At 38.7% G+C, this 107,250-nt stretch overlaps 10 protein-coding genes across 40 annotated transcripts; 4 read left to right on the top strand and 6 right to left on the bottom strand.

Annotated features, from left to right (window-relative positions):
- Positions 1–537: 537 nt before the first annotated feature.
- Positions 538–25,877, top strand: Tweek (transmembrane protein KIAA1109 homolog tweek). Of its 10 annotated transcripts, none has more exons than XM_077417341.1 (50): positions 538–565; positions 1,778–2,091; positions 2,178–2,321; positions 2,448–2,770; positions 2,871–5,143; positions 5,260–5,546; positions 5,645–5,948; positions 6,054–6,371; positions 6,673–7,048; positions 7,143–7,643; positions 7,786–8,044; positions 8,123–8,470; positions 8,540–8,616; positions 8,713–9,046; positions 9,131–9,312; positions 9,406–9,634; positions 9,703–10,091; positions 10,189–10,350; positions 10,443–10,568; positions 11,633–11,771; positions 12,240–12,482; positions 12,873–13,129; positions 13,274–13,303; positions 13,391–13,694; positions 13,790–14,188; positions 14,271–14,771; positions 14,842–15,257; positions 15,345–15,783; positions 15,858–16,105; positions 16,256–16,953; positions 17,045–17,205; positions 17,309–17,520; positions 17,789–18,018; positions 18,084–18,302; positions 18,447–18,518; positions 18,585–18,740; positions 18,825–19,004; positions 19,274–19,475; positions 19,551–19,933; positions 20,018–20,424; positions 20,534–20,857; positions 20,935–21,249; positions 21,336–21,528; positions 21,663–21,892; positions 21,966–22,250; positions 22,325–22,513; positions 22,597–22,803; positions 23,684–23,814; positions 23,918–24,123; positions 24,206–24,913. In XM_077417341.1, exons 2-50 carry the CDS (start codon positions 1,839–1,841, stop codon positions 24,423–24,425), a joined length of 15,081 nt encoding a protein of 5,026 aa, XP_077273467.1. In that variant the 5' UTR covers positions 538–565; positions 1,778–1,838; the 3' UTR covers positions 24,426–24,913. The 10 variants fall into 10 exon arrangements, with proteins under 10 accessions (XP_077273467.1, XP_077273474.1, XP_077273473.1 ...); XM_077417348.1 differs by lacking the exons at positions 538–565; positions 24,206–24,913 and adding exons at positions 721–1,052; positions 24,973–25,877; XM_077417347.1 differs by lacking the exon at positions 538–565 and adding an exon at positions 724–1,052 and having other exon boundaries at positions 6,054–6,245.
- A 1,100-nt stretch (positions 25,878–26,977) lies between these two features.
- On the bottom strand, positions 26,978–51,159 carry LOC143903604 (uncharacterized). 4 transcript variants are annotated; one of them, XM_077417320.1, is made up of 18 exons: positions 50,513–51,159; positions 36,758–36,851; positions 33,336–33,563; positions 32,940–33,031; positions 32,566–32,870; positions 32,209–32,472; positions 31,866–32,044; positions 31,578–31,794; positions 31,348–31,506; positions 30,935–31,261; positions 30,592–30,854; positions 30,155–30,502; positions 29,877–30,051; positions 29,679–29,754; positions 29,328–29,443; positions 28,992–29,245; positions 28,692–28,911; positions 26,978–28,563 (listed from the first exon to the last, which is right to left on the bottom strand). In XM_077417320.1, the coding sequence occupies exons 1-18, from the start codon at positions 50,559–50,561 to the stop codon at positions 28,486–28,488; spliced, it is 3,444 nt and encodes a 1,147-aa protein (XP_077273446.1). In that variant the 5' UTR covers positions 50,562–51,159; the 3' UTR covers positions 26,978–28,485. The 4 variants fall into 4 exon arrangements, with proteins under 4 accessions (XP_077273446.1, XP_077273443.1, XP_077273444.1 ...); XM_077417317.1 differs by lacking the exon at positions 50,513–51,159 and adding an exon at positions 40,135–40,276; XM_077417318.1 differs by lacking the exon at positions 50,513–51,159 and adding an exon at positions 40,135–40,276 and having other exon boundaries at positions 29,328–29,440.
- A 1,465-nt stretch (positions 51,160–52,624) lies between these two features.
- LOC143903607 (tyrosine-protein phosphatase non-receptor type 7) lies at positions 52,625–61,194 on the bottom strand. Of its 6 annotated transcripts, none has more exons than XM_077417336.1 (8): positions 60,897–61,194; positions 57,313–57,572; positions 57,078–57,255; positions 56,653–56,868; positions 56,156–56,563; positions 55,709–56,004; positions 55,380–55,589; positions 52,625–55,277 (listed from the first exon to the last, which is right to left on the bottom strand). In XM_077417336.1, exons 3-8 carry the CDS (start codon positions 57,216–57,218, stop codon positions 55,163–55,165), a joined length of 1,386 nt encoding a protein of 461 aa, XP_077273462.1. In that variant the 5' UTR covers positions 57,219–57,255; positions 57,313–57,572; positions 60,897–61,194; the 3' UTR covers positions 52,625–55,162. The 6 variants fall into 6 exon arrangements, with proteins under 6 accessions (XP_077273462.1, XP_077273460.1, XP_077273458.1 ...); XM_077417334.1 differs by having other exon boundaries at positions 57,078–57,269; positions 57,377–57,572; XM_077417332.1 differs by having other exon boundaries at positions 57,377–57,572; positions 60,897–61,189.
- Positions 61,195–65,844: 4,650 nt separating this feature from the next.
- LOC143903609 (sorbitol dehydrogenase) lies at positions 65,845–69,180 on the top strand. The gene is made up of 5 exons (XM_077417339.1): positions 65,845–66,035; positions 66,485–66,742; positions 67,242–67,479; positions 67,566–67,744; positions 67,831–69,180. Exons 1-5 carry the CDS (start codon positions 65,895–65,897, stop codon positions 68,032–68,034), a joined length of 1,020 nt encoding a protein of 339 aa, XP_077273465.1. The 5' UTR covers positions 65,845–65,894; the 3' UTR covers positions 68,035–69,180.
- On the bottom strand, positions 68,082–72,370 carry Lac (septate junction protein lachesin). 2 transcript variants are annotated; one of them, XM_077417337.1, is made up of 6 exons: positions 72,035–72,369; positions 71,591–71,832; positions 71,240–71,496; positions 70,744–71,147; positions 70,296–70,413; positions 68,082–70,116 (listed from the first exon to the last, which is right to left on the bottom strand). In XM_077417337.1, the coding sequence occupies exons 1-6, from the start codon at positions 72,075–72,077 to the stop codon at positions 70,095–70,097; spliced, it is 1,086 nt and encodes a 361-aa protein (XP_077273463.1). In that variant the 5' UTR covers positions 72,078–72,369; the 3' UTR covers positions 68,082–70,094. The 2 variants fall into 2 exon arrangements, with proteins under 2 accessions (XP_077273463.1, XP_077273464.1); XM_077417338.1 differs by lacking the exon at positions 70,296–70,413 and having other exon boundaries at positions 72,035–72,370.
- A 1,367-nt stretch (positions 72,371–73,737) lies between these two features.
- Positions 73,738–81,119, top strand: LOC143903606 (anoctamin-4). Of its 8 annotated transcripts, none has more exons than XM_077417325.1 (14): positions 73,744–74,914; positions 75,577–75,919; positions 76,639–76,786; positions 77,187–77,469; positions 77,583–77,734; positions 77,856–78,101; positions 78,191–78,390; positions 78,505–78,642; positions 78,762–78,979; positions 79,065–79,373; positions 79,466–79,775; positions 79,853–80,058; positions 80,152–80,451; positions 80,541–81,119. In XM_077417325.1, the coding sequence occupies exons 1-14, from the start codon at positions 74,813–74,815 to the stop codon at positions 80,826–80,828; spliced, it is 3,243 nt and encodes a 1,080-aa protein (XP_077273451.1). In that variant the 5' UTR covers positions 73,744–74,812; the 3' UTR covers positions 80,829–81,119. The 8 variants fall into 8 exon arrangements, with proteins under 8 accessions (XP_077273453.1, XP_077273447.1, XP_077273448.1 ...); XM_077417326.1 differs by having other exon boundaries at positions 73,746–74,914; positions 76,645–76,786; XM_077417321.1 differs by having other exon boundaries at positions 73,739–74,914; positions 79,853–80,451.
- Positions 81,012–90,551, bottom strand: Sos (Son of sevenless). 3 transcript variants are annotated; one of them, XM_077417314.1, is made up of 20 exons: positions 89,882–90,541; positions 89,037–89,300; positions 88,825–88,908; positions 88,674–88,754; positions 86,642–86,791; positions 86,349–86,557; positions 86,103–86,286; positions 85,776–86,022; positions 85,391–85,630; positions 84,943–85,306; positions 84,662–84,851; positions 84,336–84,572; positions 84,061–84,216; positions 83,772–83,954; positions 83,573–83,690; positions 83,208–83,497; positions 82,921–83,137; positions 82,534–82,850; positions 81,916–82,159; positions 81,012–81,836 (listed from the first exon to the last, which is right to left on the bottom strand). In XM_077417314.1, the coding sequence occupies exons 1-20, from the start codon at positions 89,987–89,989 to the stop codon at positions 81,745–81,747; spliced, it is 3,975 nt and encodes a 1,324-aa protein (XP_077273440.1). In that variant the 5' UTR covers positions 89,990–90,541; the 3' UTR covers positions 81,012–81,744. The 3 variants fall into 3 exon arrangements, 2 of the variants coding, with proteins under 2 accessions (XP_077273440.1, XP_077273442.1); XM_077417316.1 differs by lacking the exon at positions 89,882–90,541 and adding an exon at positions 89,397–89,708 and having other exon boundaries at positions 86,642–86,792; positions 88,672–88,754; XR_013258757.1 differs by lacking the exon at positions 81,012–81,836 and having other exon boundaries at positions 82,076–82,159; positions 82,534–82,671; positions 82,737–82,850; ... (1 more) ...; positions 88,672–88,754; positions 89,882–90,551.
- Positions 90,552–93,030: 2,479 nt separating this feature from the next.
- Positions 93,031–97,332, bottom strand: Tsr1 (Tsr1 ribosome assembly factor). Its single transcript, XM_077417410.1, has 12 exons — positions 97,100–97,332; positions 96,618–96,891; positions 96,267–96,513; positions 95,719–95,916; positions 95,381–95,623; positions 94,871–95,039; positions 94,549–94,758; positions 94,236–94,462; positions 93,865–94,128; positions 93,655–93,765; positions 93,336–93,543; positions 93,031–93,180 (listed from the first exon to the last, which is right to left on the bottom strand). Exons 1-12 carry the CDS (start codon positions 97,209–97,211, stop codon positions 93,068–93,070), a joined length of 2,376 nt encoding a protein of 791 aa, XP_077273536.1. The 5' UTR covers positions 97,212–97,332; the 3' UTR covers positions 93,031–93,067.
- Positions 97,333–98,968: 1,636 nt separating this feature from the next.
- On the top strand, positions 98,969–104,931 carry LOC143903573 (uncharacterized). Of its 3 annotated transcripts, none has more exons than XM_077417256.1 (7): positions 98,970–99,153; positions 99,217–99,386; positions 99,933–101,483; positions 101,723–102,167; positions 102,302–102,517; positions 102,616–102,845; positions 103,020–104,931. In XM_077417256.1, the coding sequence occupies exons 3-7, from the start codon at positions 99,949–99,951 to the stop codon at positions 103,147–103,149; spliced, it is 2,556 nt and encodes an 851-aa protein (XP_077273382.1). In that variant the 5' UTR covers positions 98,970–99,153; positions 99,217–99,386; positions 99,933–99,948; the 3' UTR covers positions 103,150–104,931. The 3 variants fall into 3 exon arrangements, with proteins under 3 accessions (XP_077273384.1, XP_077273382.1, XP_077273383.1); XM_077417257.1 differs by having other exon boundaries at positions 98,970–99,157; XM_077417258.1 differs by having other exon boundaries at positions 98,969–99,386; positions 101,723–102,137.
- Positions 104,917–106,056, bottom strand: Pole4 (DNA polymerase epsilon subunit 4). 2 transcript variants are annotated; one of them, XM_077417260.1, is made up of 3 exons: positions 105,856–106,056; positions 105,519–105,780; positions 104,917–105,437 (listed from the first exon to the last, which is right to left on the bottom strand). In XM_077417260.1, exons 2-3 carry the CDS (start codon positions 105,746–105,748, stop codon positions 105,353–105,355), a joined length of 315 nt encoding a protein of 104 aa, XP_077273386.1. In that variant the 5' UTR covers positions 105,749–105,780; positions 105,856–106,056; the 3' UTR covers positions 104,917–105,352. The 2 variants fall into 2 exon arrangements, with proteins under 2 accessions (XP_077273386.1, XP_077273385.1); XM_077417259.1 differs by having other exon boundaries at positions 105,512–105,780; positions 105,856–106,040.
- Between the last annotated feature and the right edge of the window lie 1,194 nt (positions 106,057–107,250).

Genomic DNA, 107,250 nt, shown 5'->3' with positions numbered 1-107,250 from the left:
AATCATGAGAAATATTTGTAATTTGTATGATGATAAATGCTAAATTTTTTTAGACAATCTATGGAGTCTTTAATCTTTTTTACGCCATTCAATGACTAATTTAACATTAAACATTATTATAATATTGTTAAATAGTTTTGATTAGCGAGAGCGCGGGCGTGTGTCTTTCATACGCCTACTTTAAAATCGGTTTAAGTTTCGAGATATCTTTTTATTTTATCATCAATAAAGAAGTTTGTTAATTTTTCTTAAGCCATTTGGTGGCTTAAATCTTTTTGCAATGTTGTCAAATAGTTTGCATCGACGAGACACACGCCACGTCTTCGTACGTCTACTCCAATAGTGATTTGTTTCTTAATTTTCACAATGTGCGGGGCTTATAAATCTTTTTAACTATTGCTTTGGCACGCACAATCGACGTTGAGGAGAATAATCAATCGACTGTGCGTGCCGTGCGTGGTCAATTCGTACGACTCGCATTGGTCGCGTTCAGCAGACCAAGCCGCTCCGGGCGCTCAGTAGCGGTCGAACGTCGATAACGTGCGTGGCTCTTAACCTAGCATAGGTACGTTTGCACAAGCTTCACCTAACTTATATATATATATATATATATATATATATATATATATATATATATATATATATATATATATATATATATATATATATATATAATATTTTGACGCCGTCATACGGACTTGCCTTCAATGCATTGGTGAAGCGGGTGAAGCATACTAGCATACATATGTCAATAGAGTGTGAGGTTATGCGTGTCATTGTCCATTGATGACAGTTCTCTCTCTCTTTCTCTCTGTCTCTGTCTGTCTGTCTGTCTGTCTGTCTGTCTGTCTGTCTCTCTCTCTCTCTCTCTCTCTCTCTCTCTCTCTCTCTCTCTCTCTCTCTCTCTCTCTCTCTCTCTCTCTCTCTCTCTCTCTGACATTTCTCTCATCGGGATTATTATAATGACAATAGGATTATTATAATGACAGGCGTAGAAATATGAATGGCACGACAAAATGTCAATGTGCTTTATACCCGACTATCTAATAGAGGTAAATCATCCAAGTAAAATGTCGTTTTCCGTTGAACGGGTGATCGTTGTTTTCCGCAGACAAGATCGTTGCGATAAATTATTTTTCGGAAAGATCCGTTAAATTTCTGTAATCTGTTGTGTATAATTTCTGTTCGGTGAATGCGCAAATGCGGTTTATTGAACTTACGTTTGTTAGATGCAAAACGCATATCACGAGAATTTCCTTTGATGTGTCAGCACAATTTTGTTGATTGTATGTTGTTAAAAAAAAATATTGGGTAACAAGCATCAAACTCGATTGAATTTATAATTGACTTTTTTACAACTGTATAGAAACGAGTAGGTTATGTTGAGACAAGTGAGATAATAGTTGCGTGTGAATTCAACGTATAGAGATAGATTTATGCTAACATAATAAATTTTCATTTATTTTTCATAATTTGTAAAAGATTAGTAACATTAGTACATTTATCATGCGACACCCTGCATGTATATAAATTTTTGTATCGCTAATATTAACCCTTCGCAGAACAAATGGGGTTTTCAAGAGTTTCTCAAGACCCACTCGATATTTCCATTTCGAATTTTAAATAGATTTTTAAACCCTTTGAAAGTATATTTGAATTTTTTTCAGATTTTTTACGCCACCTTAACTGGCGTAAAAGACCCCCGCTTGTTCGACGAAAGCAGCAGAATGACACATGTTCTGCGAAGGGTTAAAGAGATTCTTTTTTATTGTTTCAGTATATAAAATTCTATGAATAATAGTTTCTAATTGAGAGTCAACGGGGAAAATAGCATTATCATGGAAGAGAACCAAGTATCCAATGCTACAGTTCCATCTTTACTTGTGGTTGAATCGGCATTTTGGAATTATTCCGATCATGTCATCCTGGATGATCTTAAGATGGATAGCAACTTTATATGGTTGCTATGTTCGCTAGTATCTGCCATATTCTGGATTGTTTATATCGCTTATTATAATAGTAGAGTGGCTGGTTATATATTCACAAAGTTGTTAAATCGATTTATTATTAGAGACGGATATGTTAAAGTTGGTAAGAACATGTAGTATATAATTAACAGAGAATCGACAACGTATTTCAAGATGTTTATTCCATTTTTACTTTATACTCACTCACAGGATCTGTCACGCTAAGTGCTTTAAGCGGCAAGATAATGTTTAGGGACATAGTTTATATCACAACGGATTATAGTTTTAGAATTCAGGACGGTTGGCTTATATTTAGGTGGTGGAGAAGTTACGTTCCTAAAGATGTATCGGAAGGTGAAGTGTTTTTCTTAATAATGTCTAATGTAATAAAATAATAATTTATATAAATTTTAAAACCAAAATGAACGAACGGTACATATATATACACATATATATCTTATAAAACTTTCTATATTGTAGATCTCTCACATTCTGACACACGGCTATCAGTTATGTTAAATGGCTTCGAGTTACACGTTTATAATCGCTGTCAACTTTATGCGCAATTAGAAAAATCTTTCGGTCTTGCACCACAAATGTTTGCCGATGAGGAAAGTCATGATATAAACAGTGACGATCTGGATGGGGAATCTGTAAATAATGCAACTAATGAAACTCGTCATTCGCAAATTAACGCAATGGATGTATCTCGTCATGTGGATAACATCAGGAAGAAGGAAGCTCACGTGATTGCGCGTACTTGGAGAGATTTGATACCAGTCATTAAACTAGATATTTGCGCAGTTAGTAACAAGAAATTACTTTGATTCTACTTTATATTTGTTCGCAAACAAACTTGCGTGTGAAACATTGCCGCGCAACGTATTTCTTCTTTTTTTCTAGGGAAGGCTGGTATTCGGTAATCGATTAGTACCAACTACGTTATCGATAACGGTGGAGGAAGCACATTTTGTATATTCTACGAAACCAGCAGCGTCCAGGCACGATCATTTTATGCACTTTACCAAGTGCAAAGCCGAAAATTTTAAAGTTATTTTGGCTCCTAGCCCAAAATATACCGGAATGGTTGACGATCCACCCAGATACATGGGAGAAGGTTTCGTCGTTTTGAGTTCAAATAATATGGAAGTTTATTGTTACATGGACGAAGCCGGTGTCGTACCGGAACATCCTGAAATGATACAACTGGTGAATGGAGACATGGTTGAAGCAATGCCTCCCATATGGGGTATCGATATTAAGTGCGGAAAGGGCACAGATTTCAGTTATGGTCCTTGGGCCGATAGGCAACGAGAGCGTTTATTTAAGTTTTTCTTTCCCAATGATTACCAACCATTAAAGATTACAAAATTACCTAAACCAGGTGATAAAAGACAAGTTCAATCGTTCGACATTAGATTGTCAACATTGAATGAGGCAACGGTTGATATACTTTTTAGTAAAAATAGAGAAACAAATGCTGTTCACGTTAACGTAGGACCAGGATCGTATTTAGAAATTACAATGCCGTGGATAGTATTGCAAGACGGTTATACCACAAAGATAACGGGCCAACTTCTGCATTTGGAAGCTACAACTAGTCTACAATATCGGAGTTTGGTTGAAAGTGAGACCTTAGAATTTGGAGTAAAGTGTCATTATCCCATCAGATGGAACGATCATCAAGAATGGACGCTGAATTTAACTGGATGTAAAGCAACTGCTAATTTAGTTTATTCACATAAAGACTTTTTTCAAGATATGATCAATGATTGGGCGAGTAAAGCGAGACCTGATATTTTACACTTTGTTCCATATACTTGGAAATTTAGTTTGCTTTTGAAGGAATTTGAACTGATTACGCTCTGCAATGAATACAATTGGATCGATTGCTCGTCTCAGAACCAAGAGAATGCGCACGTCGCTTTTTGCGGGGAGCTTTTCGATCTCTCGTTCGATCTTCCATTCGTAGACTTTTTACCTGTCACGATACCTTTACGTTTCTGGATTCAAGGAGAGAGCGTTGATCTTTTGTTTTATTTGCCAGAAGTTAATACCAATCGCGTTATTTTATTGGCATTGGATAAGAATGCAAAAATTATGACGCGCGATGGATCTCATAAGCACTTGCATGAATTGAATAGAGGCAAGAAATGGAGAAACTTTTGTCAAAAGGAGTCAGGCTGGGTCGACTGCTGGTCCGTGCCAATTGTGGCGTTGAGTATTAATTATATTTATCATCTATGCCCACCTTTAGGTCCTACTCCACAAGCTAATATAACAACTCCAGAAAAGGAAGAAATTCTCTTGTCTCCTATGCGAATTCCTAAATGTAGAAAATCCCCAGGCTTACAATGGGCAAGAAGTGGTGCACAAAAGTTTGATCCGCAGTCCATAACGCCTGACAAAGTTAGTTTGGAACTTGAAATTGGACCATCCATACTGATTTTATATGGATCTTTGCTAAAAAACTTCATGCACTTGAAGGAGAATGTATTTGGAGATTATCAAATGTTTACCGATATGCAACAAAGTAGAAATACTTCAACATCTGCGGAAAGAAATAAAGATAAAGATGTACAAAACAGCAGTATCGAGGCATCTATGGAAGATGAAGAAATAAAATCTAAGCCGTTCGATTCGAGAGATTATAGACCGTTAGAAGTGACTGTTGGTGTTACTATGCACGACATTCAAGCTCATCTGATAAAAAATTGTAATGAAAATGATCCACCGTGCCCGGTTATACTTTTAGAACGTTTTGGGTTTGAAATGAGAAAGGGTTACAGGGAAACGCAACTTCAATTATTGCTCTCTCCTGCCATTGCTTTAGTTACAGATAACGTGACTAGATCAAATAAAGAACGTCATTTAAATCAGGGACATTTAATGTTGAGTGCATTGCAAGTTAGAGGTCATGCTATGTTTAGCAACGAAGGAAGAAGTTTGGATCAGGAAACATTGGAGTACGCCTGGTTGATCGAAGTGCAATTGGGTAAATTAAGCGGGAAAATTACTTCTCCCCAATTGCATCACTTTGTCACATCGTTGGAAACTTTCTTGTTAATGGCGAAAAATACCGAGAATAGTTTACGACCACCCAATTTACCTTTTCAATGCCATCATGGTCTCGCGCCACTGCAATGTCCAGAGAGTGATGTTGATAAACATTACAGGTATATCTTCTGGGTTTTTTTTTTAATAATAATAAAAAGCAACAGGATAAGAATTATTAATGATATAATCTTTGTTGCTCTATTGTTGTTATAAAATGAAATCCTTAATATTACAGGTGCCCAAGTTCCGAAGATATAAAATACAGAATGACGAGACTGTCCATAGATGCTGTTGATTTATACCTGCAAGAAGTAGGTACTGCCATACAATTTTGGATATCTCCGATTCGTGTTGCTACTTGTAATCTTCATGGACATCAAGTGAAATCGGGCGTTACCGCTGTTTTGCCTACGATATCTATTCGCCAGTTTGTGTCTGCGGCAGATTATTTCGCAAATACAAGTAATACTAATACAACTGGTAGTGGTAGATCTCATAATAACGCAAGCAGCCGAATGTCAGGTATTTTTTCTATTGCTTACTATTAAATTCTTTAAATGTAATTTTTTTAATTTTTAATAAAAAGGAAATTTTTAATACATTTCTTATATACATAACAGGAGATGGATCAGATATATGGCTCGAGGTAGGATCAATATCTTTGGGCCCAGTTGTTCTAGAAGCCGCGATTTCTCTTCCAACTCCAGAACACAATTTGCACTTAGTACAAAATAAATATTTAAAAATGCACGATGAGGCAACAAAACGTTTGTGGTTTCTATGGCCACAGGAAAATGGAGTAAAGGCAACGAAATGTGGTTGTATAGGAGGTTGCGTATTCTTTGGCAATAACCGGAACGGACCAAGATTTTTCAAACCAAGCTACCACGATCTTCAAGATGGTCTTAACATTGCTGCCTATAGGTAGATATTTATCTTTACATAATGAACATGTTTGATGACTGATTCAAAAGTTTTATCGTAACAGTACATTCTTCTTGCTTTGACATAAATCACTTTTATTTATAGAATTCATGAACCTGGTAAAGAGAAAGGGTTTGGACAGTCTATTTTGCATGATGGGCAATTGATATTTCACACGCCGCCATATAGCTTGCAAGATATATCTTTGCAAGATGTATGCTATCCTGTAACAGGATTGAAAGTAACAGTCAGTCAGGATGGTCCACAAATTCTGAAGAAAAGTATGGAACGTCCAAGGTCTGTGACCGATCATAATAAAGAAGAAAATAATAGTACAAAATTAAACGTCGCGTCTGCAAGTCCATTGATATCTAGTGGAGATAGGAAATCGTTGGACAGAAGATTTTCTTATACATCGATGCGGTAATCTTTGGAATTTGCAGCGACCTGTTTAATTATTTTAATATTTTTAGATAAATAATTAATTCTTTTTTTGACATTGCATGATTTAATCTAGAAACTATATTTTGTATCTCATAATAATCTGTATCCTTATCCGCTAACAAAGCTAAAGTAGTATTATTTTCTGCATAAGAGCAATTGACTTAAAAATAGTATATATAAAAGTTATCTAAAGATATAATTTTACAAAAGTTATAAATATCTTATATGTGCATCTAAATGTAATTACATAAAGTTTATTTTATTTTATTTTTTGTTGCAGTGGTCCGAATACGAAAGATGTACCGTATTCTCGTTTGATTGACGCTAGTCCTGTAGCACACGTACCTCAAAAATTAGATTCCGATTCTAAACTAAATGCAGAACGCAGTAAATCCATTTTAAGTGTACCAGAACGTGAAACTGCACCCAAAAGTAGTGTATCCGATTCGAAATTGGCCGTAGATTACTTTACTGCAACGGAAAATGTAGAAACACTTGAATTAAGCAGCCCACAGTCTTTACCTACAGTTCCAACCGAATTTAATATTTCTACATCTGCACAATCAACTACAAGAGACGGTGAAGGAGTGAATGTATCGGATTCTCATCATTCATTATACGCGAGGACAAATTCAGAAGAACGCGTAAAGCAGGAGGTAAATTTATAAGATTTACAAAAGATATATCTTATGTGTACGAAAATTTATAATCGCAATATTTATTACAATCGTTTATTACTTATATTTGTAGGTACAACGTACAGTATCCATGTCATCGGAAAATCACTCGGAAGCGTTTTACTCGGCCGACGAAGATATGAGTCATGGATTAAGCGGAAGTCGAACGTCCAGTTTACGTCAATCTATCGTCGGTTCTGGCTGTGTTTTAAACCGCAATGACAGTATAAAGAAAAAATTTTCGTCGGACTTGTCTATTGTTGAGAGCTCGGCTCTCAACAATGCAAATATCTCGGATAAGGCGCATACGTTAGAAAGAGCAAAGACACAAATATTAAATACAAAGAGGAGTCCTAGGATCAACAGAAACACTAGTTTTCAAAATGAAGTTGATCAAACTGAAACGTGCTGTTTGCAAGATTCATCGGATAGCCATTCGGTGTCATCCACCAGTTTTATCTCTGCTGTATCCTCACAAGAAGATGTCACACTTGTAAATTTGCACATGCAAGTGAATAAACCAATCGTAGATTCACCGTTATTGATGTCGAGTTATGTCAGTCACTTAACACAGGTACTTTTATATTAACGTGAATTCAATCGTACATTTGCATATGTTAGTTGATTAATGTCTAATTTAATACAATATTATAATATACAGAGTACATATATACTACTATACGTAATAAACTACTACACATAATAATAAAAAATAGGTTCGCTGTTCAAACTGGAATCAATCGTCATTACCTTCGGGTGGTGACGCATTTACTACTCCTGTATTTCAACGTGCGGATGACGGTAGATTAGTTTACGTTGGTGGACGATATATACCAAAACTTGAAACTGTCACGGAAGGTTTTACATCTTTGAAAATGATTACACGTTCCGATGGCTCGCCTGTTGCAAGTTCATCCAATAAAACGCCCACACATCCCTATTTGTGGGACGATATATCTCTAAATCAAAGGGAAGGTACAGTATTATTGATAATATAATTTTTATATTTGAATATGGTGTTTTAAGAAAATCTAAGATTTTATATACGATTAGGTGAAGAAGATAATGCGATGCATAACGAGGAAGAATTATTAGCAATATTGCATGAAACTGGATTACGCACAACGGTTATTGTTAAATTCAAAGGAGATGTCGATATTATGCTAAGTCCTATGGTTCTGGAATCACTTCAGCGATTTATCGATAGTATTATACCAACCTTGGCCAGTTTACATCCATTGACAATCTTAAATCATCTTCACAACGAATGTATAGGCAAAGTGGAGGATGCAAATATTTTAAAACAGGATCAAAGTTTATCGTATTGGAGTCAAGTCCAAACTAGTTCAAAACGATCTACGGCAGAAAGGAATCTTAAAAATGGTCAAGGTGATGATAAATGTTAGTTTTTACGATATATTTTTCTCTATGAACCAAGTTAATTTGTATTTATAATTTTATTTTTAACAGGCAAAATTGCACTACAGACGAATGTCTATGAAGAAAGTATCACAACGCAAATACAAGGCAGTATTATCTTACCAAAGGTGACGATAGTTTTACGTAATAATCGATGATAATTTTTTTACGAATTTCTCATACACCTACATATATTCTTTAATTATATTTAAAATCTTTTTCAGTTGAATCTAACATTGTTACAAGCATCCGTCGTAGAAGAAATTATCTCGTTTTCCGCGTTAGAAAATATTCGAGACTTGACATGTGTATCGCTATTCGCGATTTGTTTCGACGATGTCACCGCGAGATTCTATCTGGGAAAACAAGCTCGAGAAGTCGTTCAAACTTTCCATAAACCAGCTGCATTACCGAATCAGAAGAAGGTAAACAAAATCAGTAAAGCATTTTTATCTGGACATCAAACTACCGCAGTAGTGGCTGACGTGGGAGGAGAAACAGTATACATAGAAACGTCGGAGAAGCAGCAAGAAGAAATTATAGTCACTTTAAATATCGGTATATAAGTAAATAAATGGATATGTATATATACGTACACAAACGCGTTCTATATGTGCAATGTAAAATTTTTATTTTTTACAGGTAAAGCACATTCTCAATTAAGAAGGCTAAGAAATGAGTCTTCGATATTAAAGGATGCAGTGATTACTGCTATACCCGCACATTATTCGAAAGTATTGTTTACCTGCACAAGAATGACGTCGCCGTTAAAGTGTATTGATTATTATTTACATTATCCGATGGACGAAAAAGAGAAGCTGAATGTACGTAGATTTCTTTTTTCAATATTATTTCAATAACGACAATAACAATACGTACAATACGTACAATAATTTATTAATAAACTCACATTTTAGAAACAGGCTGGACCACCGCAAGCTACCGAAGAATTTACCATGGGATGTGGAGAAGATAGATTAGGATTTATTATGTTTGAATGTGGTTTTGAAGGAATCAAATTAAAAGTAGTAAAGAGATCTCAGTTTGAAAAAGGAGAAAACGGTCACGGTGACAAAAAGAATGAGGCCGAAGTATTTTGTACAGACAGTGTTAAAAGCCAAGACGAATTAGATAATAATACTGCTGGTAAAAAAAACTATGCTTCAAGTGATATCGCATCAATATTGCGTTTACTTAGTTTATCCTACTTTTAGCGTCCGTAGCAACTACCGCAGAGGCAGAAACAAAACCGACAAATGCATCTGCTGCCACTCAAATGAATATGAGCGCTACATGCACCAGTCTTACGTCGAAAGTGACAAATGGCAATACCGTATCGTGCGTTATTGAATTGAAAACGGTATGGTTTAATTTTGCTGCGCCTCCACGTACCCCAATAACGAGAAAGATTGATTACACGAGATTAGATTGGAATTTGCTCAGTACGGCATCGCCAGCGATAAATGCATGGATGAATCCCAGTAACAAGTTCGCAATTCGTATCGTTCATATGTTTAGAACAATGTATCGAAGATCTACCGCAATTGTTGCCTGCCTTATGGCAGAAGCGTTAGACGTACAAGGAATACATATGCCTCTAAAGGTATGTAACTCAAGCTTTGATGCAACTACGCGATAAAGAGTTTCCTGTTGGTTTTATTAATATTATATAATATATTGATTTCCTTTTTTACATTCAGAGTCGTTACGGAAGATTAACACCTTTAGCGAAAACATTGCAGGAAGATCCATCTTGTCAATTATGTACCATATTGCAAAATTACGTTTTATTATCTGAAATCGTAAATATTGAAGCTAACTTAAAAGAATCTGATTTACCACTTCTTTCTACATTGCGACAGGTAATAGTTGTTAAAACAATTAAGATTTGATTTATATGAGAACTTTGTATCTTCATTATTATTGTAAACTTTAAATTTTTCTACATTTATAGGGTGTCATTGTGTTAAGCAGGCAATGGAAGAACGTACTTTATACGCCATTATTACTGGAGCATAATTACAAAACTAAACATGTTAAACCATTAAACGTTACATTTGCTGTGTCAGATCCTGATGAGGTAAGATATTTTTTATACGTAGATTAGAGGAAAATGTACAATGATTATGCGTTGAACCTCAATGTTGATGCCTCGTTTTCTAGAAATGTTGACAAACAGAAATACACATATATGAGTATTGAAAAAGAGTATTAAGAACAAAAATATACGTACACATATAAGTATTAAAAAATCAAGATTTAAAACAATCTGCAATAATTTGTATAAGTTTTTTATATATATTTTGTGTGTGTGTGTGTGTGTGTGTGTGTGTATGTGTGTGTAGCCTCATAATATCTACAGATATCCAAAAGGTATCAATAGAAAAAGCATAATTTGCTAGGAACTTTTTCTTTCAGCAAATAAGTAAGACAGAAGTGGAGGGAGAAATCGATGTGAAAAGGAGTAAGAATCCTTCAATAAAGAATATTTTTACAAAATTTGTGCATTACGCAAAATATAACACAAAAGTAGTTTTATATATTTTTTCTTAAAAATAAAATTTTAAACTAAACGCTTTAAAATTCTTCTTGCAAAATTGTTATTAAATAATGGCTAAGAAATGCGTTACATACGTATATATGTTTTTAACAAGCTGTAATATATGTCCAATGCAGCAATTTTATGTTACATATATATGTATATATATATTTTTTGACATATACATATACAACACATTTATCGTTGGTGCAGGTTTAGCAATGCTTGCAAAATATATATGTGATTATCCAATAAATAGCTGTATATAGAACAGCTTTTGAAGACGGTTCTCAGGATACTTCTACATATATATATATATATATATATATATATATATATATATTAAAAATTCTTTAATCATATATTTCATTGTGCTATTCCATAAAATCAGCTTTAAAACGCTTTTAAGGCAATTTAAGACGTTATAATATTACAGAAAAATAAAAAAAGAGTTTGAAATTGACTACACGTTAATATCAGACAAACATATAAATCTTATGTAAAATTATGTTATGTAATTATTAATTATCTTAATAAAATTTGGCTTTGTTAGCAATATATATACTAAAAAATTATTTTGAGCTTTGGTTTGCTAATACTTATAGGAGAATCTGTTGACGGATGGGGAGGGTAGTGCAGGAGATGTTGATGATCAGGAAGTGACGGATGAATGTGCTATGCTCATCCACACGGACCATATGCATAAACACACACATATAAAAAGCGGACAAGATAAAACATCAGGTATATTACAAATTATACGATAAACGTAGTTTTATAAATTTTTGCTGACAGAGTATTTAAAAAAGAAAACACGTTTTATAATAATAATTAAATTGTTGAAGTAATTTGTGTAATAATTTCAATTTGTACATACCTGTATATTATTTATTATGGTATGCTTTATAAATTATAATATAAAAAAAGAAACGATATATCTTTTTGAAAAATGCGTACTCTATTAATCGCAGAACATATATCCGTCATTACGAATTACGATTCCATCAGAAATCATTTTGCTTTCAATGCTTTTACTAACCCCGTGTACATATATAAATGCTTATGTATGTTCGTCCAAACGCCTCTTTTCCCTTTGCTCTGATAGCTCTTTAGCTTATTAGCCTATTGGTAATCGCGTAGCTTGTTAATCCTGTACGTAACAAACATAATGTAATCTTATACAAACGCTTGGCTTCATGTGGAAATGACTAGGTATGTGTGGTGATGGTTTGACGGTTCCTGTAAGCTCTCCTCGCGGGAAAGATACGACCCCTTTAGCAACACCGGTTCCAGGCCCGGATTCATTTTCCTCTCCTTCTCCACCCGTAGCTCTTCCAAAGAGAGGAAAAACGTTACAACCAACGCAAGTGCCTGCTAGTACACGTGCAAGTATCGTTTTCCCCTTACTCACCAGCGGTGGGTTATTCAGTCAAACACGAGAACCAAATAACATGAGTAAGTGGACAGTAAATCAGTTGTTTAATTTTCTTGGTAACTAGTACGTAGCAACTTAATTTCATCTTTGAGTGAGGCAGTTGGAACACGAATAACGCGTAGACTGTCGTGCATGATCTCATCTTTTGCATATAATTATCATCATCGTGCACGTTTATACGTACTTTTATCGTATACCTTTCTCTTTTATTAATGTATAATTCTGAGAGTATTCAATCTCTTTGCGAACATCTTGACAACTTTTATTATTACTGCATCTTTACTTCGTATTCTGTTTATAGTTAATTTTATTATTATTATTATTACTATTATTTTTATTATTATCATTAATACGTACATCTATGTATAGAGTTGTCGTTATTGAATCGATAAATATTATTTTTATACCAGGTTACGGAACATTGAGAGAAGAAAAGACTCCGCAAATTCATATCTCACATTCACATCAACTTGGTTCCAATCCTAGCATCTATTCTGGAGGCATGGGTCACGGTAGTCAACATAGCACTGGAAGTTTAGACCAAGTTACATCTCCTACGAGTCATTCTACTAAGCCTATAAATACAGGGGAAGATCTGTATAGCTGGATGGCAAAACAGCAAGAATTTATTAAGGATAATGATAAAGGAAATTTAAAGGGAAATTGGGTAAGTCTAGTCACTCTATCACGAGTCACGAGATAGTCTTCCGATAATAAAATGTCAGAAATGTATATGTATTATGGGAATGTGAAGATTCGTATATATCGAAAACTTGTATGCTTATCTTCATTTCCGTTTTTACTTACATAGGTCTTTCGTACAGAGCAAAAATCTGCAAAGGTACATTTGAAAAAACGCACGTTTTGCCACTCTACGACACAGATGGGTCATTCCAATGCAATATCGATTAAAAATAATCTTTTTTAGGATTCAAAAATTAACACTATGACTACCGACGACACCGAAGATTCCGATATACAGAGCGGTGCTTTCCTGTATCCAATGAAAGACTCTCTAAGATTATTGGATGCACATTTGATTTTCGAACCGCTTTTGTCGTCCTTATCGGTTATGCCACAACAGATGCTATCAGTTATTGGATCAGGAAATGTAAATAATATGTCCTCCTTAGATTCATTAGGCTCAAATTTATCTCTTGTAGGCAGTATGGATACTATGCGCATTGATATAGTCGTGAGCGAATTTGGAAAAGTAACAGATAAGAAAAAAAGTAAGGTTTATAAAAATATTATTAAAACAAACTTTGTGTAAGTATAAGATATATTATTTATAAATAATATATTTCCTGTTTTAATGCTTATATAGATAACAAATGTCAGCTAAGAAAAGGAACCAACTCGAAATTTTATCTCGATATACCGCCAGAGACACCAGCATTTTTATGCGAAAAAATTGGCGTAGATATCGATATTAAAAAAATGGCTGATATGACAGTAGATGACATGATACAAAAGCAAAATGTTCTATATATATCTAGAGGTCAATTGAAAAAGCATACTAGTACAGTGGTTAACATTAGTTTAAATATTCGTTACATAAGCCAGCAAGTAAACATGCCTCTGCTCAGATTATTACATCAAATAAGTAACATGTATCAAAATGTTAAAGAGACACAAATGGAGTTAAAGGAGCAACAGCCTGAAGGAAAACGTAACGCTAACATACGCGTTAATGACAACGTTGCGAAAAATGGCTCATCGTCAAGTAAATATATCATATTTTATTACGTGTGAATATACGTATGTGTGCACGCTATTTGCACCTAATAGAATGATATACTTTTTAGCATCTGATCTGCAAGAACAGTTTCTCACTGGTGGTAAAAAGATCGAAGCACCGTTGCTTCGTAGCAGTTTCGAACCAACGCAGTCAAAAGCCGTACCAGGTGCAACTGTACGATCTCGACCGCAAAGTTTCGCACAAAAATTACGAAGCACTGGCAAAAGTGTCAAGGGCTATATTAATTTGAGCGAAGGCGTTATTACGCCCAGTTTCGGAGCAAGCCCTAGCGGGTCTGGTTTAGACAACGTTACGGATACATGTAAAGATAGCGCCGCACATTTAACGCCACGATGCTGGAAAACGATATACTATCTTCTGGATTTGTACGCAACTCGTCCGGAAACTAAAACTATTACCCATCGATTTTCGATACCAGCAGATGCAGCGGAACATTATAAAAGCGGAAGGAAGTATGAAATCTTGAATGAAACCAAAGATGTTGATATTGAAAAAGGGTTGAATGCGGAGAATAGTTCAACGCCAGTTCCTCCATCGAGAGAGTTAAGTAAGTATAAAACATTTTTCAATGTTTGCTTTATCTTTTCAGCTTTAATATAATCGAATGCTATTTACAGACATTGTAACAGGCGAAAGAACACGGCTAATTATTTTTGGCGTTGCGCGAATCCACAGAACCAGATTATTGGCTACTTTAAGTGGCTTAAAGCTTGAGGCAGAAATTACTAGTTTACACGCTAGTCTAACTTGCCGCAAGAAATCGCGGCCCGCAAGTTTAGAATGCAGTATGACTGGACAAATCGGAAGAACCATGATTGTCTTGCTGGAAGGCGTTGCCCCTAGTCAACAAACAGTCGTAAAAGTTACCGTTGGAAAATCACAAGCTCTATATTCCAGCATTACGAGGCGTCAAAAGGACAAGAACAGCGGTTTATTGACTGTCGGCGCTGTAAATATCGATATACCGCAGCATCCTGTAGCATTACACGGAATGATGACTAGAGGCAGCAAACAATTGTCGTCCACGTTGCAGGTAAATATTAATCTTGTAATAACGTTTAACTTCTAAAATAAAATAAAATAAAAACAAACACGTGTAAAAAGGAAAGCTATCTTGCAGGAATTAAGAGTTACTAGAACATCATCGAGAATGTCGCGGGGACAACAACAAGACGATGTAGATGCTGTTCCGGGCAGTCCGCATCATTACGCGCCAGCTCCTTCGATAGACGTAGAGAAACCACAGGCCGTATCTGGTCTTTTAGAACCTATCGTTATGCAGTTCCACATAATATTGCAAAGCCTAAGTATAACTGCGGCATTGTTACCATCTCTCCAAGCACAGTACAAGATGGACCAAGTGAACAGTTCCGGCATAACAGGCAGCAAGGCTAAGTTTACTATAGATTTGCCTCATCATAATCTGAGTTTCACGACAAAATTGCAAGTGACAGAAGCGAACTTGCCGTCTGAAGCAAGTATTGAATTACCTAAAGTACATGTTTCGGCCGAATATATTCAAGACGGAAGCAGTACGTTGAATGACAGCAAACTAGCAGGTAAATAATATATGAATCATGTAGTTTTAGGTTTTAATAGTTGCGTTTTAAACAAAATTATGTCTGTCTTGCAGATGGTGTTGTACTGAGACAAGGTAGCTACCTAAGTGCAACTGCAGATATCGGAGTGTTTGAACATTCTTTAACGACGGATCTTCTAAATCATTTGGTATTTGTACAAAAGGTATTTATGAAAGAAGTAAACGAGGTAGTACAGAAAGTCTACGGAGGTGAAAAACCAGTACCTTTGTGGCTCGAAGACGATGAATCAACCAACTCTACTTTGAAACGAATTTTATTTTCACTAATTATACGTATTAAGGTAAGGGATCTCTTTTACAAAATCTTTTTTATATTTATTTTGCTTCATTGGAACATTGCCGTTAGCATCTGTGTATTCATTATTAATTTACGACAGTTTTTGATCAATCTAAAAAAAAATCATCGTAAAAGGAACTTGATTTCTTTACAGAGGATTCAATTGACTGCAACAACTCCAACAAACTCGGCAGTGCGATTAGAAACGGGTGCGGTAGAATTTCAATTATCTAACAGAGTGCAAAATGTTTCTGGAGCTACTCAACCTAATCCCTACATGAAATTATTTGGCAAAGCACAAGTTGATATTAATTTAAGTCTGGGACAATTGCTAAAAAATGTATTATTTGAAGAAGCAGAGCCCGAATTTCAACAGTTTGCTTTCTTCAATACTAGAATAGGATTACGAAATGCATTTCAAGAGGAAATGGCTCAGGGTGAAGACAAGGAAGTAGTTTTAATTACTCTTAAACGTCCGTTGATTTATATACAACCGATAGCTATCGATAAAGCTATACTCGTTTGGTTAAATTACAAAAATGCATATGAATACTGGAATGAAAAGCGATCTAATTTAAACAAGGAAGTGTTAACTGCTACTCAGCAAGTATTTGAAAAAGTTCCATTTGGGCAACTGACGAGTCAGCTCAGCGCACCTCATCTTGGAACATTATTTTTGCAATTAACAGTCGATGATATGGGCATATGTATACCGCTTAATCCCTTACCACCAAATAATTGGAGATTAAACAGAAGCCTTTATGACGGAGAATCGCGAGGTGCTGTTGTGGTAACGCTTGAAAATACAAGCATATCCGCATGTAGTAGCGGCAGTTTGGTTAGTAAAGGAAGGTACGTATATGTGTGTGTGCCCATAATTCTTTTACTTATAAGCTCTTGACATTTTTATGACTTATATTTTACCGTGTATTTTGCTTATTAGATTTGTAGGATTATGCTTGAGATTTGCGGAAGACTTCGAAACTTCTTTGGACGATTGGAAACCAGATATGACCGATAGTAATATAATGAATTTATGTGTTGTATCAGAAGGCACTTACGAAGTGTGTAGTAGGACTATCGCTCAGAAACAAGATAAGTCTGGTACGGCGAACTACATATTTAATGTCAATAATATTTTTTAGAAGCATATAATCATATATCGCTTTTTTTGTACACAATTTTTGAAAATAATTATTTTTTTTAGATAATGCTAAATGGATCTTAAATGTTCAATGGCAAATGGAAGGAGTCGATATTCATCTTGATGTCAATGTAGGACAACAGCTGTCAGCTCTTGGACATACATTAACAATGTTAACTGGTTCTGAAGAGGAAGATGATATTCACGTTCCTCCAGATTACGACAGCGACGATGGAGATCAACCAGAAAATAGCACTAGCCAGGTTAAGAAAAAAGTATGGTTTAATTAATTTTATTTTTTGCCATTTATACGCGCGGCCTTTGTTTAAGTAAGTACGGCAAAAAAAAAAAAAAAAAAAAAAAAACCACCTTACGTACGATGTATATAAAACTATACGTAAAGTTTAACGTAGATTTTGGTAGCATTTCGTATTCATAATTATTTGCAATACTTGTGTAAACTTTTGTATTTAAAGATATCCCAATATTGACGTAGAGTAGATGCATATATTTTATTTAAATTAAACGTATATGCCGTTATAGGAAAGCATCGTAATGAAAAAATCGAAAAATTGGACGGACAGTCTCCCAGCATTTATCTTCGATCCTACACTCGATGCAAAGAAGAGGTCACAATTGATAGAGAAAGAAATGAACGAACAAGCGAAAATTATAAACGATTTGCGATCGTTGGGCGCTTCGCATGGTACAATCGAGCAGGAAATGAAACGTCTACATGAATTAGAAGCGATGGTATTTAAAGACTTTAGAAGGTATGTCATGAAATGACTTCTCTTTCTTTGCACGTGCACATTTTCATTTGAAATATGTTCTCCAGAGATATGATTCAGAAACTAAGAAGACAATCGGTGAAAGCTTCTGGTATTAAGGGTAAATTGGGACTTGGTAGCAAACCGAACACGTATCGTTCAAGATCATTTATCGTACCCTCGCCCACGCCAGAACATCATTTAGAGAGTCCGGAAGATCTGAATACGGAAATTAATTCAGCAAATTCAGCTAGTTATGAAAGCAGTCCTAGGAGCGGTCCCAGTCGGTATGCATTTATGTATTTAATTTTAGATAATTCTTTAAAACATTATTTTTCTAATTTAATTTTTTAAAAATAATTTTAAATTAAGTTATATATAGCGTTTAATTAAAAAACCCGTTTGATTTGAAATAATTTGTTATTATATAGATCGGCTTCCCTGCGAGTAAGAGGGCTTGGCGGACCACGAGTTACTTTTAGTGATACGCATACAATGTGCAGGTATGATTGAAACCGTCTTAGAAATAAAAAAATATATAAGCTAATTGTTTGTGATTTATATCACAGGCAATCGTCTCTACCCAGCGCTAGTTCTGATTTGAGTTTACCAGAGGGAGAGTTAGAATGGCCAGAGACTATTGAGATAGAAGGAGAACGAGTTGAATTGAGAAAGAAAAATAGAGATATTAGTTGTACATCTAGCTACGACAGCATGGAGGGAAAGTATGTACTCTCAATAATTATTGAAATATATATTTATATGTAAAATACCTCAAGAGTATATTATATGTTATCCTTGCTTTGCAGTGCACCATTACTCGATTCATTTGGAAAAGAGCAAGCTTCATCGACATCCTCTCCGTTTATTACATCTCAGAAAACTCAAGAACCTAATATAGATTTTGAACTTGATGTCAAAGTTTTAATTAATAGTGGAAAATGCGTGTTACATACAAAAGACCCAGGGAAAGAAGATGAAATTAAACTGTAAATAATATATCCATAATATATATAATTTATTGTATACATACGTGTGTATACATTCTTAATTCTTAATAACTTTAACATATTCTCAAGATTAGTGAAGAACGTGTATTCTACGTAATCTCTCTATACTAAACTACGTGCTAAAACTGATTTAAAAAAAAGGAGATAACGTTACATAAATGTTTATCGTATATTGACTTTCTCTTATTCTAGTAATTTCTAGAACATAATTTTTATGAAATAAAATTGTTGTCTTCTTTCCTTTACAGCTTGAGTAAAATGAAGAAGGAAAGATCGTGTTCTGGTGGTACGTTCGAATTTCAACCTGGCAGTCCCAGTAGCAGCAGAAAACATTTAAATAGTAAAGAAAAGCCGTCAACAACTAGTACATCTCGATTGAAATATCTGCAACATGCAAGTGTGCCTTTGGTAGATTTAACAATTTTCCACATTCCTGGTTTGGATGTTAAGGTAAAATTTAACATTTTATCTATCGATACGTATATATTTTTTAAACAATGATACAAAGGAAAAACTATTTTGCAGGTTCATTACGAATCCAAAACTCTTCCAGAAGAATCATTGTCTCCCCGTATATCTACTGAGAACAGTCTATTAAATCCAATTACAATGACAGTACTTAGAAAATCTGGTACTAAAAAGGCCAGTCTGTTTGCTTGGATGACTCTTCAAAGCATTCCAGAGGAAACTATTATTAGTCCTCATATCCTTGAATTTTTAGAACAAACTCTAGAGCCAATTCCGAGCAAGAATAATTTCCAGAGTAATGTGCAAACAAATGCTGGCTTTCTGTTAGAAAATACAGAAAACACATCATGGGCAGCCACTGCTGCAAGTAGCACGTATGTTTACGCCAGTTTCCCCGTTGATGTAATAGTATACTTTCATATGCAGCCATCTACATTTAGGTATATTATATAGACATTTATATAAATATTTATATAAATTTTAAGGGGTCCGACATTTATTAATAAATTTCAATCTTTTTATAGATTTTCGTGTTTACCAGTTTCCCGAGTAGAATGTATGTTACAATTACCATCTCTTGATATCGTATTTTCATCGAAACGTGCTGAGGAAGAGTTGAGAGAATTTCGGGAGTTTAAGTCGCAAACGACGGGCAAGGAAATAGGCGGTGGATCAGCTATCGGTGGATTATCCGTCACAGGTTGTTTAGCGGATTTTTCCGTTTATATTTTTCACCCATATGGCGGGGGAAAGAAAACAGGATTAAAAGAAGCACAATGGTCGCCTTTATCGGATAGCGAGAGAAAAGATTCGTTGAGTATCAACGTTGAATTTGTAAAATTTCATTTGTCAAGAAGCAGAAAATTGAATTTTCAAAGCGAACAGCTTAAGAAACTTTCGGATACTAGTCGTGCTGTCATACGATTTTCAAGTATGTATATAATGCAACTCGAAATTGTCGAGCATAATTTATTAATTTATTTAGATATACTTAACAATGGTTTTATAATAAATTGTCTTTGTGTAATATTAATTTTTAGCAATCATCGATATTGGATCTGCCTCATTTAAATACGACATGCGTCGATTGACAGAAATTCTGGCATTTCCAAAGGCTTGGTATCGACGTAGTATAGTAAGACGCTTGTTTCTGGGAGACTTAAGTTCAGGCACCGCATATTCCGAAGGGGATGGAAGTCCTCTAAATCAGGAAGAAGCGGTCATGGGTAGCTCCTTATTGAAACATTACGATAGGCATGCATGCGATCCACTGTCAAAAAGCGCACCTGAAAGAAGTCCCATATTAAATAGAGAAAAATTGAAATTAACCTTGGAAAATGATATGCCAAGACCGCGATTAAAAGGTATTTGCTTTTGTACGTTGGATAGTTAGCGAAAGTAAACTTAAAAAACTTGTATTAAATACTTACTTTTATATCAGACATTGGAAGAGGCTGGAGCTTTACAAGCGCAGACAAACAAGTGTCATCCGAAGTCAAATTAAGAGAATCCGCGTGGGAGACATTAGTGTTATTTGCGGTGAACTTTACGCGCCTAAACGTACATATGAATATGGGTAACGTAATGGGCAATGTTAGCTGGATGACAAAGGATTTTAGATCAGATGGAAGACTGTCTATTGGTAGCACAGGACATAAAAATTTGTACATAGGCATTGGCTTAGGAGGATCGAGTTTGGATGCGAAAGGTGGTATAGTTGGTGGGACAATTGAATTAAGTAGAATCGATACTTACAGTGAGTTTCTTAATACGTAAATTCACGTACATTATATGATAAGTTCGTGTAGAATTTAATTTATGTTTTTTTACGCGTTGTCATAGTACACATTCGAGAAGAACCCGGAATAGAACCTGATCACACAGTGGGATTAAAATTATTTGCGTTAGAATTACGATTGGATTATATGGGGACAAGTGTTCTAATGTCTCGAGTGTCTTCGTTGGATGTTACTCTTAGAGACGAGTGGAAGATTAATCGTAGCAGCAGTGGTGATGCTTTCATGCCAACCCGAAGGTACGTTTTAATCTTAATGAAGTTAAATGCCGTGCTGCTTCAATAAAATAGGCAAGAAAACACAATATTATTTTGTCAACGTTAAACGTTTAAAAAGCAACGTATAAATATATTAATAAATGTTTATTACACAGACCCGCTATCATTTTCATGCACGGTGATTTGGGTTGGGATCAATTACAAATTATGATCAGTAAGTCAACAACAGCCGATTTGTTGAAAATGTTTTACAAACTGGATGAGTTTTTCAGTCAACAATTTAAGAGTAGCAAACGAGTATTTAGTTCATTACAGCCAAAACATCAACGAATGAATAACAGTAGTATCAAGAAAAAACAACAAAAGAAGAGATCTGCTGTTGACGGTAAGTTCAAACCGTTGTCATTGATTTATCAGCTATCATAATGAAACGTGTAATGCTAATTAAAATATTGTAGGAGGTCCATGGAGTTTAAATCAGACTGCGATATCAGATGCTAGACATCATAGACATTGGCAAAGAGTATTAACTCAAGTAGCTGGTCTTCAATTGGGAAGTCTAAGGTTTTCTTTGCCATCAACCGGTACCGTCCTCGGTGGTACAATGGAACTTCACGGCTGTAATATTAGCTTAGCGTGTTTCCACGGAATTAATTTTAAAAGCAAAAGCTGGGCTCTGTTTTCGTTAAAAGAGCCCTGTATAAGTTTCGCTACAGAAGCCCAAGAAATCCCGAGTGTTGAAAGTAATTAATATTAAATAGTTATCACATGCTATTTCAGTAGTGTAAACAATAAATTTATTTTTCTTTTCACGCAGTGCCCAACACGTACGACGTTCATGTCGTACAGACGTTAACCATCAGTTTAGGTCATCAACAAGAACAACACGCAAGACATCATTCCATGGCAACCGTGTGTAGATTAAGTCGAAGTGTTTTATTTCCACCGCAATTTAAATCTTTACAAGAGTGGTTTCATTATGCATTTGCTAGTAGTGAAATTGATGGTATATATCAAATATAAAAGAAATTTTATCATTATTTTTTTCTATAAAATTATATGCGTCTAACTGTCTCCTTCATTTGATAGCGGTAGATAGATTTCCATGTGTCGAGAGGGATAGAGCGGACAGTACATCTGACGGTAGTACGGCATCACGTGGAAGGAGTACGTCCGCAACGCCTGGTAAACTACAAGAACACTCGCACACACGGGAAGTGATATTCGCTTTGCCTTCGTTGCAGTTACATCTAAAAACTGAACATTTACAAACTGCTAGAACACCAGACGTTATAGGTATGCACATTAAAAGAACATCGATTTTACAAACGACCACTGCATAATTGTTTAAATAAACGTTTATGTAACATTACTTGCTTGTTTTTATACGAATCAAACGTTATACAACACATTTTATGAGATACGAAAATAAGCTAAATATAATGATGTGCAATAAATACACATCAATGTTTTAATGAAATTAATACGGGTGGCTTTCTTTCTTAATATGTTATGAAATTATATTAATAAATATACCATCTCGGTACAAGTTTATGTTAAATCACATTAAGTACAAAGCACAATATTACATGTTTACTGTCCTAATTATTCTGCACGTGGTTCTTTCGTGTATTTTTAGGACTTCCTAAGCATATTTCATATAGTAAGAATATATGGAATGAAGTTTATTATGTTTGGAATGATGAGAAAAAGTAGAAATCTATTTAGTATGCTTTACATGTTTAAATAAATACTTAAGCGATATACCTGTTTGCTGAGTCTTGTTTAATAAGTTTTCAAAATCCTAAAAAGTTCATAATGTAATGACAAGCAAATTAAAATTTATAATTCTTTTCTGATGTTTTAATCTGGAACATGAAACTATAATTATGTTATAAGCATAATATTGTGAAGATAATGTAACAAAGAGTAAACATGCATTTAAAAATTTTCATAATTACTTAATATAAACAACTAGTCAACTAGTATAATGCTTAAGTAAAAGCATGGAATTTTTTTTTTAGTTTTATTACTTACATCTAAAAGTATGTATCTATATGATATATCATTTCATTCGCATTAACTTCAGGATAATGTAGTATGTGTAAAAATGTGTTTAATTTAAAAAATTATTGTCGAAATGTTGTGATTCGGTTGTAATTATTCCGATTTACAGGCGAAAAACCATTAGTTGAATGCAGCTTCATAACAGAATTTGAAGATCATATATTTGTTACCGTTGATGCCGAAGCCTTCTTCTTCCTACATGATCTCATTACATCGTATGTGAAAGAAAAGGAAAGAGTGGTAGGGGCTTTATTGAAAATATATTTGAAATAACTTTAAATCTGAATCTAATCTTATATTTAGAAAAAAGCACCTTATTCTTATGAACGTTCCTATATTACAGCATACAATGCAGAACATGGGTGCGAGAGCGCATAGTCCCGATTCACAAGAAAGAAAGAATATAAACACAGGTACAGTTAACATGTCTAGCATAGCTGTTATTTCTGAGGACGAGAAGAAACGCAAACAGTTTGATCCGGCTGAAATGTTCATAAAAGATTGGCGATCATACAGATGTAAAACATGGCACTTGGAACCGACAGTAAGGTAAGTTATTTCTTAAATGTAGTCTCTCTCTCTCCCCGTATCGAAACCAGTTAAGATAACGCTGTCATAACGTTCTGTCAAGGCTACTCTCATGGGCCGGCAAAAGTATAGAACCCTACGGAATCGATTATATTCTTCAGAAATTGGGATTTTCCCATGCACGCACGACGATACCAAAATGGATACAACGAGGATTTATGGACCCTCTAGACAAATTACTCGCCATTCTTATGTTAAGAATGGTACTAGCCGTTCGTGAAGAACCATCGGATGAACAAAAAGAATATAAAAGAGAAAAATAATACCAAATTGACTTTTTTAAATAATATACATATGATCTCGTAATATGTGTTACAGTGCAATAACTGGTAAGAAAGACATAATACACATCAGTGTTACTTAAGATGCGGTAAAGTTTATGCGTAAAGTAACAAGCCTATGTATACATTTTTTTTATTGTTTGTTTAAAGTAGCTAAGTTCTGAAGTAGCTGATATTATAGTAATACAATTGGAAAAAGAACCATAGTGGTTGATAATAATCGTTCTTGGTAAAGAACTATGAAACTTATATTTGTAAAACTAATGTCCAGATGTATGTATAATATATGTTTCAATATATATATATATATATATATATATATATATATATATATATATTTGTAAGTGTAATTAATAAAACGGCACGATATGTATCCAAACAACTGTATATTACTAATACACACGTATATATAATCTTTTTACTAGATATTGTTTTTTATCTTAATTGAGAGAGAGAGAGAGAGAGAGAGAGAGAGAGAGAGAGAAAAGACATTATATTATTTTAACATATCTTAACTACATTCTTATAGATTATTTCAAGATTCTCCGGGATGCAGCAATACAAAATTAATCACTCTTGGTTTGTCTACTTGTCTTTCTGTTTTTTGAATGAAAACGTTATTATTCAATCCACAATAACGCAGAATCTATTCAAAAACTAAAACAAATTTTTTATGTGCAAATAGATACATGAAAAAACATATATCTTTCATTTTGAATACGTAGGACAATATAAAGCGGAATTTAGTATGATTATTGTGATATTTAATATTATTTTATCGTGTTGTCCATAATATGTACGAATTTATAAATTATATTCGATTTTATAATATGAATTGTTCATATACTTCTTAAAGACTCAGACTGTAAAACGTGCGCGATCTGTGATTTTTCTATATTTATTTTATATATTGTGTATACGCGCTGTTTATTATGACTTATTCGTTTATAAAATTTGCTTGAAAGTAACTTCTTGATATGATTTAAGTATATACAAATAGATTTCTAATGCGCTTTTACGATCATTATCGACCATAAATGGGTTCTCTGGAACAATTTATTGCTTAATCTAAATAATGTAAAAAGTTTTATATTGATATGTGTAAATATGTGAAAGTAATTAAATTTATCCAGCGCCATTGTACGAATATAAATATTCTGAGAGATATATGTCATGTGTAGGTCCTTTTCTCAAGAATTTTAATATTCGATTCGAGAATTCAGTAGATTGTTCCAATAAGAAGAAATATATTGTATGCATTTTTGTATAACACACACCAACACGCAATCGCAGAATATTTATTAGACTTTATCAAATATATAAATCCAGGAATATATTCATAATCTTTCAAATATGATCTTTTCATTGCTTCAACAGCAATATGTACTGAATATGTATTTTGCTGATGCTGGAATAAATGTGTGTTTATAAATATTTCTATATTTGAACTTCTTTTTATATTACTTTATTTCGCATTGTATCTTAAGATATCTATTATTAATTTATCTTTTTTTCCATGATAATTAAATAAAAGATTAAAGAGTAAAAATATGTTTCTTTCAATACCCTCTAAAAATCATCAAAGTTAATATAATTAAGTATGCAAATATTCAGTTCCTGCAAGTTTAAAAAGTTGTTTCAATTTTAAGCTCTCAGCCACAGATATTTTAATTATATATCAAATAAAATAATAAAAATGATAAATCACAATGTAATTATGAATATAAATTTATTACTTGCAGAATGCGCAAGTGAGAACTTAAAAATATTTTCGCTTATGTACGGAGATATTTCTTATTGCTATACAAAATTATATGATACATCTATATCTATGCTTTATAATATAGCTGCACATACACTAAAATAAGATACAAAAATCATAATGAGATACATGAATAACAGTTTACATCAAAATTAATGGATAATTATGACGTCAAGTAACAAAATAAAAGAGATATTATAAAGATAGAGAAAAATTCGAAATATATCAATACAGATTGGACGTCACAAAATTCTCATGTCACATGACAACAATTTTTTCTATATCTTATCTCTACTTTTTTTTTATCTCGCGCAAATGTTATGTATACCCTGTAAGATAATTATCTAAAAAAATAAATTTCAAGAAAAATTTTTACATATTGTAACGATATAATTTAAATCAATAAATAAAATTTGCAAATATCATTTATCTTAGCAATACTATATTATGACTATATTATTCTGTTATATCAATCATAGTTAAATATATGTTACTGTACAATAAAGTATAGTTTATACAATTTATATAAATACATATAAGGATATATGGATAATAATTATCCACAAATTCCAGTTTCTCTACAATACATCGCAAGTTTGTGCACTGAGCTCTGAGTATATAGTACAGATAATCAATTGATAAATTATCAAGTTTCTCTATAAATTTTTTTTCACTATACAGTATACACGTGGACGGCAAGAATGTTTATATATATATATATATATATATATATATATATATATATATATATATATAAACATATTATTTTATATATATATATATATATATATATATATATATATATATTAAACTGCTTGAAGAGATTGCTCGTCATGCTTTTTTGACAATGTTGTACCAGTTATATTTTAATAATGAAAGTACACTTTTATTGCTATTAGGTAAAATTCAAATATTAGAGTTATGTGATTTATCGACTCAACATTTTTAAATTAAAAAGTGGATGCTTTATTCTATTATATAAAATTAAAATTAGCACGCATACATAATCAGGAATGTTTCCTAATAACTTTTCTTTTACTAGGCTATTTATGCGTGAATATCTATCATTTTTAACACAAGTGTAGCAAAATATGTGCGTATAAATGAATCTATCATTAAACATTTACTGTACAATATTTTTAGGAACTCGCACAATTCTATAATATCGTTTAATGTTTAATATAAACAAATAGTATAGCAAATAAAAATATTAAAATGTTTAGTTGCCTCAATGATTTCCATTATTCTGTATGAAAAAGGGATACTCAAATTAAAAAATAATTTATTAAAAATCAACGATAAATTGTCTCCTTAATTGAGTAACAATATATATATATGACATATTATAACATTAAATATTCAATGTTGTTTGTACATAATCATGAAATAAAATTAATTATATAGCAGATTTATGACTATTTACAATTTAAACACTACGATGCTTTTCGTGTGATATAATATTTTGATAACAATAAGCTTATTTAACTTCACAAGTATCTAAAATGTCATTAAAAATTAGTAGTTTCATACATTACGTTTTATACAATGAGTTATCTGTAAATCAGTATCAAAAATTAAAATGTGAACTATGTAAAAGATAAAGTGTAGAAATATGCGCTCACAATTAAATCTTGAGTAACGTTCATAGGAAACTAGTAATAACGTAAAAAATATAGCATGTTGATGGGTATAAAAACTAATTTATACTAGTATATGTACACTTTGTAGTAGATTATAGCAAATGTTTCTTCGTTTCACATAATATTTTATAAATAATATCATTTATTTAATATATATATTTTGCGTGTCTGATTCATAATCTTTATCAATATTAACAAGTATTATATTGATTGGATTTAAAGTAGTAAAACAAGAAAAAATGTTGTAAGATGTGTTGCGATAACACAAATATAATGCACCCATCAACCACTACTTAATTGTTCGCTTGTCATTATTGCTACCAGTTTTGTATGAGTGAATAAGATAATTTTGTGTGTGTGTGTGTGTACCTTCACTAAAGTGTGTATACCTAATGAAATTTCTTGCACAATGATACGTTACATTAACTATAATTGGAAATTATGTATAGTTTATGTTTATATTAGTAAATAATATATACTACGTAATGCGATGATATATAAAATATAAGAGTATACACTACGAAAGCAGAGGATAGATTACAAAGGCACAAAGGCTTTATATAGAATGGAGAAATCTAACTTTTGTTAGATAATTAGAAACTATCAAGTTTCTTATGAAGTGTGCTGTACAAGATAATATTCATTGTTCTTCGCAGTCTCGGTAAAAGTGCAACGTAAATTCCAAATAGTCGACATCATGCTTACTTTTGCAAATATTCTGTAATAAAATAATACGGTAATCAGAGAAAACTCAACGTTAAATGCATTAAAAATCTATAACGTAAATATATATATTTTGTGAAGAATATTTCATAAATTATTGCCTCTTTACACTGAAATAATTACCTCTTGAGGTTGCATCACAGGTATTCGAAACTTTAAAGTTTTTCTAAGGTAATGAGCGACATCAAGAGAAAAAGACTGATCACCCGGTTGATTATTACTTTCGATATACTGAGGTTGTTGCTGCATGGTATAGCTCCAACCACATACCATTGTCTCATCCATACCAGGATTTGATGAAAAAGGACACTGCTGCACGATTTGCCAATACCACGGCATACCGCTATAAAAAGAAATCGTGATTATAACATATCAGAACGTAAATACACATGTTTATAAAGTACATACGCATTCTAAACTTACACAAAATGTAATGTTAAATGCGTATCTGGCATATGTTTTGACAAAGGTACAATGCAACTAATGTTGTTGGGTGTATCTGGTGACGATGGGGAACAATATCTCTGATCCAAAGATGTGTTGAAGTTTTTTGCTACTACGAATACGTGTGGTCTAGGCTCTGGTGGCAGTGATCCTGCAGCGTTGCTAGCCACTTCTCCCCAATCTCCACCACCAGTTTCTCGCCTTGTTCGTTTATGCAAATACTTGTAATTGGTCTATAAGATACGCATACGTTTAATTACATTCGTCTTCCTTGTTATAAATTATCCGATATAATTTCAAGAGAAAATCTAATACCTCTTTCACAAGAGTTTGAGTGCTAGGATCGGATGGACTAATACCATTTTGGAAACCCTTACTTAATTTTCGTTTTTCTTCATGTGGCATACTTAATGGCTGTTCCAAATGATCTGCTAAAATAATAAAATAAAATTTGTCATTTAGTAATACGCTTTGACGTGTATAAAGTATAAATGATTCGTGCGTGTACTTTAATGAACTCCCAGAGATAGCATAGTGGCGTCAAGTGGCGTAATAGAGTGCAGTCAAAGTGACGGCGTGTTGTCGTTAGAGACGTCACTTTGACGGCCGTATAACGTCATTTGACGCACTCTGCTATCTGGGCTCAGAAAAACATATAAAACTTACAGATGGACTTCTTCTCTGGTGGATGATCAGGCTGAGGATCTTCTACGTGATGAATCTCAGCTGTGCAACAATATATCTGAAACATTGCATTTAATTTAATTTAATTTAATTTCATTATATATGCAGAGTTTATTTATGTGTAAGCACGTGCATACACATAAGTAATATTTAAATAAATTTCAATAAGTTCTTAAGTACCTGACATGGACTTTCGAGTTCAGTAAAATGTGCGGGGCATTCTTCAGGCCTTCCTAAAGGAACTGGACCTTTGTTAGCAGATGAAGAATCTATATCCGAGCCTTGATCATTCTCATCCACATTGCTAGGAACAGCACCTGCACCATTTCTACTAAGCCAATTTCCCGGGAATTCGCTGAAATATATTATCATTATAACATTTTTAACGAGCTTGTGTATAACAAAATATTTTCTTTCGTGATAATATTATTTAAAAATTTTATTTCAATTTCACTGACTTATTTTTTTCATGTTTAGGTTGGGGACCCGGATGGCTCATCGGATACCACGTTATTTCCTGAGAGTACAGTTGTTGTTTCGTGTGCGGAGGCGGTGTGGTGAAGGAATTACTTTTGACAGATAATCCTCCGTCCAATTCCCTCGTGTAAGATCCTTGCTTAGTATAAAAAGGGGATAACGTGCTATGTAACAAGGAGTTATATCGATGCTCATAATTAGAAGTGGTAGACATTGTTGGAGGATGAGCCGGACCAATAGCCAACATTCCATTGCTTGCCATGGCGGACCATTCAACGCTACTGCGTTTCTGATATTCTAAGAAATATAATGTTGCCATTGCAACTAGACTGAAAATTATACGATTAAATCATAGGTAGATGTTCAAGAGAAAAACGAAATCGACGTAAATTGGAAATAAAGCTAAAGGAATACGTACCAAAATGCCATGATGAGAATAAGTATAACAATGATAATTTGAATAAATTTATTACTGCAGAGAAGCTCTTCCTCTCTTTCGAACCTTTTCGTTTTTCCGTGCAAAGATGACTTATTATTGTTGATAGATGACGAATATTTATTGCCTGATATACTAGATACTGTGCTGATGGAACTCTTTAGACTATCACCTCTTTTTAATTTTGCTAGTCGTTTATTTATTCTCTCTAGTTGATCTATTCTCGTTTCTAGACTGTCCGTCACCTGTAGTAAATCGATTATAATTAAGTAAAAGATTAAATTCTACATGAAACACTGTATGAGGATTGATATAAAATTCTTACCTTGCATAATTCCTTGACAGCCCCAACGTTCTCCATAAATATTCTCTCCTTATTTACCACCAAGAAATTTTCAATTCTCTGACCATTTGGCAGAACTATATCACCTGCCGGTAGCACCGCTTCCGGTAGAATTTGCTGAACCTCTTGCGCTATGACGCCAGTATCTTCCTGTTTGATATCAAGACCCGAATGTTGCGCGAATTCCGGAGCGTATCGATAACGAACAACGCGTAATTGTTGTACGTTCCGTAATTGTTCGCGCGTGTCAACTTCTTGAACGCTTTGTTTCGCTCTTACGTCGCTGGGTTGAACGATGTGACCGGTTACCTATGTGTATATATTATCCAATATTATATCCAATTTAACTCTCAGTGATGTAAATGTGATGTGTAATTAAATAACAAATCGCGTGCCTTCATATTGCCATGTACAACAAGAGCTTCATCTGGTCTATCCGTATTAATTCCAACCCTGCCGGCATGGTATACGCTATCTGGAGCTGCTCCTCTCTGCCATCCACCTTCAGCACCCACGCCAGTGCCTTCTGATTCAAACTGTCCCGGGTTACTCGCCTATAATGCGACATATGAGAAATAACTCCGGTTTCTCAGAACAATTCTACCAATCAATTGATTTTACATACTCTGACAATTATACGTTCCGATGCGTGAGCCACTACTTGATAACTGGCTTGATCCGCGGTATGAGCGTGCAATCCGACAACCAAATGAAAATACCTCTGGTCCGGATTTGGTTTTCCCTTTTTACGCATATTATTGCTTGTAGTTTCGCTAAAGTGCAAGCGGCCGACCGTCACTTTTGTTACACGTTCGCCACCTAATTCGACTCTGTAACATGATCTATAGCATATAACCCAACTGTATCAAATTATATTATAAATTTATATATACATAGATGTATATAAACTCACGTTACAGGATGGAATGGTTTCTTGCTTCTGTCGCTTTGACTTTGTTCGACTCTGATCGTTTGCGACGGAGATTCCACTTTAACTCCGTAGAAATGTAATTGAAAACCGCTTATTTTCTTTAATCCTTCGCCAGTCCTAACAAATACGGCCTCCCCTTGAAGCTGCGCGTGACATGTTATCTAAATATGTAACAAATGCAAATATTGTTATGTAGTAAAAGTTTATATATAATTTTGACTACACACATATTGTTATATTTAGATTAAGAAAAAAATATCTTTTTAAGCCCGCAATATACTTTGTTTTATCTTTACAATTATATTATCGGACGTCGATCTTTTACCTGAAAATGATTTTTTTTCTGACAAACAAACGCATCGTCCGAATTGCTAAAATTAAACCCTTTGTCGGCATCCACTCTGTAATGTGGTACCAGTAACTCTTTGAGATTATGATCGCAAAGAACGTGCCAAGATGTTTGCTGGAAAGGATGAAACCGAATACACTGATAACTAGCGTCGATGTACGTGCCGTCAGCAACTTCGTCGCTGTCTAGCACTGCGCTACTGCTGCTGCAACTGTGCTCCACGGTACCCAGTTCGGGTTCCTGAGAAACAACGATCGTAAATAATAATCGAAGTAAAAAGAAAAAACAATCAAAATTACAAAAAAAAAAAAAAAAAAAAAAACGGAAAAATACCTGTTTGACGTGGATAAGGCCATCTTGGCTGAGTTTCCTCTTTTTTGGGGCCGATTGCAGGGAGGAGTATAGCGTGTTAATGCCAGCCGGACTGTGTTCATGCGGCAACGGTACCAAAGGCGGTCCTATCTGAGGCTGCGTCGAAAGATTCGACGTTCCCGACGTGAGATGAGATGTCAGGACCGGCGTTAACAACAGAGGATCCGTTGTCGCAGGCAACGTTCTCGGAGAAGGTGGTAGCAACGTAGAAGAGTACTGATTGTTTTGATGATGCAGAAGTATCTCTTGCAAAGCTGCCTTTTGATCTATAATTACACGCACGTGTATTATAATTTTCTTGCAAAATGTCTTTTCGGTAATGTATTTAAACTCACGTGGCGAATGTACGTGTTGAGTGTCATTATGTCCCGGCGGTGAATACGGTGGCTCACTTCCGCTATCCGGTGGGCTTTCCGGTAGCGCGTGTCTACAAAAAGAGCGATGCTCTAGATTTTCACCGAGTCATCAAATCGCTACAAGAGATCTGTCACTTTTTTTTTAATAAGCTGTCGCGTTTACTCCGATATAATCTAAAATATTTATTACTTAAAAACTGGAATTGTGTAGAACCGGTGTAATTTCATTGAATTTAATACCCTATTTCCCCGTGCCTGAGGTACCGCCGGTATAGCTAGTAATAGAGCTCACACTGATTTTCGTGAATAAACGTAGAAATTATTTTTGCTTCTTCAGTTTTTACCGTCCGTTTTATTTTTCAGAGTTCGACTTACGGGTGAACATACGCCTGCGGATCTTTGTAGCCGATGTTGTTGGGTACCGTCGTGGTACCGGAAGCGCACGCTATCGAAACTGGATGAGCCTGCGTCATCTGCGGCGAAGGTAGTCGCGATGGTGGCTGCTGTTGGGCAACCGGTTGTGACGTGGGTGCCTCGATCCGGCCACCGTGGGACACCGTTCCACCTCCATTTTCATTGTGGGCAAGGGTATCCGCGAAATATCTAAACACAGAACCCCACGGTCTTTCATCCAAGTCCATATATCTCTGTTTTCTTTTCTTTTCTTTTTTTTTTTTTTTTTAATTTTTTTATGTATGTGCTCGTTGCTTCTCTTATGGAATATCTCTAGAATAGAATTTGCTATATATTTATTAGAAATACCTGATGTAAAGATGCAAAAGACATTTTGATAGAGATTGACTAAACGCGCGCTACGTCAGCACCTTTTTTTTTATTGATCTTACGAAAGCTATGCATGCCGAGAGCGCAACTGCACGTTAGATTTGCAAAACATGAGATATCGTTATCGTCTGAATCGCAGTTCGGCGTACAGCGGTAAATGATGCTTTGCGCTGTATCTCGCATATTGAGTTTTCTCAACTCGCAGAATTTGCGAGAGTTTAACTGCACACGCGGTGTATCACCCCGGTGCTATTACACATTATACAGCTTCCATCGAATTAAAGAAGATTCGCGCGTCTATTATAAATTTTCCACGAATTCTTGATGAAAAGGCAATCGTTTAATAACAATCTGCAATCTCTGTCGACCACGGTAAAAAAAAATCATGCAAAATACCTGTTCCTCTTCATTGCATAAGCTGCCGTAATTATATTGCCAATTGAATGGAAATTTCTGATTCTTAAAACATAAATTATGACTATCACTGTCTCTTTATTATCTCTCGTTGCGTATGGTTTTCATTGTCATGTCTCGCGCGTTATTTCATTTATTGTTTCGTAATTAATGCAACTAGAATCGAAAAATAAATAAGTATTTCCACATAGCGGATCTCTCTTCTCTAAACGACAATTCTCTCTCTCTCTCCGTATAAAATCACTTCACGTTTGCATCGCTACTATATATTTTCTCCGCTTATCTATCTAACTAATGTATTTTTTAAATAACATATCTATTGCGTATTGATCACGATGGATGCACGTGTACACACATCTGAATACGTACGAGGAATCACAAGAATAATAAATAAATAAGAAAAAGGGAAACACGGAAGTAATAAAATAATAATAAAATATCTAGGATAAAGTGGATCTGTTTCTGAAAGATGGAAAAAATACAAAAATACAAAAAATATGAAAAAAATTGTTTAATATTTTAAGGCAGAAAACTGATAACGTAGGATTTACTGTCGTTGGATAATGGTATGCCGCGGCATACACGCGGTGTCGCTCGGGTGAGAATAAAAATTTTTTTCTCGGTTAATCCGAGTCGTTGTGCGATGAGCACCAAGAGCCTTTTAATGGAAGACGAGTGCTGGAAGTCGAATTAGCAGGGTTAACGCAGTGTGCACGCTGTGATTCCATCAATTCCGTTCCGTCTGCCTCTGTCATTATATCATTACACCTCTGCGGTTGTTATCTGCGTGAATATCTGTCTGCGGGCTGAGTATATACGTACGCGTACGTATGACTGTATGCGTATAAAGAATGGCTGGATGCGTTTCCTGGTGTACGCGATTACGTCAATACGCGCGCGGTCAGGTCTGGAATAAGATATTTTCGTGCCCGAAGTCATATATAAGAGGCTTAAATCGTTGTGGATTCGCGCATTATTGTTATTTATTTCGAGCATCGAGATTCAAAGCTTTTTACTCTCTTCATTTGAGAAATCACAACGACATGCACGATATAATGAAAGAAAACAATATTTTACAGCAACGCACTAACACGACGTACTTATTACGATCATAAATATACGATCATAAGTAATAGTATATGATAAATGTATACGATCATATTGTAATTAATATATACGATGATGCAATATCGTACGGTTAGTTATTATCAAATAAACGCAAACGTGAGACAAAATAGCTGTAAACATCATCAGTAAAGTACCAAAATCATATCGCTGTGATTTGAAATCTTATTAGTACATATGCCAAAAAAAGTTCACGAACTGATCCTTGAAGCACGGAGGAATCTTAAATTCGTCTCGATGTATCTATATGCGGCAGCTATCAAGGTCAGCATGTTGCATCGACATTCACTGGATTAATGGCACGCGTAATATACATATACGTATATTTTAACAAATTCATTTATTTTAATTTTTGTATCGCCCTTTTAAAATTTGGTTTATAAAACTTACATTTATCGCACGTTATACACAAAGCTATAGTACTGGTTTTGTTATAGTCTTAAGAAATATTTATTCTTCACGTGATCACGTATACCTCTTAAACGTTTATTTTTCGCACTGCCAAGAATGCATACGCGACAAGACCACGTCTCAAGCTTTCATAAGTTTTTCGTGTTTTTCTTTCATTTGTGTGTAGTATCTAAAACGTTTATATAAATAATTTTACACATATTCTTTTTATTAGTGATGAGACAGAAGAGATTTATTTTTTATCTTTTTGCACGTTTTATATAAGTAGCTTTAAAAGTACGGAGAAAATATGTCACGGAAAGCAGTTTGAATAAAATATAAATATTGTCAACAGTAACAGATTTCTATGATAATCGCTGTGCTGTGGTGCCAGAGTAGCCTGAATACATAGAGTCGAGATGGAGCAATTTAGAAATTTAGCCTGATACATCGTGTCGTTCGCAGGAAACGCGTGCTCGTGCTGCTGGACGACAGAAGCATATTATCTAAATTCGTTAATTATCATAATTTGAGAAAGCGCCTATATATTATACATCAAACGTCGAAAGCATCATGCTCGCAGAATTTTACACTTCGCATTACACGTATTGTTGATATATTTTGTAGCTCGTTCAATTTGCAGAATTATCTTCAAATATATCGCGATAAAAATAAACACTTTTATTTTGATATGATTCATGTGACGCATGTAAGGAGGTAGGTAGATTGCCAGCATGATTGAGAAGATTCATTAATGCAACTGAATAAATTTATTAATGTAACGTGGTGGTAACGTGGCATTTGGCATTCTAAGAAACAACACGTCGAGTTTTGCGATCATTGCGCTGGCACACGCATTACGCACGTGTGACGAACACGCGCATTGTAGGCGTTAACCATGGCTCCCAACAAATGTGGTTAAACTTCGTCACCGGACCGAACGCTTCAGCGTCCGAGATCAAGTTTCCCGTCTAATCGGAGAGTTTTCTTTTTTTAAAGCCAGCTCAAGATGCGTGATAAAATAAAAATAACGAAATAGATATAATGATATATAAACGTGCAAGGTTAATATTCTTTCAACTCACGTCGCGGGCTGTTCACTGTCACTGTTGATAAAGTCCTCTAACTGCGAAAAATCCAAGGCTTCGTTGTCTATCCCGCCGACGAAATCACCACGACCTGGAAAAGGATATAGACGTTCACATTAAGATAACAATAAATTGCTTTTGTTACAAGTACATGTATATATATAGTAACATCACCGTCTCCCTGGTTGTATAATAGCCGATATGAGAATCCATTCGTTTCAATAATACATATCCATGCTACAATACTATATACTATGTAACATAAGATGTACGTATATACGAATATCACAAAATTGTTGCTATGCGCCTATTTCAAACATACACACGCAAACGTCTGTCATCGTCATTTGTTGCATCATAAGTTGCAAGAGCTCGTGTGAGAGATGCATCTACGTGGGAAAGAGATTTCAAGTAAGGTACAGTGTGTGTGTGTAATTTACCGTCCCTGATAGTTTTTAGCGAGGGAGAAAGTTGATTTATTGAATGGACACGAACAAATTTCACGGTTGGATTGCGACTCGAAGACGAAGACGCAGTTGAATGAACAAAGCATCGGGACGGGCGAGGGAAAATAGTCGCGCGAATAACAGTCAAATTTCTTACAACGGTTCCTATTATAAATTCCACGTCGATCTACGTCGAAATGTCCGTTTTTCAGACACAGTCGTAGAAAACAATTCATAATTTTCTCACGACGGCACGCGCGCGCGCGCGCGCGTAAGACTAAAAAAAATCCGCCAACTACTCGACAAAGTCTAAAAATCATGAAGCAATCCCTAATCTCCCTGAATCAACATTGATATACTCTTGATCCTGTTTTGAAATGTAGAAACGCGGGCATGTACTTCGTATATACTTAAGCGCTTAAAGACTACAAGCAAAGTGTTGTAATACGTTACTTCCGGTCAAACATTCATAAACGTTTAAGCGTTGGGAGCCGAGAGTAAGGACACTTTTCAAGTGAATAACAAGACATAACGTAGCGTCGTACCGTCTCACTGAAAGTTTTTCAGAGCACTAGAGCACGCATTAATCGTCATATCGTTCGTCAATATTGTCAATAATGCAATATAAAGTTTTTGATGGAGAATCATTCTTATTTTGAATTATTAACATTCTCGCGCGAACGTGCATAAAGATAAAAGTTGTAATAATAGCACGAATAATTTTGTGCGCTGTGTGAAATATTCCTCTAAGAATAAAAACATCATATAAAGAGAGAGTTCACACAGGAAATAAAGGGAATAATTTCCAAGTATCTTTCTTTGCCATTGACCGCACGAAAAACTACCATTTTTAAATAATCAGGCAAATGAAGTCGAGAATGTGCATGGCGCCTAGCGTTTACGCCGGAAAGAGCTGGAGGGGTGAGTTACAAGGGTGGATGAGTCGTTGCTAGCCAACCCTTTATCAAGATATCGACCAAACACCGCCCCGTGAGCATAGTTGACCGTTTAAATCTGAATATCATTACACCAGATATGCACTATGCGCGTAATAGTTACAAATGATCGAAAACCATTAATATATATGTAAATTGAAATAATATTATTGTGCAAAATATAAATTCAATTTTTTAAATATAATCTAAAATATTTATACTAAAAAATATATTATTCATCTTTATTTGTACTAGTATGTTAATAATACAGCAAAATAAAATACATGATTTATTTACAGTAAATTAGAATTGCACGTCGTATATTAATTATACAAAGAAATGTATAACTTTCACTGAACGTAATTTTATACATATATATATATATATATATATATATATATCTTTCCTCGTCGCGCAATGTACAGGAATGTTACGTTCAGTTGAAGCGAAGCATTTAATCGCGGATAAAACAATCGTGTAATACGTGCGCCTATTCCAATCAAGTCTCAAATGATGTAAAAAGGCTTATGTATAAAGATATATGTAGGCTTTCGACCTATCTGTATATCGGCTGACGACCACTTTCTCCAGCGAAGCAAATAGAAATGGACATCGTGGACAGCGACTCGTCTATGAAAATTGGCCGGCTTTCATCCTTCGCAACAGAATATAGATGAATACAGAAATGTTTATAACCCCGACTGCTGTAATCCACACGACGATAGAAAGTAATACTATATAACGCACTCATGCAACGCCATCGTATATTATTTTTGCGACACGTGTATATCGCCACGATCATATCGTAAACGTTTAAACAGAGGAAGTTAATCGAAACCGAGTTGTCGATTTCACCCCTGTTAATCGTAAGGGTTGAAATGCAGCTGCCGTATCGTAAGCGCAAGGTAAATCCGGCCGAGTGCGTCCCACCTGAGGTCTAAATAATTATAGCAGGGAGCAGTATTCTTTTTCACGGCCATTAAGAGCGGTTTTCGAGAGGGGTCCGAACAAGTTGTGAACAGGTGTTAAACTGCGTGCTGTTTGTGATCACGAACATATCGATACGCGTCATGCAACTTTGACAACATACGTATGCTCATTACACAAAAATAATGTAAAATAATAATATATTGTATTAAACACGGGGATGGTACGAACAAATAAACGTAAATAATAGTCAAGATTGTATATATATATATAATAGTATCAGAATCCTCTCTCTCTTCTTTCCACTTGGAAAACCTACTTAAAAAAGAAAAGTTAACGTTTCTTATTTATTACAGACGTAATCAACCAAAAGATACTTGTTGTTATTAGAAACGATAATATGACTTTAAGACGTAATAATAAAACTGATTGCAGAAAGAGAAATTAATTTCAGAATATTTGATAAAATAATTTAACGCAAAATCTCAATTTAAAAATAAAACAAGCGAGGATGACACTACGTTGCGTCAACTTCAATTATTATTTTAAAATCGATGACGATAACATTATATTTTGCTTAATTACAGTTAAAAAAAATTTCCTTTTTATATATACAAATTATTTTTCAATAACCTACGACAAGCAACAATGTTTCCAACAAATCACGTTCAAAGACAATCAAAGAAATCCAAAAATCCCGAGACATAAGGAAAAATAGCATTGACATATTTATCTCATCAAACATACTCCTTTGAAACATACATCTTTTTGTGAAAATATACAACCATTTTCTCTTATTGAGAAAAAAAATCTGTATTCTTCACAAAAATATTGCCACGTATTGTACATACAATCTTAATAAATTTTAAGATTATGACTTCTTAATTTTCGTTTAATGTTCTGTAATCTCATGAAATTGAAATTAATCATCGACATTATAATAATCTACGTCCACCTTTATTTGAAGAAATAAAAACTATATGAAATATATCGTGTCTGTAAGAAAAGTACGAAAAAAAAAACATTCTGTCGTTTACACAACGTATATGCATTAATATTTGATTACCTGTCACGCTAAGCAATCGACGAGCGCTAACTTGATTAATAATATTAGCGTCTTCGTGATGATCATTCGGATGATTTCGTCCATTTTGATCGTTAGATTGATGCTGAAGTGCCCACGAAAATTCCATAGTGACGAAAATGTTTTAATAAACTTGGATCACTCTCGAAAACGTGTCTGATACGCAAGATTAGAACGACACTTCATCGCTACATAAGTACGTACGGTCGCGAAAAGTTGAATAAATTTACAACATTTAATCTATGAAATAAATATCACTTCGCTTGTATATAATTTGTTCAGGTATTTGCATGAATCTTTACATTTTACGTAGCACTTGACAATTTTTCTTCCGCGAAAAAATTATACAATAGATTATTCGTTTTTCACAAATCCGCGATAAGATATGACGGTGGAATATTGACGATACTTTTATAGATGTAATTGAAGTAAAGCCAGTATCGAATATCTCTTTATCTCTTTAATTGTCTATCGCGAAAATGAGGACGTATAAGGTCGTTTGTATATAGTACTGGTTTTCCAGTTGGGCAACAAAACACAACAGTCCACGGTAGTTGACGACTTAATCACGAGTCTCTTCCATCGGAGGGCCTCTTCCATCCAATACCTCCACTATATTCCAAGAGTATAGAGGGGATTTCCTCTTTGACTGCGGAGGGCGGTGCTTATTTCGGACTGAAAGGGGTGGTTACGCGCAGCCCCTTTCTTCGATATGTATAATACTATCGTATATAAGACGTCATAAACTCGAAGATTACGGTTTTCTTATATATATTGCAATTAATGTTTTTCTTATTCACTATAAATTCAAATATCGATTATCAATTAACTATGATATTTAGATCACGTATCTATCGATAGATGACCGAATCTGTCATGCATACGATATCTGCAGATATATTCAAACGGTCCTAATATTACTCAAAGAAAATATGGAATAGTATAGGTACCATTAATTCCACTAACGCCATAAAAAATTATAAATTGTATAAATTGATAACATTTCAATCTTCGATGAACTGATTTCTTTCTTTGATCCAACTATGATGATTGTTATGTGTTCATTGCAGTAATATGAAAAAATAAACACTGGATACATAATTAAGAAATTATTTTTCCAAATAAAATATAAATATAAAATATAATATTTTGTTAAAATTTTCTTTGTCCATGCTTGAATAACTGTGGATTTCACGTGGCGTGTGTAAGAAATTTTTCAGAAAATTTTACGATCAAGCAAAGTGATGAAAAATATCTATAATTCCGTCACAGTTCAACTGACCGATACAAAATGAAGGCAAAAAATTGTACCAAAGTTTTTGCCAACTTTTCATAGTGTTTCAAGTCCAAAGTGTCTGAATCTCTAAATTAAATATCTGTAATACGCGATACGCGTTAAATTACGACAATGCTATATTTTTCATTTTTACCACAGCAATGCTATTTCGATTAAACAAATACAAGTCTCTTTGTGATAGATTATAACGATGACTTAAACGCATCATCATTCGTGCGTATGAAACATTAAACAATTAAAGTATAGGGCTTTTAGATCCAATTATTCTATCACAGAATTCTTTCGATAAACACCTGCTGTTCGCAGCACGCCCGTCACTTCTGCACCAAGCTACCAAGCGAGAGAGCGTGAATCCATTTCTCGTCGCGTGCGTAAATGTTCACGGGTGCGTGTAATCGGCATCACGCATTATAAGTGCCCGCCCGCGTTGCGTTGTGTATGAACCCTCCGTTTATCGTACCATTAACACGACCGGGACCGCGGGCACACCGAACGAGCATTTCCCAGGCTCGGTTTTGATGTCCGCGCTATCGCAAAAAGGGCGACGGTAGTGACAGACCGATAATATGCAAATGTTTGCTTCTGGTTAAATGGCCGTTTACTTATTCATCGCTGCCTTGAACACGCTACGTTTATTCTCTGTCACTTTTCGTTCGCGAAAAGGATACGTGTCGTCTTCATTTTAACGGTTTTAAACCTATTGGTTTGCGCCGTCTCGTAAGAGAGCCGGCGATCCCCTGTACAACAAAGACGCTCTATTATAACGCGACTTTTATAAAGCATGCATGGTATGCACGTGTGGTGTGTATCGCCTATGAACGTTGCGTCAAAGATATGTAGAACGAGAGTGATCGGTACGTATACAAGCAATGTCGCTGACGACTGATTAATCTCAATACATATTGCAGAATTTGCAATGTAAATAAGTAGTACCTGTCACAAGGTACAAGGAGATGAAAAAAGAAAAAAATATAAAAATCTGTGACATTGTTACCTCATCGTCACAATTGTACAACTCGCTCGCGACAAATATACGCGTTCCCGGCGCTAATATTCTATATATTTATATACCTGCACCCAAAAAGATTAACAATAATTATATTTTATGTACGTGCTGTGAAGATGAATATATTGCAAGATATTTTATAATCGTATTATCATTCGATATCAGCCTCTGTGACATTTATACTCGTAAATACAAGGTTATCTAATATATACCTAGCAGGATCTTTTTTAAAAATATGCTGTTTAACTTTGTCACATGATCACGCGTAGCTATATTACAATTACGGAAACTTGCGAGGTCGCGCTATAGCAACTATCAACACGTCATTATGCCTTACAGTGCTATACGGGACGTTGCATACAACCGGCATTGTCGGTTCTTCGTGCTGATTCAATTGTTCACCTCATCTCTCGTCAGATTCTTATCGGAATTACAAATAGTACAGCATTTTTTCCGCAATATCTGATTTACTGCAATGTAAAAAGAATATTCACATATTTAAATGTATTATGCTGAAGTTGTGTGGATTAGAACCAAATAATAGTGCGCTTTACTTTTGTCAGTAGCGATTACAAGTAGTGAGACAAAGCTGCAAACTGTGACGTTATGGATAAACCATCTGTAATTGATTTGGAATCGCAGAGGAATATAAATTAGCGAATAACGGGTGACGCAAACAAGTTAACAGTTGTATAATATGCAACGTTTAGTTTATTTAGAACAATTTTATAAAAAAAAAAAAACGTTATTATTCTTGAAGAAACTATTTTATTCGACATACCAATAGAAATAAAAACATGCATTATAAATGTATGTAGCATTTTGCAGCGTTATTTTTATTCTTTGTGTAAAACTATTTCAAAAAAGATTAAACAGTGCAGAACCGTTCTTTTATTCGCTAGACAAACTACATAATTATTATTATTAATTAAACTGCGTCCGCACATCGCGCAAGTTTCGTGCGCGCACGTATCATGATCCAATTTTTGAGACCAGTACAATGGAGCAATTAACCGATGTAAGTGTCAAAATGATTTATGATACCTGACTACGCGTGAAACGTCGACAACGAGAATAAATAAGAAAAGGAGAAATATGAAATTTTTCTTTGCGATCAAAATTTTTCAATGGCAGCTCGACTGCTTTACGGACCTTACGGTAAATCGTATATAATAGATATATCAATATCACATTGTGGTTAATGTCGCTGCGCGTATCAGAGGTATCTGTATTACACGCGTGCATAAAAGCCATGATTTCTGAAGTACTACTCTCTCGACTCTCGACTCGCGTATACGCGCGCATCGGTTCAAGGAGAATCTCGAAGGATAGTAAAAGTATGCAGCTGGTGCGCTTTAGCGACCCAAACTCACATAAAACGCTACGTTCCTCCAGTATTCGGATCTTTTAATTCACACGTAACATCTACAAACTTTTCATCGATCTCCTTCTTTGTTCGCATAAACATCATTTTGGCGTATTAAACGCCAAAATTTAAACATTTTACTCTTTACTTTGACTAAACATGTTAATAAATATAAATGTATGAGTGAAAACAACGTACAAAGATGTCAAAAAGATCCGTCGTAAAAAAGACGTCCGGTCTTTTTTACAAGTCTTATACTCCGGTGCACTATAATACGTACCCTGATGTTCCTGCAGATAATGATTGTTTTTGGATAGTCTATTTGATGCATGCGTTCCGCACGTAAGTTTACCGCGACAACCAAAATTAGATACCCCGGCGGCGATGCAAATTATCTAAAGTTCCACTTTAAATTTGTACAGTGTGAATTGTTACGATTAGCCACACCTATACCTTTCACCTGACACGTTAGCTTGCGCGTGAACAAGCTTGCTCGCGACACCCTGATATTTACTCGATTGCGCTCGGAAATCCGCCAACTGTAAAGCGATGAGATATTATGAAACATATTTTGCTGCATCATAAAAATACGTATCCAAGAAGTTGAGCAACGTGAAAGTACCGTCAATTCTTCAAATCCTACCTAGTCGTATTCGCAAGCAAATATTAACCCTCAATGTTGCTTAAATCTTATTTTTAGACCTTTGCGAGTTTTAGTCATATTTTCTTCAAGAAACTTTAACCAAATATAAACGTACCAAATATCGTTTCCGTATCACGAAATTATTGATTTTTTAATACGTAACTTTGGAAATAAATTCAATATTTATTATCACCACGAACGATAAAGATTTGCGTCCGGAATTCTCGCGTGTGCTCGTGCATTTAACCCAAACGCCTGACCTCATCCACACATCGCTCATCCGTGACACGCTCGCCTACGAACGTAAATGTTATTGCCAAAGCAATAAATATGGTAATGTGTCTAACGTGGGCGTGCGTACGTACATATATGCACGGAATAAAACAGACGTGTCCGAGCGTTGAGATCGCCTAGGAGACTATTGGTTCGCGCATATACGTATATATACATATATATTATAAATCGGCTTGTATTTCAGGCAGGAGAAAAAAGGACCGAGAACGAGGACGAGCGAGAAAAGTTAGCGTGACTTGAGCGGAAGACACGACATCGGGACATCAGCGGAAAACGGCCGGGGCCATGTTTCTCCCGTAACAGCCACGGTTCCCTATACCTCGTCGCGATCGTGAGCATGTTGAACCGTGTCGCATTGTATGTCACTGATATCCAGCTCGAAGCGTATCGTTTTGTTACCGTATAATAGTCTCCTTGGAGAATTCGCAAGCATCGTCTTCGGGATCGATAAACTCGCTGAATTTTTCCAGAAGATCGGAATATATATTTCCAACTTCCACGAGACAAAAATTGAATAGAAAATCGGCCTCGCTACTTTTACGAATATCGTTTTATAATTTGTACCTATACTTTGTTTATATACCGATGGCTTTATTAAGCGTTACAAGTTATACGGCAAATGCGTCGAACGAGTAACACGTGTAACGAATAATTTAATTAAATATCATAATCTTCATAGCACAATGCAGAGAGAAAAGTCGCTTGATTCCCACAGTGATACGCCCCCTGAACTTTAGCTCATGGACGTCATCGGCTTTCACTATATGTTGCGCCACTTTACGATGATACAAATATAAGTATTTTGATCGTAATTCATACGTACAATTAAACATAAAAGCTCCGTAAAATTATTATTAATAAAATAAATTACAAATAAATGGGTTCTCCATATCTTATGCTGGATAAATCTAATAATTTTCTCAACGTCCCTAAATTTCTTCTTCGAAAATCATTGCAAAATTAAAATATTCATTTGATAACGTACGCATATAATCTGCTGATATATGCCACGCGCTTTCCATCGCTATATAGAAATCTCAAAACGAGACAGATCGTCCACGTATTGCGATTTACTACCACACGGTTCAGACATTTCTCCCGATATGACTTATATGTATATTACTCGAACGACGTTCGTGTAGCGCTTAAAGCTCATTTACGAGCAGACGTAAAAGAAAAAAAATTCTAATAAAAAGTATTATCGCTTCCTCCGGTTTTTGTGACCAGCCCGCGTTCTTATACGTAAAACGTTTGTACGTTGAACGTCGGCAACGGCAGCTCGCAAGTCGCAAAGTAGTCCATACATCCTCTCTCTTGCATTATAAACAATCTCCCATGAAAATCTAGAGCAGCAACCAGTGTAGTATAAAGTCCGCGAGACGAACGTACGAGCATATAGCGAGGACCATTATCCGTTACACGTGAAGAACATTGTCGTGATTCGAACTTACAATATAGTTCAAATCAATTTACGCGTACTACGTTGTATATCTAATCTGCTCTCAGTCAAGGAAAAATGTCCGAAAGCCGAAAGCAGTCGTTACGTAGAAACTTTCATTACGTAACTCCTGATTTACGAATTCTAGAAAAGGAATCTCGTGGAGATACAATTTGTCGGGATTATTACTAACTTTTTCGTTACGCGCTATGATTTCACGCTCGATAAAACTTTCAGCCATTGGATTCAGCTTTCGCTTTTGGCGACAGCATGTGGCAAAAACTGTATATTGGCACTAACGATTGAGGAAAATCGTTAAAATAGTACTCCGTCAAGTCTCTACAAAAAAGTGCAACCAAGTTTATGAAAAAATTAACGTGCGAATATAAAAAATTAAAATATTTAAAATACCATTAGTCTCACCCCTTAATAACGTCAGTATTAACAGGAAAATATTAATGATAATATATGACAATAGCTGTATATGCCATACGCATTCTTCGTTTCGTGATACCTGAAGAAAATAATATGTAAGCGATCGCGGATCGTGAGGTCTACCAGAATCAAAGGGTCTTGCCATCGATCAAACAACGCGCCCCATTATGCCTGGGACACGTGCCTATGTTTACGATGTTCGCGATATGTTTACTTCCCCTTTTTAAGCACTGCTAAAACCTGTGCCGCATAAATTTGTATACATTTTACGGTTTTTACATAAACGTACGTAATGTAATTTAACGTAGGTACATGATTTTGACTATGCTGTACACGTGTGAATAAAATAGTCATTAAATATAACGTCTCTCTAAAATATCAAGATATTATTTATACTGTGTGTATTGAGTTTCTATTAAATATTTATAATTTTTATTTTTGTCTTATATATTATATCTTATCTATGCATATACACACACACACGTTTCTCATATTTTTTGTTAATATTGTTAATCCATTTGGCCATTTAATTAATTTTGTTAAATTATATTTTACATCACGTTTATTTATAAAGATTTTATATAGGTAATATAAAACTCCATGCGAATGCTTTCTAATTTCTTTTTCATTTTTCTCGGAAAGAGAAACACTCGTTAAATTAAAATTTAATTTAAAATAACGTGACAACTTTTTTAAAGACATTCGTGTGACGCGCGAAGATCGTACGACGGGGATCGTACGACGCTTCAGCAACAATATACTTTAACAGAGGCAAGAATAACCTTAGCTCGGTAAATAGCCTCTCCCACTTGACGTTGCAAGAAGAGCGCGCACGCTCGAGCTTTTCGCGGAAGGCGGACCCGCGAGCTTTTCATCGACCAATGTGCTTTCGTGGATGGCATAGGACGTCCTACGGCTTGCGCGTTACTTTCCCGAACGGCCATGCTATACGCGATGAAATCCCATAATTCATCCGCCGGGCTTCAACCATCACCGATAAGCTCGCGGCGATCGAACTCGGCTTTCAATATCGTTTTATTTAAGCTCGTCGCGAGTCCGCTCGTAATCCAAAATAAATTTTAGGTCGCGATCGACGCGGCAAAACCCGGCGAGACCGCGAATCTTATCGATACACGTGCGAGCACGCGCAACGAAGGATAAAAGCCGCGAGCGACGAACTCGACCGAGCAAAAAGCACGAGTTTCAATATTTCTGTCAGTCTTTCAAAAAGAGTATCGTAAACGTGCGTCATCCGAAACTGTCGGATGGTCTATGGCTTTTCGAGACAAACATTGCGAAAACCTTGCGCGTTGCCTCGTCGGAGCGTAAGTAAGTAGCAAGATAGTAAGCGGTAAATTGGTTCTCCTGACAACACACCGTTTGTCGCACGTTGTGCCCGCTATTATTATATCGAGAGCAATAAGCTACAACTTATAAACCACTCGTTACTATTTATAAACGGATCCGACGAACGTGGAGCGCTGTCTCCATTGTTTCTCATTCCGGAGTTCTCTCCGAGATGCGAGCTAAAACAATACAATGTATATATACTCCGTCCGAGAGAGAGACAGCGAGAGAGAGTACCGTCATAGAAACTTGGCAAACGAACGTACACGCGCTCGATTAATATTAATGTTATAACGTAAGGGATTAGAATTAATTATTTATCACCGTATGACGGCACTTAACGAACGTGTTTCGTCATACGCTTTACCCGCTCGAGAAAGAAAACGTAACGAAAGAAAATATTTCGAAACGCACGAATGAACGCACGTCGCGTTCCACATCTTTCTCTAGTCAACGACGCGTTTTATCACGTACGTGTACACGCAAGCGCGCGTACTACGCACGCGAACACGTTGTCATTAACGTCATAACTCATTTAACGTCCGCGTTACCCCGTAACAGCCTCCGAGAGCGGAGTACCTCTCGTCAACCTTTTTGTCGAACGACGCGCTATTCTCATTCCATTTAAAAGATAAACATTTAACGCAACAAAAGAGACGTGGCTCTCGAGGGACGAAAGGAGCGCAGCGCGGCGCGCGGGCCCGAAACGAGAGAAATGTTAGCGTCGGCGTCGGTAGAATAGACAGGTGACTGAAAAAGTGAACGCACAGCGTAGCGGTACGTTGCCCGTCTCGCGGTATAGGTATAGGTTACCGTGAATTATCAAGCCATTAATTCCAAATAAACGGAAAAGCACCTTCACCACGCGACTTTCACTATCCGTCCGCGCAGCAGCAGAGAGAACAGTGTGGACGCGTTAGTACAACGGCTGTGGAGGATAACGTCTCGCGAGAGAGAAAGAACGAAGGATCTACGCGTATGTTACGTGGAACGGTCGAATCCTCAATCGCCATGGAAATGGCGGATATGGACGTCTCATGGAAAATACACACTCGGTCGTTTTATATAAATATTTTAAAACGTTTTATTTTTGTTTTCTTCTCTACGTAATCTCTGTTACGATTAAACGTAAAACTCGGCCCGGCAAATCGCGGTGCCGGTACTTCGAGGGTACAAGTTTTCTCGAGCCGCACCGACGAAGGAACAATGAGAGATAACGACGCTTTGTTCCCGGTGCCCGCCGCCTGCCGGAGACGAGACGGTGGTGTCGTCATCTCGAAGATCGGAGGAGACGTTACGTTACAACCTCTGACCTACATATAAGGAACGCTACGCCGCACTCGTTACAGGTGAACGCACTCGGCGTGGAACAGGCCGCTGAATCAAGAGAGTGCGCACGAAGAAAACGTAAATATACGCGGATGAGCGAGACACTTACGTCCAGCGATCTCCTCGCGAAAGCTTTTTCTTTTTTTAATCTAATTTTGTATTCCGCGTCGCGAGAGCCCTCGCGCGTAAGCACGTCCGGCAAGGGAAAAAAAAAAGAGTTAAAGCGCGATTCAGCGCGACGCGTCAAACTGAGAGAGGTGCGTAACAGGTATGCGACGGCGGTTTTTCCGCGAGTGTGGAGGGGGGAGAGCCCCGCGGTCAAGGCAAAAGTAGGATAAACGTATCCGCACGTAAGCGGTATGACTCTCCTCTTTTAGTCCTCGCGCTTTAACAAAGTCTTACCGGACTAGGACTTTCGAGTTGCACGTTCGACTCGCCCGCGCCCGCGCCCGCGCCGCGCGCCACGCCGTTAATCGCGTGGTCAGTTTGTTTCCTTCGGTCTACCGATACGAAGGGAGGGAGAAACGATTAAAAACGACCGCGCGAGGAGACGGGAGGTTAAGGATCTTTCGGAACTGCAAAGCACTCATCGAGACGACGATGCGCCGCATGTTTCGCACGCGACGTCCACGACGCGCGTTCCATCGCGTTGCTTTCGATTCCAGCATCGGCGAACCGAGCTGACGGCGCGGCGCGGCGCGGCGCGGCGCGGCGCGGCTCCTTTCAAGTCGAAGGATGAAAACGCTCTCGCGTATATCCGGTGCGCGCGTTTAAGGTCAACGCACGCTTCGTGGCTCGCGATTGACGGAGAGAACCGTGGAGAACCGTGGAGAACCGGGGTCGGGAGGAAGCGCGACGCGCGATAACGGTGTCGGGTCGGTGTCAAATTCGCGTCGCGACATTCCGTAGCTGTAATCGCCGTACGCCGTATCGAACGCGCCGTTCTTTGATCCGCTCCGCGTTTACTGTTGCGAGCTGCGAGCCGCGAGCCACGTTTAGAAGGATCTAGTATACCGTTACGCGACACGCTCGAAAACGAGAGACGCCGCGCCGCTCCGCGCGTGCAGGCGCACGGCGCGGCGCACGCAGTTCGAGCGACGTAATAAAACGCGACAGCGCGCGCTGGTCGCTGACCGCGCCGCGCCGCCGACGCTTTCGCGACGCGCAAAAGGCGCGCGGAAAGAAAGAAAGGAAGGAAAACTCACCGAGAATCGCCTGGAGGGTTTGGTCGTCCCCGTCCCCGATGACATCCATGCCTCCGTGGTCGATGGTCGTCGAAGCCCGTAGCCGCTCTCCCGGACCCGATCAACGGGCCCCATTCCGCGACGTTCGTGCCGCGACGAGGCCTCGCACCGTCGCGACGTTCCGCATACCTAGCCGCGCCGCGCCGCAGCCGACCTCACGACCCGATCCTGCGCGAACTCGCTCCTCCTTTCCTCCTTCGGGCGAGAATCGGGATCTCGCCTCGCTTCGCTTCTCGCGCACTACTTCCTTCTCGCTCGCGCGCGATCCGACCGCGACCTACGGATAGGATGAAGATGACGACCGTCGCGCGTCGGAATCGTCGGATACGTACGACGGCACGCGCGCGGTTTCGCGGGGTCCCCGGTCCCGGTCCCGGTCCCGGTCCAGACGAAACGCGCACACGCGCACACGCGCAACACACACGACGCGCGAAACGACGCGACGCGCGCGTTCCGCTTTTACTCGCGGGAACGCGTAGCGCGAATAACAACGACGTCGACGACGACTGCTCCTGCCACCTGCCTCCCGCCTCCTGCCTCCTGCCGCCGCGCCAGTACGGAGCTGTTCCGCGAGTCGCGAGTCGCTCGAGTCGCGGTAATCCCGCGTCGATCCCGTGTCGCGTCGCGGTCGCGGACTAACGTAAGATCGGAGCCGGAGCCGGAGCCGGAGCCGGAGCCTCGCTACCATTGCCATGCGCTACCACGAGCGCGAGCGCACACATATGTACGTGAAACCTGTTCGCGCGTGTTCCACGACTTCCACGAGTATTCGCGCAGGGCCGTGCGTCTCGGCCTCTCGGCCCGAGCGAGATCCATCTTTTTTCCGCAACGCGAAAGTATCGTCCATGCACGTTCTTTTAGCCGTGGATGAGATTTTACCTTCCGCACGGTCGCGACGACTCGTAATTAATGTTGAGCCATCTTACGCGACACGTTTAATTCTTCACGTAGAATCATTTTTTCCTCTTTTATTAATTTAAGTTTCTAGACGGCGTGAAAATATATCTCGCGTCAAACGTACGTGTATCTGTATATAATAAAAGTGTGTTTTTCCGATACGTCTCTCGGCTCTGTATCAAATAATTCTAAAGAGCATAATGAGGTACACACTTTATTTATATCCACTATATTTCGTTTAACGCGCGGAATAAACGTACCGAGTTTACCAGGGACAACGTTATCCGCCGGTACACGAACACAAGTACGCTCGAGCCGATCGACCGTGGTTCGCATTCCTTCGCAAGCACGTATACTTATACGCGTTTGTTTACCTTCCAACTTCCAAGAATCGTCTCGCCGCGCCGGCTCGCCGAGAACAAGAGTGAGGAGCGAGACAGTGGGACGAAACGAAAAGCGAGGCGGAACCAACTTTTTTACGAAACGGACTATTTTGGCCGTTTCGGCTTTCGACGCGCGACGGCTCGAGACTCGGTCGCTCGGAACGTGGAGAGGAATAGAGGAAGTCGCGATCTTTCAACGGAGATATAAAACGTTGTTTGTCGAACGTCCCCGAGTCGCGAGTCGCTTACGGATAAACATTGTCCGCGCGTCTACAACTCCAGTTTACATACGTGCTGTGAGACAGTGAGACTGTGAGGTAAACACGGCCACGGCCCTGGGGCCCTGGTCCTGGTCGCGCGACGCGTTCGGCGCTCGGCTTAGCTCGGCAGCGCTCGGTCACGCGATCGGGTTTAGTCTCGTTTGAATGGTCGCCCGCGCGGCGGAGCGTCACCGTCGGCGTTGCGCGGTCATTTCGGGATTTCACGCGCGACGCGTCACGGTGTCACCGGGTCCGGGATTTCGGCGAACGGACGAACGAAGCGTGCGCGACAAGAGTCCCGGTCTGTCTGTGTGAGCGGTCAGCGGTGAGATGCGCGAGACGAACGGAGTAAGATGGCCACGACGCCGACCGCCGACCGCCGACGGCTGCGGGACGAACGACGAAACTCCACGCTCCACGGCGCGCGGCGCCGACGCTTCGGCAGTGCTCGGACCTCGGACGAGGGTGTCGATCTGGATCCGCGGGTGGCTGCTTCGAGAACTTTCTATCGATGAGTACGACGAGACACGAAACTTTTATTATCGTTATCGTTTATTATCCGTGCCTATTACATTTATGCCAAATCCCTTGCGACTTTTGGCGCGTTCATAAATAATATACTTTGTCTCCTTAAAAACGATGCGTACTCTCTTAAATACATCATTCTTCTCTCTCTCTCTCTCTCTCTCTCTTTGTACAATCTATGTACACGTAGTACGCACACCCACATCTTGTATACTCTATGCGCGCTTATACATAATAAATATACATACGTTTTTCGCGAGGCCGTTAACGCAATGCGTACCGAACGAAAACGAAGCGATAAGCGCGCGACGTATGCGGATGTAAGTATATATCGAAGGCGTTCATTTTTTTTTACTTGCGCGCACGTGTGAAACCGCACTATGTGTTTGTGTGCGCGCAAAAACCAGATATATACTCATCTCCGTACCGCGTTTAGATTTTCATTTATCCAGACTCAAGTTCAGAGACGAGACGATGAAACTGGATGAAAAATTAGTTATAGTCGGTAACGCCTCACAAAATTGACAAAATACATGTAATACACGCATACGCCACGACGTTCGGCCGTGTTCGAACGACCGTCTGACGTGACTATCGAGAACTTTATATATGCGTATATGTCGCGCGCGCGCGCGCGCGTATCACTTTACTCCACTATCTATTAAATAGTCTAAAAAAGTATTAGCAGCCGAGAAAGATCCGTTGCATTTAAAATCATTCAACAAAACGTTATATAACGCTGTAATACGTATATTTATTGTCATGCAACGTCGCGGTAATAGGTACGTCAAACTCAAGTGTGTCGCGCGTCGACGTTCTCTCTGTTAACTCATTCGCGCGTTAAAATCGATAAATACATTCGCGGTTAAATATTACGTCTCACTTAAAATATATTATTACGCGAAGACCGTTTCAAAGTTTTAACGTTACGTTTCTCATTTTTACGTAACTATTGGCTGATATATCGTATACGGTATAACATTCAAGTTCTTTCTTTATATATACAATATTAGTTCATCGATGTGTGAGATACATAGATACAAGATAAATAAAACAGATCCATTTTTTTACATAAGACAACGATACAAGGCGTATGGTTACAACGTTAGTTTTTTTATATAATATAATATACTTTTTCTCTCTAGAATATAACGATGACTTTACTTCTCTAACTGCTAAAGATCTTTTATTATTGAGTTAACGTACTCGCGAAGTACGTGTTATATTAAATCAGTCTCACGTTGCGAAATAAACGAGTAAACGTGTTGGAGAGCGCAAATATGCTCGTGTACATTTTCGAGCAACATGCGTCGATATACGTAAGAATATTATTGGGCTGTTGCTCGTGTGTGTGTGGATACGTCGTGTACAAGTACTTACATATTCGCTATAACAACGTTGCATTCGGCTCGTCGTACTCTGTCAACGTGACTCTTTGTTCGGATTTTTTTATCAAGCCCGTGTCCTCTTTTGCTTCTAAATCATATTGTACTATCCGTGTTCAGTCTTACGCGTAGTCGGTCAGATAAGAGCAACGACGCATAAAGGGTTAACGTATTTTAAAATTAACGAGGAACACTAAAAATATAAGACACGACCTAGTCGCTTTGGGTCCCATAACGTAGTACGTGTTTTAACAAATTTTCGCGCGCGCGAATGTATATACACACACACGCACATATACGTTCACATTTAGCTCACATTTAACGTTATATATCGTTAAAGTAATTACGCGCGCTTAACTTTAGCTCTTACGCACACGTTGGGGAACAGTTTAGTAAATGTCATGTGTCGATGTGTCTACTCCATCGTGCGGCGTCGCGAATAGTGAAGAATATCGTCGTAGTATCGGTTACCGTAGCATAGTCGCGAAACCGTTTTTCTACACATTTTTGTATATTTAAAATTTTATTGGAACTTTTGACAACTATTTATTCCCTAACAACGCACGAGGAATGTGTAGATACGTAAATCCCAAGTTTAGTATCGGATCTTTAGATATAAATTTTATGCGACGACGCGCGAATACCGTCGCGCCGTGTTTAGAGCGGTATTTCTACGTTGTAACTTTAATAACGTAATATATAATCTTGGTTTTTAAGCGTACGTGCCGCACGATTCGTATATCGCGCGTTATTATATAAACATAAATACTCTTTTCGTCAAGCTATTTATGATACCTCAGTTTTTAAAAAGCACCTGCTTAGAAAATGCACTCCGACGGTGAACCCTTTTTTTTTACCTCTTGAGCTCTGTGCGTGATATCACGCCGTGTCAATGGATTTGTCATGGCAGTAGAAAATGGCAGCTTATTAAACGAGTTTTAACTCGTTGGAATATTGAGATAAAGATGAGAGAGCGTCGCGGTTCACAGGCTAACATTGAGCGTCGTTGGAACGTTGTTTCTTTTTCTTTTTCTTTTTCTTTTTCTTTCGCGGTAAGCATATATAGCCCTGTGCGAAGTGACATTCTCTTAGGCACGAATAAAGCCTCGTTTCCCGAAAGAATAAGCGAAAGAACGTCCTATAGTAGCGGCGGTACGTCCATTATCGCGCGCTCGAAGTTGACGGTTTGCTGTCTAGCGTTTGCTCGAAAAGATTAAGTGCTCTGTGAATAAATTCATATTGTTCAGCCGTTTGTACCATTCCTCCTCTATCGTATCTAAAATATTAAAAAGTACTTGTGTATTTTGTATATTCCTGACAACGAGATCTCTATATGTAAGCGTGCGCGCGATATTTCGAGCTTATTGTTCAGCCTTACCTCATCTGGCACAAAATGCCCAGTACGTCGACCGTTCCGTCTCTCAGAAGTTGACGCATTCCTATTCCTATCGCTATAAAACAGCCAGTTCGTCCTATACCTGCGCTGCAGTGGACGACCACTGGTCTTGGTAAAGCGTTTACCTCCGCGGCCATACTAACGAGCGCATCCGCAGTTTGAGGTACGGCGTGGTCCGGCCATGAATCATACCTATTGATTTATTTCACACGTCAATATATACGCAACGTTGGTACATTATTATATATATTTAGCAAATGTATAAATAAAGATCGAGTTCTCGAAGACAAACGAACGAGCACGGTACGTACCAATAGTGCTGCAAATGTCTTCTCTCTCTTTCGTGCCGGATCTCCATGGTTCTGACGGTATATCCGTTTCTCGTATCGACGTAGTTAACGATAATTGTAAAAGATCCAGCTTGTACGCGCGTATTCGCGTCAAACGGAAAATACGCCTCGCATTTTGGTTTGGACGCTTCGTACAGTCTGGTTATCATGACGATCGCGGGAACTTTTTCTGCCCAGATCATTTCCCAGAAATCTGCCGTCGTGTTAGCTAACGGTCCCTGCGTCGCGATGTATCTAGCACTTTCGCCGTCGTATCCCTGTAACCATCGTTTTCCGTTGTAGCTTATACGTCGTGCAACTTGATAATAAAAGCGGTGCCTTCCTACCGCCTACCGCCTACCGCCTATGTATATCCAAGTTTTCCAGGCATCGTTCTTACCGTTACACACAAAATTACTATTTACGTACTCGGATGTAGTTGGCGTTTATGTAACCGGCTAGCGGATCGTCGGAGCAACCTGGTAGAACCACTCTGGTTTGTAGATTGGGTAAAACAGAGCTGTATCGATTCTTCACTCCCGAGCCACAAATGTCCACCTTCTCCGGTAGATTTAGCGGCACCTCCCAAAATTCTTTGTGCAACGTTCCCGTACCTTGGACAATCTTTTTCAATTGTGCTCTCGACAATACATTTCCCGCACTTAGCAAAAACTCTTCCGTTGTACATTCTCGGGTAGGAGTAACCATCGGTGGCGGACTTTCGGGAGCTGGTGCCACGTCTATGGTTAAACTTGTGCTCGAACCGCGTCTCTCCAACAATCCCTTTGCTTTTATACGTCGCGCCGCTTCCGGTTTACGTTCGGGCGTTGCCAAAGACTTGTAACGTAATACGAAGATTGTTTCCAATACGATAATTTAATATTTGCTATTACAGATCTACGCGTCGCGTCGGTAGATTCTCTTACCTCGGGTAAAGAGGTCTGAGGAACTGGTCGTACCGGATACTTGGGTGCAGCGTGCTTGGCGAATGCTTCGCGAACCCATTTAGCTTCCACAGCGTCTTTTGTATCTTTAGTTGATTCGTCTGGCTGACAACGGGCACCTTCCTCGACCAGACCGTGCCGCGCGCCATCTTCGTTATCTTTTTCACGCGACATTTGTTTTCGTAGCCATAACAAGATCTGTTGGAAAGTGCTTCGCATTATACAATCCTGTCATACAGCGTTATATACATGCGAGTAAATTATTTGATGATATATGTGTTACGTATCAAATCACGTGGATCGATCACATAAATCTATAAAGCTTTTAAAATAGTCACTTGTTTTTAGAAAAAAGAAGGGAATGAGTTTTCTATTATTTCTATATCGTAAAGAAATGTGATGCTTACTAGGACGGTGAAAAGAATAGTGCCAGCGATTGCACAAAGCGCTACGAAGTAAGGCAACGGCCAATCTAGCCATGATAAAGTCGTCCTGGAATGTACTTCCTCGTCTGTCTGACTACTGAGTTGGGCCACTTGGAGATCCATTCCAGCATCGTCCAGTCCTGTCACGGACTGCCGGATTCTGTATCAAAAATACTTTGAGACAAAGAATAAATCTTAATATTTCGTGAAACCGTACCGCGGGATATCGACGTTACAGCTGATGGTATTGTGATTTTTTGCACAACGCGTAAGCGCGTTACCTGTGATGGGATCTCGTAGGCATTCCCTTCGACGAGGGCGCGAAGGAGCGTGGCACTAGTGTATCCTTATGCCACTTTTGTTCGGTGCGTGGATAAAACTTTTCCAGAGGATTTATATTATCGCTATGGCTGCGTGTTGCATCGTAATACGTAATATCATTTGCATGACGATGAGTCAAGGAAACACTTGTACCATCTACGATAAAAATAATATTGCATAAACTAAACGTGCACGCACAGGCCGTAACGTAACTATAGAGAAGCTTTGCGATATTATGAATGAAGTATATATTGTTTACAAACGTTGCTCATAGTACATATTTTATTATATTTTGTCATTTTTAACGTATAATGACTTTAGTCGCGACAAACACAACGCACGTTCGACTAAGAGGTAACGTAGAATGAAAGAGAAAAGTTTTTATTCCGCGTTGCGTTAACGAAAAGTGAAACGACGTCGTTAAGTCTAACGCGTGAACGAGCATAAAAAGAGAATCGTGAAATGTGAAAGCAGAGAGACACTGGAGACAGATGCAACGGATGGGAAATGGGGATAGGGACACGAAACAGATGTAAAATCATCCATTTGTCATTAGTCAGCCATGACGCGCAATACGCGTATATACGGGTGACACGCACACTGTTCCGAAGTCGGAGCGTCGTGAATAAATCACATCCTGTTTTCTCGTTGACGTAATACGAGCGAGCGGATATGCACGGTGTTTGCGAATGAATGAGCGAGCGGGTGAGCGAACGAAAGACAAGACGTAGTTTTCACACCGATGTTTGATCGATACCTTTTGTCAGTAGCACATAGGACAATAGTGTGAGCAGCGTACGATTGACATGTGACGTACGGGCACGATGCTCCGAGAACGAGGGTCGTGTGTACGGCGATACGGCCATCGTGCGAGACGGTGTCGAAACCAGGCAAACTCCTTGTCGGAACTACCCGAGAGACGCACCGTTTCATATATGCCTTGACCCGCGGAGCTTCGGTTCTATTCATAGTGCTTCACGATCGTTTCGCATTCCTCTCGTTCTCTCTCGTATAGTACGTCGGGAGTAAGCGACGGCCAATAGGAACGGCGACGGTCTCGTCGGCCCGTTGGCACCGACCAACCGCGACGTGACGGTAAACGCTTCGTACCGTGTTATTCACCGGAGTGGGAGTTGGCGTGAATGAAAGCGGAGCACGTGCGCGTAATGACGGTATATAATGTCACATTCGGAAACGAGTTTTACGTTTATCCGATGCTCGAGTAGACGTTGCTTCTTCTCCGACGAGTTGATTTGGAGGAGCAACAAAGCCCTCTACGTACACCACCCCGCATCGCGGAAAGAAACGAAAAGCGGATCGCGTTATCCCGTGCCCTACGACGTGTCGTCGCGTTCAATGAATCTCACATACCATTCCTTTTCATACTTGTCGCAATATATCGTGAGCGATCCATTTTAATCTCTCCGCGCGCGTATCCAAAACGGTTGCTCAAAAAGATTTAACTTTAAACCAAGATTGTTTTCTTTCTTTCATTTCTCTTTTGACAACTAGTTTTAGGACGACGTAGAATGTAAAAAATCAAAATGAGAGCAACGTCCGATGAGATACATATTGCTTAAGATTTTCGAACATTCGACGTGGTTCGCGTAACGAGAACGTACCGTGTAATAAAATAGCATCCTCGCATCGGTTCACGGTCGTACTTGCGAAGCAATTAAAATTTTAAATATCTTTTATTACTTGAAAAATTCTTTCTGAAATCACCACGTATTCTCTTACTTTTCATTATCTAAGATTTATTGTTAATTAAAACTCAAATATTATAGCAGTTTCGTCATTACGTTCAAGGATAGCAAAACATTCTCGAATATATTTCCAAACTTTTTACGTACGTGTTTCTCAAGAATGTAAGTGATGATTCACGAAACCGGATGTCCATATTTGCCGTTTACGCTTTTGCTCAAGATCACATTCATTCCTCTGGAAATCTGCATTATTTGCGTTTTATATATTTTTGTAGTTATATCCCTCTTTGATGTCTCTTTAACTCACGTTCGTGACGCGATTAAATTATAAGTAACAAATTAATATACGTTCTACGTTGATATTATTTCGACGATTCTTTTTTTACAGACAAACGACGAAACTTGACACTTTTTACTTACCGACTATAGTACGATAACGGCACGCGTCATTGATCATTGCTGTAGTAGCTAAAAAAATCAATAAGCACTCCGGAACTAACAACGGTTCTTGACTTGACGTGCCTCGATTTCACACTAACGTAAATAAACCGCTTCGTCGTTTCGAGATGAAAGAGAATAATACATCTTATAACTTGTCGAAAAATTAAAAACGATTGAAATATCTCTATACCGGATTTAGTAAATCCGACCAGAAAAACGAGAAAAATCTCGCGCACTGCCTGAAGCTCACGCGTTTGCGCGTCATATTGTGACGAAGACTGAAAAAAGTACTTTCTATAAACACGAGAATTAAAAAATCTAGTATACGGCAACGTACTCCCATAAGCGCGACGAACAAGCTCGCACGAATGTCACAGAGCAGCCCTCGCGCTGCCGACTGCGTTGATCCCCATTCATCCTTCCACAGGAAGCTTACGAGTTTTCGTAGGGCGCACGCACCCGCGGGGATATATACGCACTTGCGTAAAATTGCGTTACGACGCGTGGTCGAAGGAAGGAAACTCGAATGCTTGTGGACACGTATACGTTGATTGTTTTTTTTTTTTTTATTATTTTTCTTAACGATTAAATAATAAAATTTTCCGAACACAACACGTTTTCATCGCGCTAACAATAATAAGTCGATATATGTCGTTAACATAAAATAATCGTGTATAAAAGATATAGTTTGATTTGTTCTTGATAAAAAATAGCGTCTTTTTGATTCGATAAACAGCTATGTTTTACGCGCAATTAGGTACGAAAAGAATACATGCCATCGAGTCGATTCTGATTTCAGAGTTTGTAATCGGAGTATGTAATCTTGTCGTGATATATAGGAATCATTAAATTAATCATTTTATTTGATGTAGATACACGAACGTAAAAATATAGTCTCTCGTAAAGTCGCAACATGTATGTATTACTAACGGATATAAGTCTAATAACTGCAATGCGCGCATTATGATGTACTTAATGATTGTAAACTCGATACGGATATATATTTCGCATTAACGTACACGTGCGTCGTCGCGTACTCGATCCAATGTTGAGTCTTGCCGTTTGCGATTATTATTAACAATTAGATGTTTTCACGCATAGAGTGAAGCTTTTACAATTACTTTTATTCTCGATACACGCGTCGCGTTTGACTTTTGCGAGAAAACCGATAATTTTCTTTGAAAAGCCGCGACGCATAAACATGTGATATATTCGACATACAACCATCAGTGCATAATGATATTGCGCGCAAAACTTGTACGGAAACCCTTTTAAATAGCAATAGTCGAAACACACATGCATACTCTCGCATTTGCGTTGGTCATGCGTATACCTTGCCGAGGGCGAGCGAGAAGGTCCTTTTCTCCTCCTTTCGAGATGGTCTGTCACGTCTCGTTAAGATATTGTCTCGTTCGACGGCAATCACCCTGCGCACATCGACATCGCGGTGGATGACAAAATACGATACGTATAGCTTCGCGGATAACGTGCGCGACTGCGTCGGAACGGACTCGCGTCGAGCGCCGCTGAATGGCGTCTGAACGGATTGCAAAATGACGGCCAACTGCATTCACCTCTTTCGCGCTGACCGCGAAGGGGTGGCAAGGGGATGGAGTGCAGCAGACGCGCGCATTCGTGACACGGATACGATTCACCGAGCCACCCTTCCCTCTGTAGCGGTACGTGGCCTCGCCCCTCGTCGTACGTACCACCACGCGGCACCCAACGATATACCCCTTGATAAACGGCGCTCCGGAACGGATACGCGATCCACCGACAAGAGTTTTAAACGCTACAACCGCCGACGTTTCTTCGAGATTGTTAAAATTACAGACGTGCGCAACATTGATTTAATTTCGCTCGTTCGAAATGCTACGTTAAAGTTTTGCGATGAAAATATATATGTTTCGATTGAACGTCGTGAAAAAACTTTGGAAACAGGACAAAATTCTCCGTTCGCTGTTCTAACGTTAATTCACCTTTCCTTCTAACTCGTTCAATCGTCGAATTCTCGTGAGTCTAAATTTTTGCTTTTATTATATTATATGCATCATGTGTACATATATTCTCTGCTTTATGAGCTTAAGCCGAGCGATATTTAATATGTTCCCTGCTGTTATTTATCACACTTGCTGCCTGTGTTTGTTATATTTTCGTTATCTCTATTTTCCTTCATACGTCCACCGGCCGAACGGCAATCGAAAGAGAAGAGGAGACAAAAAGAGAATGAGATAGAGGGTGGCAAGGTTAAGTAAGAGCAAAGAGGAGGGAGCGTTGAATGAGAACTCTTCTAGGTCGATGAGAGGGTGTAAAGGGAGGGAGACAACGCGGCCTTCGTAACTCGGGAGGGTGAAGAAAGGAGACAGACGGTAGGCTAGTCTCGTTGGCGAACGGCGTCCCCAATCGATACGCACGCAGCAAACTTTTACGCCCTCTCGTTCTGTCAATCTTTTATCTTATTACATTTTAACATACGTGCAGTTGATTGACAAATACGTAATTTCACCAATAAGCCAACAAGAGAGAGAGAGAGAGAGAGAGAGAGAGAGAGAGAGAGAGAGTCGGAACAAGAGTCTTACACTACACTTTTCGTTGCAATTAATGAAAATAATTAGACGTGGACCACGTATACCTAACGTTACACGTTAGATAATTAATACATGAACATGATAATGATTAATCTTACACACGTGACACACAGATGTAACAATGAATATGCAGGATAGCAGAAGTTGATCCTTTTCTAGTAAGAATAAAGTTATTGATAGTTTTATTGATAGAATTATCAAATGTCAATTCACGTTAGTCTTACGTCGTTTTCTATTTTTAATATTTTTACTACTGACACACCCACACATACAACGTATCAATATTTTTATGTTCGTGATATAGTAATAGTAGCGTGATTATTCTCGTAACAGTTTATCTAATCAAATCCAATGACTGCACACGAGAATGAAATTTTTTAATTACTTTAATCGACCAACACGTCATATCCGTTTCCGGTGGGATACACGACAGAGAGCTCGGCCTTGATAGTATTCTCGGAGATTTACTCCTTATAGAAATCACATTTTTTCATATAGCCGTGTCTGTATGCATATCAGATACCACACAGATATATCAGTTCTATAGATATATTTACTGTATATGTAAAACTTGTTTAACGGAGAGAAATAAAACGTCGCGAGCAAAGACGTGAAAAGCGCTATTTTCCAAGTGTCGCTTTTATATACATATAGACGTCGTTTAACGTAATCCGTTTTTTTTTTACGGACAGAGGGTGTTGAAAGATCGTAGACAGCTACGTCATATCCGGTTTCCGGTAGCCAAGCTACAGAAAACAGAGAAGTCTTCGATATATATATATATATATATATATATATATATATATATACATATATACGTCTCGTTTAAGCATGCAGATAATCACGATGATTCAAGGAAAAAAAAAACTCGAAACACACATGTAATCGCGAGATAAACGAAAAGGAGACTTACGCTTACGCAAGTCTCGATTTACGTATCCAATGTATTTTTAACATTAACAAAACATCCTATTTCCCTACTCCACGCGTTTTTTTTCCATTATGTATTAATCGTAGTATTGTGTTAATCTATCGCAACAATGTTTGGCTAAATTAAATGAGATATCTTCTCCGTGCATTAATTTTCAACAACATATTCTTTGATATAATCAGTTGTGCCTTGGCGAAAATATCGAAAAAGATTATCATTTATCAAAGTTTTCCACGTTGTATTAGCATTATACTGTCTTCGTAAACTCCGCTTGATATAAATAAACTGATGAAAAAGTAAAAGTTCTGTTATTTATTCGATTAAAGTTCAGTTTGCGAGAAAGCAAATACAATATCGCTTATAATTCGAAACGTATTTGTATTTTGACATTGCTGTAAAATGCGCAAGAAGACCTTTTGATCTTTTTGGGGGTATCCTGGTATTCACGTATATTGTATTAAAACAGAAATCAGAAGTTCTCATGATAAGATTATTTGTATAATAGCAGAGTTCTCTTTTCGTTCGCGCGATGAGATTTCTTCGCGTGGAGCAGCGAAGAAAAACAGACACGCGAAGCGAGTATCCATATCCTTTTGCTGGATAAAGAGAAACGTCAAAACTGCGCATACGCACGGCGAATACCCGTGTAACCTTCAATGGGCTGCCTACCCATTCGCGCATCCGCTCGTAGGGATTCAGCTCTTCCATTGAGCAGCAACTTGGCTGCTTCCGCTTTCCGTTCATGCGTTTGTCTCGTCTTCTTTTTTTCCCCTCTTTTTCCCTCTTCTATCCCATGTTTTCTCGATCGTTTTTCTCTCTCAGATACGAGCAGTCGCCGGGCACCGAGCTCCGACGACCCGCGTCGATGAACGCGTATTACACAAAGAGCCTAGACGTCGGTATTCATCCATGTCGCACATTGCTATTAATGTGCTTATCGGGGGAGATATTGATCGAGTCCCGGTTTTTCAATGAACTGTACTGCCGTTGCTGGCGGCAGTACAAGGGACAAGGCGATACGCGACCCAGAGCCGTCCACGGCGACCTACTTTGAGGCTGTGACGTTGAACGGTCCATTCACCTTGCAGCTCGTTCAGAAATCAAAGCACGTGCCATTCGTGGCTACTTGTGAATACGCGGCAGGACACGTTCTATAAAAAAAAAAAAAAAATGAAAAAAAAATCATCTTGTATTGTATGTCTACCGTGAACGATTCAACGTCAAATATATCTGCTCGCGTTATTTTTTTTGCTCGACATTCGACGTAAAAAAAAGTAAAAATAAGACACAACGGTTTACGAGAGTACTTGGCGTTTCGTATTAAATTATTCTGCTCGTACTGCTTTGTGTAAATGTCAATCTGTGATGGGTTGTTAAAGCTTTGATCGTTTCTCATATCGTTAGGAAAACGCGACGGAGCTAAAATTAGATTTTTGCCTCTTGAATAACTTTTGTCTGGAAAATATACTAAAAAAGCGAAATTTTTTTTAACATGCTAATGTCAAACATCGATGTTAAATATTTTCACGTTAACCAAAGATTTTGGAGCAACCTGATTTTAAGAGCGCGATACGTTGATAAACGTTAGACTCGCGTTAATCACTAGATTTATTACGATCTTAAATTGGATTATCGAGATACTTATAATTAGCACTTTTTGTTGATTGCATCATTTGTAGCATCGTTTAAAAAGCATGCATGTCGTTCGTACGTTAGAGCGTATTTTTTTGGAATGAGAAATCTCTTTTCGCGAAAATATCAGCATAGGGGGGAGAGGGTAGCTTGTCCCAGTAACCTAGTTTATCCCTGGGGGTTGAATAAACGGAGTTGAGGCTAGATGACGTCATTCTCGACCCCATTTCCGGTTTCCCGGTGCAACCAGTTATCCACAGCTCCGTGTCCCGTTGACCCGAAATTTCTCACGACGTGAAGGACATTCGTTCACAACGATGAGTCGATCTGCCGTGCATGAATGAATTTTCCGCTTCAGCATCGTCATTACCTCGAGGTGAAAGAAAAGAGCTCCCGCTTAAAGTGATGATTACGTGAATCACATATCTCTCATACGTGAAGCGATCGATCTTTCACCAATCACCATGAAACGTTGTACGCGTGTCTCCATTATATTCGTTATAACTAATGGATATGCGCGCACCTAAAAGACTTTGAAGAACTCTCTTAGAGATTCCAACGGCCTAATCAAGATAACGTACATGGTCGTAAATTAATAACGTATTAGCTTACCGATGAACGACTTGCATCTTCTCTATTAGACATTTCTCAATCCCGCGAGATTGAAATCAGTGATTGAGATCCGAGTTGAGATTTAAATTTTTGAAAACTTTTATTATTATTTTTTTTTTTTTCAACAAAAGATTAGATCCGATATATAGAGAAGAAAGTATTATGGCATCCTATTTTGTTTTTAATACTCTACAAGCCGACATTATATTGCAATCTTGTTTTTATTTCCACGTTTCCATAATATATCTGCAACGTTGCACTGCGATTTGCAAGATTACAACGTTGCTGTAAGTTTTCATAAATACGCTTACGCTTGAACACGCTTGTTTTTGCATGCTTTAATCTACTTATATACGTGCCCTGACCTTTGGGTGACAACAAGCCGACACGCACTCTATACACGTATCAGTCTTGCGCACGCACTCGGCATTTGATAAGACATTAGTGTTATCGGTTAAAGGTGTAAGTTTACGACTTAATGTCGTCAACTTATATAAATATCGGATGATGACGGCCGGATTTCTTAGTGTACTCGAATAAGACGACTCAAGCGGATAGAACGTGCACGATGGAATATTTGAGCTTCACGTTGTCAAGCAAATCACTTGATTTAAAAAAACGGGATATTCTTCCTAAACCAGCGGCAAACGAGGTTCGAATTAAAGTCGCGTATTCTGGAATTTGTGGAACGGATCTCCATGTTTTGGAAGTATGTTACCATTATAAAAATAATGTCACTTTTATTATCGTACGTGTAGAATGTAAAAAATTACACGTATTTTAAATTGTTGGTAAACGTTTATAACGATTTAAATACGTCATTTTGTTTCGAATAAATGTGCGATATCGCTCATTCGTATGATATAAAAATATTTTATTATTACAAGTTGGACAAAACGTATAAGAATCATAGACTTTATTATTTAACGTACTCGGAAATTATTTGGAAAAATATTGAAACGTAATAGAAGATGTTGTTGATGTCCGTACAGTTTGATAATCACACTTTTATTTCAACTAATGTGATTCATGATAAAAGTTGAAAAACTTTGTTGCGTGCTTATATTGTGACATCATCTGACACACGCGTATACATATACACACGTCGATATACATGTATACTCTTTAATCTCTTAAAATAACACATGTCTCGTATAGGGAAGCTTTCCATGTAAAGAAGATGGATCTCTGATTCTTGGACACGAGTTTGTAGGTACTATCGATGAACTCGGATCAGAAGTGACTCGTTATAAACGTGGTCAACGTGTCGCTGTCGATCCCAACAGTGGATGCAACAAATGCGATACGTGTCACAGTGCGAATTATCATTTTTGTACCCACGGTGGTATAAATAATACTATAGGAATTTTTAGAGACGGTGGATGGGCTACGCACGCTGTTGTTCCAGAAACACAGGTATGCGGCACATACACAGAATGCCCAAGAAAGCTTTGGATGTATGATTTTTCGATTACGTTGATTCTTTTTTTTTCTTTTTTTTTTTAGCAAAAATATCTAAATATATTAATAATTTTTGATACAAAAAATAACAAAAAACGTGTTCGCGGATTAAATTTCAGAAAGTCGCGAGTAAATAACAAGACTATTGTAATTAATTTCAAATAAAGTTTATTTTAATATAATTTTAATTCAAGAATATAAAAACATGTAAAAATTGAAATGTTGTACGATGAGTAATGATGTTACTCGATATTTTTGTTACTCGATTGAGAAAAAGTCGATTCTACACGAGCGTGGTCAAAGAGATGTATTCGTCCGTAATATAAGACATTTCTTTAAAATATTTTGTGCCGCACGTAACGCCCCATTTTTACCATTTTCTCTTAAACTATTCTCGCGTTGTGATATCCGTCGCGCTCGCATGATATAAATAATATCGGTATTTATGATATAGGTATACTTAATCCCGGATGAAATTGAAATGCGCCACGCAGTGCTTAGTGAGCCGTTGTCATGCATGGCTCACGGCTGGGACAAAATCAATCCTGTAAATATAGGAAGCAAGGTTCTCGTAATAGGCGCCGGTATCATAGGTTTATTGTGGGCCTCTCTATTTCATTTGCACGGTCTCAGAAAAACTGTCACTATCAGTGAACCGCAACAAAAACGAAAAATTCTTGCCTCTAATCTTGGTAATATAAATAATAATGAAAAATTTTACAAAGCGCTCTCTCTCTCTCTCTCTCTCTAATGGCAATATATTTATATATGTAAATAGGTCTCGATTATAAAGTTAAAAGTCCGACGGAATTGAAAGAAGATTTTGACTTGGCTGTGGATTGCAGCGGCAGTGCTCCAGCCATGGAATTGGCCATGTCTTTGCTAAATCCCGGTGGTCGTTTATGCGTATTCGGTGTTGCTAATCCAAAAGCAAAACTATCGATTGAACCATTTCAGGTAAACACGTCCTACTCTGGTTATATGTGGTTGAGAGTTATAAAATATTCGATATTCTCTTACTAAAATTTATACGTATTGTGCAGATTTACAAAAAGGAGTTGAGCATTATAGGCGTGATTATAAATCCCTACTGTTTTCCTAAAGGATTAGCTTTGGTGCACGCGTTGTCTGAAAGACATCTCGATTACAATAAATTAGGAATCAAGATATTTTCTTTGTCCCAATATAAAGAAGCTCTCGATGCATTGAAGAAGGGAGACATAAGCAAGGCTGTTTTCAAGTTTTGAAACAAAGTTTTTGCACGTATATATGTAACAAAAAAAGACAAGGAATATTTTCTTTTTATAAAATTTTATTGCTCGTTCCATACATAACGTTGGCTGAATACGTAAATGCATGGAGTTTTAAGTAATAAAATGCGATATCGTAGTACAAACGAATACCTGTATAAAACTTTACCATTGATATTATATAGCCATGGTATATCTGACAATACACACGTGTTCACAACGTGTATAAATACTACAGTTATTATAAATATTACGAGTATCATGGCGCGTCGAGTTTCAAATACAACGTACAATATTAGCAAGTATAAAATTGGAAACTTGTAAAGAGTATATAAAAACTTGCTGAGATTCTTTTCATTAAGATCCTCGCTTCCTACTTTCTCTTATTATCAGGTTGTATAACACCTATGTGATACGCCTTGTTAAAAGAGCGTGCGAATATAAATGTGCAGTAAGTAGAAATACATGCTTGATAAAACGCATAAAGGGTTATATAACATACGTACACGTTATGCACGTACACGTTATGTGTCTTTCCACATTGCGCACATTTATACGTTTACTTCTAACATAACGTTCATTTTTTTTATATCACGAACAAGGCACTAACATCAACATTGTTTTCTTTGTTCATGACATTCCAAATTTTTTCGTTAACGGGGGTAGCTAGATAATTCTACAAATCTGTATTGTCGATTTGCAACTACTATAATAACTATATAAGTAAGATAGATAATATTGTAATATGCTTTGTAACCGCATTATTTTTTACTTCGTCGTCATCTGTCAGTTGTATCTATATCGAAGCGAAGAAGTTCTCTTAAGCTGTTTATACGCCGCGTTAAATAACATTGTGTGTGTGTGTGTGTCGTCATAAATGTGTACTGGAATGTTAGTTTGTATCTTTCCAACATTCGTATATCGCTGGTGCCTCTATTTGTAAGAGTACATGACGTACTTTTTCTAGTAATTAAAATGTGCCAACAAGTACCATATCAGCGTGATGCCTAATCCCCTTTTTGAGCAAAAATGAAAAATATGAAAAAAAATCAGATTCACGTCAAAACTTTTTTTTTACCGATTACAAATATACTTTTATTGTATCATCATAAATCGTTTTCAATAAAATAAAAAATAATAAAAGTTGATTATTTCACAACTATGATCCATTAAAGGCACGTTCGAACTTTGGATACGCCCAACGTAGTATTCGAAAATCGACGTCGATTTAGCGCACACACACCTTCTCTCGCCGTGCAGTGCACGGCGTAAACGTTCTCTTCGGGCCATATGTTTTCGAAGCGCCTTACTCAAAGAAACACGTTTACGATTGACAACGTAGGCAACTTGACCGTGGAACTTTGATCCACGATATCTCGGAAACTAGGCGTCGTAATAGTTTATTTACAAATAATGATTTACTTTTGAAAATCTTCTCAACGGTATCTTACGTCAAAATTTTTTGCTCAAAAAGGGAATATTTGAGGGCCATTTTGGGCGTTACTCTTTATAAGAATCGTGTCACGCCTCCTTCTCTATAACGTCCTGCGTTAATCATGATACTGATTGCACCCTTGCGCGCGTTTAAATTAAGTTAAACGTTCGATGTAAAAATTTAGCGGCGTTATTACGCGTAACATGTGAAGGAAAAAAGATCAGTCAAGATTAAAAAGAAAACAAATATAAATTGAATATAAAGATCCCAATATATAAAAATCCAATATAAATATAAATATAAAAGTTCTAAAATTCTAAAAATGGGAGTATCGTAAATAGCCGAATGTGTAAATAACAATACTCATTGCACTGTGGTGACGCAACGTGTCACGATATGCGTGTTTTTCATTAACGAGATAACGTGGTCTGCTTGTAAATAACTATAAAAATAATTGCATGATACAAATGTAGAAAGTAAGTTAGTAAAACAGTACGTGAGGCCCTTACAGTTTAGGTTTTGGTTTTACAGCGTTATTGCAACAACAATAAAGCTGACGGTTGCATAGAGCCATTTCAAGGAGTCGTATCGACTTGCCGCTGCCCATTGAAGGCCCGGATAGTTAATATTTGGTGTAGAAATTTCTGTAAATATCAAACACATCTATGTATATAAAAAAAAATATATATATATAGAAACTAATGCGAGACCTACAATCGAACATGGATCTACAATCAAACAATATGATCGACGAATGTATCAAATGTTACGATCGATATCTAAGCTATCATTATTGCAAGAAAATATATAAAACACGACTTACCTCATTATCATTGTAATTAATAAAACTAGAACTACCAAAGGTCCGGAAGAAACTGGAACTACGCCAGTTCCATAATGAGCTTGACCACAAGCTGGCGGGCAAACAGGGATAATGGTTTCTGCGCAAACAAAAGAGGGAACAAATCTAATACATGCTAGCTACGAAACGAAAAATCGGCTGGCTAAGGAAAAGAAAACAAAGGCGCGAAAGATAATAACGTAGACTAAGATATAGAGAGATACACCGTGATATAAATTGAAGATTGAACGTCATAGCTGAGATAACACGATGAAAATGATGCATGATTTCACTGTTATCGTGCACAGTCAACATCGCGATAAAAAATTTGTTTCCACGCTAATTACGTGTTCCAACTAGCGTCCAACGTTATCTACAGCTACATACAATACACAGAAATACACGAGTCTTTTTTTTTGTCGTCTCTTACCGAAAAGTTCAACTTTCGTTTCAGCAGTACCCAGTTTGTTGGCTGCACGACACACATATTCTCCATATTGTCGTTTTTCAATAGTAATAACTCGAATCGTTGTGTCAGTATATTCATCCGCGGTTGCAAAATGTGATATGCTGTAATGCTGATTATTCGACAACTGTACGTCGTCTTTGAGCCAGATGATAGCTGGCGGAGGATACGCTTCTACGTGACACTCCAAGTCCATATCGTATTGCAAAGCTTGTCCGAGCCGTGGCCTAGGAGCAGTGATTACCGGCGCGAATTCCACCTCCACGTTAATGTTACGTCTGGCACCGCGTCCAACGCCATTCTCAGCGATGCAATAATACGTTCCGCGATCCTCTTTCCGTATGAAAGATATTTTTAACGTGTTGCCACTGCAATGTTTTCGGCGTACATAATACATGAAATATTGTTTGCCTGCAAATCGTTAATAATACGACGACGGTCGTTACGTTAAATGTCGTACCGATAGATCGATCCCCCGGTAGGCAAAATAGCGTTGTTTTCTCTACGCCACGATATTCTTGGCAGCGGATAGCCATTGGCGTAGCATTCCAATAGGACAGGTTGTCCCTCGCTAACTACCAGCGATTGGGTCGAGTTGTCGCTAATGATCGGTGGCCTACGGACTTGTAATTCCACTTCCGCGCTTATGAGATTATTTACAGATATTTGTATCCTACACTGATAGTATCCGGCATCCGTTTCTTGTATGTCTTTAACCTAAAATGTGAGACGTATCAATCCCATATCGTTACGGCTTTAAACTTAAACAACGAAGGTATCTCGATGGAGGAACGTTCCAACGAACGCTTACCTGTAACTGATAAGTGGTGGACGCTGTATCATACCTAAGGGCGAATCTACTGTCTCTGATTATCAACGCAGTGCCGGTGGAAAGTGCCACTTGCTCGTGTACGTTTTCTCTATTAACTTTTATCCACAAGACGGGATACTCCTGCGCGTACTGAACGGAGCAATGCAGTTCTACCGTTTCCCCGATATCCTTAATTTGTTCCTGCGATATGTAAGATATTGTCGGGGTACGTTGAGCCGCAACTGAAACAGCAACGGTACAACGGTCTATGCGTTGTCACTCGCTGGCTGAGAAATGTCAAGCTACATCGCGGGACGGCACGCATCGTCGTCGAACGACAAAAGGGACGTGATGTCCAGTTGGAAAAAATATATGGCGCTCGCACAGCGGAACGCGCGCGTACGTGACGCGCGTGCGAACGTTGCGTTGGACAAATGTTCTTACCCGTTTGCAGAAACGCGCATATTAAGGCTAGACGAGCACGCATCGTGACACGCCCAACGCACGGTACTCGAGTCTCAATCCGGAGCGTTCAGCCTTTCCCTACGACGCGCTTGCCGCTCTCGTTTTCGAGCATAGACGCCTTCCTCCTTCGTTAAGTTGAAACAAACGTTCGAAGATCGCGAAACGACGAAGAGCGCGGCACGAGGGAAACGTAACGCGCGTACACAAAACTTGGTTCTCTATAGGCGTGTACGGCGGGCACGGGCGCGCAAAGTCGCGAAGCATCTGCAGACGGTACAGAGGTGTCTGTTGTCCGTTGACGCACCAAGCGTTGTAAATATGGCGAACGATGCTATACGTCTTTAGTCAAGTGCGAGACGAAATCTTGATTCATCGCTACGTCGGATTTTCACCGAGATTATCAATCTACCTAACGCGATTTAAACGTGCAACTGATAATTCACGAACGCCTAACTAGTCGGTAAAACGTTTTACAACGAATCTCCATAACGTCGTGACGCAACTCGATCATTCTCGCGATTGATTTGAACATTCGAACAGCCTCGTTCAACGTACCGTTAAGCGTTAAAAGGTACCTACCTCGCGAGTAAACGTTTTGTGCAAAAGAATAATGGAACGGAGACTCGATATTTTTATTCTACGTTTTTGTCGTTCGATACGTCCGATATAATATTTCACGTCTGACTAATATATAGTTACCGACGTTTCATTTACTTGACGACGGAAAAATTCTTTTAACGTACTAAGCATATGCGAAAATAAAAGCTAGGTACGACGATATATATCCACGTATACAATATATATACATACATACATACAAAGTTAATAATGAAAAGAAAAAAGAACAATATAGAAAAGAAAAGAAAACATACAAATATCACAATTATAAAAATATGAAATATATGTATTTAAACAAAATCATCAATAAAGTTTACGAGTTAATATACGTTCCGATGTACCGCCGAGTAACAAGCGAAAAAAGGTTGACTACGTTAAAATAGTTGACTGTCACGACACACAAACTATTAATATATTTACGTTAATTTTTTGTCAATTTTTGTAAAATATTGATTTTAGTATCGCTCTATGAGCGATATCATTAGATGTTCGTTTTTGCTCATAGATTTTAATTAAGGTTTTTGAAAAAAGTCTAATAAATCTTTGGTATATTGATTGAAACTCAAGAATCTTTGTATACGCGTCTCATTATTCAGATCTATGTCCGCCGATACGGGATAATACGCGAGACAGGAAAATAATGTAGGTTTGCTCAAACAAGCGCTCAATGATTGAAATACAAATGCACGACGTTCCTAATAATAAGTGAAGAGATATATTCCAACGTGAAGGAGTAACCTTCGGTTTATTAATATTTGCGCGTGACAAAAGGGCAAACATCATGCGCGTTTTTATGCCGTCTATGCCGCATGGTCCGCGAAGCCAACGCTTCAAGTTCAAGCTTAAAGGAAGAGTCGATGATGCGTTTAATGCGACATATGTAACACATATGTTGTGTCCCGCGGGTAACCATAGCGATTCCAAAAGCCTCGACATTCCACCGCTCGGCCATTTCCACCCCCGCGATGGGTGAAATCTTCGCCCCCCCCCCCTCCTCCACCGACGGCGAAGGTACGGCACACGTATGTACACCCTCGTAGAACGTGTGCGATCACGTAGATAAGGGACATACGTGCGATACGTACGCGATATATATAAGTATCCTGTTGTCCTCTGTGGTCAGTACATCTCACACCACCGTCGCGAATCGAGGACGATTCGATCGAGGACGATTCGATCGAGGACGATTTGTCCACGCTACGCGTCGTGTTTTCCAACAATTCAAAAAGACCAAAAGATATAACGAACGCGCGCGTACTTCAGAGTATTCAAATAATCACGTTCGCTCCGTTTCCCTTCGTTTCGAATCCGAACGCTATTTTAATTCCGAAATCGTCGACTTAGCTGCTCGTCACAACCAGAGATTTAAAGAGAGATATAAAAGAGAAAAAGAGTAAATGAAATTTTAATAGTATACGTTTGAAAAGTATTGATAAAACTCGGGGATATTGAAAGATCACAAGTTGAAGGAATAATGAAGGCAAATAGTGGATGACAATGTGTAAAAACGCGTACGCTAACGGTGTCGAATCCGTAAAGTAGCAAATGCACGCGATACGCTCGATACCAACGATCATGTTCCGTATAAAAACATCTTCGAGGTGATTAACGCGAACGAGGCTTTTTTCAAGTGTCTTCTCTCTCTCTCTCTTTCTCTCTCTCTCGTACCTTTGTAAGGGCATTTCGAGTACAAAACGTTGCACTATCGCGTTTCTTCGAGCGAGGTTGATTCGTGCTCCATTCATAATTGAACGACTGTTCAACCGATGCGAGGTCACCGCCGCGACCAAGCTATCGACACTGATCACGGCTCGTTTTCTTAACTGCGCGCGTAACTATCAGACGTGATCGAGGAAGCTCGACGGAAGTGTCTGCGGTAGCGTTTCGACGGATATCTAAACGGAAATATCAACGTCCGTCCCGAAATGATTCTTGTGGGAAATGAAGAACGCTTCTCGCGTCGTCGCGCGTCGCGCGCAGATCGGTAAATGATCGTTTTGGAACACGCACCGTGAAAAATCGTTGTTTTCGACAAGAGAAAAAATGTTATCGGACCAATCGACGCTCCGAACACTGTCCATCGGAAGTCTTCCGGTCTTCGCGAACGTACTTAATTAAAAGAAACACGAAGAGCGCGACATGGATGATAAGAAGCTGCAAGTAGACGACGACAGCCAGGTATACTTAGCACCGTTCCAAAAATCGGTTTTGCATCCCGCGCATGTGAGAATATTTCTCATAGTGAGTTATCGCTTAGTAATATACATATATATAAATATGCCAAGTACTACATCCCCGAAGTGTGTAGCACGAGCACATATATGTATATAGAGACGTAAAATGAAAAATATGAATGATAACGCGAAACATTTACGTGCGTTTACGAGTTTACGTTCGCGCTTCGCGTTTCGAGAATATCTAAGTGCGCGCGCTCCATCCGAACGGAAAGGAGATGCATGCGTATCTTAATAATACATCTAAACGTTCTAAACAACTCGGATCGATATCTGCATCTGTCATCTCATAAAGGGGGGCAAGGCCTAAAGTACTCATTATATATCTCGAATCTATCTCGTCGAGTCTCTACGTACTGGCGTACGTACCGTAATACGCTGTTCCTTTTTCGCTAGCGAGAACTCATGTTGATTTTTTATGTTTAAAGGTGATTAAGATATCGATCCTCTGCTCCATTTTATTCTTCGCGAACTACGTTCTGTCTTTTGCTCGCGCACCGTGTGCGTCACCATCGCACCGCGTCCATTATCAGATTAAAGCACCGCGAATGACACTTTTTGCGACATTTTTTATGACCGAGACGAGGATATGAATAGGACACGCGAGCTAGCGGAGGTAATGCGCCATTGTGGAAAAGCTCTGTATAAGCTTTGTCTGAATAATTTTAGCCAAACCACCACGTTCGAAGGCCTAGCAGTTGGGGCACTTTTCTTCATCCCGACGATAATAGTCCGGTCGAGCATCACGTCAACGACGAGAAATCGAGCGGCTCTGGAAACAGCTCTCGCGCGTCCTCGGCCAAATCGGCCAGGACCTACAATGGGTCTCGCACGGCGCCGAAATCTGACGCGGACGTGATCTCGTCCGTTTACTCCAATAGAGACATCGTTTGTGAGCCCGACAAAAACGGCTCGCTGCCCGGTGAAACGCCGGCGAGTGTCGGGAGAAAATTGTCGAGAGCCAGCGCGGTGTATCCATCTGGAACGAATTTACGCGCGCAGGATGCCTTCGGTAAGAATTAATTTAGTGTTTAATCGAACCGCGCTATATAATAAGCAACGGCGGTACGAACGATCTCGATGTCAACGTTTTCCAGTTTCTCCGAGCTTTAACCACACGTGAGGCATGAGCGTCCACGTTTAATTTTACCTACACGCGCGTTATATAACGTTTTAATAACGGACGTTGCATAGACACATAGGCTGGGTGCTCGATACGACATATACGACCTACGCGACATATATGTATAGATGTATAGAAAGAATAAAACGAGTCTCTCGTGGATCGCCCGCGGTTGTCTATAACAGCGATAAAGCTATGTCAGTAAACCTCGATCGATATGCGTCGACGAATGTCAACGTGTCACGAATATCGGATATTAATAATGCAACGTTTGACTCGGCTTTATCACCGTACGAATGCGCGCTCTAACTTTCCTGGTTACTAAACTTTTCGCTTCTTTTCGTAATAGCGTCCTACTTTTGCGAAACTATGCCGCGAAATTATAGATATTATTGTAAAGATGCTTTCAAGGTGAAGCAACGCGCGCGCACGGGGGCATAAAGAACATTTACAATACGTATACGCTAGCTGTTATTAATTTTCGCTATACGCGTTGCCAAGTATATACGGCATTTCCAACGAACGTATTGGACAACGGTTAACGGTTACGTCAACGCGAAATGAGCCGCAAACGCGTACTAAAGATTATAATACGTCTGTTGAAACTGAGCAAGGTCCCAAACTCACGGCACCCACCTCTCCGGAAATTAACCCTTCGCTACCGGAAACGCCAGTTTCGCTGGATTTCGCCGAAACCACCGGGGATTCGTTGCCGCCGAAAGAAACGGGAATCGATCCCGAACTACTTTATTTTCGGTGAGTACGTGTCTACCACGGCGATATGTCACGAGTTGATTTGGTTCACCCTCGTTTGCGCTTTAGACAAACAAGTGACGAGACGTATACATATATACCTATATATATATATATAGACGGACATGGGCACTCCTTTTCTCGTTTCTATTATTACAAGCTTAATACACGTATCTAGAATGTTAGCGCGCGTCTTATCATTTTTTTATCGTTACTTGATGCACAAGGGGAAAGACCAACTCGGGGATAGAAAATGCGAAGGGCGTTTATTTCGGAGGTGCCTTATTTTTAGAAACTACTCGATATAAAACATGCATATGCGAGACGAAGCATCGTTCGCAAACGTGGTTCACCTTTTTTAATGTTTCGCGCGTACGTATTAATCGACTCGATTTAATTTTAGCGACGGCCAACGAAGAATCGATATAGTGTTAGTCTACCAGGAAGAGAACGAAGGAGTAATGACCGAGTTGGAAGCTCGTCGGCGAGAACAGAGACGAGTATTTCAACAGAATCTTTTGAAAGAAGGTCTGCAACTAGAGCTCGAGTCAAAAGAGAGCTCGTTTGATGGAAAAACGTATTTCTTAAAATTACATATACCTTGGAAAATCAAAGTGCAATACGCCGAAATAATGAGTCTAAAACTACCCACAAAGAGATTTAGAACGATCCCTATGAAAACTTGGGTACGTCTTTTTTCAAAAACCAGACATACCGTAGGCATGTTCTATATAGGTGTCGTATTCTATACCATGTAAATAATATCCGAATTAAAAAAATAATAATAAAAAAAAAACAGGATACAGACGGTACCAAAGAAGTATCGAAATTCTGGGCGCGATGGGCGCGGTGGTCCAAATGGATACATAAACGTCATACTTGGGATACGTCGAAATATCCCGAGGAACCACATTTTTATGACTACATAGATTCCGGCGATCGTGAGGAAAGGTATTTAATATAATGCGAACGTATCATCGTATATATATATATATATATATACATATATACATAGAGCTATATATGCTATCGTCGAACTTGCGTATCCTTGCGTAACTTTGATGTTTGGCAGGTTTATCGTAAAGGAAAGGGATAACGCTTATACGCCCGCTCAGAGATCGTTAATAGTGATGCAGATATTATTGCGAGCGAGATACGACGAGAACCATGAAAAATCTGGTATTCGTAGGCTTTTAGCGGACGGAACGTATGTCGATTGTTTTCCTTTGCACGAGGGTCCTTATAATAAACCTATGCGCAACGGAGAGATTCTCGATAGATACCTGTTGTACTTGATATGGGCAAGACCCGCGCAATGGTATAATTGAAAAATATTACTTTCAGTATTCATAATATAGTTTGCATAATAAAATATTTGAGATTTTTTTCATACATCTTTATATATAGGTATAAGAAACAGCCGTTATGGTTAATAAGACGATATTTTGGCGAGAAAATCGCTCTTTACTTCGCGTGGCTAGGATTTTACACGAAATGCTTATATCCACCAGCAGTGGTAGGACTTTTATGCTTCGTTTACGGTCTTGGAAGCATGGAGGGTGAAGACAATATTCCCAGCAAAGAAATATGCAATTCTAATATAGCTGGTAAATATTCATCCGTGCACGATTTTCGTACAATGAAAGTCTCGCAAACTCTCTCGACCACGTTCGCGTGCACGGTCTGCAATATTTTTAATTTTATGTAACGCAACATTTCAGGAAATATTACTTTGTGTCCTCTTTGCGATAGAGCATGCAACTATCAAAAACTCGGCGATTCCTGTATATTCTCGAAGTTGACTTACTTATTTGACAATCCCGCGACTGTCTTCTTCGCTATTTTTATGTCTTTCTGGGGTAAGATTTGAAAAAGAGTTAAATATATATACCTGCTTCCATACACGCGCGTGCGTATATCTACGCGCACGTTTCAAACGTGTTCGCTTTACGTTGTCCGACCGTGCTGTGTGTAATAGCTACCACGTTTCTCGAGCTATGGAAACGGCGACAAGCCGTACTCGTTTGGGAATGGGATCTTCAAAACGCCGAATACGACGAAGAACCAAGACCTGAATTCGAGACGTCTGTTAAAACGTTCCGGATAAATCCCGTAACGAAGGAAAAAGAACCGTATTTACCCGCGTGGTCTAAAGCCGTTCGATATTTGGCTACTGGCTCAATAGTATTTTTTATGGTACGTATACGTGACGCCGTTCCATTTTCTTCGACGTACACGCGTTCGTCATAGATTTTATTATCGTTCGTACTTTTTTGCGCAGATATGCGTAGTCCTCGGAGCGGTTTTAGGGACGATAGTGTATCGCATTTCGTTAGTTGCCGTTTTTTACGGTGCAAGCGGTAGTTTTTTAAAAAGACACGCGAAAATATTCACTTCCATAACCGCTGCCCTCATTAACTTGGTAATAATAATGATACTCACGCGAATATATCATCGGCTGGCTCGTTGGATGGTCAATATGGAAAATCCGAGAACGCAGACGGAATACGAGGCCAGTTATACGTTTAAAATCTTTTTATTCGAGTTCGTCAACTTTTACTCTTCTTTGATTTACATCGCCTTTTTTAAGGTATAAGGTATATTATTGTAATATATGACCGTGCGACACGAACACACTGTTTGAGCTTAAGTTTGAGCCGCACGCGTTACGTGTTATTTTAGGGGAGATTTTTCGTCCATCCTGGCGATGCAGATGCGAGAGCCTCGGAATTTTACCGTATTAAAACGGACGTATGCGATCCCGCTGGTTGCCTTTCGGAAGTCTGTATTCAACTTGCGATTATAATGGTCGGTAAGCAATGCTTTAATAATTTTGTCGAAATCTTATCGCCGAAATTGTGGAATTGGTGGCGCAAGAGAACGCAAGTCGCGGCGACAAAGAACCACGATAGAAGATACACCTGTTGGGAGAAAGATTATCAGCTTCAAGACCCAGGAAGATTAGCTTTATTCGATGAATATTTAGAGATGAGTGAGTCACACGCTATGCGTTTTACAGAGAGACACCTTTTTACAGATATATTTTGCCTTTTTATATGATATTTATAGTTTTGCAGTATGGATTTGTAACATTATTCGTAGCAGCGTTCCCATTAGCGCCTCTATTCGCTTTACTGAATAATATCGCTGAGATAAGATTAGACGCGTACAAAATGGTCAAGGAGGCTCGGAGACCGTTAGCCGAGCGAGTAGAAGATATTGGCGCTTGGTCCGGTATTCTTAGGGGTGTAACTTACGTGGCGGTGGTATCGAATGTACGCGCACGCACATACAAACAACGTTATCGCCGACGCGCACACAAGTCGCTCTCTAGCCCTCGGTTACAAACGATACAAAATATGTTCCAGGCCTTTGTTATCGCGTACACATCCGACTTTATCCCACGAAGCGTGTACACGTTCGTTTATTCGCCCACTGGAGATTTGGTGGGTTACATCGATAGCTCTCTGTCAGAATTTAATACTTCCGATTATCGCGCCGATATGAAGAGCGACATAGATGGCGAACATCCAGAGACGTGCCAGTACAGAGGCTACAGAAATGGTCCAGCGCACTCAGATCACTCTACGGATCCTTACGGACTCAGCCCACAGTACTGGCACGTTTTTGCCGCGCGTTTAGCTTTTGTCGTTGTCTTCGAGCACGTTGTAAGTCGACTCGTTCTTCTACTACGTAATATATATAGAGATAATAACGTGCGTGTGTTTCGATGGAGGGAATACTTTTTTTTTTACAGGTTTTCGCACTTACCGGTATTATGAGTTACGTGATACCGGCTGTACCGCATTCTCTGACAACTCAGCTGCAACGCGAACGCGTGATCGCTCAGGAAGAAAAGTACGAAAAGGAAATAAAAGGGAAAGAAGACGAAGACGATTTACTTTCGGTTTTAAGAGAGGCGGGAAGTGTCGGTAGAGGAAGCTGGGCTAGACGATTCAGCAAATTGAGCGACGCTCTAGATACTCACGCTGATGTTAGGCATAGTAAACGCAGCGATAGTTCCACAGTATGGCAAGTCCCATAAAATCAAGCCAAATCTTCTCTATTATGTAAACATTCCCTATTTTCAGTATCCGTTCCAAATAACTTAAGTGTCCAAGTCCTATAATAAAAATTTACACTTACGCTTTTCAACATTCTCGCCCCTAATTATTACCAGATGCACTGTAAAAAACGCAGATGTAAGGTGAAAATTACAAACATACTGTTACACAATATACTTTTTTATTTTACATATATAATGCCATATTTTTTTTCCTAGAAATTATTACAATCTATTATGTATATATATATATAGAATATATTTATAACAATATACATGTATTTTCTCTCTCCTCTCTCTCTCCCTTCCCCCTCTCCCTCCCTCTCCCTCTCTTTCTCCCTGTCTCTCTCCCTTTCCCTCTCAATATATAATATATATATATATATATATATATATATATATATATATATATATATTATATATTCATTTCGGTACACACGTCACTTTCTTACGTCTATTACTTTAAAATCTAAATGTCTACGTACATTAACATATTTTTTAATGGAAACTATATCACAGTTGTGTTTGAAGGAGAGACGGGGATTTAACGGGAAGGAAGCCATTCAGGTAACTTATATTGAGCGTAGTCTATTCGGTAAGATTGTAAAATATGGTGACCACAAAGCATTGGCTATTTCAAACAACAGACTTGAAACGTTATCAAAATAGTTGTCAAAATTATCAACGCACCATTTAATATTTTTGATATTTTCATATTTAATGGTTTATCATACGAAATACTTAATCTCAATCCATCAATCTATTAGACCTTTTTTACACGTTGTATGGCAAGGAAGATTTCAGCTTGATCTAACTTACCGAATGGACTAAGCTGCGACTGAAAATGTTTTTTTTTTTTTCAACAAAGTAAAAAAATAAAACTGAGAAGGGCACGGACTTAACTAGGTCCGGGAGGAGAGTTAAACGTAAACATGGTAGTAGGTGGACGTCCCGGTAAAGGTTTTGGTGGTAACCTCGGCGTCACTGATCCTGAAACGCACGAGTACGAAAATAAATATCCGTTATATAAACACATACGCCGTTATATAAACGCGACATAATATCTCACCGTTAGGCTGCGTTGGTGGAAGTTTTGTAGGGCTAGGGCTATTGAAAGACATATGTCTCCGCGGATGAACGATAGTACAGCATGTATTTTCTAACGTGGAATTTCGGCGAGTCAATAATGCCGAACTACTTGAGTTTAGCGTCGCTGGAAGTCGTGGTGGTAATGTTACGGGTCGTGGTGGTAACGGCGGTGGTGAGATATCATCTCTCGGAGGGAGAATTGGTGCGTTTGGAGCTTGTTTTGCCTAAAGTTGTTGAATCAACGTTCTTACTTTCTCGAAGAAAATCAATACTTGGTTTATTTTTCATGTATCTTGATGTGCAGAGATATTTCTACTCTATTAATGCGCAATATACGGAAATATACGTTCGATGCACGCTGTCGGAAAAATCTGATATTATCCAACATAACACGAGAATAAACGTAGTAAATATTTTTTTTCACTACGTTTATCGAATAAACGAAAAATAATTTGATTTAAAATAAACCTTTTTTGCTTGAGAGGAACGCTAACGTCGTAATCGTTTTAAATCTTGCTTCATAGAGATATCTCGGTCGTGACGTTGAAACGTTTTCAACGTAAATGAATCTTATTGTTAGTTAATCTTGGAATCTTACTTGTTGTGGTGATCCGCTACATGACGTTTCTCGTGGTTTAGTCGGGTTTCTAGGTGGTAGAGGTGGTGGAAGTTGGCTAGGAGGTATATTATTGGGAGACGACGGTGTTGGTATTGCGCTGGGGCTTCCACCTGGCAACTGTAGACACGTTGTAGCACTTATCATGCTATTTATAGTGCTGGTATTAAAGATGAAGTGCGTACTTTGATGATGCATAGTAAAGAATGGGCCAGGAGATTGAGGGCTGCTACTCGATGAAGCAATCGAAATTGCTGACATACTAGGTGGACTGGGTGATGCTGGAGGTGGCACAGTTGCTACGGAAAAATGACAAAAGTTATATATTCATACGTATTGTTAATACGTGATTTAACGTTAGATGCATACCGAATAAGACAGGCGCAAAAACGCTGTGATCCACTATGTGTGGAACTGTAATTTGTGATCCATGTGGAGGGGTTTCCGGTACGTCGTGGGGAAACGTGTCTGCTGAAGAATCGTGTAATCTTACGCTAGACGCTACCACGTGTAACGGAGCTGGTAATCTTCCACTTCTGGCTTTGATTCCTGGCGATTTCAAGTTCAATTCTGGCCATTTACGCGGCTGTTACAAAAATTTAAAAATGTAAAACGTGAAAGACACGTTTGATATGCTGTATCACGGAAACGCTTACGAATCGTGGAGGTTGCCTGCATCCTCTTGGCTCAATTTCTAAACTTTTATTGTACAAATAATTGCTTATATCCGCATCTTTCATATTGGGATCAAAAGGACACAGGTTTTCAAGAAATTGTCTTATTCTAGACTCCACTAAAAGACAATAGGGTTGATTTTGATACTGCTGTATTTCACCAGTTATTTCCGCTACTTTTCGACGTTTGCTAAAGTTAATAAGCTCCGGACTTGCCGGTAAATAATCCGGATTTCCCTCTTCAATATGCAGGATATTAGTCAAGTACATACCTAACACGGAAAAAAGAATACAACTATCTGTCGTACGTCTCTGACAAGGGGTCACATTACGTTGGTAATACTTACCAAAGAATGGTACGCAAGGTGGATTGATAGATCTTAATTTCTCTTGATACTTCCGAAAATGATCGTTATTGAGCTCTCGTGCTTCTTCCAATGCTTTTTCTAATCGTGCTGGCAATTGCTATAAAAATAACCACGTAAAAAAATAGTTTGATGCAAGACGTTTGATTTTACGTTTATTATACATATCTCGTGCTCGTACTTGAAATGTAAATTTTAATCTGAAAACCGAAGCCGATCCCATAGCACTGATAACAGCCAGAACGCCGTTAAAATTATTGAGATCTTGCAACACCATCATTACTTCGATCGCACGTGATATAATGGCTAATCTCTCGTCGAAATTTTCAGCCTCTACTATTGTCTTTTCTAACCATCTTGTGAACTATTAAACCGCAGTAAACGTCAAATTAGTGTCACTGTAGTAACGTAACACACAACAGGCATTTTATATCACGATGTATTTACGCGGACTTAAAATAAAAGCTTACATTTGTCGTATGCTTAATCATCTTCAACAGATTCGGTGATGTTTTTTCCTTATCCTTTTTTGTCCATACAGAGCCAACTAACTCGGAAGGTTTTACCGTTCTATACAGATCAAACTCCAATAGTGTTAATTGTCTCGCTAATTCGATAGGATGTAACTGTAATTTTCAAGTTGCGTCAGTACGGGTACGTAATATCTTGCGTGTCGCAAGGTGTGTGTGTTGAGGAGATCGTATAAAAAAAATAAAATAACGTAAAGAAGAACGTATCCGTATACCTGAAGTATTCCATATTCTTCCTCAGGAACTTTAAGATGCCACTCAATCGGTGGAGGAGATCGTTCAAAACTAAATGTGATGGGTCGTTGTTCCGACGGCTCGCATTTTCTTTGTACAATTTTTATTACCGAATCAACCCACTTCCGCATAGATTTACCGCTAACGGTATCCAAAAACACGTGCAATCTTTCTAAAAGATTTCTATCTCGTTCGAAATCGTAAAAATGATGATCCACCTATGGAAAACGTCACGTAAGAAACGAAAACTGCGAATAAAATAACATTTAAGAAACGCTGTAAAGGAAAATTAAAAAATGTTACCAACCCAGTGTCTTAAAACGTTCAAAACTCTAAACTGCACCGGTTGACAAAATTCTTTCCTATATCTTTTCCAATCTTCTCTAGCTATCTTACATACGGAAGGTTTGTCTTCTTCACCATAGACCAATGAAGGATCTGGTATATCGAATCTTTCTATTAGCAATGTTAATACGTCTTGAGGTGAGCAAAAACTCCTGTAATCGTTACAATAAATAAATCCGTACGAACGACGTTCGCTCATATGTGAAAAGACGCGGTGTACAGTATGCTACCCGTACTACTTACCTGTAAGTAGTAAGGAATGTTCTTACAAAAGCTGGATCAGCATATATGTGGTAAGTTAATCTCTCTACTAACTTTACCAAAGTTGCGCCCTTAATCAAGGGAACACCACCATTTTCCCTGGCCTCCAAAACAATATTTTCTGGACTATCTTGTTCAGTAAATTTATACAAGTGAGATGGAGGTAGCCTCAATGGGTGCTTTCTTTCCTCGTCCAAGAGGATACTATCTAAAGTTCTTTCTAACATACTTTTTGTATTCAACATCACTAAATCCGCCATCCAGTTATTCTTATCTTCGACAGATTTGGCAACGAGAATAACATTAGGGTGGTCCCTTGGTGCAATTTCAAAAGCATTTTTTAATTCTATATAAAAAATATTTTACGTAGAGAAAGATTACAAACGTTGACACAAAAGTACACGAGAGTTGTATACATGTACGTGTTTACCTTCGGTATCTTCTCTATCAATAATATCGACTTTTCTAATAAAAAGTCTCTCTTTCAGTCGGAGTTCACTTTGATGAGCCGAATGTCCACCTACTCCGACCGCAACGATACCTGCCGCAACAGTAACACTGACTCTTTTACTACCGGTTGGTTTACACAATACTAATAAACCATCGAACAACAAGGCCTTTCTTTCCGTTAATCTTCGTCCATTACTAGCCACCTTTTTCAATGTATCCTCTGTAAAATGTATAAACATTATATAACGATATTCAACTACTACGGATTAAAACAAAATGGTTGAAGCGCGCGCGCGCGAGAGAGAGAGAGAGAGAGAGAGAGAGAGAGAGAGAGAGCGAGCGAAAAAACGTATTTTTTTTATTACCTCTAATAAACTCATTGCAACACTGCCCGATATCTCTTTGATCCCAACCGTCGACAGTCTTTTGTAGTTCACTAGTTTTCTCCAATGCCGCCTGTCTTCTTGCTCTGCTCTGCATTCGTAAGCCCGTATCCTTTTTTGGAAGCGTTGCTACAACGTGCATTAATTCCATTTGTAGTGGTCTCAACAAACCTTGCACCTGTTCCAGAGTTTCGCCATCCTCTGTATTAGGTGTGCGCTTCTGTAAAACCTGAGCGTTTGAAATATAAAAAGTAGACTGTTGTAAAAATACGTTTGTATATACGCATACCAAAAGTTGAAAAAAGGTACCTTTATGTAATCAAAATACAGGAAACAATGCCATATAGGTTGCAACAAAAGTTTTGGTAAATAATATTTAACAGCCTCCTTAAAACCATGGCCTGCTGCCCGCAAAGCCGTACTAGCTTCCGGTCTTGACAATAACGTTGTTAAAACTTCCCGACTAGCTGGACTATTAATATCTTTCGCATATCTAAAGATAAACGATAATTAGTAAGACGTTTACACATATCGCGCACAACGTTGTTTTCATACTTGATATAAACGTCAAATTCTGCTGCCTCTGCTACGTCTTCAAAGCACGAACCAACCGTAGGTGTTTGCTTCTCTTCCGTAATTTCCATTATATCTTCTAAACTGCCGAGTAATGTCATAGTAACTTCATAAATATCTGTAATATTACTGAAAAGCGTCTCAAGTTCGCTTTTATCTTGCGCCAACTTTGCAATTTCTTCACGAAATACCTACGACGGGAACGTATTTTTTTAAATCTTTCTCTCGCGTAACGTTTACGTTATTCCCAAACACAACATCTATGCCCGTCGTACCTTGATAATCATATGTAAGTCACGGATGTAATGTCGTTCATCATGAATGAGATCTCGAACAGACTCTTCATAAGTCTGCGAAACAACTGCACTCAAGCTACTTTGTGGACCTTCCGTACAATCATCTTGGTGAAACATGTCCATCAGTACCTATTGATAACGTACATTGTTTCAAATACGTATTTCCAATATTTTTAATATCCCAAACATCAATATCAAAAGGAAAAATAGCAACGGGAATATTTAATACGTGGAATGTTTATCACAATAATTTTGTATCACGGACAAACATAACCACCGCACGAGCATGCACGACAAAAGTGATAAAAAAAAGATCAACAGAAGCTATTATTAAAATTTTTCCATAACACGTTGTATGCGTTAATAAAATGCTTCTTGTCACGATGTATATTCACATGTATATTATTAACGGCATGCTACAGTATACGTAGCATAAACATGGTAATATCGTGTATATGCGTTACATTTTATATTACGTCTCTACATTTAAAAAAAGATAAAAACACACATACTTAGCACATGGAAAGACGTATGTACGCACGTTTAACAACGTATATTTCTTTTCGGGCTAGCTATAAAAAAGTGGAAAACATGAAAAAGTTGAAGAAAGCTTACTGATGTTTACGTTGCTCTAACGTTACACGTTTGACGTCGATGCTAAAACATGTTTGTTCTGCACACCGTGTATAAAAGAAATATATCAACAAGCACTTCTTTAAACAAGCAAAAAGGTATATATGTTGTTAAAGAAGAAACAAGAGGGAACGGAAACAATCGTTGTGCACAAACCAACTAGATAACCAAGATAAAGCCGTTATCCAAAACTTTTGTATCAAGAAAAAAAAACTTGTGTTCTTAACGATCGTTTCTCTACGTCTAAAATCTTAAACTTTGTTTATGACGTTTATTTATATTCACGACGTAGGAGAAAATATGATGAAAACGCGTTAAAAAACATGTCGGACATATTTTAAATCTTCTTAGGGCACGCACGTGAAGTATTATATAAAAGTGTCTTTCCTAGATGACGTAGATAGTTTGTACGTGCGACATTATACGCACATATTTTACTCATATAAATAGTATTATGATTTTATATTTTTTGTATATAATGTAACGAACGTTGCGATAGATCTAGTCACGTTTTCCACGAACGTATCTAGTAGGAAACACGAACAAGTCTTTTAAGCTGAGGAACACGAATAGAGAAACAAAAAGGAGATGTAAAATCAAAGGTAACTTTTTCTAAAAACACGACAAAGTTAGCAAAAAAATATTATGACACCTTGACGCTGTTCTGTGCAATCACGAGTACGTACCACCTAGAACAGCATGAGCGAAGACGGAACATGGTTGGAGTTGTTATATATTAGTGGAAAGCATGTAATCAAGCATAGAATATATGCAGCCACACGTAGCCTAGTGTAGCCACGTCTGAACGTCGTTAGTGCGCTACCTTGCTAGTAGTAGATGCTTCAACGTACGGAGTATGAAAAAAAATTTACACGTTCCATTTTTTATCATATTTTAAGCCAATATAAACTAGATACGGCATTTTCAAGTGACGTAGGCAAGTGGGATAAAGGAAACTAACTTGAATCGACAAGTACGAAGCAAACTCGTACTAGCAAGGTATTATATTTCTCTACTGCCTATTTAATGCGCGGTAACACCACTCGTTTTACGCACGTTTCCTCTATACAAGCCTCATAAACTATGCGTACCATTGTGTCTAGATATTTTATAAGACTGATTCGAAATATTTCAAGTATCACATGATAAAACTATGTTAGTATCATGGTACACTTCGAACATATCATATATATATTACATATATATATATTACAAACATATATATATATATATATATATATATATATATATATATGGATATACTCAACGCAGTCTTAAAATGCAACGGGTAAGACACGCGACAGAGTGTATGTTGGTTACGTAAGGTGCAGTACGGAGAAACAAGACAAAGTGTATATTTCTACAAACACGGTCTTACCATATCCGCGTACATCGCGACTCTTATATCCTCACACGAAATCTCTACGTGGCGAATATTCTTGACATAATTTCCAGCTAGCTGAAAAGAAAGTACGGTTAAATATTTCCAGGCACGTCTTTCGAAATAGAAACAACAACCAACTACCAACCTTCAAAATATCAGCAGAAATATATTCCAAAACACCGACTACAAACAGACTAACTTGCGAGTCAATTTTGTGCTGTAATACTTCCTATTAAAAAAAAGAAAAAAGAAAAAACATGTATTAGACGTACCTACACAAGTTTGAGTACATGGTTGTACATAAGATTCTTGAACTTGCATGCAACGGTGTAAATAAACTGTGCCATAAATATGTACTTTTTGTAATAACTGGTGAATCTTGTCAACTGGTAGTACTAACGGCGACTTCTTTTTTCCTTTCTCTAGAGCGTCTCTCGCATCACGAAGAGCCCATCTATCGATAGGTGTAGGAAACGTCCGTCTTACTCTTTCCTCTACATCTTGAGGAGTCTGTGGAGGTGGGTGTCCACAAAGCATGCCTAGCATTCTTAAAATTAAACTCTCCACATAGTCTAAGGCATCTTGGCGAGCTTCGAGACTAGGATGTACTTGTTCCAGTACCTATAAAGTAACGAGAAAATATTTTTCTTGGCTCGTAACGCAACCCGTTGTAGTATCGTGCTGTTATCACGTATCGTCGTGGCCAAAAATACACACGTATATTACCAACGACCTATACTTTAGGACAGCGTAGACGTCGACGAACGTCGGAGAGAGTTGACAGAGTAAAAGAGACTATAGAGATAAGCGCGAGGAGATACGATATAAAAAAATCTACCACGCGTCAATGTTAAGACAGGGGAAGAGAAATCGCCGTTGAGAGAAATCATATGGTGGCCGCGCACGGCGATGACGTCGCCGGTCTCGGTGTCGTTGATCGATCCAGCCTCGACGTAAAATCATTGGGACGAAAAATGCGCGAGTGCCGGAGCGCGAACAAAACACGAGAAGGAGAGGCGGAGCGGAGGTGAGATGGAGGGGATAGAACGGAATAGTAAAAGACAAGAAAGCGAGGAGCGAGGTATATACAAGACGGGGGCATTAAACGAGCGAGGAGCAGAGAGGGAGGGAGATAGAGAGAGGTAGAGAGAAGGAGATAGAGATAGATGAAGCGACAAGGAGCGGAGCAACGAAAGATGTACCTTGCGCAGGGAGTTGACAAACACTCCCTTCCACTTGGCAGCGTTCTCCTCCTTCTGAAAGTCGTAGCCCGACGGCTCGCCCACCGCTGACACCGGCGACGAAAACATTTCACCGAATGCTCGAGAGTCACGCGCGCTTGTCTACGTGTAAGAAAAGTTCGTCGGATTTCCAAAGGGCATATCGTCAGCACGCGCGAGAACGCGGCCGGGGTTGTCGTTCCGCGGTCCTTAGCTCCTCAACCTCAACATCTCCGTCTCCTTGCGCGCTGGCAGCCCGATCGCCCCCGCGTGCCCGCGGGCTTTCGTTGCTCTTGACAGGACAGTGTGCTCGACGTCGACGCGCGACACAGCTAAGCCAGACGCGTATATCTGCGCGCTGCTCTCACGTTCCACGCGCTCGTCGCTCCCGGCAGCGTCACCGAGGCTGATGAGGCTGAGGTCGAGACCGTGACCGAGCCAACAAGAGTCCGAGCTGTCCGAGAGCTCTGGCACTCGCACATCTTACACGCCCTTTATTCCGTGATTTTTCCCTGAATCCGTAACAAGCACCAGCGCGTTAACATCACCGACCGCGAGAAACTGGAAACTGGAGCTGGCAACAGGCAAAGAGGCAAAGTGGCAAGTTGGGACGTTGGGAACGTTGGGAACTGAGCACTGAGCATTGAGCAACTGAGAACTGAGAACGCTCGCTGAGCCTCTCTTATGATGGCCGCGAGAGGCCCGCGATCCGCGATTATACAATCTACAATCGCCTTCGGACACGTTATCGATAAATAGGAGTAAAGGGATGGGCAGTTGGTTCGATCGATCGATTACCTCACCGATGTTTTCAACGTCGCCCAATCCCCAGTATCCCCACATTCCCCACTGGATCCCTACGTCACCGCGGCGTTCCTTCTCCGCGTCCGACCTACGAAATTTTTACTAGACTTTCATAGAGACATGTCGTAAAACGACGTGCTCGGCTCGCTCGAAATTTTGCCGCACAAGTTATATTTTTCTTTGGCAGAACTGTGCGCACTCGGTGCACATTAAAGCCGTTGTACACAAATCAACGTAATGTGTATGTTTAATAAACGGGTTAAATCATGAAATCCTCAATATTCTTTATTGCACTATTTGGTAAAATATGTACTAGGTATTTTATCAGTCAAAATATTTGCATTTTACTTTAAATATTAGAGATTAAATCAGTGTACAACGGCCTTAATGTGCACTGAGTGCGCACCAGTTCTGCCAATGAAAAACGCTTTATATTTTTCGCGGACCAGCCGATTGGCCCGCGGGATGGAAAGAGTGCTCTCTCGGGACTTAACTGACCAATTAGAAGGAGGAACAAGTTCGCGTTTCTCTCTACTAAAATATATAGGACAATATAGGACTCTAAAGCCCGGTGTCCACGATGCAAGAACTTGGTCCAAGTTTTGGTTTAAGCCAATCAACTTGCAGCTCTTACGGAAAAGCAGCAGTTTCATTGGCTTAAACCAAAACTTGGACCAAATTCTTGCATCGTGGACACCGGGCATAAGGGCCTTGGCACATAGAAAAACTTAAGCAGTAAAACTTAAGCAGTAAGAAATCAACGGTATGGATTCGCTACCGCTTAGGGCCGTGCCTTAAGTTCTTAATTGTGATTGGCTGATTTGCTTACTGCTTAAGTTTTTCTATGTGCCACGGCCTTAACGGGGAGCACACACTTCTGCATAAGGCCCGATGTCCACGATGCAAAAATTGTGTCCAAGTTTCGATTTAAGCCACGCAACTTGCAACTCTTAGGGTTGATTTATAATAGCCGTAACCGTTGATTTAAGCCGTAATCTTTAAGAAATTGACCAATCACAGTCGAATGTGAGAAGAATAATCGATTGTGATTGGTCAATTTCTTAAAGATTACGGCTTAAATTAACGGTTACGGCTATTATAAACCAACCCTTAATGTAGCAGTTTCCGTGGCTTAAACCAAAACTCGGAGGTCGATTCTGTATTTTGACACGAGGTGAAACGTACAAAAGTCAACAGCGTTACTAGATTTCGACAAATGAACGTGTAGATTTTCTAGTGAATTTCCTCACTTTTGTAATTTTTACCTCGTCCCAAGATACAGAATCGACCCGTTTTGGACACAGTTCTTGGATCGTGGACACCGGGCTTTAATGCGGGGTCTACACGGCGAGTCGCAAGAATTGACCACAATCACAATCGAATTTGAGGAGAATAATCGACTTGTGATTGGTCAATTCTTGAAATGCTGCAACAGCGAGCAGCAGTTTAGTACGTTCCTAGTAGCGTTTTTTCTTGGCTGCACTATCGCCCTGCAGTGCCCTGCACTACCCAATAGCGTTGCATTAATGTTGCACTAGTGTTGCACTAGTGGGCAATAGTGCAGCCAAGAAAAAACGCTATAGAAATCTTTAACTCACTTTCGGCGCAAATGCTGCTCAAGTGCTCATGAACGTGGTCCTATAATACAGCCAATAGCTATAGCCGACAGAAATGACTTGATTATTTTTAATTCTTCTGAATATTCTTCCGTTTTTAACATTTGTACCACGTAGTTTTTTTTTTTTTTTTTAAATTAACACGTTTATTTTAGTCACGATATTTTAAGTCAGCCGACACTTTTTAGTACGTATATAAACAGATTTTGTGATAACTGTACGTAACAGGAAAATCGTTTGTGACTTACAAATATACTAGTGTATTACGTTTAAGGCGAATAAATACATTTCTTACGTATTTGCAAAATACCCGTGGTAAAAGTCACGGTGAGGTGGCCACGCACTTGTCACCTTTCTGGACGTAGCGAGAGAACGTATTGGCCACGCTTCCGTAGGGTGGAAACGTGAAAAGTTTCATGTAACCATCAGCTCTTTCTATTCCGTGTCGCCAAGCGGAAAGAGATAGTTTTGGAGCAGCTGTCATATCACGTTTGTTTACACAGATCTTTTAATAAACTCAAAACTTTTTTAGCCACCACGCGTAAAGGCCCATTTGGACGAATGCTACTGGCGATTCAAACGATTTCGCAGTTGTTAAAAAAATCATCAACTCGCTCAAAAAATTCACGTCGTACGGATCACAAAGCGCACAATAGTTGCAACATTACACACGTATCGTACACATATACAGTATAGGATAATTCCAAGAGATTAACGAGACCAAATAATTTTTATTGTACGTCGTGGTTCATAGGGGCTCGTAAGTCCATTTTGGAAAAACTCGTTTGTACAACGTCATCAACACTGTATCCTGAGACTTTAGTTGATCATTGAAGATGCACTTCATGTGTCCGTGTGTACCTATGAAAAATCGATAGCGACGTACACTTACTACTTCGTTAGCGGTAAAAGTAAGAGTAAAAGTAACAAAGCTATACAACTAGTGTGCAGACACAAACAAAAGAGATGCAGTTGATATATCGCGACGTCAACCATTAATAATCAACTATATTTACCAAGGGGTTCCTTTATATGGCCTCTACGTCCATATTTGGTTCTCAATTGGATTGGCTTGAACCATTCGATATCTTCGCGATGAAAGAACATGAAACGCACAACCACCGATCTCTTATTCACCTTGTACGGGTGACCACTCAAAACAATTCGTTTTAGGACAATTCTGTTGGGATTACAAGATAACACACTACCAGTCGCACGTAATTCCTGAAACAACATCGACATCATTTCAACTAGATAGAGGAGGACTCGCGCAGTCTCGTGTACGCGAAAGATTTAATATAACATGTAATGTACGAATATTACGAAAATACATACGAGCTTGCCACTTTTCGTCTCGACGTAACATAGGATTGGACACGGTGAAAAAGTAACCGGTGCATACATGCTCGCCACTACAGTACTATCGGGGTGAAAGTATCTCTCGTACTAAACAAATATATTTGTCACGATGAAATATAACGATTTGTACAAGAGCGTATTCAACCTGAAGTTTTTTTTGCATTATAAAAGCGCCGCGACACCCACCTTATGCTTGACACCGTTTGTATGTTGGCTAAATATTGGACATGCAGCAAATCGTCTAAATCCACATTGAAATATCAATCTTTCCTTCGACTTGATTGGTCGTGTGTACGTGCTCGAATGTTTCAACACGATGTTTAAAAGAGACATTTTATGCTCATACGGAAGTAAGGCGACCACTATTAATGGTTTATTTTCTACCATAGCAAATGCCTTGAAAGCTTCTCTGTTAACGTGGATGATACAAACTTGTATATAACTTCCTGGCTGAAAGTATATACATACATACATACATACATACATATGTATACAGCGTTACATTTAATGCAAGATTACGACTGAAAAAGAGAAAAAAACGTCGTCACGATACTTACCATGACACCTTCCACGATATCTTTACGTTCTTTATAAATACATTTTCGCCTGCGATCGTAATCGGCGAATTCAATTATCCGAGAATAATCACGGGGAAGATTTTCCTTCGGATCCCATGGACTAGTACGGAACGATTCGAGACCTCGATATTTTTGAAATCTCGCTTTAGCCAAAATGTTTTGAGGTGTATCCACTTCGTCGGGAAATTGCGCGTCCACGTTTGCCTCTGTATGTTGATAGAAAATTCGTGCTAAAACGCAACGCAAGGAGATATGGTACATTAACGCAGTAGATACATAAAATTACAGTAACCTTTGAAGTTTTCCATGGCTTGCTTTTCTTCAAACATATCAATATCCTGGTCGTAACGCTCCTCATCCAGTGGCGCTTCCGATATCGTAATGGTCTCATATTGTTCGTCATCCTCCAAATCTTCACTACTGGCTGCTTCGTCGGGTCTTGCCTCTTCCACAGACATATTGTCCTCCTCCGCGTCCGTCCCCGAACATACACCGAGGCTTTCTAGACGAGGAAAAAACGTTTGTTTTTTCAAGGTTTTAAAAGACGTAAACGAGCGTTGACACACGTTTTTAGGAGAGGGCGGAGAGAAAGAGAAGAAAACTTGAGTACGAACCTCCATCTTCATCCGGTATCCATGCAGCTTGATATTCAGAGGTTCCTTTTGGCACAACCTTGACAATTTTTCTATTTCTATTGTTTGCCGCTTCAGCCAATTCCTCTTTCGTAGGCCACGTTTGTTCAGCGTCCATTGGATCAGGAATATATTCACTTTCGAGGGATTCCTATAACGTTTAACATTTTTAATTTAACGTGCACACATATCGACATGCACGTTTATTACTCGTGCTATTAAAAATCGCATATATAAAGTTATAATGCACGAACGTAGCACGACGTTGGACACGTTCTCTATAAATGTTTGTGATTCCTATAATACGTTCTCACTCTCACTCTCTCTCGCTGCTCTCAATGCTGTTCAAATACTCGCGCCAGAATACTTGCAGAATACCAAAGATCGTGATAACAAGAGCGTTAATAATACTCGCTTAGGAATATTTTGTAGCCATACCTCTATTTCGCGAGCGTCGTACAAGTTATCAATATTAAAATATGTGCGAGAAACCTGTTTTTCTGGGTCTGCAGTTAGAATCACTTCGGTTTCCGTTCTCCGTTCCGTTTTCATTTTATCATCAGAAAGATACTTGGTCCGCTCAACGTGTTCACGTAAATACGGATCTGTCGACGTTTTGATGCAAGACATTTGAAAGTCTCCAAAACCTGGTATGTAAACCAAATCATTGGCCGACAATGGTGCAGTGCCTCGTAAATATCCACTGACCATGAGAGTTCCAAACTCGGGAGACGCCTGACGAGACAAGACGTACGTGATACGTAAACGCAGTATTCTCAATCTGCTCTTTACGCACAATACACATTTTTAAATACACGAGTTTTACGTACTTGATCACATTCAAAGGAGACTTGATCGGCCAAAAGATGTGGTCTTGTGTCTCTGTAAAACAAACTTGTTTGCTTTTGTGCGCCAGCACGCCGTAACATATTTAAGCAATCGGCCGCAGTGTCCAATTCAAGAACTTTTTCTTCGGGAATCCATTTTGAAATTTCACGTTGCACAGCGTGTTTATGCTCTTGACGTTTCTATTCAAACGTTACAAAGAGTTGTTCGCACAAAAGAGTTGACGACGTTCTATCGTCGCTTCAAAGATTTTAAACACTTTGAGTGCCATGTCACCCGCATATCTGGGTGACGTGTAACGTTTCGCAAAGGCCCCCCGTCACGTCCATTGTTGTGTGAGTGAGACGGTTTTATTTATCCGCGTAAGAATACGTTTACTAACGATTTTGTGACGTTAAAGAACGAATATAACGTTTATTGAGACCGAAGGCAAAAGCAATAAAATATTAAAACAACATGATAGATTTTTTATGGTTCAAGGTGCCAAACGCAGTTTGGCACTCAAAGTGTTTTACATATCGTTGATGCTTACCTTAATAGAAAGTCTTTGAATATTATGCACCGCAATTATTGTAGAAGGTAAACCTTGAGCGAGGCAAGACACGATAATTTCCTTGCCCCACGCGTCTATAATATCTCTTTGCGTACCATCGTTTGTTTGACTCGCGACGGAAGTAACAAAGAGTATCGTGGTAGCAACTTTGGCTGCGTCTAATGTTGCTAAAACGTCACCCCGCGACGGTACGACGATAGAAAACCGCTGTTTCAGTCTTGGAACACTAAAATAATACAACGACATAGATATATATAAAATATTAGCAACGTTTTACGTTACTTGACTACGCCGAGAATAAGCAAGTTCTTTTCCCGTTTTATAGCTTACCCAATATGTATAATGCCATTTGGACTAGTAGCAACCGTAGCAGTTTCATCCATGTCAGTTACAGCAGATACAATGTTCTTTATGTCCACGTCACTTTGCAACGGTATAACGCAGATAAGAACAGGTGCCGAAGAAAAACCACCGAGCGTTCTCTTCTGCGCAAGTACTTGCTCGCGCTTCTTTCTTCTTAATTGCAACAATTGGTTTCTACGTTCATCTTTTCGAAGATTCCTCTCAAAACGCTTGGATGATTTTCCGATAACATTCTGTTTACCTATGTGAGAAAAAAAAAGATATAGCCTCTTGGAAATCAAAGACGGTTCCGTTTAAAACTGTCGCATTATAGAATATTTTAGTCGCTACATTTTTACGAAAAGCTTACTACTTGTCACGTGTCAACGAGTCTCGGCTGTACGGTTGTACGTTTTATATTTTTATTACAAACGTTGCTAATATGTATATTACGCATATAGAAAGTTCACCTTTCAGATCGTTCGCGATGGTACTTTTACTTCGATGTCTTCCGGTTTTGTGCCGTTTATTAGATTGTTTGAGCGCTCCTGGTCGATGCGTCTCTTGTTTTATCATATTCATTGTAACGAACTCGCGATACAACTATCCGAAAAGAAAAACAATAATTACGCGCCACGTGCAGGTAGCCGGAGTAGTAACATAACCTATACATACACCAATATGGAATACGTATGTGTCGTATGTGTGACCCAAGCAGCCCCAAGCTGACCCAAACGGGGCTGCGTTCCAAAAATCACTTTCTAGTTAACTAAAGCCAGCAGCACACGGAGCGCATGTCTTCCTGCTGCGTGGTCGCGTTCAAGACGCTCAGTTGCACGCGAACGTGATTGACTCTTACTTTTAGAACCAACCACGCAACGCAAAGTGTTGACGAGACGAAGAGACGAACTCGACAGTCGTGTGCAACACGTGGCTGCGTTCAGCCGATACTCCGCTAGCCTAGCACGCGCGTGAGCAGTCGCTCGTTTTCGCTCGTTTCCTCTCCTTTGACCCAATGGATTAAAACGAGCGAAAACGAGGGACTGCTCACGCGTGCTAGGCTAGCAGAGTATAGGCCTTCACACATAAAATGCCGTAAGGACGTAAAACGTAAGCGTAAGAAAATCGATCAATCCCAATCGAGTATTTTCCCCTACTCGGATTACGGACGGTACAATACTTGATTGGGATTGGTCGATTTTTTTACGCTTACGTTTTACGTCCTTACGCGATTTTACGTGTGAAGGCCTTATCGGCTGAACGCACCCATTGTGTTTGCTGAACGCGCCCATTGTGTTTACGATCTAGTATATTACTAGAAATCCTGAGTGTTGAGTGGTGTGCAAAGTAGCACGTGACTAAGGCTGAGTTTCCACTGATCGACTGTGATTGGTCAATTTTTACGACTCACGACTTTGAAACTCAGCCTACGTGGTTCTCTTACCTTTGGATCCAACACTCTGCGTTGCATGGTTGGTTCTAAAAGTAAGAGCCACGCACGTTTGACTACTACTGAGCGGCTTGGTCTGCTGAACGCGACCAATGACAGCGAGTGTATTGTACCTGACCAATCATTAAAAGCACGATATAAAATTAAATCACTGTGCGTGGTCACAGGTATTATGTCTAGGAACGGAAACGTGAAAAGTTTATCTTTTTCTATTCAACACCAATAGAAAGAGATGGTTACATAAAACTTTTCACTTTTCACGTTTTCGCTCTAGTTACAAAAAGTTAGTTAGAAAAAGTTACATGATTGGTATGTACATACCCTAAGGTAAAAGAGGGGAGAGAACACAAAAGTTTTAAGGTGGAAGCACATAAAATTGCAGGAGCCATGAGCACGAATGTAGAAGCCATATGCGCATGCGCTATGGTGTCTGCATACTGCCTATGGCTTCTGAATTTTCAATCTACATACACTATGCTTATGTATTTTTATGTCGATTGAAAATTCAGAAGCCATAGGCAGTATGCAGACACCATAGCGTATGCGCATATGGCTTTTGCATTCGTGCTCATGGCTCCTGCAATTTTAGGGCCAATTTCACCAACCACAGTTAGCTTAACCGATGGTTAAAGTTAGCAGAATTGACCAATAGAAATGAATCCACCCTGCTTTCTATTGGTCAATCCTACTAACTTTAACCGTCGGTTAAGCTAACTGTGGTTGGTGAAATTGGCTCTTATGTGCTTCCACCTTTAGTGACTTTAATAGAAGTAACCAATAGCGTCTCTAGGGGTTTCTGTTCCCCCTTCCCAATCTGTTTCTATTCCCTGTTGCTTGGCATTGTGCAATGGCCTTTAGGATCTTCTAGTGTTCGTGTCCCCCTGGTCGTGTTTCCTCTGAATATATACGATGCTCCTCGTGATATTCGCGTTCACACATACCGCATGGTATGTAACGTAAACGTGTGTATTTCACATAAATACAGATATTTTTTTCTATTAATGTGTAAAATGCGCTAAACGACAAACGTAAGGAAGCATTGTGAAAGAGTGCATTTATTGGTGAACGTGGAACGTGGGTAATATATCGACCGTACCGGACCGTCTGCTGACTGCTGACATCCGACATTCGTTTTAGGTTTTAGGTTATAACATTTAAGCGAAATTGTCTCTCTCGACAATCACGTATCTAATACGACGTTATTTCGGCAATGCAAAACAGCTGTCCTCGCGGTATCGAATATCTCCAACTGTCTCCAACATTACTGGATATTATTTTACGTTTTCAACGCCGTGCTATATGGTTATGTGAGTAATAGTACCTATATAGTAGACATTTTTAGAAAACGCGTATTTATACCTTGCGCACGTTGGTCAACGTCACATCATTGTAGCATACATTTGGAAAAGATGAAACGTGATGCGTGTAAATAAGCAAGACACAGGCAACGTAATATCGTAAATTTTTTGGGTGTGCACTGTGTTTTCTCTATAATATATATATATATATATATATATATATATATATATATATATATATATATATATATTATAGAGAAAACTTACGATATTACAACAAAAAATTTACGATATTACGACGTTGCCTGTGTCTTGCTTATTTACGCATCACGCATCACGTTTCATATCTTTTCCAAATATATATATATATATATATATATAAAATATATGTATAATATCAGCCTGACACGCCAGGTTTTGTTAAAGCACTTGATAGTATGAATCATAAGCAGCATTCACTTTGTTTTGTCGCTTTGTCAAATACAAATAAAACATTTGTAAACGACACTGTAACGTATCCTAATAATATCAGCCTGTTTCGCTTTGTCTTCACAGAGAGAAGTAACGCACGATGGCGAAACAACAACAAACCCACATGTCCTTGGATGAGATTATCGAACGTAGGAATCCAGATTTTGAAGATTCAAACGGTCCGTATGCTCAGTTCAGCGTTCCTCCGCAGCAAGCCTCTCGCACGTGGGGAGATTACGTACCTGGACAAGCTAGACATCACCTTGCCAGTCAACCCATGCATTCTAATCCTTCTGGAATACAGCCAGTGACACCGATGACACCGACGTCTCTGTACATGCAAGATATGCCCAACTACGACGCCGCGACCACCGATTCCATGTACTTTTCATCACAGGCAACAGTAAATCACCTAGGCATTATCGAGAATACTGGTTTGATCGGTACTATTAATGTCAGAGGTGGCAACTATATAAACGTTTATGGAAACGCCTCTCAAATTATGACCGAACAATGTTGTCTTTCAAACGTGACACCTTACTCCACGCAAAACATCGTTACGCAGGAGTATGGACTTTTCAACGCTCAACGTATGACCGTAGCATCCGAGATGCCAACGCCAAACGTTAATGGAAAACGGCTGATCGACAATGTAGCTGGAAATTGGGTGCCGAACCAATCTGGTACTTACAGTCCGTTTGGCGGGTCTCCCACGATCACACCCGTACCGCAAGCTGTACGGGATGTAAGAGAAGGCGAGGATTTACCTTCTAGAAATATATCGGACTCTCAATACAAGAAACCAAGGATGGTGGCCGAAGTGAAACCTATGCGACCTTCTTACTCGGACGTTTTAACAAAATCTGCACCAACTTCGTCGTCTCCGTCGTTGACGGTTCAGCCCGTGAAACCGAAAATAATCGAGATGGCAGGCAAGAAAATTTCCAACAAGAATGTCAAGACCAAAAATAAGCCCGCGTTGTTGAAAAGACAGAACTCGTCTGGTAGCGACGATCACAGTTCTCCGAAAATGCAAATTCCTAGAAAAGTTTTGGAAAAAAATTCTTCCAACCTTCCAAGACGGTGGGTGTCGCTCGACAACCTCGCGTCACAGTCCACCGATTCTCGTCAGATAAACGCTTTCGATAGAACTGATCAGTTTTATTCGGAAAGGAAGAAATCGTCTGATAAGAGATCGTCTAAGAAAACAGAGAAGAACGAGACTCTTAACAATACCAAGGTACAAAACAGTACGCCGAAAACTGCGGGAAATATTCCGAAACGTCCGATACAGATAAACAATAACTTGACGACAATCACGACATCCAGTCAGACGGTCTCGTCTGAAAAAATGGAAAAGAATCAACAAATTATAACGAAAGTCACTAAAGAGGATAAGAAGACACTCAAGGAGAAAAATCCTAAACGTTTTCAAGCCGAGAAGGCTCAGCAGCAGATTAAGAAGGGACAGAGAAGCAGAAAAAGGGAAAACAGAGAATCTTCTATTAAAGATTTATATAAAAACTTGACGAAGTACGCGACTCGTTGGAGCAAAATTCTATTAAAAATCTTTTATTGGCTACTACATTTAATCTCCGATGTAGTTGGCATGAGCGCCAACCTGGTTATTCAGCTGTAAGTATCGACACATGACACACGTAACGACTTGCCAGATTTCAAATATTCTCTCCATCTCGTACTGGGTAAAAGTGTCTTTTTTTCTGTCTCTCGTACGAGAGGGAGAGAGAGAACGACCATCTTGTACACATGTATCTTTTACACACACACACACACACACATATATATGTATGTATGCATGTATATGAGCAAGGTTTCCACTTTTTAACTTGGCCCTTTTCAACCTTTTTTTCCAGTGGTAAATGCGCTTGGTACCACACCGTACTTTATATCAAGTGCTGGTGCATGTACGTGGCTGTGACCATTTGTAAAATTCGTATCTTAAACGCTATTGGTAAACACGTGGACACGTGGTTCGGAAGTAGTAAGTTTGCGTTCTGGCGAAAAGTAAACACCAAGAAGAACGAGGAGAGAGAAGACAGTGGCACGTGGATTCACGGTGGTCTAGAAACCAATATCGCGTTACCCAGTACCGGCGAAGAAGCCATGAAAAGATTATTAGCGTGCAAGGGAAAGGATCCTTACAGCATACTCGGTGTTACGCCAACGTGCTCGGACGACGATATAAAAAAATATTACAAGAGACAAGCCTTTCTAGTACATCCGGATAAAAATAACCAGCCAGGAGCAGAGGAAGCATTCAAAATATTGGTACATGCCTTCGATATCATTGGGGAACCGGTACGAAAAAGCATCCGTTTCACTTTAACGTTTTTTCTCACACGTACACACGACGAACGCGACTGAAACGTAGTGACGTTAGTTTTTGCGTACCGTAAGCGTACCAAGCACGTGTACGTTGCGTATTATTTTAGGAACGTAGGCAAGCCTTCGATCAGACCAGGCAGGTCGAAGCGGCTTGGGGTGAGCTAAGTGACTTGCTGTCGCAACTTCATCGAAAGATGGAACAGGCAGCAAATACAATAAGATGTACAAATTGCGGCTTGAGACACAAACGTATCCCTACGCAACGTCCTTGTTATGCCGCGCGATTTTGCACGCAATGCAAAATACGTCACAGTGCGAAAGAGGTGAGTGTCGACGTTCGTCCTATTATACATTTCTTATATACATTTCGCAGTTGTGTCCGCTCCCTGAACGCACTCATACGTCCAACGTGTCCGTATAGGGTGATATCTGGGCAGAGTCTCGTTTAATGGGTTTCCTATGGCACTATTACGCATGTATGGAAGGAGCGGTGTACGATGTGACTGACTGGGCAGCTTGCCAAGCTGGGAATCTCAAACATCTTAGAGCTAATACGCATAGTGTCCAATATAGAATCGTCTTGGGACAAAGACTACCGTCTCAAACGTCCAGTAGCGGTAAAAAACGGCAACAGATAGATCCCAATACAAGGTATACTTTGCGCGCGTGCGTGTTGGCGCCGCGTCTTTTTTTTTTTAACTAGCGTACACACACACACACACACACACACACACACGTCGGCTCGTTTGACATTTTATTCAGCAAGCTCCTCCGTTGAGCGTGTGCATCTAGAATGAACATATTTTTTCTTTTTTTACAAAATAGCGAAGCGGATTTCGAGGATTTCCTAAACAATCTCTACAACCATAGCAAATCTGCTGGCGTTAATACATCGGGAGATCAAACGTCTTTCAGAGGTGACAGCAGACGACGCAAAACTAAGCGTAAGAAGTAGAACAGCAGTAGATGAACAATCGCTGAGGGTTTGACCGCGCGTCGTTGTGTACGTACAAAGTGCGCCGTACATTAGAACGCATATATTATACGCAATATCTTACGTTTACATTATCCTTAAACACGTAACCATAGCATATAGGTGTTACGATAATATTCATGAAACGCTAATATCTGACTGAAATGCACGATGAGATTATGAGAAACTGTGTTCACGATAAACGTACGTGTATGTACAGACGGCGTCCGTACGGCCTTCCACCTGAAGGCATAGTACGCATGTAACGTGCACTATAGAACGCCCCAGAACACAGCTAGGAAAGCCGTGCGGACGCCGTCTGTACCAAACATCGTCGCGAATAGACTCGCACGTTGAAAAGAAGAAAGCTTGAGAATGATAGGAGAGTTTGCACGTTGAGCGACACGTTGACAACGGAAACATTCAACGACGACATTCAGCAACGCGACAGCGCGGTATTTTGCAGATTTAAAATCACAAAAACGTTGACTCTCCAAGATAATACATAGAGATGCCAAATAACACGTGTAAAAAAACAGAGCGTTGTATACGTCGCGAAACTAGATTTGAACATAAAAAATTTTATATACGCCGTTAGACAATTTGTATGATGTAACCTTGTGTTCTTCCAGAATGAAAAAGAGTAACGATATCAGCGTACACATTATAAAACCGATAACGTTTATTTTGTCTTTTTTTCTTTTACAATATTAACTTCATAACTGAAATACATCAGTATAAGTCGTTTCTAACCACGTATCACTCATAGTTTAAATACAGAATTGGCAAATGTGAAGAAGACTGATTTTCTCTCTTATTTTTGTTACTTATATAAGTTACACCCACACGCGCGCGCACACACACACACACACACACGCGCGCGCGCGCATATATATATATATATATATATATATATATTTATATTAGTTGGAAATATTTCTGATGATATACTCTGCTATACGGAAATAGTTTAGTTTTTTCAATCAGGATCCTAGGCATCCTAATTCTCATTCTCTTTATATACATATATATAATACATATACACAAAACTATACTATACATGCAAAGCCATAGAAAAAAAGATTGGACGGGGACATTTTATATGTGTATGTATCTATATGTATGTATACAATATTATATTAAAGGTGCTTCGCAGTTAGCTGCGGCGCATAGAAAAAATGTAAAACTTGAAAACATTAAGAACACGGTGGCGTACAAAGATTTTGTTCCGACAAATGCTTCATAAATATAATGCAGTGAACATAGTAAAAAAATAATGATCGTTGTTTACTTCATAAGTAGTCACATTGAATATGCATACACATTAATATACACGCGAGCATTTGCGTTCTTAATTCATTCGCGAAACTCGCGTACTGAACAAACGTCTTATTTTGAACTTGAAAAAAGTTAAAGCATTTATTTCACGGAATAACACGCGCAAAACAGTAAACATCCGTGTTTCCGTCTTGCACTTGATTTCATTCCGCATGGTCAACGAGCGAAATGTAAAATGGTGGGCACAACAAGAGGAAACATTCAGTCTATAAAGATTACGTCGCGTAGGAAATAAATAAATAAAAACCGAAGGTGTCCATAATACAAATCTTAACTGTCCGACCTTGTAAATACTTTTTGTGAGTTTTAACATTTAAGCACGTTACTATGTACGTTTCTTTTCGCGAAGCGTCGCAACGACATAGTATAAATGAAACAATCTGTTGTGGAAAAAAAAGAACAGAAAATAAATGAATTTTAAATGGACGTATAATTTTCTTTTTTCTTACATATATACAAAACGTGCACATTTAATAACGCTGTCAGAATACGAGACCTGTTTCTGACTTTCTGACCTTGTACTGCTATAAGATTTAAAGTTGACACGTATAAAAGAAAACGCATGGGAACAGTACGTTTTATTAGCATGAGACATTTACAAAAATTTTCCTATTTACTATATCGTATTCAAATTATAAACAATATTGAGATAATCTCGCAACGCGCGTGACAATATTCAATGCTCATATATCTAAAAATATCACTATTATTTTTATTCGTGTACCAGCGATAAAAAGAAAGATCTTGATGCGTTTACGTTTACAACAGGCCGTACGCACGAGTACGCGCGATCAATCAAGCATACCTTCCAAAAATACAAGCGCATCCACGTTATCAATGGCATTTTCTACATCACGCTTTTGAACAGTTCGTTTCTTCGCTTGCGCAGTGTATTTATAAGCTTCTTTTGCAAGCGACTCGATAAAAAATTCCTATAATAGGTAGACACGTGTTTTAATCCATTATCAAACGTATCACACCTACGTATTCAATATTATTTATTTACCACTGACTTGGCCACTAGAAACGCAGCCTCTTGCGTAATCATACTGACTTCGGGGTCCATTTTAACAATCGTCTTTATTCTTCCCAGGGGCAGTCGTATCAATTTTTCTCGCTGCTCCTCGTCACCATGTGGGTTATCGTCGACTTCTTCTCGCGACGCTCGAATATTCTCCCCATCATACTGGTTTTCGTCGACGTGGATCTCTTTGCGTAAACCATCACGCTCCGAGTTGTCCATGTTGACACGTTAGTTTAGAGAGGTATGGTGTGCTATTCATGAATATACAACGTTAATACATGTTACAAAAAAACTCAAAGTACGTCGTCAGTTTTAAGGGGCCTCACCTCCAATATCGACGAACGTGTGCTCACGCGACGCGTTGTTGCGTGAAACGACCGACGCTGACGGAAAAAAGCGTCGCGCTCTGCCCCGCGACGCGAGATATTAAACGTTAATAAAGTTGACAGCAATTAGGTTATGCGTCCTGTCATACCGACGACATGTACAGACATGTAGCGAGACCATGAACAATATGGCCCGCGGTCACATGCGCATGCTCCGTGGCCGCACGCGCATGCAAAAGTGCGCGACGTACTTTATATAAGGCTGAGTTTCCACTGTGCGCGTTACGCGTCGCGTCATTTGTCGTTAACCACGCTAAACATTCCATCACAACGAATCTAATGAAACAGGATGTTTTGCGTGGTCGCGACAAATGACGCGCGCGTTATTTTTATAATAAAAATACACACGCGATACAACGATCGTTAACGTTCATTTGAATATAACGTTGCATGCAACGGTGTCTTGCAAGCGAGTCATTCGTATGTTTAATCGCTCGTAACGTATTAAAACGTAGATAGCTGCCAACGCGTATACGTGCACGGAGAGAAAAATCAAGTTGTACGACTATGTGAACCTGTATTCGAAATACATCGTATACTTTTCTCACGTACATACGTTATATTTATATACACGAAATTCAACTTCTTATTCTACAAACGTCATGCTTTTAGAAGGTGGCGACTTACGATTTACGATTACCAAGTTTTAGATACTAGCGTCGCCACCACGGCGTGTCCGTCAGCTGTTTTACATAACACGCACGGTAATAAAGCGGGGAACACACACTTCGGCACAACGCATACGGTGTAAGCATAAGAAAATTGAGCGGTAGAAAACTAACTTTGCGACCGCAGGAAGTTGCAACGCGCGCAGCGGTAGAAAACTAACTTTGCGACCGCAGGAAGTTGCAACGCGCGCAGCGGTAGAAAACTAACTTTGCGACCGCAGGAAGTTGCAACGCGCGCAGCGGTAGAAAACTAACTTTGCGACCGCAGGAAGTTGCAACGCGCGCAGCGGTCTAACCCTAACCCTAACTTTGCGACCGCAGGAAGTTGCAACGCGCGCAGCGGTAGAAAACTAACTTTGCGACCGCAAAAAATTGCAACGCGCGCAGCGGTAGAAAACTAACTTTGCGATCGCAGGAAGTTGCAACGCGCGCAGCGGTAGAAAACTAACTTTGCGACCGCAGGAAGTTGCAACGCGCGCAGCGGTAGAAAACTAACTTTGCGACCGCAGGAAGTTGCAACGCGCGCAGCGGTCTAACCCTAACCCTAACTTTGCGACCGCAGGAAGTTGCAACGCGCGCAGCGGTAGAAAACTAACTTTGCGACCGCAGGAAGTTGCAACGCGCGCAGCGGTAGAAAACTAACTTTGCGACCGCAGGGAAGTTGCAA

This window comes from Temnothorax americanus, unplaced genomic scaffold, assembly GCF_048541705.1.
Source record: "Temnothorax americanus isolate GAGA-0224 unplaced genomic scaffold, ASM4854170v1 Scaffold49, whole genome shotgun sequence".
Lineage (NCBI taxonomy): Eukaryota > Metazoa > Arthropoda > Insecta > Hymenoptera > Formicidae > Temnothorax > Temnothorax americanus.
This window is presented reverse-complemented; position numbering and strand designations above follow the sequence as displayed.

Bases quoted from the DNA above. Each gene is read 5' to 3' on its own strand.
- LOC143903604 (XM_077417317.1), bottom strand. From the start codon at position 40,261: ATGGAATTTTCGTGGGCACTTCAGCATCAATCTAACGATCAAAATGGA. The intron at 31,507-31,577 runs GTATGTAAAATC...GTCGCATTATAG, and splicing joins CGGAACGTATAATTGTCAGA to GCGAGTAACCCGGGACAGTT. The intron at 30,855-30,934 runs GTAAGAATTTTA...GATTTACTACAG, and splicing joins CTGTCAAGGAATTATGCAAG to GTGACGGACAGTCTAGAAAC.
- Tsr1 (XM_077417410.1), bottom strand. From the start codon at position 97,211: ATGAATATGATAAAACAAGAGACGCATCGACCAGGAGCGCTCAAACAA. The intron at 95,917-96,266 runs GTAAGCATCAAC...ACGTTTGAATAG, and splicing joins TTCAAAGACTTTCTATTAAG to AAACGTCAAGAGCATAAACA. The intron at 95,624-95,718 runs GTACGTAAAACT...TTGTCTCGTCAG, and splicing joins TCTCCTTTGAATGTGATCAA to GCGTCTCCCGAGTTTGGAAC.
- LOC143903609 (XM_077417339.1), top strand. From the start codon at position 65,895: ATGGAATATTTGAGCTTCACGTTGTCAAGCAAATCACTTGATTTAAAA. The intron at 67,480-67,565 runs GTAATATAAATA...ATATGTAAATAG, and splicing joins AATTCTTGCCTCTAATCTTG to GTCTCGATTATAAAGTTAAA. The intron at 67,745-67,830 runs GTAAACACGTCC...CGTATTGTGCAG, and splicing joins TATCGATTGAACCATTTCAG to ATTTACAAAAAGGAGTTGAG.
- LOC143903573 (XM_077417256.1), top strand. From the start codon at position 99,949: ATGGCGAAACAACAACAAACCCACATGTCCTTGGATGAGATTATCGAA. The intron at 102,168-102,301 runs GTACGAAAAAGC...GTATTATTTTAG, and splicing joins TCGATATCATTGGGGAACCG to GAACGTAGGCAAGCCTTCGA. The intron at 102,518-102,615 runs GTGAGTGTCGAC...GTGTCCGTATAG, and splicing joins TACGTCACAGTGCGAAAGAG to GGTGATATCTGGGCAGAGTC.
- Sos (XM_077417314.1), bottom strand. From the start codon at position 89,989: ATGTTTTCGTCGCCGGTGTCAGCGGTGGGCGAGCCGTCGGGCTACGAC. The intron at 86,558-86,641 runs GTACGACGGGCA...TTCCCGTCGTAG, and splicing joins ACTTACATATGATTATCAAG to GTATTTCGTGAAGAAATTGC. The intron at 82,851-82,920 runs GTATGCATCTAA...ATTTTTCCGTAG, and splicing joins TTTTGCGCCTGTCTTATTCG to CAACTGTGCCACCTCCAGCA.
- Tweek (XM_077417341.1), top strand. From the start codon at position 1,839: ATGGAAGAGAACCAAGTATCCAATGCTACAGTTCCATCTTTACTTGTG. The intron at 8,471-8,539 runs GTTAGTTTTTAC...TATTTTTAACAG, and splicing joins TGGTCAAGGTGATGATAAAT to GCAAAATTGCACTACAGACG. The intron at 20,858-20,934 runs GTATTTGCTTTT...CTTTTATATCAG, and splicing joins GCCAAGACCGCGATTAAAAG to ACATTGGAAGAGGCTGGAGC.
- LOC143903606 (XM_077417321.1), top strand. From the start codon at position 74,813: ATGGATGATAAGAAGCTGCAAGTAGACGACGACAGCCAGGTATACTTA. The intron at 76,787-77,186 runs GTGAGTACGTGT...ATTTAATTTTAG, and splicing joins CCCGAACTACTTTATTTTCG to CGACGGCCAACGAAGAATCG. The intron at 77,470-77,582 runs GTACGTCTTTTT...AAAAAAAAACAG, and splicing joins CGATCCCTATGAAAACTTGG to GATACAGACGGTACCAAAGA.
- LOC143903607 (XM_077417330.1), bottom strand. From the start codon at position 58,282: ATGGCCGTATCGCCGTACACACGACCCTCGTTCTCGGAGCATCGTGCC. The intron at 57,573-58,173 runs GTATCGATCAAA...TTTTTATCGTAG, and splicing joins CTATGTGCTACTGACAAAAG to ATGGTACAAGTGTTTCCTTG. The intron at 55,278-55,379 runs GTAAGGCTGAAC...TTAATATTTTAG, and splicing joins GGCATTTTGTGCCAGATGAG to ATACGATAGAGGAGGAATGG.
- Lac (XM_077417337.1), bottom strand. From the start codon at position 72,077: ATGCGTGCTCGTCTAGCCTTAATATGCGCGTTTCTGCAAACGG. The intron at 70,414-70,743 runs GTAAGAGACGAC...TTGTTTGCGCAG, and splicing joins AACGAAAGTTGAACTTTTCG to AAACCATTATCCCTGTTTGC. The intron at 70,117-70,295 runs GTAAGTCGTGTT...TGATATTTACAG, and splicing joins TTAATTACAATGATAATGAG to AAATTTCTACACCAAATATT.
- Pole4 (XM_077417259.1), bottom strand. From the start codon at position 105,748: ATGGACAACTCGGAGCGTGATGGTTTACGCAAAGAGATCCACGTCGAC. The intron at 105,438-105,511 runs GTAAATAAATAA...TACCTATTATAG, and splicing joins TTCTAGTGGCCAAGTCAGTG to GAATTTTTTATCGAGTCGCT.